The sequence below is a fragment of the Dreissena polymorpha genome, chromosome 5, assembly GCF_020536995.1.
Source record: "Dreissena polymorpha isolate Duluth1 chromosome 5, UMN_Dpol_1.0, whole genome shotgun sequence".
NCBI classification, from domain to species: domain Eukaryota; kingdom Metazoa; phylum Mollusca; class Bivalvia; order Myida; family Dreissenidae; genus Dreissena; species Dreissena polymorpha.
This window is the reverse complement of record NC_068359.1, coordinates 125890450-126012770: the sequence shown is the minus strand read 5'-3', so window position 1 is coordinate 126012770 and position 122321 is coordinate 125890450. Positions and strand designations below refer to the sequence as shown.

Genomic DNA, 122321 nt, shown 5'->3' with positions numbered 1-122321 from the left:
AATTTTTTGACATTTGACCTTGAAGGATGACCTTGACCTGAAGGATGACCTTGAATTTCCACCACTCAAAATGTGCAGCTTCATGATACGCCGCTTGAAATATTATTTTTTTGACCTTTGACCTTGAAGGATGACCTTGACCTTGAAGATGACCTGAACTTCCAACCACCACGTGTCAGCTTTATGACCCCCGCTGTGATTTTTTTTACCTTTGACCTTGAAGGATGACCTTGACCTTGAAGGATGACCTTGACCTTCCACCACTCGAAATAACCAGCTTCATAAACGCCGCTTTAAATTTAAAATAATTTTGACCTTGAAGGATGACCTTGACCTTCCACCACTCAAATGTGCAGCTTCATGATAACCCTTTGATTTTTTGTCCCCCACTATAGTACATATGTTTTTGCCCTGTCTGTTGGCCTGTTGGTTGGTTGGTTGGTTTGCGCCAACTTTAACATTTGCAATAACTTTTGCTATATTGAAGATAGCACTTGATATTTGGCATGCATGTGTATCTCATGAAGCTGCACATTTTGAGTGGTGAAAGGTCAAATATATGTGGCCAAAATCGCTCATTTTATAATACTTTTGCAATATTGAAGATAGCAACTTGATATTTAGCATGCATGTGTATCTCATGGAGCTATAGTATAGTGGAAAAAAAATAGGGGGGGATTGGGGGGGAGGGAGGGGGGGGGGGGGGGGGGATGGCTTGGATGGAGTCAATTGTGGTATGTCAGGTAAGAGAAGTTTTGTCAAAGTATCAATCGAATCTAATCATAAATAAGAAGTTATGGCATTTTTAGCAAAATTTAATAATTTGACCTTGAGAGTCAAGGTCATTCAAAGGTCAAGGTAAAATTCAACTTGCCAGGTACAGTAACCTCATGATAGCATGAAAGTATTTAAAGTTAATAGCAATAGCCTTGATACTTTAGAAGTAAAGTGAATCTAAACACAAAATGTTACCATATATTCAAAGTTACTAAGTCAAAAAAGGGCCATAATTCCTAAAAATGACAACCAGAGTTATGCAACTTGTCCTTGACTGTCCCCTTATGATAGTTTGAGAGTGTTCCAAGTATGAAAGCAATATCTATGATACTTTAGGGGTAAAGTGGACCAAAACACAAAACTTAACCAACTTTTCAAGTAAAAAGGGCCCATAATTCCGTAAAAATGCCAGTCAGAGTTACATAACTTTGCCTGCACAGTCCCCTTACGATAATTAGTAAGTGCTGCAAGTATGAAATCAATGGCTTTGATAATTTAGGAAATAAGTGGACCTAAACACAAAACTTAACAAAATTTTCAATTTTCTAAGTATAAAAAGGGCACATAATTCCGTCAAAATGCCAGTCATAGTTACATAACTTTTCCTGCACAGTCCCTTACGATAGTTAGTAAGTGTTGCAAGTATGAAAGCAATGGCTTTGATACCTTTGGAAAAAAGTGGACCTAAACACAAAACTTAACCAAATTTTCAATTTTCTAAGTATAAAAAGGGCACATAATTCCGTCAAAATGCCAGTCATAGTTACATAACTTTTCCTGCACAGTCTCCTTACGATAGTTAGTAAGTGTTGCAAGTATGAAAGCAATGGCTTTGATACTTAAGGAAACAAGATGTGTTTGTGAAACACTATGTCCCCGTATATGACGTTTGATCTTGAAGGATGAACTTGACCTTGACCCTTCACCACTCAAAATGTGCAGCTCCATAAGATACACATGCAAGTCAAATATAAAATTGCTAGCTTCAATATTGCAGAAGTGACATTACATGAGCAATATTGACCAATATATTTGACCTTGAAGGATGACCTTGACCTTTCACCACTCAAAATGTGCAGCACCATGAGATACACATGCATGCCAAATATCAAGTTGCTATCTTCAATATTGCATAAGTAACTCATCAAATGAGCGATTTTGGCCACCATATATTTGACCTCTGACCTTGAAGGATGACCTTGACCTTTCACCACTCAAATGTGCAGCACCATGAGATATACACATGCATGCCAAATATCAAGTTGCTATCTTGAATATTGAAATATTGCAAAAGTGTACATTAAATGAGCGATTTTGACCCATATATTTGACCTTGAAGGATGACCTTGACCGTGACTTCACCACTCAAAATGTGCAGCTCCATGAGATACATATGCATGCCAAAAATCAAGTTGCTATCTTCAATATTGCAAAAGTTATTGCAAATGTTAAAGGTGGCGCAAACCAACAAACCAACAGACAGGGCAAAAACAATATGTCCCCCACTACTATAGTGGACCTAAACACAAAACTTAACCAAAATTTTCAATTTTCTTAGTATAAAAAGGGCACATAATTCTGTCAAAATGCAAGCCAGAATTATCTTACTTTGCCTGCCCAGTCCCCTCATGATAGTAAGTAAGTGTACCAAGTTTGAATGCAATAGCATTGATACTTTATGAGTATCCTAAACGGCAAAACTTAACCGGACGCCGACCTCTGACGCCAAGGTGATGACAATAGTTCTTTTTTTTTCCAAAAAATAGATGAGCTAAAAATGAGTTCAGTTTCAAACCATTGGGCATTAATTAGAAGTTTTTAGAGTTGAAAAAGACTTGAGTTTGAATTTTTGTACGCTGAGTAAAAGCTGTGTAAAACTTTTCTTGACATATCTGTATGTACAATCACACAGTCTAACTGACAGATGGGCAGACATGCATAGTGATAATAGATTCCCTATATATACTCCCTTAACCTTGTATTTGGGTCATAAAAATAAATTAAAATACTGTCACTGTCCTCCCTAATGTCACTGTTCCTCCACTACCTTCACTTTATGAAACTGAAAATGTAACTAAACAGTCATACATACTGGCATACGATGTCTTAGATAAACAAAGGGTATTATCAAACTTGGTTACAAGTGCAATAAATAAGTAACCATGTTCTGTTGTCCAGTAAAACACTAGAGATGAAAGGGTATCAATGTGACACTGTCCCCATGTCCAGTAAAAACACTAGTGATGTAAGGGTATCAATGTTACAACTGTCCAGTAAAACACTAGGATGAAAGGGCAATCGATATTTCACTGTCCATAAAACACTAGTGATGAAAGGGCATCAATATTTCACTGTCCAGTAAAAACACTAGTGATGAAAGGGCATCGATATTTCACTGTCCAGTAAAACACTAGTGATGAAAGGGCATCAATATTTCACTGTCCAGTAAAACACTAGTGATGAAAGGGCATCGATATTTCACTGTCCAGTAAAACACTAGTGATGAAAGGGCATCAATATTTCACTGTCCAGTAAAGCACTAGTGATGAAAGGGCATCAAATATTCACTGTCCAGTAAAACACTAGTGATAAAAGGGCATCATGTTACACTGTCCAGTCAACACTAGTGATGAAAGGGCATCAATGTTACACTGTCCAGTAAAAACAGTAGTGATGAAAGGACATCAATGTTCCACTGTCCAGTAAACACTAGAGGTGAAAGGGCATTAATTTGAGTCTGTTAGAGTCAACAGGATGCAGCAAGGTGACTTCCACATGCCAGCAGGAGTTCTACATACAGAGGCCAGCATGTGTGGTCCAGCTCAAGGTATGGGTCGTTGGGATTGTCAATACACCTCGAAATCAACATCTGAAATGAAATACATACACTGGTTAGCAAAACTTGGGAGTGGAAAGGTTAATATGACAAGAAGTGTATTCTTTTATGCCGAACAGCAACAGGACAGAATAAAAACAAACTGCAGTTTACGTCTGAAATGCCCACAAGATGAGCCACTAGGAAACACTGTTTGACATTTATGAAAACAAATTTAATATTGCAAAGCACACCAAGTCATCATGAGAAAGGCTCGAAATGAAATATCTTAACATAAGTATTAGAGCAATTCTACTGCAAACACGCATATGTCTATATTGAATGATGTTTACCATTATTTAAAGGGCAATATTTGGCCTGTAACTGTAAGTGTTCCCTTGAGTTCACAAACAACAATTGTTAAAGACTTTATATGATAGAAGTTATGAACTAAGTAAGAGAATAGGACAGACATAAATGAACCAGAATTGTGTTCATTAATCAAGCATGCCCTCGCATGTCACTTTTGTCTCGATATAGTTCTTTTGTCAAACACAATATGTTCATGGCAAATTTGATTTTCAACTTCTTAGTGTGACCTTGACCTTTGAGGTTACGAAAAAAAAAATACATGCGACACCCAGTCTCATAAATTGTCTTAAAATTGAATGAAGCCTAATTTGACCTTTGACATCTCAGTGTGACATTGAGGTTGTACACACAAAAATGCGGAGTCCTCCTGTTTATCCTTAAATAGCATCTAATCATAAATGACAAAATTACAGTCATAATAAGCTGTTTAATACCAAACTTTTATCTTTGAAGTGTGACCTTGACTTTTCAGATCGGGAGACAAGTGTAACAGGCTACACATCATTTGTGATGAATGGCATTGTGCAAGTTTATTTTATAATACAATCAATATATGGCAAAATTATGGCTGAGTCAAGCTGTTTCATAGTTAAATTTTACTTTTGATCTTTAATTGTGATCTTGACCTTTACGGTTGGGAGATACTTGTTACCTGCAACACGTTTTCTTATCATGTTTGTTGTCTTATGATGTTTTACTTTTGTGCCAAGGTTTTCAAAACCTTTCAATATATCGCAAACATATGGCTGAGACAAGAAGTTTCCATCTGTTTTTACTGCCAAAGTAAACCTAAACCAATAAGTGTGACCTTGAACTTTGAAGTAGGCAGAATTGTGCTACATTGCAACAGGCCGTCTTATGATTATGGATATGTGTACAAAGTGAAATCAAAATTCAACAACATATGCAAAGATGAGGCTGAGACAGAACATTTCGCACAGACACACAGAAAGACAAACACACTGCTACATGGCGCGGTCAAGGAAAGGGGGGATAACATATTGAACTTCGAAAAAAAATTACACACAAATAATAAACACAAAGAAACTGATTTGTTAATGAATAACACTGTAGTCAAACAGGAGTAACTGAGTCAATTAATGAGATTTGTCTCACATGTTACATTAGCTTAATTTATGATGAGAGATTGGTAATCCGGTTTTGCTATTAGTTGACATCTATTTCTATAACACACCTGACCTACATTCCAACTTGACCCAGATAATGTCAACATAAACATTCTGATCAAGTTTCATTAAGATTTAGTCATATATGTGGCCTCTAGAGTGGTAACACGTTTTTTCTTGATTTGACTTGGTGACCTTGAATTTTGACCCACAAGACCCAGGTTCGAACACTGACCAATTTTTATCAAGATTGGATAAAAAAATGTGGCTTCTTGTGTGGTTACAAAATAAAAGTTGACAATGAACCACACACACCACATGACCCCTTACAATAGACGATAGAACATGTACAAATAGTTGCTTTTGTTTCCATCTTGTTGAGATTTATATTTACTTAATCATTTATCTTTGTATGGCAGAATTATTACTAAGATATAAATCTTTTGATCAACAGCTAAATGTACGCACAAAAAGATCTAGGTAATATGTGTGCCTTGTCATCATACAATTAATGGTATAAGTGACTTATGCCTTCAAAACATCATATAAATGACCTTAACATTTTAGGCCAGTTTAATGAAACTATGTCGAAGGGTATAAGAGATATGAAAAGGACACTTATAAATTACAGGCAGCAGGTCCTCTCTTACCTAGACCAGTATTTATAAGAGGACCAGGTCCTCTCTTACCTGGACCTGTGTTTTCAAGGGCAGCAGACCCTCTCTTACCTGGTTCAGTGTTTTCAAGGGGACCAGGTCCTCCCTTACCTGGACCCGTGTTTTCAAGGGCAGCAGATTCTCTCTTACCTGGACCAGTGTTGTCAAGGTCAGCAGATCCTCTCTTACCTGGACGAGTGTTTTCAAGGGGAGCAGGTCCTCTCTTACCTGGGCCAGTGTTTTCAAGGGCAGCAGATCCTCTCTCACCTGGTTCAGTGTTTTCAAGGGAACCAGGTTCTTAGTTTACCTGGACCAGTGTTTTCAAGGGCAGGAGGTCCTCTCTTACCTGGACCAGTGTTTTCAAGGGCAGAACATCTTCTTGCCTGGACCAGTGTTTTCAAGGGCAGCAGATTCTCTCTTACCTGTACCAGTGTTTTCAAGGGCAGGAGGTCCTCTCTTACCTGGACCAGTGTTGAGAAGGGCAGCAGATCCTCTCTAACCTGGACCAGTATTTATAAGGGGACCAGGTCCTCTATACCTGGACCAGTGTTTTCAAGGGGACCAGGTCCTTTCTTGCATGGACCAGTGTTTTCAAGGGCAGCAGATTCTCCCTTACCTGGACCAGTATTTATAAGGGGACCAGGTCCTCTCTTACATGGACCAGTATTTATAAGGGGACAAGGTCCTCTCTTACCTGGACCAGTGTTTTCAAGGGGACCAGGTCTTTTCTTGCCTGAACCAGTGTTTTCAAGGGATGCAGGCCCTTTCTTACATGGACCAGTGTTTTTAAGGGCAGCAGATCCTCTTTAACCTGGACCAGTGTTTTCAAGGTCAGCAGATCCTCTTTAACCTGGTTCAGTGTTTCCAAGGGCAGCAGATCCTCTCTAACCTTGGCCAGTGTTTTCAAGGGCAGCAAACCTTCTTTTACCTGGACGAGTGTTTTCAAGGGCAGCAGATCCTCTCTTACCTTGACAAGTGTTTTCAAGGGCAGCAGATCCTCACTTACCTTGACAAGTGTTTTCAAGGGCAGCATATCCTCTCTTACCTTGACCACTGTTTTCAAAGGCAGCATATCCTCTCTTACCATGACCAGTGTTTTCAAGGGCAGCATATCCTCTCTTACCTGGACCAATGTTTTCAAGGGCAGCAGATCCTCTCTTACCTGGACCAATGTTTTCAAGGGCATCAGATCCTCTCTTACCTTGACAAGTGTTTTCAAGGGCAGCAGACCCTCTCTTACCATGACCAGTGTTTTCAAGGGCAGCAGATCCTCTCTTACCTGGACGAGTGTTTTCAAGGGCATCAGATCCTCTCTTACCTGGACCAGTGTTTTCAAGGGCATCAGATCCTCTCTTACCTTGACAAGTGTTTTCAAGGGCAGCAGACCCTCTCTTACCATGACCAGTGTTTTCAAGGGCAGCATATCATCTCTTACCTGGACGAGTGTTTTCAAGGGCATCAGATCCTCTCTTACCTGGACCAGTGTTTTCAAGGGCATCAGATCCTCTCTTACCTTGACAAGTGTTTTCAAGGGCAGCAGACCCTCTCTTACCATGACCAGTGTTTTCAAGGGCAGCAGATCCTCTCTTACCTTGACAAGTGTTTTCAAGGGCAGCATATCCTCTCTTACCTGGACCAGTGTTTTCAAGGGCAGCAGATCCTCTTTTACCTGGACCAATGTTTTCAAGGGCAGCAGATCCTCTCTTACCTGGACGAGTGTTTTCAAGGGCATCAGATCCTCTCTTACCTGGACCAGTGTTTTCAAGGGCAGCAGATCCTCACTTACCTTGACCAGTGTTCTCAAGGGCAGCAGATCCTCTCTTACCTGGACCAATGTTTTCAAGGGCAGCAGACCCTCTCTTACCTGGACAAGTGTTTTCAAGGGCAGCATATCCTCTCTTACCTGGACCAGTGTTTTCAAGGGGACCAGGTCCTCTCTTACCTGGGCCAGTGTTTTCAAAGGGCAGCAAATCCTCTCACCTGGAGGAGTATTTTCAAGGGGACCAGGTCCTCTCTTACTGGGACCAGTGTTTTCAAGGGGACCAGATCTTTTCTTACTTTGACCAGTGTTTTCAAGGGGAGCAGACCCTCTCTTACCTGGACCAGTGTTTTAAAGCAGAACAGGTCCTCTCTTACATGGACCACTTTTAACAAAAGCAGCAGATCCTCTCTTACCTGGACCAGTGTTGTCAAGGAGACCAGGTCCTCTCTAACCTGGACCAGTGTTTTCAAGGGGACCAAGTCTTCTCTTACCTTGACCAGTGTTTTCATGGGGACCAGATCCTCTCTTACCTTGACCAGTGTTTTCAAAGAGAGCAGACCCTTTCTTACCTGGACCAGTGTTTTTAAAGCAGAACAGGTCCTCTCTTACCTGGACCAGTGTATTCAAGCAGAACAGGTCCTCTCTTACTTGGTCTAGTGTTTTAAGCAGACCAATTCCTCTCTTACCTGGACCAGTGTTTTCAAGGGCAGCAGGTTCTCTCTTCGGGTCAGTTGTCTGCCATTCACTGTTTCTACTGTCTGAAACAAAGGGGATAATAATTGGCATTGCAAATTGCATAAGTGACATTATTTATCCATCAACAGTATATTTATATACATGAACTATATTTTTTTCATAATTATTGTCTTGACAATTTGATGTCAAAAAGATCTTGACTATTTCTTAAATAGGTCTCAAATACTGTGAAACCATTATTATTCGTCAGACATTAATTTTCGTCTTTTTCGTCCTTCGGTCGATGGACGAAATCAAGATCCTAACGAACAATCATGTCCCATATTTGAAACAAATAAGACTGAATTACCGTAGGCATGAGGCATTTAAATCCAGCATAATCCACGCATATACACAGGGCTCAAATTAACACTCTCACAATGCGAGAAAAAAAGATTGCAAGGTAAGTTATATGCCACTAGTATTTTTTGCAAGTAAAGAAATGGTGAAAAAAAACGATTGATATTGCTAAATGCATACGACGGCATGAACGCTAAACCGTAGGTCAATTTTTTTAATGTCCGAAGCGCTCACCTTGTTTGTAGACTGGTATACTTATAGTACTAATACGGATGGTATTGATACAAAGAACATGAAACAGTCGACTAATGACTATTCACACTCAAGTTAAATCCGGTTTTGACGCAAAGGGGTGTTTATTATACAGTGTACTGACAACTGACATTTCCCGTAAAACACGAATGCAATAAGGCTGTATCGAATGCGTCGATTCGTTTAGGTACAATAGTGTTGATTAGCGCTAATTGTTAACAACTTTATTACCCATTGTGTGTATTGTGTTTTTCAGGGGTGTTGCAGATTATACAGCCAACACCCGGCGAATCCGGATTAAAGACAATACTATTAAACGCAATTAAAATATGATGATGTGTGATCAACACCTAACTGAAATATATTCTACGCTTTTATTACAAATTAATAAAGAACATATTGATTTGTGTTTGGTTGTCCGTGATTGTAATTGAAAAAGACTAATTGGCAATTGGCTTTGTTGTTTAAAACACTCGTTAACGGTTATTCAGTCCCACTTATCCGCTGATCATAACAAAGAACGTGTTAATGACATAAAATAATAAGGGACAGTTACTATCACCTGAAATAACAGACTTGTTAATTGGCATATGCCAAACAAGGCCCACCTCCCGAAAGTGACTACCAAGTGTCACCTCTCTTTCCCCAGCACGATTTTTTGCGCAAACATTACAAACAAATCGGACGCTTTTTTTTCAAAACCAGAAATGGACGAATTTAAGTGCTGACGAAATAGTCATTTTTTTAAAAAGGACGAAATTTCGTACTGACGAAAATAAATGGTTTCACAGTAGATGGCCAATGTCCTTCTCCAGTTCTTTATAAATACATGTACTTAAAAGGGGCCTTTTCATGTTTTGGTGAATTGACAAAATAAAAACAAGAGGGCCTGAAAGGCCCAAAGTCGCTCACCTGAGATAACAAGATATTATTGGGACAAATCTTCTGACCAAGTTTCATGAAGATCAGAAAATAAATGTGGCCTCTAGAGTGTTAACAAGGTTTTACTATAGCCATATAAGGAAAAATGCCCCGCCCCCTTGCAGCCATGTTTTTCAACCAACTGGCATCATTTTTGAACTCTTCCAAGATATTATAGGCATGAATCTTCTGACCAAGTTTCATGAAGATCGGACAATAAATGTGGCCTCTAGAGTGTTAACAAGATTATACTATAGCCATAAAAGGAAAAATGTCCCGCCCCTTTGAAGCCATGTTTTTCAAGCAAACATAATAATTTTGAAACTCATCCGAGATATCATTGAGACCAATCTTCTGACCAAATTTCATGAAGATTGGCAAATAAAAGTGGCCTCTAGAGTTAACAAGGTTTGACTATAGCCATATAAGGAATAAGAGCTGTCAGAGGACAGTGCGCTCAACTATTCGAGTGCTTGACAGTATAACGTAAGCCATTATGGGGAGGGGGGGGAGGGGGTGTAATGTGTGTGGTCCTTTAATAGATGATCATTCAAAAATAAGAAAAAAAAAAAAAGTTGGGGGGGGGGGGGATTCTGGGGTGGGGCATGGGAGATGGTTTGGGTGAAGTGCATTGTGGTATGTCAGGTTAAGTGTTGTTTTGTCAAAGTATGAATCAAATATAATCGTAAATAAAGAAGTTATGGTAATTTAAGCAAAATGCTCAATTATCTAAGTATAAAAGGGGCCATAATTCTGTCAAAATGCTTGATACAGTTGTCTGCTCTTGTTAAGAGATTGGGATCATGTTGGTTAAGAAGTATGCAAAATATGAAAGCAATATTTTAAAGGACATAGAAAACATTTGAGGTCGTACGCAAACTTAAACATAGATTTATCAATAATATGCATATAAGTATAAAAGGGGCAATAATTCTGTCAAAATGCTTGATACAGTTGTCTGCTCTTGTTTATAGATTGGGGTCATGATGGTAAAGAAGTATGCAAAATATAGAAGCAATATGTCAAAGGACATATTTTGGGAAGTACGCAAACTTTAACATTTGCACGCTAACGGCAACACTAACGGGAACGCCGACGCCGGGCTGAGTAGGATAGCTCCACTATATATATTTCATATATAATAGTCAAGCTAAAAATGCCCCATCCCTTGGCAGCCATGTTGTTCAAGCAAACGTAACCATTTTCGAACTCATCCAAGATATCATTGAGACCAATCTTCTGACCAAATTTCATAAAGATTGGACAATAAATGTGACCTCTAGAGAGTTAACATGGCAAATGTTGATGTCGCACAACGGACGACGGACAAAAGGCCATCACAAAAGCTCACTATGAGCACGTTGTGCTCTGGTGAGCTAAAAAGTTGTTTCAGATTAGCAAATTTTCGTAGTTCTGATATTTGTGAGGAAACAGTAATACTGAACATTCACCATGCTCTGAAATATCCCTTATATGCATCTTTTGACGATTTAAAAACCTGAATATTATAAAGCAATGCAACGCTAAACGATTGAATAATTTGGACAGTTTTGTTGTTGTTGTTATTTTTTGACAGGATTGAGGATTGCTTATATAAAGTATAAAATACATCCTTCATTGTGTGAGCTTAGATAGCCGAATGGTCTAAGTGGTAGACTTTTACTCTAGGACCCAGGGGTCAGTGGTTCGAGCCCTGTTGAGGGTTACTGTTTTTTCCTTTTAAAAATTTTATTCTTGATTTTTTACTGGAGCTTTTTAGATCCAATGTTTACATTTATCAATATAAAGCATATAATGACAAACTTCAATACATGCCAAAATCTGTGAAAATGCCCCTTAAAATGTAGTATACATGCATATGGAAAATTGCACAGGCCTCATACTATGAAGACAAAATGTCCAACAAAGAACCCTGAAGACCCTGGAATGCTCACCCGAGAAACTGTAGCCCAGTAGTATAATACTTGAGACCCCTGGTTTGTGGTAGCTTTTGACAAAAGTATAATATGATCATGGCATAGCTGGACTCTTTGCTTATGATTATTCTGTGCTTAACTACATTGTTATAGACTTTGAGTGAACAAATCTCTTCTCTAGATGTTAAGAGTGAGCGTACACAGCCATACTAGGGCTAAGAACATTGGTTGTTGCTGGCTCAGGTACACAGCCATACTAGGGCTAAGAACATTGGTTGTTGCTGGCTCAGGTACACAGCCATACTAGGGCTAAGAACATTGGTTGTTGCTGGCTCAGGTACACAGTCATACTAGGGCTAAGAACATTGGTTGTTGCTGGCTCAGGTACTTCTTAAAAGACCCAAGGTACTCTTAAATATAGTACAATTTACCCCGGGTACGGAACATACACTTTAAGGCACCCTGTGATACTCAAGGGTACATTTTAGTATATTTGCCTAACCCAGGGTACTTTGAAGTATACTTGAAGAGTACGAGGGTACTTTAAGTAGTACCTGAGCTGAAAATTACCAATCCAGCAATGCTAGCACACCTTTCTTTTCACTTTGCTGAACGTAGCCTCATCTGGCAATGGAAAATTCTTGTCAAGAAATTCGTTCTGAAAAAAAAATAAAAAAAATTGACAATTAATAAGAATTTGTTAGTTTAAAAGGTTTATATCATTTGTTTTAATTGATTATCTTAGTTAGGACATTACTATATGAGAGTAACAGAAAATGCATCAAGATTTGTCTTCTACAAGTTACAACAAGAGATTGCCAAGCAATATTGTCCCCTAAAGGTGAAACTCCACCATTGTCAGTAATTTTTTAATTTTTTATTTGTTGCCATAGCAACCAGAATTCTTGACGTAGGAACAAAATGAAATGACGTGCATAATCTCCATATTGCCATCTATCTATGTTTCAAGTTTCATGAAAAAAATATGAAGAACTTTAAAAGTTATCACAGGATCCAGACAAGTGTGTGACAGACAGACTGACAGAGCGCAAACCATAAGTCCCCTCCGGTTTCACGGGTAGGGGATAATAACAAAGGGCATTGAGAATTGAGTTAGAAGCTACACATTTAATGATGATTGACCTTTATGTGAAGGTATAAAAAAAATAGTATCTTCATACATTACATACATATAAACAATGTCAACTGCAATAGAATTCATAAATATAAAACGAATCTACCATTTGTTTTCTACGTTCGTTGTTAATCTTTCCCAATGTGTCACATTTCTTCTGTATTCGGTCACACACTCTGAAAACAAAACATTAAAGGTATGCAACAAAAATATACATACCCCCAGTAAATCCTTTCAAGAAAGTGTGTGTGTGGGGAGGGGGGCACTCCTAAAAATTATGTACAATATAACAGTAAATCTTTTACAGACTTAAGGAGATATGCAAATTCATGACCTTGAACTTTAACCAAGAAGCATGGTATTTGTCAGCAACTGATTGTCTGGTAATGGTGAATTATATTTCAAAGTTATATCAAAATCATCCAAGGTATGTTAGCAATAGAGGAAACAAAAATGTATTAACTTAAAGCTTGAATTGTGACCTTAACCTATCCAACTAGGAGCATGGGAGTTGCAAGCTACACATTGTCTGATCATTGGCAATAATGATCCGAAATGATATTAAAATTCTTCCAGGCATGTTTAAGTTACAAAGCTGGCACTGAAAATGTGACCTTGATTAGTAACCTTGACCTTTTATCTGAAAAAAAATCAAAATAGTTTTGAAAGGACCACTCAAATCTGAAAGGTAACAAATATGACAGTGTTTTACATTCAGACACTGCTTATGATAAAAACTGTGACATTTCATTACAATTGGTAAGACATTTGTATGTTGCATTATGACCAAAATTGATAGTACACTTCATTCCTTAATACATGATAAACATAAAAGACTCATACTTTAAAAACCATATCTGGTTGTTATTGATGATAAACATTGTTAACCCTTTGCATGCTGGGAAATTTGTCGTCTGCTAAAATGTCATCTGCTGAATTTTTAAAATTAGCATTTTCTTCGATTTTTTCAAAGAATACTATCAGAATAGCAAACAGTTTGGATCCTGATCCTGTCTCATCTGGATCCAAACTGTTTGCAAAGGCCTTCAAAATTCGGTTCCCGCACTGAAAGGGTTAATGAATTTCATAAATTCAAAGGTTTTCCATTTTTCAGAAGTAAACATGCCCATCACATCATAAATTGATTTGTGGGATATGCCTGTATTTGACGCCCAATTGAGACTGATATGAATATGTGACATGTATAAATTATGTAACACCATGAGCGCCCATTGGAAACTGTTTTTATTTTATAATAATAATAACCAATATTAAGTAAATATACATTTAGATTAAATACAACATGTACAAACTATTTTTTTCTGAAAATTTGGCAAACGTGAAAAGACATTTCTGTGAAATACCTACTAACAGTTGTCAGCATTTAAATAATTCATTTCTTATAGCAGTGATTTTAGCAAAGTGTCAAACAAGTGAGACAAATCTCTCACTCTTATGAAAACTTTGGGACACAAACTAATAAACTTCAAATTAGGTAATGTTTCACTCTTTTGAGTATAAAACAAATAAGACACAGTATACAACTCTTTTATATTTCACAAGCATACTCAAGCCACCTGTACTTGTTTGTGTTAAAATTCAACTAAAACTTTGGAAATTCTTGTTGATTTTTTGTTCATGAAATGTACATGGCACTGTTACTTTTTAATTGTCTGTTAAAGAACAATAAATTGTCATCAATAATAAATTTTGTTGATATGGGTGCAGACAAATTTGCAATCACAAATGTTTTTGCGGAACAGACAATGCCATCTTTGAAAATAGTGACTACTCTTCAATACGGAGAAATGTCTTCAATAAACTATGTTTCCAACTGGCTTAGATGGTCAATACAGCGAAATATCTTGAATGCATTATGTTTCCAACTGGCTTAGATGGTCAATATAGTGAAATATCGCGAATAAATTATGCTTCGAATTGGCTTAGATGGTCAATACAGAGAAATATCTCGAATACATTATGCTTCCAACTGGCTAAGATGGTAGTGCCATAGTTGATTAAACCATTAAGAGAGCATATCTAAGTTGGAAGTTTATTACTATCTGTAAACCTGATTGATGTCCCAAATATTTTTCTGCATTTCTGATTTGTACTTCGAACTGTGTGTTTCACATGGATCCCAAACTGAAATAATTTAAGAAAATATACTATATAGTGGTTTGTATATACCCAAAGTGATGCATACTTATCTCTTTATAGTGGTCTGTATATTCCCAAAGTGATGCATACTTACTACTCTCTATAGAGGTCTGTATATACCCAAAGTGATGCATACTTACTACTCTGTATAGTGGTCTGTATATAGCCTAAGTGATGCATACTTATCTCTCTATAGTGGTCTGTATATACCCAAAGTGATGCATACTTACTACTCTGTATAGTGGTCTGTATATACCCAAAGTGATGCATACTTACTACTCTGTATAGTGGTCTGTATATAGCCTAAGTGATGCATACTTATCTCTCTATAGTGGTTTGTATATACCCAAAGTGATGCATACTTACTTCTCTCTATAGTGGTCTGTATATTCCCAAAGTGATGCATACGTACTACTCTCTATAGTGGTCTGTATATACCCAAAGTGATGCATACTTACTACTCTGTATAGTGGTCTGTATATACCCAAAGTGATGCATACTTACTGCTCTCTATAGTGGTCTGTATATAGCCTAAGTGATGCCTACTTACTTTTCTCTATAGTGGTCTGTATATTCCCAAAGTGATGCATACTTACTACTCTCTATAGTGGTCTGTATATACCCAAAGTGATGCAAACTTACTGCTCTCTATAGTGGTCTGTATATAGCCTAAGTGATGCAAACTTACTGCTCTCTATAGTGGTCTGTATAGAGCCTCAGTGATGCATACTTACTACTCTCTATAGCAAGGGTCTTGCTAGTGGGTGAAGTGGGCAATTTGTTTGCCCAGGGAATATTAATTTTGCACATTAATTTCATGAAGGCGAAGTAACATCTCCCCCTTTGAATGATTTACTTTGTGCCAGAAATGGACTGAATAAAATCAATTTGATATGGAGGATTGGACAGAGGAGGATTCTCAGCCACAAGTTGCCCCATTTACAGGTCATGCAAAGTTGAACATTCAAAAGAACAGTTTGGAGCTTTTAAACTTCTTGAAATTGTTCATAGATGATGCCTTGATTAATTGCCTTGTGCTGGCTTCAAATAACTATGCTTAAACAAAGCTAAATGGACAATTACAAAAACAATACAGTTGTACTCAAGAATGATCAAATGGAAAGAGATAACCTAGCACTGGGCCAATAAATATGGGGCTCATTTACAGGTCAGATTTGGAATCTCTGCTGTAAAATGAGATTTTAAATGAATTTTTAATTTAAAACAAATATATTTAACAAAATTTATGAATTTGATTTCATGTTGAAATGCTTAAAAATTAACAAGGGAGTAAAAATATTCTGAACATTACTGGTTTGTTACAATTGAAGTTTATTTGATACACCTGTTCAGGAAAAAAAAATACAACAAGTACCATCATTATCAACAATCCATGAGAAATAAGAAAAATGTAGGTTTTATTCACTTAACATGTCTTATCGTATAAAACAAGTGAAGAGTTGATTGAACGCTGAACAGAAACCACTTATCCTTTAAGTTGCCGCAAAACATACGTAAAACTAAGATCTATGACGCAAATGCATCATTTTTCCCAAAGATGTTACCATTTCTCCCTTTTTTGGCATTAGGGAGAAGTGGCTTCTCCCTAAATTTTCAGCCTAGCTATACCCCAGTAAAGTGGTCTGTATATACCCAAAGTGATGCAAACTTACTCCTCTCTATAGTGGTCTGTATATAGCCAAAGTGATGCATACATACTCCTTTCTATAGTGGTCTGAATATACCCAAAGTGATGCATACTTACTCCTTTCAATAGTGGTCTGTATATACCCAAAGTGATGCATACTTACTCCTTTCAATAGTGGTCTGTATATAGCCAAAGTGATGCATACTTACTCCTCTCTATAGAGGTCTGTATATACCCAAAGTGATGCATACTTACTCCTTTCAATAGTGGTCTGTATATACCCAAAGTGATGCATACTTACTACTCTCTATAGTGGTCTGTATATAGCCAAAGTGATGCATACTTACTCCTCTCTATAGTGGTCTGTATATACCCAAAGTGATGCATACTTACTCCTCTCTATAGTGGTCTGTATATACCCAAAGTGATGCATACTTACTCCTTTCTATAGTGGTCTGTATATACCCAAAGTGATGCATACTTACTCCTTTCAATAGTGGTCTGTATATACCCAAAGTGATGCATACTTACTCCTCTCTATAGTGGTCTGTATATACCCAAAGTGATGCATACTTACTCCTCTCTATAGTGGTCTGTATATACCCAAAGTGATGCATACTTACTCCTTTCTATAGTGGTCTGTATATACCCAAAGTGATGCATACTTACTCCTTTCTATAGTGGTCTGTATATAGCCAAAGTGATGCATACATACTCCTTTCTATAGTGGTCTGAATATACCCAAAGTGATGCATACTTACTCCTTTCAATAGTGGTCTGTATATACCCAAAGTGATGCATACTTACTCCTTTCAATAGTGGTCTGTATATAGCCTAAGTGATGCATACTTACTCCTCTCTATAGAGGTCTGTATATACCCAAAGTGATGCATACTTACTCCTTTCAATAGTGGTCTGTATATAGCCTAAGTGATGCATACTTACTCCTTTCAATAGTGGTCTGTATATAGCCTAAGTGATGCATACATACTCCTTTCTATAGTGGTCTGAATATACCCAAAGTGATGCATACTTACTCCTTTCAATAGTGGTCTGTATATACCCAAAGTGATGCATACTTACTCCTTTCAATAGTGGTCTGTATATAGCCTAAGTGATGCATACTTACTCCTCTCTATAGTGGTCTGTATATACCCAAAGTGATGCATACTTACTCCTCTCTATAGTGGTCTGAATATACCCAAAGTGATGCATACTTACTCCTTTCAATAGTGGTCTGTATATACCCAAAGTGATGCATACTTACTCCTTTCAATAGTGGTCTGTATATACCCAAAGTGATGCATACTTACTCCTCTCTATAGAGGTCTGTATATACCCAAAGTGATGCATACTTACTACTCTGTATAGTGGTCTGTATATACTCAAAGTGATGCATACTTACTCCTTTTAATAGTGGTCTGTATATATCCAAAGTGATGCATACTTACTCCTCTCTATAGAGGTCTGTATATACCCAAAGTGATGCATACTTACTCCTTTCAATAGTGGTCTGTATATAGCCTAAGTGATGCATACTTACTCCTTTCAATAGTGGTCTGTATATAGCCTAAGTGATGCATAAATACTCCTTTCTATAGTGGTCTGAATATACCCAAAGTGATGCATACTTACTCCTTTCAATAGTGGTCTGTATATACCCAAAGTGATGCATACTTACTCCTTTCAATAGTGGTCTGTATATACCCAAAGTGATGCATACTTACTCCTCTCTATAGTGGTCTGTATATACCCAAAGTGATGCATACTTACTCCTTTCAATAGTGGTCTGTATATAGCCTAAGTGATGCATACTTACTCCTTTCAATAGTGGTCTGTATATAGCCTAAGTGATGCATAAATACTCCTCTCTATAGTGGTCTGTATATACCCAAAGTGATGCATACTTACTCCTTTCAATAGTGGTCTGTATATACCCAAAGTGATGCATACTTACTCCTCTCTATAGTGGTCTGTATATAGCCTAAGTGATGCATACTTACTCCTCTCTATAGTGGTCTGAATATAGCCAAAGTGATGCATACTTACTCCTTTCAATAGTGGTCTGTATATAGCCTAAGTGATGCATACTTACTCCTCTCTATAGTGGTCTGTATATAGCCTAAGTGATGCATACTTACTACTCTGTATAGTGGTCTGTATATACCCAAAGTGATGCATACTTACTCCTTTCAATAGTGGTCTGTATATATCCAAAGTGATGCATACTTACTCCTCTCTATAGAGGTCTGTATATACCCAAAGTGATGCATACTTACTACTCTGTATAGTGGTCTGTATATACCCAAAGTGATGCATACTTACTCCTCTCTATAGTGGTCTGTATATACCCAAAGTGATGCATACTTACTCCTCTCTATAGTGGTCTGAATATAGCCTAAGTGATGCATACTTACTCCTTTCAATAGTGGTCTGTATATACCCAAAGTGATGCATACTTACTCCTTTCAATAGTGGTCTGTATATCCAAAGTGATGCATACTTACTCCTCTCTATAGAGGTCTGTATATACCCAAAGTGATGCATACTTACTACTCTGTATAGTGGTCTGTATATACCCAAAGTGATGCATACTTACTCCTCTCTATAGTGGTCTGTATATACCCAAAGTGATGCATACTTACTACTCTCTATAGTGGTCTGTATATACCCAAAGTGATGCATACTTACTCCTTTCAATAGTGGTCTGTATATACCCAAAGTGATGCATACTTACTCCTTTCTATAGTGGTCTGTATATACCCTAAGTGATGCATACTTACTCCTTTCAATAGTGGTCTGTATATATCCAACGTGATGCATACTTATCTCTCTATAGTGGTCTGTATATACCCAAAGTGATGCATACTTACTCCTTTCAATAGTGGTCTGTATATATCCAACGTGATGCATACTTACTCCTCTCTATAGTGGTCTGTATATACCCAAAGTGATGCATACTTACTACTCTGTATAGTGGTCTGTATATACCCAAAGTGATGCATACTTACTACTCTGTATAGTGATCTGTATATACCCAAAGTGATGCATACTTACTCCTCTCTATAGTGGTCTGTATATTCCCAAAGTGATGCATACTTATCTCTCTATAGTGGTCTGTATATACCCAAAGTGATGCATACTTACTCCTTTCAATAGTGGTCTGTATATACCCAAAGTGATGCATACTTACTACTCTGTATAGTGGTCTGTATATACCCAAAGTGATGCATACTTACTACTCTGTATAGTGGTCTGTATATACCCAAAGTGATGCATACATACTACTCCCTATAGTGGTGTGTATATACCCAAAGTGATGCATACTTACTCCTTTCAATAGTGGTCTGTATATATCCAAAGTGATGCATACTTTTCTCTCTATAGTGGTCTGTATATAGCCTAAGTGATGCATACTTACTACTATGTATAGTGGTCTGTATATACCCAAAGTGATGCATACATACTACTATGTATAGTGGTCTGTATATACCCAAAGTGATGCATACATACTACTATCTATAGAGGTCTGAAAATACCCAAAGTGACGCATACTTACTCCTCACGTGTTGGCTTGTAGGAGTTGGTCTCAGACAGTTTGGATGTTGCAACTCTAATTATTGCCTGTAACTCTTCTTTCTTCATTTCCTCACTGATAAAACAATTAAAGACATTTTTATGCATGCTACATGTATATCCAATGATTCAAACTAATCAGATGAAAATTGAGACACTAATGGGGCTTTATTCATCGCTTCGCTATACACTATCTGTTCATACACAATATATTTGTGTATTGTGTATAACTATTGCAGCATTTTTCCTCACAAATTTGGGAAAAGTACCGATCAAATTGGGAAAATTAGCAGCGCTTTCATCGAAATTTGGGAATTTATTAATTATGCTGAAAACTATATAAAACATGTTCAAATAAAAAGTTGCATATTAACATCAAAGTGGTGAATGATTTCCTGCAAAATCTTGTTTCTATCGACACTAAACAATGAGTTTATTAAAGCAATCACTCTTAAACTGAACCTGTGCTTGAAAGTATCAACTGTCAAAATCTGGACTTTGAGCCTCATGTTCTGTAGGATAACCTGCCTCAGACTGAACCAGGTTTGCGTCAGTAGACTCGACCGTCGATGAAACTTTGCTATAATCAAAGTCTGGAAACTATGCACTGGACTCAATATTTGTTACATTATCCCCATTTTAAAGTCAGAATTGTATAAATGCACAATTTATAATCGGTACCGTAATTTGTTTGTCTGTTTTCATTTAACATCCAATTTGGTTACATAGTACTTAACGAGTAGTACAAGAGTATGGCTCCATGGCACTGAAGATGCGAACCCTTGTGAATCATTTAAGCGAGAATAACCCAGTGTAACTGGACAGTTTCAGTGGTTTTGTGGCAGTTTGTTGGCATTGCTATACCTACCAAACTAATCAGTCCTTACAGTGTTCTCCTCCACGAAAAAATTGTGGCCAGTTACTAAGGAGACAGATGATGGAAACCTTCATGCTAAATATTGTCAAAACATTTATTTTGACAATTTAAGCCGTTAAACAAAGTATTATTTATTTTATTTAGCTAAAACTGTTAATGATAAAGTTGCATTCTCTTATGACCATAATTAAATTTGTAATCCGAAACACGCTTTTGAATTTTAACGTGAACGCCATGTTATAAAATTCTAGCTTCCAATAAACAGTGCATAAGTCAGGTATATTTTGTGTATACTGTTCATTCTTTGTTCTGATAAAGGGCCCACACAAATTATGCTGCTTATGTAAAACGTCATGTTAACGCATGGAAAGCGCGTGTGTGTTGATTTTTTTATAAACAAGGGCTGTTTGTAAAACATGCATGCCCCCCATATGGGCTGTCAGTTGTAGTGGCAGCCATTGTGTGAATACGTTTTTGTCACTGTGACCCTGACCTTTGACCTAGTGACCTGAAAATCAAAACGGGTCATCTGCCAGTCATGATCAATGTACCTATAAAGTTTCATCATCCTAGGCCTAATTATTCTTGAGTTATCATCAGGAAACCATTTCACTGATTCGAGTCACTGTGACCTTGACCTTTGACCTAATGACCTGAAAATCAATAGGGGTCATCTGCCAGTCATGATCAATGTACCTATGAAGTTTCATGATCCTAGGCGTAAGCATTCTTGAGTTATCATCCGGAAACCATTTTACTAATTCGAGTCACTGTGACCTTAACCTTTGACCTAGTGACCTGAAAATCAATAGGGGTCATCTGCCAGTCATTAAAAATGTACCTCTGAAGTTTCATGATCCTAGGCGTAAGCATTCTTGAGTTATCATCCGGAAACCTTTTTACTGTTTCAAGTCACTGTGACCTTGACCTTTGACCTAGTGACCTGAAAATCAATAGGGGTCATCTGTCAGTCATGATCAATGTTCCTATGAAGTTTCATGATCCTAGGCGTAAGCATTCTTGAGTTATCATCCGGAAACCATTTTACTGTTTTGAGTCACTGTGACCTTGACCTTTGACCTAGTGACCTGAAAATCAATAGGGGTCATCTGCCAGTCATGATCAATGTACCTATGAAGTTTCATGATCCTAGGCGTAAGCATTCTTGAGTTATCATCCGGAAACCATTTTACTGTTTCGAGTCACTGTGACCTTGACCTTTGACCTAGTGACCTGAAAATCAATAGGGGTCATCTGCCAGTCATGATCAATGTACCTATGAAATTTCATGATCCTAGGCCTAAGCATTCTTGAGTTATCATCCAGAAACCATTTTACTATTTTGAGTCACTGTGACCTTGACCTTAGACCAAGTGACCTAAAAGAATCAATAGGGGTCATCTGCCAGTCATGATCAATGTACCTATGAAGTTTCATGATCCTAGGCCTAAGCGTTCTTGAGTTATCATCCGGAAACCATCTGGTGGACGGACCGACCGACGGACCAACGGACAAACCGACCGACATGTGCAAAACAATATACCCCCTCTTCTTCGAAGGGAGGGGGGGGGGGGGGGGCATAACAAGAGATGTGTTTGTCAGAAACACAATGCCCCCTTTTGCGTCGCTTTGAAACCATATATTTGACCTTTAACCTTGAAGGATGACCTTGACCTTCACCTTTCACCACTCAAAATGTGCAGCTCCATGAGATACACATGTATGCCAAAGTTGCTATCTTCAATATTGCAAAAGTTATGACCAAGGTTAAAGTTTTGGGACACACACATACAATGACTGACTGACTGACAGACAGACAGCCAAAAACAACATACCCCCAATCATTCGATCCGGGGGCATTAAAACTAAGTAGCTTAGAGACAATTGAAATCTGTTAATTTCGATTAAAACTTTCGTTGTTCATTTTAACTAAATTATATCGCGATTGATTTTGAATAGACATTTCCTCAAATTTCATTTTGAATCAAACATGGTGTATCTTTATAGCTACGGTCTTTTAGATGACTCATTATTGAAGCAATAATTATACTGTAGACAGTACTGAGTAAACAGACAATCTGAAGAAAATCTTGACAAAACTGGATTAAGTGTGTGTTATTGTGAAAACACTCTCAGCTTGATACTGACCTATTGTGTAGACAGCAATGTTTTGACAATAGAGATTAAAGTGTGCATATGCAACTATTGGCCGATGTTTTTTGCGAATTGGGAATTTTTTTTATGAATTTGGAATGAGTTATTTTGACATTTGGAACAATGGTCTCTTTGGGACTAGTGCCGTTTTATGGTACCAAGTTTATATAATAGAGGAAAAATGTTGTATTGTTGTACTTTTTTTGGTCAAATTTGGGGTCAAAGTCCTCCCCATTCACAATCTAAAACAAGAGGGCCTGAAAGGCCCAAAGTCGCTCACCTGAGATAAAAAGAAATGACCTGTTTTTTGCAGCCCAAGATATCAATGGAACAAATGTTCTTACCAAGTTTCATGAAGAATAAACAACAAATGGCACCCTGGTGGCCATGTTTTTCAACAGACCTGAACCATTTTTTAACTTGTCCAAGATATCATTGGGACAAATCTTCTGACAAAGTTTCATGAAGATCCGTCAATAAATGTGGCAGCTACAGTGTTAACAAGGCAAATATTCATGACATACAACGGAAGACAGACATTTGACAAAAGGTGATCACAAAAGTTAACCATGAGCAAAACCCTTGGGGCCTGACATTCACAGGGTCTACATTCCTTGAGTCTACATTGGCTATATAATGCTCATAAAGATTGTCAGCATGTTTGAAGATGATATTATTAAAACTTATTGAGTAAACTAAATCAAGATATGATAACAGCATCTGCACTCAGCAAGTGTCATTCAGATTGAACTAAAAATGTGACTAACAGTTTCACTATAAACAACTGTAGACATACAAAACAAGAGGGCCTGAAAGGCCCAAAGTCGCTCACCTGAGATAACAAGATATTATTGGGACAAATCTTCTGACCAAGTTTCAACAAGATCGGAAAATAAATGTGGCCTTTAGAGTGTAAACAAGGTTTTATTATAGCCATATAAGGAAAATTGCCCCGCCCCCTGGCGGCCATGTTTTTCAACCAACCGGCATCATTTTTGAACTCGTCCAAGATATTATCGGGATGAATCTTCTGACCAAGTTTCATGAAGATCGGACAGTAAATGTGGCCTCTAGAGTGTTAACAAGATTTTACTATAGCCATATAAGGAAAAATGCTCCGCCCCTTGGAAGCCATTTTTTTCAAGCAAACATAATTATTTGGCAAAAGGGCCATGATGGCCCTGAATCGCTCACCTGACTAACCTTGCTTCATGAACTTAAATTTTATAAGACCCATATACAATCCCAAGCCAAATTTTATTAATTAATACATTCTGACAAAATTTCATTAAGACGTGATGAAAACTGTGACCTCTTTCATCTACACAAGGTTTTACTAGAATTTGCCCGGTGACCTAATTTTTGACCCCAGATGACCCATATACGATCCAAAATCAGATATTATCAAGATAAACATTCTGACCATATTTCATTAAGATCATATGAAAACTATGACCTCTATTGTCTTCACAAAGTTTTTCTATGATTTGACCTAGTTTTTGACCCCAGATGACCCTAATACAATCCCAACCCAGATTTCATCAAGATTAATATTCTGGCCAAATTTCATAAAGATTTAATGAAAACTGTGACCTCTACTGTCTACAAAAGTTTGTTTTTTTAATCTGACCCAGTTTTTGACCCTAGATGACCGAAAGTCAATCCCAATCCAGATTTTAACAAGACAAACATTCTGACTATATTTCAATAAAATCTGATGAAAACCGTGACCTCTATAGTCTACACAAGGTTTTTCTATTATTTGACCTAGTGCCTAGTTGCTGACCCCAGATGACCCAAATACAATCCAAACAGGGCTCCATTTGCCCAAAAAAAATTTCTGTGGCCAACATTTTAGCCAAATGGAATTTTGTGTAGCCAAATTTTAGAAACTGTAGCCAAAGTTTTAGCAAAGCATTTGCAGGGGTCAAAGTTGGATATTTTGAAAATCCTGAACTTAAAGCTGGGGGCCAGGGGGCCGCAGGGCCCTCGGTGGGTCCAGGGGACAAGGGGGCCAGAGGCCCCCAGAAGCTCCTGGATTCGACACATTTAAAGGGTGCCTGTACCTGTTCTGGTGATTCTATTTTCTTAAAAAAACAACATACACATATATTTAAAAATCTTCATGTATTTGATAAGGAACACACAAAACTTAGTCAAAAGGCAATTCATTCACATGCACCCTCTGTCTGGCATGGACTCGACTGCAGGTGTTGCTTTTGAAGAACCAGATAAAACCTGTAACAGTGGTTACAAATTATATTTTTCACACATACTTTAAAAGTCAATAATACATGTTTGATTAATGCAGAATCAAATGTCACCATTTATATTCACAGAATCATGCTGCCAGAAGCCTCCACATACACCTAAGAAAATTGGGTATGGTGGCTTCTGCTAAACAGTTAAAATTGAAAATTTCAGCATGGGTTCCCCTAGTTTTTATCCCAATCGTTGTTTGAATGCTAAATAATTGTATCCTGGTGTGACCCAAATTTGACGATGTAACGGTTACATGAAGCAATATTTAGCAAATAATTTAAGAAATAATGAATGTTTAATAGCACAAAATAATAATTTTAAACTCGGCTGTATTACTTTGAAATGATTCCAAGACAATAATCATCCATTTAATCGATAAAAATAGAACATCGTCGAATTAAGGTGTCGGCGAATTTGGATTACGGTAGGTTGCCCATATTTGTTTTACAAAAAGTAAAAAAAAAACATTTCTTGCTGCTGGGCTCAATAAAACATTTTATTTAACTAAAAAAGACCTGTCCCAGTCAGCAAAAATGGCGTATTTGATCGTATTTACAATTACTGTTAAAATTCTTTTCCTGATTTATGCTTAATTCAAAGGTCAAAATGTTTTTAAAGCTCACAATCAATGAATCATACGTTATTAATATAAAAAAAAAGGCAAATTTGCTAGATCTATCTTGCCGATTTTTGATGCAAAACAACCTAAACAGTAAACTTTAGCAACAGAAAATACGACCAAATTCGGGGTGTTAGTTTAAAAAAATAAAAACCCTACCTGGTTGGTCTTGATGGTTCTTATATTCTTTATGTGATAAGGGCCCTCTGCGTGGAGACGCAATGCCTTCTTCCCACAAGACTGATAATTCAGGGTTTTCTTACAAACTTCTCAAACCGCTTTTCCACAAGCTTCCACTTTTCTCAACCAGTTCACTACCCGCCCGTAGACTACAGCTGGGAATGGCCACCCATTATAAACTGTACGCTGAAGTTTCTTTAGCTACCAACAGGCAAGTATCTCGTTGCCATTTTTCTCAACTTAAGTCTAAACACAGCTTCCCATTCGGCATCAAATATACGCAAAAAGTACTCAAATTGATTTAAATCGGCAGCAATCTTTAATCTTTAATCAGATGTAATTGTTTATTTAATCCTCTACGATGTACGATTTGTTTTCACATCAGTAATTTGTCTCGATGACCGGTGTTAATGCCGACTGCGTATGAATTTTTCAGGTCAATAACACGGCGATGTATTGATGCACAGTCTACAGCTGAAAGCGGTTAATATCTGGGACGGCATGTCAGGAAAAAAATCAATACCGATAATTCGCATTGTTCAATAATTAAGCAACGATTAATAACACCTATCCTTTATGGATTTTCATGAATGAAAAACCATAATAAAGAAAATTTTATTCTCTTTAATCTGATATATAAACAAGTTTGGAAAGAATTGGATGAAAAATTTGGACTTTATTGCATAAACACCATTTTCTCAATTCAAGGGGAGGTAATTCTGTACTTCATGGACCAATAATGCTCATTTTTTGTAGGGTTCGTGTCCTCATTGATATAAAGACACTGTGCAAATTTGGAAAGGATCGGACAAAAAATGTGGAAGATTTTTGAAAGTTTTCACAAAATAGGCAAAAACGAATAAACATGCAAAGTTCAACGAGCTCCTGCGGCCATGTTTTTTGACGAATCAAATTTCTTTGAACAACTTTTTCAGGGAAGCCTTCAAAGATCATCCCTGTGAAATTTTTTGAAAATCTGATGAGCGGTTTCTGACAAGAAGATTTTTTAAGGTGTTTACCATATATGGTCATGGCGGCCATCTTGGTTATGTGATCAAATTTTTTTTAACAATTCTTTTGTCCCATGACCTAGGGATGCTCCACATGAAATTTAGTTGAAATTGGCTCAATGGTTTAGTAGAAGATGTTTACAAATTGTTTACAGACGGACGGACGCTGAGTGATCACAATAGCTCACCCCGAGCTATCGCTCAGGTGAGCTAAAAACTCATCCAAGATATCATTGAGACCAATCTTCTGACCAAATTTCATGAAGATTGGACAATTAATGTGGCCTCTAGAGTGTTAACAAGGTTACTATAGCCATATAAGGAAAAATGCCCCGCCCCTGGTGGCCATGTTTTTAAAGCAACCAAAACCATTTTCGAACTCATTCAAGATATCATTGGGACAAATCTTCTGACCAAGTTTCATGATGATCGGAAAATAAATGTGACCTCTAGAGTGTTAAGAAGGTTTTACTATAGCCATATAAGGAAAAATGCCAGTCCCAGTGGTGGCCATATTTTCAACCAACCGGCATCATTTTTGAACTCGTCCAAGATATTATTGAGATGAGTTTTCTGACCGAGTTTCATGAAGATCGGACTATAAATGTGGCCTCTAGAGTGATATAAGGAAAAATGCCCCGCCCCTTGGCGGCCATGTTTTTCAAGCAAACGTAACCATTTTCGAACTCATCCAAGATATCATTAAGACAAATCTTCTGACCATATTTCAACAAGATTGGACAATAAATGTGGCCTCTAGAGTGTTAACAAGGTTTTACTATATATAGCCATATAAGGAAAAATGCCCAGCCCCCTGGCAGCCATGTTTTTAAACCAACCAGCATCATTTTCAAACTCGTTCAAGATATTATTGGGATGAATCTTCTGACCAAGTTTCATGAAGATTGGACAATAAATGTGGCCTCTAGAGTGTTAACAAGATTTTACTATAGCCATATATAGCCATATAAGGAAAAATGCCCCGCCCCTTGGCAGCCATGTTTTTCAAGCAAAGGTTACCATTTTTAAACTCATCGAAGATATCAGTGGGACAAATCTTCTGAGCAAGTTTCATGAAGATTGGACAATAAATGTGGCCTCTAGAGTGTTAACAAGGTTTTACTATAGCCATATGAGGAAAAATGCCCCGCCCCTTGGCGGCCATGTTTTTCAACCAACCGGCATCATTTTCGAACTCATCCAAGATATTATTGGGATGAATCTTCTGACCAAGTTTTATTTAGATCAGACAATAAATGTAGCCTCTAGAGAGTTAACAAGATTTTACAATATGCATATATACATGTAGCCATATAAGGAAAAATGCCCCGCCCCTTGGCAGCCATGTTTTTCAAGCAAACGTAACCATTTTCGAACTCATCCAAGATATCATTGAAACCAATCTTCTGACCAAATTTCATGAAGATTGGACAATAAATGTGGCCTCTAGAGAGTTAACAAGGCATATGTTGATGCCGCACAACGCACAACGGACAACAGAAGACGGACAAAAAGCGATCACAAAAGCTCACCATTAGCATGTTGTGCTCAGGTGAGCTAAAAACTACCACCCCCCTGAGAGCCTTGTTTATAAACAATAATGTACTATTTTCAGACTCACCATGCAATTATATTTTCAATTAAAAATCAATAAATCCGTTTTACAACACAAATCTTTGATTATAAGGGTTATTGTATTAAACAATAAAACCCAGTTCATTTTAGCAGAAATGTGGACCTTCAAGGGAGAGTATCTTGAGAATACTAGTATGTTGATGAATAAAGAGTTCTCTCAAATTCCTGTTAAGATTTACTGCCCATTCTATAAATTGAAAGTTCTGAGATCACTTCCTTTCCAGCATTGGATTCCAAGGATTAAACCTACAGAAAAAAAAAAAATCTGCATTAATCTGCAGAGATATTTCTTAGTTATATAACGAAAGCATCACAAAATGTCTGGAAGAGGTAAACCAGCAGGGAGAAAGAGGAAACCTCAGACAAAACTGCAAGAAAATCAGGAGACTAGAGTGTTCACAAGTTTTTTTTTTTAAATATAAGGAAAAAGACCCCCCCCCTTCGCGGCCATGTTTTTTTTCCCAATCCAAACCATTTTCGAACTCAACCGTCGTATCCAGGAAACAAATGTTCTGTCCAAATTTCACGAAGATTGGGCAAAAAATGTGTCTTCTAAACTGTTAACATGTTTTCACTATATACATATAGAGAAAACTGCCCCACCCCCTGGCGGCCATGACGACTTCTAGAGTGTTCACAAGCTTTTTTTACTATATGAATATAAGGAAAATGACCCCCCCTGGCGGCAATGTTTTTTTACCGATCCGATTCTTTTTCGAACTCGACCGTCATTTCCAGAAAACACATGTTCTGACCAAATTTCATTTGATTCAAAGATTGGACCAAATATGTGACTTCCAGAGTGTTCACATGTTTTCACTCTACAGTCGAAACCCGATGGCTCGAACTCGTCGGGACCAGCAATAATAGTTCGAGCCATCCGGAATTCGAGCCATCCGATTTATTATAAACTTTTGTTTACGAACAAGTCTGCAGTACATTATATGCCATACTACTTCGCACTGCTTACTGCTTTTGAATTTATAATTTAATAAGAAACACTTATATACTTAATACTTTAATTTACGAATATTTTAAAACAGTTACAAATACAATTAACAAATAGCATTTAGTAAATATCAGCACATGTTAGCGTAGCACATTTTAAGGTAACACAGAGCACTAAAGAGCAAACATGCATCAGCACTATATACACATTATTTACATACATGTACGAGACAGCACTACATTCCTTATTTATTTATATTTTTTGAATAATGACATTATGTCCGTCTGTGTTGCGCTCCGTAGCTGTCTTTGAGAACAAAGCTTTTTAGCAATTTAGCCGTTGCAGCCATTATGATACAGCATCTACAAGAACGCCAGATCTTATACAAAATGTCATCTTTTACTCAAATCAATTAACAATTGAGTCGATGACATGTAAGCAAACAGGTATTAAATCAATTATTGCGTGCCTTTAATCAAGCGTTCATAATCGATTAACAGTTTATGCGACTTGTGTTAAATTAATTTGTGCGTGCCTTTAATCAAGTGGTCCTAATCAAATAACATTTTGGGACCCAAAGCAAGTTCGAGCCACCCGAACAAATGAACGTGTGAAAACTGTAGCCAGGACTGTGAAAACAGTTCCAGCCATCCGATAATTCGAGCAAAGCGAGTTCGAGCCATCCGACAAAATTTTATATGAATATATAGGCATACAAAATCGATGCTTTGATGCGAGTTCGAGCCAACCGGAAATTCGAGCCAAGCGAGTTCGAGCCATCTGGTTTCGACTGTATACATACAGAGAAAACTGCCCCGCCCCCTGGCGGCCATGTTTTTTCACCGATCTGGACTGGTCCGAGATATCGATAAAACCAATGTTTTGACCAATTTTCATGATGATTGGGCAAAGATTGTGACTTCTAGAGTGTTCAGAAGGTTTCTCTATAGCCATATAAGGAATACTACCCCACTCCCTGGTGGCCATGTTTTTCAACAGACCGGAACCATTTTTGAACTCAACCAACATATCATTTAGACAAACATTTTGACAAAGTTACATGAAGATTGGGCATCAAATGTGACTTATACAGTGTTCACAAGGTTTTTCTTTTTTTGACCTAGTTCCCTAGTTTTTGACCCATCATGACCCAGTGTCGAACTCAGTCAAGGTATCAATGGGACAAATGTTCTGACCAAGTTTCATGAAGATCCGACAATAAATGTGGCCTCAAGAGTGTTCACAAGGCAAAATGTTGACGGACAAAAGGCGATGACAAAAGCTCACCATAAGCACGTTGTGCTCAGGTGAGCTAAAAATACACATTTTCCCTGGAAATGACTGCATAACATAACTAATTGAAAGTGTTTTGTTTTTTTAAAATAAGAAATTCCACATTAAGTCAAAATGACGCAATTTCTCAAATCCAAATAGCCCTGATGGTTCTATTCCCAAAATAGTGGAAAACAAGCGATGTGTTTGTGAAACACTATGTCCCCATATAATTGACCTTTGACCTTGAAGGATGACCTTGACCTTTCACCACTCAAAATGTGCAGCTCCATGAGATACACATGCATGCCAAATATCAATTTGCTATCTTCAATATTGCAAAAGTGTACATTAAATGAGCGATTTTGACTCATATATTTGACCTTTGACCTGGAAGGATGACCTTGACATTTCATCACTCAAAATGTGCAGCTCCATGAGATACACATGCATGCCAAATATGAAGTTGCTATCTTTAATATTGCAAAAGTTATGGCAAATGTTAAAGTTTGCCCAAACAAACCAACCAACAAACCAGGGCAAAAACAATATGTCCCCCACTATAGTGGTGGGGGACATAAAAACACACTCAACTAATTACTGATCAATAACACAAAGCTCCAGCACTTTGACACAGTGACCCACTTTATTCAGTGGAAGCAATCAGACACCAAAAGCCCTAGGACACATTTACAACACTTGCCTTTCATATTGTTGATCCAAATATTTGTCCTGATACTCCAGAAATTCAAGGCATTCCCTGTACTGCCTGATTCGTGTTTCCAAGTCTCTCTTCAGAACGTGGTAGCGGACATCGTGATCATTGGGCAGCACTGTAATACAGCACACCACTCTCACTTCACAATTGCAAAGTCTAATGCTTTATCAGGACCAATTAATTTTCCATCTAATACATTTTCAATCGTTTAATGTGTAGAACAACTTTAATATTTGGAATTCTATATTTCAAGCAACACATTATACTTTTGTAATGTTTATTTTTTATAATAACAATGAAATATCTGAATACCAGTTGAATCTTATAAGTAGTATAATAATGGACCACTAACAGATTTGTGTATTTTTCAAAAATGTCATTAAGTATATGCACTACAAATAATAGTCAAGGGAGATGCAGAATCATTCATACTTTCACATTTTTCGCAATACGCATCTTTCAGATTTTGAAACATGTGCATTACATGTTGCAATATAACTAGTCAAGTGTCACAGAAAATCTTTTGCATGTTTTTGTAACAAATATACATACTCAAAAGTATGTTAAACTTTTATATTTCTTACTTAAAATGAATCCTTTTTAAACAACATATACATGTACAAACAGATATTTAGACCATACACAGTTCTTCTATGGTTATACTGATCTGTATGATAATAGCATACATGTATCACAATACTCTATTGTATGTCATTACGAAATTAAAACAGTGAGGGCCCTCTAATACAGTAGTGACCACCAAGGTAGTCTCATATTCCATATGGACCAAAGCCAAAGATTGAGATCAATAGACAGTTTGAGGCTGCCTGGTAAGGCTGAGATCAATAGACAGTTTGAGGCTGCCTGAAGATCGAGATCAATAGACAGGTTGGGGCTGCCTGGTTAGGCTGAGATCAATAGACAGTTTGAGACTACCTGGTAAGGCTGCGATCAAGACAGGTTGGGGCTGCCTGGTAAGGCTGAGATCAATAGACAGTTTGAGGCTGCCTGAAGATCGAGATGAATAGACATGTTGGGGCTGCCTGGTAAGATCGAGATCAATAGACAGTTTGAGGCTGCCTGGTAAGGTTGAGATCAATAGACAGGTTGGGGCTGCCTGGTAAGGCTGAGATCAATAGACAGTTTGAGACTGCCTGGTAAGGCTGCGATCAAGACAGGTTGGGGCTGCTTGGTAAGGCAGAGATCAATAGACAGTTTGAGGCTGCCTGAAGATCGAGATCAATAGACAGGTTGGGGCTGCCTGGTAAGGCTGAGATCAATAGACAGTTTGAGGCTGCCTGAAGATCGAGATCAATAGACAGGTTGGGGCTGCCTGGTAAGGCTGAGATCAATAGACAGTTTGAGACTGCCTGGAAAGGCTGCGATCAAGACAGGTTGGGGCTGCCTGGTAAGGCTGAGATCAATAGACAGTTTGAGGCTGCCTGAAGATCGAGATCAATAGACAGGTTGGGGCTGCCTGGTAAGATCGAGATCAATAGACAGTTTGAGGCTGCCTTGTAAGGTTGAGATCAATAGACAGGTTGGGGCTGCCTGGTAAGGCTGAGATCAATAGACAGTTTGAGACTGCCTGGTAAGGCTGCAATCAAGACAGGTTGGGGCTGCTTGGTAAGGCTGAGATCAATAGACAGTTTGAGGCTGCCTGAAGATCGAGATCAATAGACAGGTTGGGGCTGCCTGGTAAGATCGAGATCAATAGACAGTTTGAGGCTGCCTGGTAAGGTTGAGATCAATAGACAGGTTGGGGCTGCCTGGTAAGGTTGAGATCAATAGACAGGTTGGGGCTGCCTGAAGGTCCAGATCAATAGACAGGTTGGGGCTGCCTAAAGATCGAGATCAATAGACAGGTTGGGGCTGCCTAGTAAGGTTGAGATCAATAGACAGGTTGGGGCTGCCTGGTAAGGTTGAGATCAATAGACAGGTTGGGGCTGCCTGGTAAGGTTGAGATCAATAGACAGGTTGGGGCTGCCTGGTAAGGTTGAGATCAATAGACAAGTTGGGGCTGCCTGAAGGTCCAGATCAATAGACAGGTTGGGGCTTCCTGGTAAGGTTGAGATCAATAGACAGGTTGGGGCTGCCTGGTAAGGTTGAGATCAATCGACAGGTTGAGGCTGCCTGAAGATCGAGATCAATAGACAGGTTGGGGCTGCCTAGTAAGGTTGAGATCAATAGACAGGTTGGGGCTGCCTGGTAAGGTTGAGATCAATAGACAGGTTGGGGCTGCCAGGTAAGGTTGAGATCAATAGACGAGTTGGGGCTGCCTGAAGGTCCAGATCAATAGACAGGTTGGGGCTGCCTGGTAAGGTTGCGATCAATAGACAGGTTGGGGCTGCCTGGTAAGGCTGAGATCAATAGACTTCCCATGAGGAAAAAAAACCGCTAATGACATCTCTTGTTTCGCTTACATAGTAAAGCGTCCATGTTGAGATCTATATACTTACAGAGTATGGAGTCCATGTTGAGATCTATGTACTAACGGAGTATGGAGTCCATGTTGAGATCTATGTACTTACAGAGTATGGAGTCCATGTTGAGATCTATGTACTAACAGAGAATGAAGGCCATGTTGAGTTTTATATACTTACAGAGTATGGAGCCAATATTGAGGTCTATGTACTTACATGGTATGGAGTCCATGTTGAGATCTATGTACTTATAGAGTATGGAGGCCATGTTGAGATCTATGTACTTACAGAGTATGGAGTCCATGTTGAGATCTATGTACTAACAGAGTATGGAGTCCATGTTGAGATCTATGTACTCACAAACTATGGAGTCCATGTTGAGATCTATGTACTTACAGAGTATGGAGTGCATGTTGAGATCTATGTACTTACAGAGTATGGTGTCCATGTTGAGATCTATGTACTTACAGAGAATGGACTCCATATTGAGATCTATGTAGTTACAGAGTATGGAGTCCATGTTGAGATCTATGTAGTTACAGAGTATGGAGTCCATGTTGAGATCTATTTACTTACAGAGTATGGAGGTCATGTTGAGATCTATGTACTTACAGAGTATGGAGCCCATGTTGAGATCTATGTACTTACAGAGTATGGAGGCCATATTGAGGTCTATGTACTTACAGAGTATGGAGTCCATGTTGAGATCTATGTACTTACAGAGTATGGAGTCCATGTTGAGATCTATGAACTTACAGAGTATGGAGTCCATGTTGAGATCTATGTACTAACAGAGTCCATGTTGAGATCAATGTAGTTACAGAGTATGGCGTCCATGTTGAGATCTATGTAGTTACAGAGTATGGAGTCCATGTTGAGATCTATGTACTTACAGAGTCCATGTTGAGATCAATGTAGTTACAGAGTATGGCGTCCATATTGATTTCTATGTACTTACAGAGTATGGAGTCCATGTTGAGATCTATGTAGTTACAGAGTATGGAGTCCATGTTGAGATCTATGTAGTTACAGAGTATGGAGGCCATGTTGAGATCTATGTACTTACATGGTATGGAGTCCATGTTGAGATCTATGTAGTTACAGAGTATGGAGTCCATGTTGAGATCTATGTAGTTACAGAGTATGGAGTCCATGTTCCAGTGCCTTCCCCAGGAATTTGTTCAGGCGCCCCGTGGGTGGGTTTGGGAGGGGTGTCCCCTCCCTACGTTGATTTTTTTTTTTAATTTAACGTTCTGTGGTGCGTTATAACTAAAAAAACAGCGTCAAAAGACGTCGTTTGGTGCGCTATGACTCTTCAAAAAATCCCCCAGTCATTTAAAAATATACTTTTTTTATATTGTTTAACTGTTTTAAAACTTTTCCGCACATATAGTAAAATCCCGACTCGAACGATTCCCCAATACATCCGTTTCAACCCGACTCTATTACTGTATACTTACTATTTTTCAAGTTTCTATTTATTACCCGATAATCCCGTTTATTCCGTTTTTATCAATCTCTTTCTGGTAAATATTTACGATAAAAGCTTTCAGTTATTTCTTTAACACAAACCTTGCCATTTTTTAAGTGACTATTTATAGATTTGATGAAATATTGCCTCTGAATATGCGTCAATCCCCTGACCTGTTGTGTGCTTGTTAAAACGCTCAATACACGCCATTTGTATGCAATAGACGCGACGTTGTACATGCTGCATAATTTTCGCGCTCTTTTTAATTGAGAAAAAGATTCGACACAAAATAAATTTGCACTGCTAATTTGAAGCAAAATATTTAACGTTGCGGTAACATTTACATTCGGAAGTGTGTTTCGGATTAAAAACATCGACTTACGGTAATGGGTTTCGGATTACAAATTTAATTATTCCCATTTCAGATTTCAACAAATATTAGCCGTTGCGTTATAAATTCAACGATAATTTGTTTACACACTTTACGAGTCGAATAAATGTTTTGACGGAATTATGCATGAAATTCACGTTGTCCACGAGGATCACGGCCGGTTGCCATCATCAGTCTTCTAACTATCGATTATCGGACGAAACATTTACAAGTGTGCGTAATTAATTCAACGAAAATTTGTTAAAGCGCATTACGTGTCGAATAAATGTTTGACAAACGAGGTGAATCAGTTCTATAAATGGACATGTTGAAATATACATTTTGATGTCCGAATCTTGAATTAAGCGACAACTAGGAGGTAAAAGTGGTAAATCTATTGATCTTTCAGGGACAAATCCGTTTTATTGTTTATCAAAGCCGATAAGATGTACTGTTACACCTCTGCTTTGTTTTCACACCAACCATTATGATTATGCTTTGTCTCGTTGACCGGTTCTGACCGGTATTGTTGTAGACTGCGTATCAATTTATTGAGTTGAGTAATAGAGGAACGTATTACGCACAGTCTACACCTTAAATAGTTTACTATGTGAAACGTTAAGAGTCAACGCCGATTTTTCTCGAGTAAAGATTACAGGTGCAGAAACATTGCACTGTACGCGACAAACATTTCCTGAGAAGTGCGGAAAATAAACTATTAATCGGCAACATCTGTCGAAATTCGTACATAACCAATTTGTAATTATGCTAATTAGCATATATTTGTTAGCCAATCACATTGTTATTTACTTAATAAATTTTCCAATCAGGTATGTTTGTTTGTTTTCAATTGATGTGTTTTAATTTTTTCAGCTCATTATGTATCATAATCGAGTCAGATTTCTTTAAGCGTACATGCAGAAATTAAAATGTCAAAACGAAAAGTGTTAACGTTGAACGAGAAAATTCGGGTTTTGGAATTGTCAAAGAGTAAAAGTGCACGTAAAATCGCAGATGAGTTTGGAGTCGGTAAAACTCAAATTCAGAACATTCTTAAGCGTAAAGCCGAGGTGCTTGAAGACGTGGAAAATAATGTGACAGGTGAAAAAAAACGCGCGAGCTGCACGAGGAACGAGGACATTAATGATCTTGTGTTAACATGGTTTAAGGATGCAGCATCGAGAAAAATGCCTGTGTCAGGCCCTCTCATTTGTGCTCAGGCCCTTAGATTTGCGTCCGACTTAGAAATTGAGATGTTTCAAGGCTTCCACTGGCTGCTTAGCTTCGTTTCTCAGCACATTTTTAGCCAAATTCTTTGTTGTTTTTGCAAATAAATATGTACACACAATTCATTTATAATAAATGATAATTTATAATAAGTGAAAAAATAAAACACCCAAGTAAAATATTGTTTATGTATTGTGTTTATATTCTTTTTATTATAAAAGTTAAAATCATTGTGGACAAAAGAGATTATCCTTCATATAGATTCAAATTGAGGGTGAGCATTCGTCCAGAATGGCCTTTTTTATTTAAAGAACATTTTATTAAGAGACCACTTTTGATTACTCCCTTGAGTGGTCTCTTAATACAAGATTGACTGTACTTACAGAGTATGGAGTCCATATTGAGGTCTATGTACTCACAGAGTATGGAGTCCATGTTGAGGTCTATGTACTTACAGATTATGGAGTCCATATTGAGGTCTATGTACTCACAGAGTATGGAGTCCATGTTAAGATCTATGTACTTACAGAGTATGGAGTCCATATTGAGGTCTATGTACTCACAGAGTATGGAGTCCATGTTGAGATCTATGTAGTTACAGAGTATGGAGTCCATATTGAGGTCTATGTACTCACAGAGTATGGAGTCCATATTGAGGTCTATGTACTCACAGAGTATGGAGTCCATGTTGAGTGTGGTGATCTGTGCCTCCATGTCCTGACATTTGCCTCTCAGCACATCAACATCCACATGATCAGCTGGTCTTCCCTCTCCACCTGGTATACAACGCACTGATGCAGTCTCCAACAACAACTTCAACTGCTTGTCTAACTGAAAATCAAAGATAAACTGTAAAAAGTAATGTCATTGTTTATTTTACTACCTTTAATCAGAACAAGATACTGCGTTCAATAACAGCTGTTACCCTTTATGGAAGACTTGTCAGTATTGATTTATTGGCTCATTCGTTTCAGTCCAAAATCTGGTAAATGTCAAGAAAAATGAGGTCACGTGATTTGAGCTTGCTGAGTGTTTCATTAAAGTATTAAAGCTTCAATTGAATATGAAGTAGTATTGATAATGATGTTAAGTGAATCAATTTGGGTTAACCAATAAATTTTACCTTCTGAATTAGTTCAAGTCTTAGTTCAAAGTAGATCAATGTCAAAGTCAACCTTTACTACAAAGACACATCTTGTGTAACATCAATACTGCTTGCTTCAAAGACATTACTTGTGTAACATCAATACTGCCTGCTACAAAGACATGTCTTGTGTAACATCAATACTGCTTGCTTCAAAGACATTTCTTGTGTAACATCAATACTGCTTGCTGCAGACATGACTTGTGTAAAATCAATACTGCTTGCTACAAAGACATTACTTGTGAAACATCAATACTGCTTGCTACAAAGACATGACTTGTGTAACATCAATACTACTTGCTTCAAAGACATTACTTGTGTAACATCAATACTGCTTGCTACAAAGACATGCCTTGTGTAACATCAATACTGCTTGCTACAAAGACATTACTTGTGTAACATCAATACTGCTTGCTACAAAGACATGCCTTGTGTAACATCAATACTGCTTGCTTCAAAGACATTACTTGTGTAACATCAATACTGCTTGCTACAAAGACATTACTTGTGTAACATCAATACTGCTTGCTTCAAAGACATTACTTGTGTAACATCAATACTGCTTGCTACAAAGACATTACTTGTGTTAAATCAATACTGCTTGCTACAAAGACATGTCTTCCCTTCACAAAAAAGAGTGTAAAATGTACGTTTTAAGTACTTTTGCGTGTGTTAAACGTGGCTGTATTGGCACTGCGTTTTATGAGCGCTTTTTCTTACCGGTTGAGTTTTTAACAAAAACAAACAAACAAGAAACTGTGCGCTTTTTGTGGGTAAATGTGCGCTTTTATGTGGGTTAAACGTGCGCTATTTAAAAAAGCGCACATTTAACTCACTTTAAGCGCAGTTATAACCCACATAAAAGCGCACATATAGGGTGTGTAAGCATGTGCACTGTGTAATCGATTTCATGACTTGGGAATTTTAGCAACCAGAATCGGACCGACTGTTTGGGATTTTCAATCGGTCTTTCATGACCCCAATCGGTCTAGGACCAACAAAACCGAAAAAATATGATCCCTGACATAATACATCGTACTAGTCTTGTTAAGTTAAAACATATTTAAAAAAATGTTGAACGCATGTTAACAGTAAATATAAACGGGAATCGCTCATTTGTAATACCTAAAAAACATTTTCCAACCAAAGTAGCTGATACCTGTTTACCTAAGCTACCCTTACATGTAGCGCACATGTCAGATATGACTCTGGTCAATACGGCCTAAACCAACAACGGCTTCAATAAATGACAACCAGCTTTTTCACGCATGGACATTGACAGCCAAGATAATAACGGTTCGAATGACAATGATCATTATTATACATGTACATTACTATTGCTATTACAACCACACAAATTGATATCTGTATCATTTAAATTTTAATAATCAGGTTTATGATTATCTTGTTAAGCGACTAGGCCGTCATGAATTTGGACCGTCCTGACCCACATTCGTAACATGCATATAAATGGACCAATCAGGTGCCCTCGGAAAATTCTGTCAGCAGAAAAAGCGTTGGTACGGAAAAGCACGTGTATAAAGATGCTATCGCTATTTTTTAACCTCAGAAAACTTTCAGAGCTGTTAACAAACCTATACAAACCAAAGAATTTTTTCCCTTTTTTTACCCGGACAATCGGTCCTGTATATTTGACCGACAGGCCGGACCTTACAAAATTTTACAGGACATGACTGTCGGTCCGGCCATGTTTGGCTGAGACTGCATGCAAATAAGTTGTCTCAAATGAACAAATTAATTGCAATTAAATTATATAAGAGATTTATAAATAATTATGTTTTTTTTTTTTTTATAAATAAAAGGGCAGGATGGGGCCTCGGAAGGGCAGGGCGGGGCTTAGGAAGGTATTGCTGGAGCACAGTTTTCATTATGCTGAAATCTTTATAAAACATGAACAAATAATAAGTTGTATATTAACATCAAAGTTGTGAGTGATTTCTTGCAAAATCCTGTTTCCTGTTTCTATTAACACTACACAATGAGTTTATTAAACTTAACAGTTGTTTTACTGAAGCCGTGCTACAGAGTATCAATTGTCTGATTCAGGACTCTGAGCCAAATGTTCCGGAGCAGCGTTTTTTCCTCTATATAAAGTTGGTACAGTAAAACGGCACCATTCCCAATGACACCATTATTCCCAATTTCAAAATAAAAAATTCCCATTTACCCTAAAAAATCCAAATTTGCAGAAAAAAATTGGCAAACAGTTCCAAATGTATATGTTAATCACCTTTTGTCAAATCATCGCAGTCTACACAATAGGTCAGTATATCTGCTAAGCGTGTTTCCAGAACGCCCCAACACTTAATCCAGTTTTGTCCAGATTTTCTGTTTTCTCAAGACCGTAACAATAAAGATACAGCATGATTGTTTTGAAATTATGTTTTAGGAAATGTCTATTCAAAATCATTTTTAACTGAAATTAAAATCAGGGGTGTGATTGAGATGAAGGGGGAGGACATCTGTCGACTGATTGAGGGGAGGACATCTGTCGACTGATTGAGGGGAGGACATCTGTAGACTGATTGAGGGGAGGACATCTGTCGACTGATTGAGGGGAGGACATCTGTCGACTGATTTTGACTATGCAAATCATGTGCATAATGCAAGGGCAAAACTTTAAAACAGACATTTAAATAAATAGTTTAACACCATCTTAAACTTATTAACAAGATTTATTTATAAAAATCCTTTTTATATTCACATTTAACATATTATGCGAAGTCACCAGTATTATTTGTGATCAAAATCAATGTGTGTTCTGATCCCTGTGAATGAGTGCAGCAATCTTTTGTTTATAATTGGAAATAAGGTAAACAATAATACAGTGTTCAACTAACATGACTAACAACAATTTACCACGGGATCCGTTGTTCAAGATTTCTTCACATGGAATATGACTTAAGCCTTACCAAGAAAGTTGATCTTCCGTACTCATTCAGAAAGTGGTATCGCTTGTTTGTTTAAAAAAATTCAATCTTCGAAATTTTGTGAGATTCTTTCATTCAATAATTGCGCTTCCAAAAGTCGCAATTTGCAAACGAATCAGGTTACAGTATACTAAATATTTGTGGCATGAAGGGCTGTACTCTCTAAAATATATCATAGTTGACTCGAAGGCACTTTACACCAATATTTTTACAAATTTACGCTAATCTCGGAAATGACCGCCCCTCCCCCCCCATATATATGGTTATATATGTTGTAGGTTGATTAAAAAATAAAATTAAGATACAGAGTTTAGTAATCATAAGTCAAAAGACACTTCTTTCCAAACAAATTTATAAAAAATTGGGATTTTTTTTTTAATTTCAGTTTGGGATAGGGTCCGTTTGCTTTGGGATCGTGTCCGTTTTGCGGCCTTTTTGACTCAGCAGAAAACCCCATGTCCGCAAAAATCTGCGGAAAAAGAACAAACCTGAAAAATACATGTACATGTACACGTTTTTTTTTAAGCTAGAGTTTGATAACGTTGTGTTTAACTTACAAAGTGTGTTTCGGATTACAAATTTAATAGCGGTCATTTGAGAATTAAATTTATTAAATACACTACGCGACCTGTGATTTTTGCATACATCTCGCATCACCGTAATCAATGCAACGTGACAAATTGCAGTGATTCCCAGCGACAAGAAAATTTGGGTGATGTCTCTGCGATTCCACGGTGACCGTCGCGCAGTGTAACTCACTGTAATGCAATCAGTGGGAATTACCCCGAACCACAGTGATTCACCTTTTTTTCGCGAAAAACTCGGAGTCAGTGTTTATTACATGTATTCCCTATCAGAGCAGTCTGTGAAAGAAAAATAAATGAAATAATCCAGACGATTTATTTACATGCTAACGCAGTGTAACTGTTAACAGATATTCACTTTCATTTTTACCCGTTATCAGAAAGTCCCCAGGAAGCAATTTTTTTTACATGACTGCGTATGACACAATAAAACATTTTTTTGTACATGATCGTATTGCATTCAATCTTCATAATTTAAATTCGCTTGTCAAATGAAAGCTGTGTCCCATAATGCACTGTACTCTTTAAACTTCTGAAAAATGGCGTAGGCATATGGTTGTGTTTATGAAATTCTTAAACATATTTATCGTCATAAATGTTTAAGATTATTTTTTCGTAAGTGATGTTGTAATTATATTGGATTATCAGATAAACGTGAACATTAGAACAGTGGTATGTATACATTTATCGATACGATTCGGTTTATATGAATGAATTGGCAATCATGGATGTAACCGACAACCACTGCGATCATGGCGAATCACCACAAAATTGCGGGGAATCACAGCAAAGATTATCTTGCACTCGCGCCACGGCGGAGTGAAGAATCACATCAAATCTCGGTGATTTTACACTCGAAAATCAAACTGGCCACAATGACTTCGCGAATAAGGCAAAAATTACGGGTCGCGTAGTGTAATAATTTGTTAAAACACTTTACATGTTGAAATACTTTTCTTGACAATATAAAGCATGAAATGCACAATGTCCACGAGGATTACACCAGCACTGATTAATGTGGTTGAGGATTACACCAGCACTGAGTAGTGTGGTAGAGGATTACACCAGCACTGAGTAATGTGGTAGGTAAAGCAACGCCAACAAACTGCCACAAAACCACTGAAAGAATCCATTGATAGTGACACTGGGCTATTCATGCATATCTGATTCACAATAATTGGCATCTTCAGTGCCGTGGAGCCATACTCTAATACTACAGTACTCGTAATATAGTTTGTTACACACTTCCATGTAAAATTTGCAAATTTCTCATTGGAAATGGGTGCCTTTAAAAAAAAATTATTATGACCTGACAGTTATGATTAACCCATGAATGTGCAAGCTTTGACTTATGTCTTTTGTTTTTTGCTGAACAGACAACATGCAGAAGAGACAGTATTGAGATACAAGGAATCCGGGGCGCGATACCCTAGCTCTTTGCAAATAGATCCCTTGGATCTTTCACGTGCTCAGTGCATAGCACCGATACCAGGGGACAAAAATATTTATAAACTGCACTCGTCCTGCAGAACTAGTGCATTAAAATGTTCACTCATCCTGCAAATAAATGCACTCGTCCTTCAAATATGTGTGAAAAAAAGATTTCAAAGGGCTGATATGACTAATAAAGTTTCCTATATCACTGCTAAAATGCTGCTTACTCAGTTATTCATGCCAGCTGATCACAAAAGAAATGTTAAGCAGTGAAATAAGTTACTTTATTTATGAGGAATACAAAATAAATAAATGAAGACAAATATTTTGCTAACTTCATGTTGTATAATTTTCAAAACTCTTTAACATGTAAGAGGAACAGGACTGAAATAATCAAAAATTAAACTTTACTTGATAAATAAGCCTTAATTATTTAAACTATTTATATTTTGGACAGTTCATGAACATTTGGTCTAATCGTACACCAACTGCTGTGTTTTCCTTTTTTCTAATGCTCGAGTTCTTTCTGTTTCGGACGTTTGAACATCACCCCCGCTCCCTTTAAAGAACGCTTGTATGTCAGAAGTTTTGAAGATGAAATTCAGAATGGATTAAAACCGTACTTCGCAGTTAAATAATAAAAAAAATTAAATACTTACAGTGAATGCAGTCAGATGGTTCCCGGTCAACATGGACGCGCAAAGTTTACACCAAAAGCCAATATTTACTCTGACCACAGTCTCACATAACAACGCGCACCTGCTGTATGAAATGTTCAATTACAATTTCCGTTTCATTCGCATTCTACTTTCAGAATAGATATGATTTAAGAAAATGATTTTATTTAATGAAAAAGAGTCTTACTGGTCAGAAAATACATATTTTAACTGCTTTAGGGAAATTCACTCCTCCTTTCAAGACTTCAATCGTCAATACGAGTGGACTAGTGGAATTTTTGTTCTCTGAATACACGCGAGAAGTACCTGGGTTTCATACCAGTACATCTCTAGGTGGGTGGGAAAGACTTGAAGCATTCCTGAAATTTCCGGTGCCCCGGCCAGGAGTTGAACCGGGGACCTCTGGAATGATAGACCAGAGTGTTACCACTCGACTACCGCACAACTTTGTATGGTACCAACTTTATATAAAGGAAAAACACAGCGATAACCTTTACATGTTGTATATTTTGTAGGTAACAGATACTAAGGCTTGTTCAGAAAGTTTTTTGTGAAAAAGAATGCTATTGGTGTAAAAATTATCCATCCATCCAATTATGCTGCCTATTTTAGTCTATTTTGCAAAAAAAAGCACTATCAGTGTTTTTATCACTTATAGGGGAATGGCGGCGGGGCCCGTCCAAAGGGGAAAAATGCGTCGTTTTTTAGGAAAAGGGGAAAATTAAAAATTCACTCTTTTATATGTAATGATATTTATTATATGAATACACATGTTTGTATAAATATATTATTCACAGCAGAATGTCTCTGTCCTTTTTCTGAAATATATATCAATGATTTTTTCAACATTAGTTTTAGACAGTTCAGCCTTCATGCACAGTCTCAGTTTTCTTAGCCATTTTGAGTCGAATTGACTTTTTTTAAATCGATTAAATGGCAAATTTGAGCATTTTTTATCAATAAAATGGACCAAATTGGAATGTTTTTATCAACAAATATTGACACAATATAGAATAAGATACATCAGGCCTTTTCCTGGCCATTTTGGGAGAAAAATGCAATTCATGTGAAAAGTCCACTGATTTGGAAAAAACTAATCTAATTTAATATAACACTTTATAATAATTAAAAATCATATAAATTATAGTTAAATACTTTGTTAGTTATTTATGAAATAAATTTGAGATATATTTGTCATGATTATGAAACAGTTCTTTCTAAAAATAAAAAATAATAAAAAAAATAATTTTTATTTTTTAACTACTTCTGGAGGGGATTTTTTTTACAAAATGGGGGGAAATATATACTCTTTTTTGAGTAGAATGGGGCCGATATCGGCCCCGAAATTGCCATAAAAAAACGCTGACTATTGAGGAGTATTTACGACTGTCAATCAACTGTTAAATCCTAATAGGCTGTTATGGGTTTTCCCTTAACTTTATGTCATGCAAAGTCAGGAAATATCAAGAGCAAATTTTTAAGTTATGGCAGCAATAACTAGACCAGTAAGTTATGGCAGCAATAACTAGACCAGTAAGTTATGGCAGCAATAACTAGACCAGTAAGTTATGGCAGCAATAACTAGACCAGTAAGTTATGGCAGCAATAACTAGACCAGTAAGTTATGGCAGCAATAACTAGACCAGTAAGTTATGGCAGCAATAACTAGACCAGTAAGTTATGGCAGCAATAACTAGACCAGTAAGTTATGGCAGCAATAACTAGACCAGTAAGTTATAGCAGCAATAACAAGACCAGTAAGTTATGGCAGCAATAACTAGACCAGTAAGTTATGGCAGCAATAACTAGACCAGTAAGTTATGGCAGCAATAACTAGACCAGTAAGTTATGGCAGCAATAACTAGACCAGTGTTTTTTTTCTTAAAATTTTCGGCCCCATTCCCAATGAAGAAAGTTTATATTTTTCCCACACGGGACCTTGAAGTTCACAATTGAAGGTTTATTAAAACAAAAGCACTGCATTTCAGTTGCAAAAGCTCGGCTGCGGGTGCAGTCACAGTGACCTTGACCTTTGACCTAGTGACCAAACAAGAGCACCGCATAAGGGGTGCCACACTGGGCTGCGAAAGCTTGTCATTTTTTTTTTTTAGAGGTCACAGTGACCTTGACCTTTGACCTAGTGACCCAAAAATGGGTGTGCCGTGTAGAACTCATCAAGGTGCAATACATATGAAGTTTTAAAGTTGTAGGTGGAAGCACTTTGATTTTAGAGCGAATGTTAAGGTTATTATTAGAGGTCAAAGTGACCTTGACCTTTGACCTAGTGACCCAAAAATGGGTGTGAGGTGTAGAACTCATCAAGGTGAATCTACATACATGTATGAAGTTTCAAAGTTGTAGGTGGAAGCACTTTGATTTTAGAGCCAATGTCAAGGTTTTAGCGAGACGGCAGACTGCAAGCTGGCTATGACAATACCTCGGGTTTCCTCTGAAAGCAGCTGAGCTAAAAATATGTATTTTTTTTATATCTCAACATTTTGGTTATCTCCAATCCAGCTTTAATTAACTGCTCAAAATTTGCTATGGATCACTTTTTATTTTCAAATTATGTTCAATTTAATTTAATTTAAATTGTTATTTTGCAGGCTTTTATATTAGAATGTGTGTTTTGATTTGATTTTTATGTATTGATTTATCATTGATGCGTGACGCTGGCTGAATCTAGCTAGGGGTGAACTTCAAATTACACATACTATAAAAAGTGATCCTTAGCAAATTTTTAGTAGTATATCATACTGAAAACACCTTTATTCTCAATTTTGAAGCATTTTTTAAAGCAAAACAACAACACTAATTCTCACTTATATTCAAAACACTGCAAATTTCCCAATAAAGGGACCCAGCACCAATTCCAAAATGGTGAAAAAAACAACACTATAGAAATCTTAATGTTTATCACACTATCAACAGGGCTTGACACTAACTTTTTTTAACTACCAAAGGACCACCAGCTTTCAGAAATTACTGGTCCTCCAAGATTTCAAGTGGTCCGACGAAATCTATGTTATTTTACCTAAATTTCAACTTACTTTCCGGACTATCCACAATGTATTGTGCATTTATAAAAAGAAAACTATACAATCTACTAAACTATTTCTTATCTTTTTCATATTTTCACTGTACTTCAAGCTTCTCTTCATTAGTTTTAGGTTTTTCAGGCGGAGGTTCAACCACTCCTGGAATAAAATTTCACATTGCGAAAACTTGTAATCTTGAAAAAACGCACAGCGCCCTCACACTACTATGGGGGAAGGGGTCCGCAGCCCTTAGTAGGGGGAATTTTCAATAACTGGATTCATCTTCCTGTATAATAATATATAAGCCTACTATATTCAATAGTAGTGGTCCCTTTCATACATGAACTTTCTTTACAGCAAAAAAATGCAAGAACAGGAACTCTATCAAAGCAGTTTACTATTCTAAACATCGCTTCTTGAAATAATTTAAAATAAAAGATCCATGCTCCTATTTAAAATTGTCTGATAGCTATCATACAGTACAGGCAACGTGTACTTTGACAAACGCCACTCGTCGCGGTGTTCATTTTACGGTGTTCGCTTACCAAACGACCCCCGCGATGGGTGTTCAGATCAAATATTCGCGGGGGCCGTTTTCAATAAGGTGGACACCGCGAATCACCGCGGACCCATTATATCTACCGCGGTGTTCATCGTGTTCGCTAAAAATAAAATAATTAAATATAAACGTAAATTATTGATCCCTTTCATTTTGAGCGGGTATATACGTTGTTGTCAAATATTTATGAATTTATATAAAATGTGTAATAAACTTATTATATATATATATTTAAATATAAATTAAAATAAAAGTAAAGAAGAACGTGTCGAAAAATGCGAAATAAGCCAGATATTTAATTCTGAAATTTAAAACGGCTGTACAGCCGAATTCGCTAGCATGTAAACCAAACATGTACGATGTGAATCTAAACTTAGTTTAACGGTTTATTTGAATTCCTGCAACGATATCTATTCATACGACACACGAACACTAACTCCGATCCTAATGCAAAGACGAATGCTTCGGTTATTGTAGGAAAATATGTACGTCACAATCGACTCGGGGCGCTAATTTTCTTTGCTGCATTTTATGAAATTCGGCTTTAATGTGTAATTTTTCTTGCCTATTTTGTGTTATTGTAACATATTTTATCAATGTATTACAATTACAATTAAACACATATAAAAATCGTATATACCCGCTTTAAAGCGATAATGAATACAAGTAAATATAGTCTATTTTTATGTACATGATGGTCGAAGGATATTTTAAGTATTTAACGTAATATTATGCGCATCTAACAATATATGCAATGTGTATAGGTGTCTATCGCAACCGTCGGTTATTTTTTGGTGTTGTCACTTTACATAAACTTTTATCTATGAATGCAGCATCAACATTCTAAAACGATATCCCGGAAAAATCAAAAAATCATTTGAATATCAATTGTACTTTCGTTATGATTCGGGGTACGATGTGAACCTAAATTTCATTTTAGTGCAGATTCATTCATACGTCACAAAGACACAAATTTGTTTTACGGATCATTTCGGCTTAGAGGACTGAACTGTCATGAAAAATATTGAATATTATATTTTTTTATTAACCACTGGAAGCAAGACGAGTTGTAGATAATTGGTCAGTTACCATATTTTAACTAAATATTTTGACCAGTTTCCCTTTTTCAGCTCAATTCAACAGTCGAAAATGCGCATAATATCAATCTAAAACATATTGGCGACAACAAAATGCGGTGTGTTCTATCCAGAAGCCCTGGCGGAAAATGTATGGCGTGACAGTGTTGTGCCTAAGGTTAATGAACTTCTTCGCCGTAGAGGGTAGAGAGGAGAGACGAATGAGGAGAGATGCGGGCACATCTGCCGACATCAACGGGTACATGGAGGACCTGCACGGCATGCTTCCCGAGATAAACACCTCATGCGACACTTCGCTTCTGTCGCTTCTGAACAACAGCATGTGAATACTTCTACTGAATGTAAATTATGTAAATACTGTATATATTTTTCTGTCGCTTCTGAACAACAACATGTGAATACTTCTAGTGAATGTAAATTATGTAAATACTGTATATATTTGATATTCACTGTGCATTTCGAATAAATACCGACTTTATAATGTTGTTGTTATTACGTACATACATGTATATACAGGATTCTATCTATTAAATAATGCAATGTTATATGCTAAGGGGAAGACGCAGGAAAAACAAAAACAAACAATTAATTCAACATGAACGAATATCACGAGTTGTTATCAAATATTCATAACCTGATATGTAAATTTATAACCGGTAACAAATCTTTATAAATAATAACTAACTTGAAAACGAAGGATGACATGGGCTACGTTAGAAAGTAAATATTGATTAGATCAATATAAAATATCTTACATCAGATATTGTTCACAACTCGCCATGCAAAGCATTGAGAACAAGCGGAAATGTCAGCAGAAAAAGTCGGGAAGAAGCACAAAAAGTTACAAACGAACAAAACAACTCTAACGAAAATACCGCATGAAAGAGAATGATCCGGAATATCATTCTCTATATACATGCTATATTTACTAATTTTGAACTTCTTTCAAAGATCTTAAAGAACTTTATTTCAACAAACGAGTCCAGTGCTGAAATGGAAGAAACCTGAAAGACACAAAATATAATCTGTTAAAATACATGAATATGAATAGAAAAACCCAACAGTTTACGATTGCAGTCGTTGCAATCGACAGTTGACAATTTCTAAATTTCGTAGCATACTGATGCAGTACGTTATTTCAGACAGTACAGGCGGACGCAAATAAATTATTTAATACTCACTTTCTTTATAACTCTATATGTGTTGTTAAAAAACGGCGATTGAATTGCTTAACACCATACCAGTTAATAGACTTGATGATCTAAGCGCTTTAATTACGTTTCCGACTTTACGTGCTGTCCGAATTTAAAGTGATGGGCATTTTGTTACTGTTGAATTGAGCTGAAAAGAAACGGGTGAAAACAATAAGTTATAATGAATGTGGTATCTGAAATTATCTACAACTCATCTTGTTACCGGTTGTTTATAAAAAATATATATTATTTTCGATATGTTACATGACTCACCCATCCCTCTAAGCTGAAATGATCCGTAAAACCAAATTGTGTCATTGTGTCGTATGAAAGAATCTGCATGAAAACTACATTTAAACTCGCATCGTACATCGATTCATTTCTGTCGTAAGTTGTCAAAACGAAAGTACGTTGATATTCAAATGGATTATTTTTCTTTTCGGGATATTGTTTAATTATGTTGATGCTGCATTAACAAATGCAAGTGTATATCGAGCGAAAACACAAAAAATAAACAACGGTTACGATACACACCTACATTGTATATTGTAAATACTGTTAGTTGCCCATAATATCACTTTAAGTACGCATACATTTGCACATACATGTAGTTTATTATGTTCATTTGTACATTGTACATGTACATGTAAATTTAAAACTCTTGAATGACCATCGCAGACAGGTATTACATGTATCAATGGCCGCGCGGCATTGCGGTGATCACGGGTGTTCCAGTTAATGATGACGTGCAATCGCGGCGATTTCGGGTGTTCACCGAACACCGCGGTCAGTAGCGTGTCCGCCCCCCGCGAAATATCACCCATCGGGAAAATTGAACACCGCGGACACGCGTTTTTGTCAAAGTACACGTTGCCTGTACTGTACCGAACAAAATGCATCTGCATCTGACTGGGCAAGGAACTGCTGCTTGAACAGAAGATCATTTTTTTTACATTTGGCAAATGTTTTACTTTTGATTTTTTTACCATAAGACTTGCTGTTATGAGTCATGATATTGTTTTGACCTTTACCTTCCAGCCGTTCTTGATCGTCTGGGTGTTTTTTCCCGATGTTTTGTGAGCGTCTAATCGATTAAGGTTACATACCACCAATTCCATTAGAACGAAATAGGCATAGATAGTTCAGTGCGCAAAAAACAGTCAATTTTCAAATATAAATCAGCAATTTTTTTTTCTGAGGGGGAAAAATTAGTTTTAGGGGGAAAAAAATATACTTTTCAGGTGGGGGACTGCCACCAAAATTCGGTGGCAGATTTGATAGATTGAGGGCCCTGACGCAGGTTTACTCTCCAGCAATGTCAAAACATTTTTTGGTGCCCTCCAGTGTAAATTTACATGGTAGGTAAACAAAGTATATTCTGATGGTACAACTACTAAGTTTGAAAAAATGCTGACTGCTGCTGTTTTTTCAAAATAATAAATACCATTTTGTTCATTTCTCGATCCTAACGCTTCGAATTTTATTCCGGGACATTTGCGGATCGTAAACCTTTTTTGTTGATCCGACAACATATTTTGATCCAAAAACATATTTGTATCATCCGGGCATCTGGAAAAATTGGAATTTCCAATATTTTGCTATTTTTAAACCGTTCTCCAGTCGGCCCATAAAATAATGATGAAATTATCTGTTTATTATGAACATAAAAAGTTGTTTTATTGATGAAAACAGATTTCCACCAGTATTTCACAATAAGCTGGCCAGGATATATCACTGGTACAATGGATCAACCAAATTTCTAGTTTCACTGGTCCTCCCTATTTTTTACTGACCCAGGGTCAACAGACCACCGTTAGTGTCGAGCCCTGAGCAAATAGACCATTACAAGTTAAGTTGTTGCGTGATATGTTTATCTAAGCCTGAAAATAACGTATGTGGCTTTCATCACAGATTAATGTGCTGCCTAAATTCAACGCAGCGAGTTTACATCAGGGTTGTCATTATGATTGTAAACAAAGGATTATTTTGGAATAGTAACCGATTCAGCCGGGGGTCAAGGTCCAGGGCAAGGCCCTGGTAGGGGGGTCAGGGGGCAAAGCCCCCGACCGCAAACAAATTCTAGACATTTTAGGGACAAAATACTGCTATTCTCAGAGCATAAAAAGTTAAAATGAGGTCTAGAAAGAATAGACAATTTTAAGATTTTCACATTTTTAGTAAAGTGTACAATGTAAAAACATGTTATATTGATAGATCATTACATGTTCCAATTCTATCCATTACCTGATAATCCAGTATTATTACGATTTCTTTTTTTCAAAACCAAACTATGGCCAATATTGACGATGAATGTCGTCCGCCATTCAACGCAAGTGCATATATAAATTGAATTGTGGGATTGGGGAATTCCCATTGAACATGCGTGAATCACGTGACGCGATTTGAGAGCATTGAGAACCGTTTATATTTAGTAATTACGACAAATCAACAACTCAATCTAAACTGTTACATGTAACTCCTTTCAGAAAAGTTTGAGAAAGTGAAAGTGAATTTCTGAGAATAAAAATGCTTATTTCTTTAAATTTTACCGAGTACTTTTCATTCCGGATCGTGATATAACTTGTCAGGTTATTCATGCATGTAGATCTATATGTATGCATAGTTTGGCAATCTCAAAACACGTTATTTACCTACTAATTACATTATGCATTATGACCATTTGTATATCAAAATGCATTATTTAATTGAAGTATTTTCAAATGCGTATACTTAAATGTGTTATCCGAAATCATTTTCAGATTTCATTATTCACGGAAAATTTAGAAAATTCTAGCAACAGAGACACATTTCTCGTGTTTTTCATGTACAGATGAAAATCATGCCAAAATTAGACTTCATGTATAACGTCACGTCATTCTTCCTCTAGGAAAGCGTGGACTTTAATATTTAGAAGCTGAATAACAACTTCGTATGGCAGAGGTCGCTAATATCTTTTATTTTGGTAGAAAATCGAAGAGCATTTTTTAATATGTTGAAACCTTTTCTCTCACTAAAAAAACTAGTTAATAACGCTCTACAGCGCTACATTCGTTTAGCAACGGTCAGTAATAGTCTGTGAAATGTACAGCTATTTGATACAGTTTCATGTGGGGTCAGCGTGTATTCGGGCGTGTATTCGGCTGCCTGAGCGCTGATTGGTTGACGTGCTTACCAAGAAGAATTTGATTGACAGCTGGAAAAATCAATATTGGCCACTCGCTGAGAAATTCATTGAAAACAGTAGCTCTTAGGCGGAGTTAATGGACTGACTGAATGACCGGGCGTCGCTCTACTATACTACGGTTATTCCTTGTCAATTATTGTCGGTTTGTGTGATCAAAACTTCCGATCGCAATTCGGGAAAAACAACCGATTTTCTGGCTATTTTAACCGATGAATTCGATCGGCAATTGGTTAATAATGACAACCCTGTACATACAAAACATCAAAATTCAAAAGCCTTCGCTTCAGGAATTGCAACCCAACAACCGGAAGTGTCAATAGCTCCCAATTAGATTATTGCAAATCCAAAACAATATAGTGAAAAATTTCAGTAATCTACTTTCTTTACCAATTCATTTAATGATGTATGAACAAATAACAAATATTTAGAAAGGTCCGAAAAATTAGACTGTCCGGAAAATACTCGCCATCCCTGCAATCCGAATGTTGTGTAATAAGTAGTTTAAAGAGAAACATTATTACACATTATTACCATATCTACATCCTTTATAAGGGTGGTGTTCTGGTTCTCAATTGCTTTTAACATTTTAACATTCAAGCCTTTATATAGAGTCTATCACTGTTGAATTAAATTTACAAATCCGGCGCCGATTGTCATAAAGGGACAAAACTCGTTTGACATCGAGGTTACATTAGACTAAACAATTGGGCCATGTAGTAAATCAAAATGGCAGCGCCCATGAATGTCGCTTGGAAAAAATGCCTTTTGTTGTGTAAGTTTACCAATCCAGTGATTTTTTGCGAACACGTTGCTACACATTTTGAAGATATTTGATTGTTCGAACAAATCGGAGGCTTTTTTTGCAGATGCGACTTGCCTTTCGTCTCTCAAACATTTGTACTATTTACACTGTAGGTTCACAACTTGAACAAGATAATAGATAATTGAGTTAAACTTTAAGTTGATTTGTTAGGATTCCAAACAGTTGAATATCTTGTCTTTTTTTTCTTTAATTTGTCATACATTTTTAAACAGTAATTCACATATACACAAGAGTTTTATGGCCTACATCGGGACCTTTTGTGAACATTTTGGGGATATATGACAAATTTTTAGCCACAGGCACTCCACATTAGTTGTAGCACCCTCACCCACTGCTACCCCTCCCACAGCTGCTATCCCCCTCGCAAAACCCCCAAAATGAGGAATAAATTAATTACAATGTAATAAGAGATTTATAACTTATAACATGTCCAAAAAAAAAATGTTTTTCTAAAAATAATTATAGGGCAGGACGGGGCATCAGAAGGGCAGGTTAGGGCTTCCGGAGGGCAGGGCGCGGTGCCCTTCCATTTAGGCCTAGCTGGAGCACTGTATATAATACATATATATATATATATATATTTACACACTGTACTATACCATATTGTTTATATGGGAAATAAAGAGTGTGGTGTCGATCACAACACTGGTGCAATTATTTCTCGTATAATTATGTTATTTCACAAAGTCAATCATGCAGTAAACTTAAGTAAGTTTTTTTTTAAATATTCATTTAAGCCATTTAACCTCTTTCTTGTCTGTTTTGTGTTTAAAGATGAATAAGTTTGAACAATAAATGGTTGTTGAACTAATATTGCTCCTATAGCTATTGTAAAATTATTATGAGCTGTAATAGAGTAAATTGAGTGTTCTCATCATCCAGACAGGGCAAAATGCGATATTGTGGGACTAGCTGTCTGGTAATTGTTGCTTCCAAAGACAGTAAACCTTGCAGTTTTCACAGCATTTTTTCATGGTTACTGGCTCATGATATTTCCGTACATAAAAAGTGTTGGTAGTACACTGCAGCATAGATAAATTCTGGGGATACTTCCAAACATTAACAGAGGGTCTGGAGTTGTTGTTTGTGAAAGCAGACGGACATTAACAGAGGGTCTGGAGTTGTTGTTTGTGAAAGCAGACGCACATTAACAGATGGTCTGGAGTTGTTGTTTGTGAAAGACTTCCAAACATTAACAGAGGGTCTGGAGTTGTTGTTTGTGAAAGACTTCCAAACATTAACAGAGGGTCTGGAGTTGTTGTTTGTGAAAAACTTCCAAACATTAACAGAGGGTCTGGAGTTGTTTTTTGTGAAAGACTTCCAAACATTAACAGAGGGTCTGGAGTTGTTGTTTGTGAAAGCAGACGGACATATATGATTTTACGTTGCTTTACACACATGTCTCAAATGTGTTGCTCGTCAAATATGACAAATAACACTCAATTAACAAAGGACATCATATAATTAGATAAATTATTCAAAAGTGCGTGCCATACAACGTTGAAGAATGAGTTTTAGATACAAGTAACATTTTTTTATTAGAAATTTGCACATTAAATGTATATCACAGAACAAGTGTTTGTAAGTTGGAGTTTAGTCTACTTGCGTTGTAACTTCTGTATTGGCATGAATGTGAAATGAAAGATATTGAAAGGAAAACATATAAAATACATTAATTAATCTTAGTTCAATACATCAATAGCACTCAAGTATGTATCATTATGTTTATAGCTGTCAATATTTTCCCCAAACTTAATTGACACACATATTTATTTCTCCAAATCTGTATTTTACTTATTTTTTAATCAACCTTGCGTTACAATGCCCTTCTTGAATTCATTTTGAGATGCCCCTATGTCCTCCTGAGTAAATTGAGCCAGGCCTCCAATGGCCTGTAAATGTTTTCTTACTGAAAGGACAGTCTGGCCTCTAAATTGTGATATTCTTCCACCAAGCCTGTTCATCTGCTTATCTTGAAAGATTAAAAAAAGGATTAAGATAGGTCAGCATAAGCACGGTGCTTATACCAAGTGATTTTTTTTATATCTGTGTTGGGAGAATAAAGCGCGACAAAGTTAACATTTTTAAGGATCTCTTTTCAAATATTTCACCATTTTTAATCGGATAAAGTGGAGGGCCCGCTCATTCGTAAGAGTTTCCTGTAGGTATCATGATCTTTTTAAACATATTGGTATTTTTGTAGGGAAGTGCAACCGCACGTTTGAACGGTTAGAAAAATGTTGGATCAGTGTGGGGACTTCATAGTACAAACGTGCGGTTGCACTTCACTGACAAAATACTTATTTGTTTAAAAAGATCATAATACCTATAGAAAACTCTCACGAATGAGCCCTATAGAAAACTCTCAGGATTGAGCAGGCTCTCCACTTGATCCCATTAAAAAAGGTGAAATATTTAAAAAGACACCATTAAAAATGTTAACTGGGTCGCGCTTTATTCTTCCAACACAGATCTTAAAAAGTCACGTGGTATAGGCACCGTGATAAGGGGATACTTCTTGTCATGCTAAATTAATTTGAATGGAAAAATTATTCGAATATTCGATTGAATGGTCAGCATTCAAATAATAAAAATGATATTCGCATATTCGCATTTTTTTCCAAACGTTATGACACCAATATTTAATGACCTGCGAACCGCTTACTAAATAGCAACCGAAATCACCTGGGAGTAACATGTTTGAGGTGACGTTTTTCGTGTTAAACTGATAACGCGGCCTGTATCAGTGTTGATTGCGCAATGCAATATACACGCTCTAAGAAAGGCCCTGACTGTTGTTTGCCAATGGGGTGCCAATTAACGGTTTCAATTGACTGGCGAATAATAATTAAGTTTTGTGATCACAGTATGTACAGCCATTAAAATGTGTGAAATACTCAAATCGCGCAATGCAATATACTTACTATAAAAAAGGGCCTGAACTGTTGTTTGTCAATTAGGAACCAATTAAGGGCTTCAATTTACTTGTGAATAATAATTTAGTTTTTGTGATCACAGTTTGAACAGACATTTAAACATGTGAATTACTCAAAAGTAACAGATGATATAAATTAAACAATCATCAAGGAATCATAATTCAATTCTGAAAATGCCACCAGCCCCTTCTGCAGTATGGAATACTTTACACGTTCTGTGGATAAGAAGACAGGAACGTGTAATGTGTGTAAACTTAGTTTTACATATGCGCGGTCTGCTACAAATCTGTGGAATCATTAAAAAATAAATTTCATTCTATTTGTGCCCGTTCACAGTATCGGTCATAGTATTAATCGACAGCGATACAATTATTCGATAGCAACGTTACTAAACAGCCTCGTATTTAGCAAACGCATATAACTTACAAACCAATGGAAATTAACACATAACAAGGTAAAATCAATCCAGCAGTTTTATGCGAATATTCGAATATTCGATTGAATGAATTTGCGAACATTTGAATACCGATATTGGTATTCGATGCCATCCCTACTCAAAATGCAAATTCAGATGAAACCTTACTGTATACAAGTATGTTGTAAAAGTATCATGAAAAATTATTGCATGATAACTTTTTTTCTCAGGGCCCCAGAGGTTAAGCAGATACAATGTGTAAATGTGAACAGCTTTGCATTATATAAGTCCTGTAAATGTGAACAGCTTTGTATTATATAAGTCCTGTAAATGTGAACAGCTTTGCATTATATAAGTCCTGTAAATATGAACAGCTTTGCGTTATATAAGTCCTGTAAATGTGAACAGCTTTGCATTATATAAGTCCTGTAAATGTGAACAGCTTTGTGTTATATAAGTCCTGTAAATGTGAACAGCTTTGCATTATATAAGTCCTGTAAATGTGAACAGCTTTGCATTATATAAGTCCTGTGCATTCAAGAAATTGATATACAGTTGAAACACAATATACAATGTACATGTAACAAGGGGGTAACATAATTGTTCTTATTATCATGTCTTTAAAGGTTTCACATCTTAAAGATTTTGAAGCATTTACGATCACATTTGATCATTTGAGTTGCGTTCTGAGAAAACTGGGCTTAATGCTAGTGCGTAAAGTGTCGTCCCAGATTAGCCTATGCAGTCCACACAGGCTAATCAGGGACAACACTTTTCGCCTCAAAATGGATTTTTGCTAAGAAAACAAAAAATGTCAAAAAAGCCGAAAGTGTCGTCCCTGATTAGCACTGGCTTATCTGGCATGACACTTTACGAACATGCATTATGCCCAGTTTTCTCAGAACGCGACTCATTTTACTACATGTTTTCAGGTTCCTATTCAAGATACTGTCAGTCCAGGTTAATCTCCATAAAGAAGAAAACAGAAGAAACATCATCTGGAAAGGACCCTGAGCAACACCACGAAAGGTTTTGGCACAAAGAAATGTTAATGTTACATCACCAATAAAATTTATGACATGCAATTCTAAAAAAATACAGCACTGTCACAAAGTACTTTCTTTTTATGAAAATTTGCCAAATTTCAGCTTCATATGCCTAATGCCTACACGGATGCAAATGAATATAATCATAATTCTTTAACCAATTTAAGCCCTCAGGGAATTGATTTCAATGTTAAGTGTAGGAAATGAATGCTCTGAAAAAAGGATGTTGATTGTTGTGCTTTGTATTAGAATGTTTTGACTAATGGTAAATGACAGAGTACATAAGAACAGTTAATTTCAAAATCTCTTTGCCTATCTCACACATGGAAAAATGCTGACTTTGCATAAACAATTTTTTTCCTGGGTTTTGCTCCAGGAACCCACTGGTGGGTATGAGCGCTGATGGACAAACACTGGTCTGCTGGCACCCAGAGCCTGAACACCCATATGATCACACACGGGTAAGCCTGAACACCCATACCAGCACACACGGGTAAGCCTGAACACCCATACCACATAGGTAAGCCTGAAGACCCATACCACATAGGTAAGCCTGAACACCCATACCACATAGGTAAGCCTGAAGACCCATACCAGCACACACGGGTAAGCCTGAACACCCATACCAGCACACACGGGTAAGCCTGAACACCCATACCAGCACACACGGGTAAGCCTGAACACCCATACCACATAGGTAAGCCTGAACACCCATACCAGCACACACGGGTAAGCCTGAACACCCATACCACATAGGTAAGCCTGAACACCCATACCAGCACACACGGGTAAGCCTGAACACCCATACCACATAGGTAAGCCTGAACACCCATACCAGCACACACGGGTAAGCCTGAACACCCATACCACATAGGTAAGCCTGAACACCCATACCACATAGGTAAGCCTGAACACCCATACCACATAGGTAAGCCTGAACACCCATACCACATAGGTAAGCCTGAACACCCATACCACATAGGTAAGCCTGAACACCCATACCACATAGGTAAGCCTGAACACCCATACCACATAGGTAAGCCTGAACACCCATACCAGCACACACGGGCAAGCCTGAACATCCATACCACATAGGTAAGCCTGAACACCCATACCACATAGGTAAGCCTGAACATCCATACCACATAGGTAAGCCTGAACACCCATACCATCACACACAGGTAAGCCTTTAGGCTCTACTTCTGTAATTAAAGATCGGGTGATATCACAGGGATTTTCTACACCATTTTTATGCCCCCCTTCGAAGAAGAGGTGGTATATTGCTTTGCACATGTCGGTCGGTCCTTCCACCAGGTGGTTTCCGGATGATAACTCAAGAACTCTTGGGCCTAAGATCATGAAACTTCATAGGTACATGTACATTGATCATGACTCGCAGATGACCCCTATTGATTTTGAGGTCACTAGGTCAAAGGTCAAGGTCACGGTGACCCGAAATAGTTAAATGGATTCCGGATGATAACTCAAGAACGCTTAGGCCTAGGATCATGAAACTTGATAAGTTGATTGATCATGACTCGCAGATGACCCCTATTGATTTTCAGGTCACTAGGTCAAAGGTCAAGGTCACAGTGACCCAAAATAGTAAAATGGTTTCCGGATGATAACTCAAGAACGCTTAGGGTTAGGATCATGAAACTTGATAGGTAGATTGATCATGACTCGCAGATGACCCCTATTGATTTTCAGGTCACTAGGTCAAAGGTCAAGGTCACAGTGACCCGAAATAGTAAAATGGTTTCCGGACAATAACTCAAGAACGCTTATGCCTAGGATCATGAAACTTCGTAGGTAGATTGATAATGGCTGGCAGATGACCCCTATTAATTGTCAGGTCACTAGGTCAAAGGTCAAGGTCACGGTGACCCGAAATAGTAAAATGGTTTCCTGATGATAACTCAAGAACGCTTATGCCTAGGATCATGAAACTTGATAGGTAGATTGATCATGACTCGCAGTTGACCTCTATTGATTTTCAGGTCACTATGTCAAAGGTCAAGGTCACGGTGACCTGAAATAGTAAAATGGTTTCCGGATGATAACTCAAGAACGCTTATGGCTACGATCATGAAACTTCATAGGTACATTGATCATGACTCGCAGATGACACCTATTGATTTTGAGGTCATTAGGTCAAAGGTCAAGGTCATGGTGACCCAAAATAGTAAAATGGTTTCCGGATGATTACTCAAGAACGCTTATGCCTAGGATCATGAAACTTCATAGGTACATTGATCATGACTCGCAGATGACCCCTATCGATTTTGAGGTCACTAGGTCAAAGGTTAAGTTCACGGTGACCTGTAATAGTAAAATGGTTTCCGGATTATAACTAAAGAACGCTCATTCCTAGGATCATGAAACTTGATAGGTAGATTGATAATGACTCGCAGATGACCCCTATTAATTTTCAGGTCACTAGGTCAAAGGTCAAGGTCACGGTGACCCGAAATAGTAAAATGGTTTCCGGATGATAACTCAAGAACGCTTATGACTAGGATCATGGAACTTTATACGTACATTGATTTCAAGCATCATAAAGGAATTTTCAGACTGGATTTTGAAATAAAATAAAAATTTGTGGCATTTTCTTGTCCCAGGTATGTCTGTCTGTTGGTACACTCTCTTGTTTTCATCGAGTATTTACCAAACTTTACCAAAATGGGAATGAGTTTTTGAGAAAAATGACTTCAAAAAAACAAGTTCACTAAACACTTAAGCTATTTTGCTACATATAGCTATTCTTTATTTTTTTAAAGTTCTCTCCTGTTCCTGTTCTCATTTGTTCTGCTGACAGTTGGAGCAAAATTAATTAAAACTGACCGTAAAATCATATGAACCCTCATAATTCCTATTTTTAGCTCGTCGGTTTTCGGAGAAAACCCGAGGTATAGTCATAGCCTCCTTGTCGTCCGCCGTCCGGGCGTCGTGCTTAAACCTTTACATTGGCTCTAAAATAAAAGTGCTTCCACCTACAAATTTGAAACTTCATATGTACATGCACCTTGATGAGTTCTACATGCCACACCCATTTTTGGGTCACTATGTCAAATGTCAAGGTCACTGTGACCTCTAATATAAAACTTTAACTTTGCCTCTAACATCATAGTGCTTCCACCTACAACTTTGAAACTTCATATGTACATGCACCGTGATGACTTTTTCACGCCACACCCATTTCCGGGTCACTAGGTCAAATGTCAAGGTCACTGTGACCTCTAATATAAAACTTTAACTTTGCCTCTTACATCATAGTGCTTCCACCTACAACTTTGATACTTCATATGTACATGCACCATGATGACTTCTACAAGCCACACCCATTTTTGGGTCACTATGTCAAATGTCAAGGTCACTGTGACCTCTAATATAAAACTTTAACTTTGCCTCTAACATCATAGTGCTTCCACCTACAACTTTGAAACTTCATATGTACATGCACCGTGATGACTTTTTCACGCCACACCCATTTCCGGGTCACTAGGTCAAATGTCAAGGTCACTGTGACCTCTAAAAAAAAAATGACAAGCTTTCGCAGCTGAGCGTGGCACCTGTTATGCGGTTCTCTTGTTTTAAACCCTCATCCTTTTGAGACTTTATATAAAAATGTTATATACCCCTGTTAAAGGTTAGTATTAACCCTGGTATACCCTCGTTAACGGTTAGTATTAACCCTGGTTTACCCTTGTTAACGGTTAGTATTCACCCTGGTATACCCCTGTTAACGGTTAGTATTAACCCTGGTATACCCTCGTTAACGGTTAGTATTCACCCTGGTATACCCTCGTTAAGGGTTAGTATTAACCCTGGTATACCCTTGTTTATGGTTAGTATTAACCCTGGTATACCCTCGTTTACGGTTAGTATTAACCCTGGTATACCCTCGTTAACGGTTAGTATTAACCCTGGTGAAATAAAGTACATGAGCTCCTCTGTGAAGACATTTCATTGCATATGCGTAAAGTGGCTAACCAGATTATATTGTGCAGTTCCCTCATTAGGGATCACACTTTCCGCCGTAACTGGATTTCTGGTAAGAAAAGACTTTTTTTAAACAAACACTATAATAAAAGCAGAAAGTGTTATCCCTGAATACAATAGTCTGTGCTGACTGCACAGGCTAATCTTGGACAACACTTTATGCCTTTGTATTATACATATATTTCAGGGGATGGAGTACGCTGTACACGAGCTGGAGGAGGGCACATCAATCTTGAAGGACGAAGTCATTCGCAGGTTTGAGACCCGCTACAAGCCCAAGGGTCCCAACATTCAGGAGCTCAGCAACATCACCTACACCACCAAGCATCAATGGTTCCCAAGGTAATTATCTTCTCAAAAAGTGGTTTTAGTGTTCACAAAACTCGGCATAATTGGCACTGGTGTTTCTGTGATTAAATGAACATTTAAAACCTCTGACCTTGAAATGAAATACATGTTAATCAATACATATAGATGCAATTTGAAAGTGTGGAAAATTGTCATTAAACCTATAGCCTAGTTAGCAACTTATTAAATTTTTTTCAAACAGTACCGCTTTTAAAACCAAAAGTAGGATTTCTATATGGATACGTCCATTTCGACAAACGCGATTATTTTTAAGTTTTAAAGTGCAAAAAAGATGGATTTCTATCTTGTAACTACCAGATATATTCTAATTGGCATAGATATAATTAAATCTATAGCCTAGTTAGCAAGTAATTTATTATTTTTCAAACAGTACCGCTTTTAAAACCGAAAGTAGGATTTCTAGACGTATACGTCCATTTCGACAAACGCGATTATTTTTAAGTTTTAAAGTGCAAAAATGACTGGTTTCTACCTTGTAACCACCAGATATATTCTAATTGGCATGGATAAAATATGTTTCTTATTTATATTTATATTTACTATGTCAAATAAGTTGTGTGGCTTAAATATTCATGGAAAAACAGAAAAATTACACTTATTGCAGAAAAAGTGTGCTTTTAATGTATATTAAATACATTTACAAAAACTGCAAAAGAAATAAATGGTAGGTATTAAATGTCCATTGAATTCAGTGCTAGTCAATACAACTGTGTATTATACAAATTTGTCCTGAATTTTGTGAAGATAAGTTTGTGCTTCACCTCTATTTCACTTTTAGAGGCTTTTTATGACCATTTGAAAAAAAACAACAATTTGCTTTATCTTAAAATTGTGCAGTCCTTAAATTTTTGGAATTCGTTAATAAAATACTAATATTACAATACATACCAGTATGTGTTATATTATATTCATATTTTTCTCGCAAAGAGTTAGTTTGCAAAATAGTCATGTAATTCAAAAATTGTTAATTAGAACTTTAATTTAGTTCATACACAGAACATTACTAAATGCATTTCTTGCATATCAAATAGTTGTCATTGAAGTAAATATCATTAACTATAACTGGAACTGATGTCCTGTTAAAAATAAATTGAATAATATTTGGTGGCCTTAGCCTTTTAATGTATTGTTTTTAATGAAGCAAAACAGAAAATATAATTTTGTGTTGTTTCTATAGCTAGACAAGATAAGTATGTAGATTATCTGTCTTTCATGCATGACTTCCCAAAACACAAACACACATACTCATTGAATTTTAACCCATTATGCCTACCGTCTAGAAAAAAGAAATGATGCGGTGTCTCATCTGGGTCTGCGCTGTTTGCTTAAAGGAATTTCTGTAAGAAATATTCTAAATATAGTAATAAATATACTAGACATCCCTAATTGTGGGAATAAATTGATCCAATTTAGAAAGATGGAAGAGTCCACTCGGCATAAATGGGTTAATTGTAAGTAACCGATCACAGAGATAAAATTCTAAATATTTTTTTCAGTTTGTAAATAACAAAACCTAGCGATGATAGTTAATAATCTTTTGGTTTTGTATTTTTAGGCCAGCAAAGAAATTCAGAAAGCTGAACCCCCCTAAGGACAGAGATTCCCTGTGAGGATTTGCCTGTGACTTCATCATATCTATATCCACGGACTACGTCATACCAAAATTTGACATCATACTGACAAAGAACAAGGCTCCAGCCTTAACAATGATGTTTCAAGCGCATTTGTAATTTTTAACATGGATTGAACAAAGAATTATGTCACTCTGGCACATTTTTATTCTACGGTTCAGCAAGACATTTTAACTATCTATTGTATTAAAGGTTATTGTTCTATAAGACAGTTTTTGTCACATTGTTTGCTTACCCAACGTTGACTTGCTTTGTACAAAATTATGGCGTGGAAGACTTCTGTTCACAGGCACTCCCACAAAAGGTGAATCACACTTAATGGGCAAACCCACAAAAGGAGAATCACACTTAATGGGCGAACCCACAAAAGATGAATCACATTTAATGGGCAAACCCACAAAAGGAGAATCACATTTAATGGGCAAACCCACAAAAGGAGAATCACACTTAATGGGCAAACCAACAAAAGATGAATCACATTAAATGGGCAAACCCACAAAAGGAGAATCACACTTAATGGGCGAACCCACAAAAGATGAATCAATTAAATGGGCAAACCCACAAAAGGTGAATCACATTAAATGGGCACAACCACAAAAAGTGAATCACATTAAATGGGCACACCCACAAAAGGTGAATCACATTAAATGGGCAAACCCACAAAAGGTGAATCATATTAAATGGGCAAACCCACAAAAGGTGAATCTCATTAAATGGGCACACCCACAAAAGGTGAATCACATTAAATGGGGAAACCCACAAAAGGTGAATCACATTAAATGGGCAAACCCACAAAGGGGTGAATCACATTAAATGGGCACACCGACAAAAGGTGAATCACATTAAATGGGCAAACCCACAAAAGTTGAATCACATCAAATGGGCAAACCCACAAAAGGTGAATCACATTAAATGGGCACACCCACAAAAGATGAATCACATTTAATGGGCAAACACACAAAAGGTGTATCACATTAAATGGGCAAACCCACAAAAGGTGAATCACATCAAATGGTCAAACCCACAAAAGGTGAATCACATTAAATGGGCACACCCACAAAAGGTGAATCACATTAAATTGGCAAACCCAGAAAAGACGAATCACATTAAATGGGGAAACCCACAAAAGGTGAATCACATTAAACGGGCAAACCCACAAAAGGTGAATGACATTTAATGGGCAAACCCACAAAAGGTGAATAACATTAAATGGGCAAACCCACAAAAGGTGAATCACATTAAATGGGCACACCCACAAAAGTTGAATCACATTAAATGGGCAAACCCACAATAGGTGAATCACATTAAAATTAATCTGGATGATCATTCAGTCGTCTCTTATATGGCTTTTGTTTATTATTTAAATTGAGCATACATAGGTAGTTAATTATAATGATTTTTAGCTCTCTTGGACACAAAGTGCTCGAGGTGGGCTATTGAGAGACCAGGTGTCCTTCGTTGTATGTTGTGTATCAGGCTTGTAAACGCTTAGCTCTTTATTGCTCTAGAATCCACATTTTTAATAAAATTTTGAGGAAGTTTGGTCAGATTGTTCATCTTGAAAATAGCTTGGAGGAAAGTGGTGAATGTGCGTCCGCAATATGGAATCCCAGGTCAACTCTTAGACAAATATTGTTACCCCTACATAGGCCTCTTTCATGACTACATCTTGATGACACTTGGTCATAATATTTATGTTGACAATATCTAAGCTTATTTTAAATCTGAATCATGTACGTTGAAATAATAGGTCACTTCGTCAAATATGAAGGGTGTTAAGGTCAAACCTAAGGAAAGCCTTGTTACCACTCCAGAGGCAACATTTATGACTAAGTCTGGATGAAAGTTGGTCACAATTTTGTCTTTACAGTATTAAACATAGTGCAAATCAATGTCCTGTAAATCCAAAAACCAGGTACATCAGGTCAAATCGCAGAAACACCTTAAACCGGTCTAGACACAACATTAATGCCTCAATTTTACTTGGTCTGAATGTTCATTGACTGAGTTTGAATCTTGGTCATGTGCCGTTAACCCATTTATAACGAGTGGACTCTCCCATCCTTCTAAATTGGATCAATTTCTTTCCAAAATAAGGGATGTCTAGTATATTTATTTCTATATTTAGAATATTTCTTACAGAAATTCCTTTAAGCAAACAGTGCAGACCTTGATCAGACGCTGCATCATGCGGCGTCTCATCTGTGTCTTCGCTGTTTGCCAAGGCATTTTTTCTAGGCGCTAGTCATAAATGTATTAAAGGTAGGTCACCATATCAAATCTTAGAAAAACCTTGCTCCCAATATAGACGCCACATACAGGACTCAATCTTGAAGAAACTTGGTCACAGTGTGTATCTTGACCGAGTTTTTGGTCATTTGCATCCAAATCTAGGTTATCTTGACAATATTTGGGTAAAGTTTGAATGTGGGTCATGCGAGTCCAAAAACTTGGTAATTAGGTCAAATGTTAAAAAGAACTTGTCACTACCTTTAGGAAGCAATTATTTATTGTCCCCTACTGGTTTCACCGGAGACTTCCCCTACCGGTTTCACCGGAGACTTCTGGTTTGCGCTCTGTCTGTCAGTCAGTCACCCCTACTGGTTTCACCGGAGACTTCTGGTTTGCGCTCTGTCTGTCAGTCAGTCACCCCTACTGGTTTCACCGGAGACTTCTGGTTTGCGCTCTGTCTGTCAGTCAGTCACCCCTACTGGTTTCACCGGAGACTTCTGGTTTGCGCTCTGTCTGTCAGTCAGTCACCCCTACTGGTTTCACCGGAGACTTCTGGTTTGCGCTCTGTCTGTCAGTCAGTCACCCCTACTGGTTTCACCGGAGACTTCTGGTTTGCGCTCTGTCTGTCAGTCAGTCACCCCTACTGGTTTCACCGGAGACTTCTGGTTTGCGCTCTGTCTGTCAGTCAGTCACCCCTACTGGTTTCACCTGAGACTTCTGGTTTGCGCTCTGTCTGTCAGTCAGTCACACTTTTCTGGATCCTGCGATAACTTTAAAAGTTCTTAATATCTGTTCATGAAACTTGAAATATGGAAAGATGGCAATATGGACATTATGCACGTCATTATACCCCCACTAAACGAAGTTTAGGGGGGTATATAAGAGTGAGCTTGTCGGTCCGTCTGTCAGTCCCTGTCCGCTCTCTAATTCAAGTAGTTTTCATCTGATATTCACCAAACTTGGTAAGAAGTTGTATCTAGATGATGTCTAGGCCAAGTTCGAACGTGGGCCTTGTCGGGTCAAAAACTAGGTCACAGGGTCACTTAGTGCGTTTTAAACATTCATCATGTTGTCCGCTCTCTAATTCAAGTAGTTTTCATCAGACCTTCACCAAACTTGGCCAGAAGTTGTTGCTAGATGATGTCTAGGCCAAGTTCGAAAATGGGTCATGGCAGGTCAAAAACTAGGTCACGGGGTCACTTAGTGCGTTTTAAACATTGAGCATGCTGTCTGCTCTCTAATTCAAGTAGTTTTCATTTGATCTTCACCAAACTTGGTCAAAAGTTGTATCTAGATGATGTCTAGGTCAAGTTCGAAATATGGGTCATTTCATTTTGTTCCTACGTCAAAAATTTTGGTTGCTATGGCAACAAATAGACTAGAAATACTGCTGACAATGGTGGTTTTCTGGATCCTGTGATAACTTTAAAAGTTCTTCATTTTTTTTCATGAAACTTGAAACATGGATAGATGGCAATATGGACATTATGCACGTCGTTTCATTTTGTTCCTACGTCTGAATGTGATACGTCTAATTGGATAGGACAAAAAAGCTTAACTCTTTCAGTGCTGGAACCAAATTTTGAAGGGGCCTTTGCAAACAGTTTGGATCCAGATGAGACGCCACAGAACGTGGCGTCTCATCAGGATCCAAACTGTTTGCTATTCTGATAGTATTCTTTGTATTGTTTTTGAAGAAAATGCAAATTTTAGAAATTCAGCAGACGACATTTTAGCAGACGACAAATTTCCCAGCATGCAAAGGGTTAACCGCGGCTTCACTTCCCATTGACGAAGCTCATGAAGTACTTAAAGGCTGTGTTCTTATATTTAATTATTACTACCCTATTATTACTACCGTATTGCATTCTGTGATCACGTATAGTTTAGATTATATAAATATTGTTGTTTCCTATCCTGATTTTAGTTTTGATCAAAATATGTTAATTGTTTTCAAAACACCTAAAAAAACATGTAAAAGTATAAAGCTTTAAACAATCCGTCGTTCCAGCAGTGAAATTGTTACCTCACTTAAATGCATAGCATTCCATCTCGCAAGGTATAAAGTTCAGTTCGCGGTCAGTTCAAGACTCATCACAAAAACTCTATCGCATTAACCCGGTGAACATGACCGGAAATATCTTAACTGCAGATATTCGGCGATATAATTACGGTATGTTTATAAAAGATTTTTTTCAATAATTCCATTATAAGTTTTAATTTAATTTAATACGAATTATTCCACCATAGCGACCAATTTGTTAAGCATGTGCGCGATGATTCAAGATACTATTTACAATAGAATCAGAACTATGTCCGAAAACCCACTTCAACATGTCTGTTCTAAGAACGCGTGCATTTATATTTCAAATATGTACAGTTGATTTGTGTGTGGCCACATTTTCATTTAATTTTCATTCTTCTTGTGGGTATTTCTGCTATATATATATATATATATATATATATATATATATATATATATATATATATATATATATATATATATTATCAATGATATCTAATATAAGCCACGAAATCTGGCGCAATGCAATATGTACATGTGATGCTGCTAAGAACTGCGCAGAAAAAGGCATTTGCTGTCTCATTGATGTAACTCTTTATATTTCATCAACCAAAACCACAATGAACGCCGTATATCTTTTTTAAAGATATTTCTTGTCAATCTATAGAAAACTTAATGAAATCCGGTGTTCGAAGAACGGGCTTTTGTTGTTATTTATTAATTATGGTCATTTCATTTAGGAATACACGTAATAATGTATCACTTACAAAAACTTGTATGAACAGAACGTTATTAAGTAATTGATCAAGCAATAGACTTGCGATGTCTTGAACTAAATGCATTGTACTATTGATTATAAGTTTATTTTATCGCTAACAGAAATAAGAACAAACAGTTATTAATAGTTTATCAGAATATAATTTGCAGGTTAAGACTGGGCGTTTAAAACACATTTCTCGTATTATAAATAGTTCTTTATTTATACTTAATAAAAGTGTTCTAAGTGATGAACACTAGGAGGGCCAGTGTAATCTTGGGGGCGTATGTCTTGTGGAAATACGTCATTAATTTGTATTATAACTGCACATATATGAGCCTCGTTTTGGGGAAACCGTGCTAAATGCATGTGCGTAAAATGTCGTCTTAGATTAGTCTGTGCAATCCGCACAGGCTCATCAAGAAGGCCAGTTCCGCTTTATGGAATGTTTCGTTTTAAAGGAAATCTATTCTTAGCAAGAATCCAGTTAAGGCGGAGTGTCCTCACAGAGTGGCCTGGGCGGACTGCACAGTCTAATCTGAGACGACATTTTACGCACATGCATTAAGCCCTGTTTTCCCAAAGCGGGGCGCATATGTGCATTTGGAATACAAAGTTAATGATCGCATACACATGAAAAGAGGCTATAATAGTTTTTATAAAACAATATTCACTTCAATTCATAGGAAGTTGGGTTATTTAAATCTATGTTAATATAAATGTGTACATTGCTAAAACTTTATGTGTATAATTAAACGATTAGTTTTCCTTCTTTATAAAATACTCGAAAAGGACGTTTTCCCAATCGATGAAAGATTATAAAATTCCAAATTGCCATAAAAAAAAATTGCCATATTGAAGATAAGTAGCATCAATGTTCGTTCCAAACGCGCATTTTTTTACAAGTGAACAAATAAAATGAGCTCTGAAACTGAACATTTCAGCAAAAATAACAGTAATAGAATATTTAGATGTTACGGTGCAATTTAGTAACAAACAATTAAAAGGACCCGTAATTCCCAATCGAAATTTTAACGACGCTAATTTTCTAAGGTCCAGTTTGTTTGCGTTATTTTTTCCCAATTAGCGCAGTACCGGTACTTTTCCCGTTTGGGGAAAAACTATTGATGAATTTATTGTTTGTTATACGTCATAAGAACTTACCGTTTAATTAAATGAGTTTTAAAATAAATGTTGATTGCATGTTGCAGTCTCACTGTGCGTTGTTTTCTTAATGTGCTACACAAGGGTCTACCGGTTGCTAATAAGGCTCAATTGGTCATTGTCGGCGTTAGTAAGAGATATGTTCCCGGTAAACTTGTCATAATTACTCGTCATGTCCTTTTTATTTTAAAAAAATATACAAAATATGTGAGATTAAAAGAAAAACGTAGGCGTAATTTATTCGCGAGATAGTGTGAGAAGAGCAGACAGGTCATCTGCATCGTATAAATACGTGCTTTAAACTTTATTGGGAACTATTCACAGAGCACAAAACGTTGCACTGATTAACGCACACTATTTTTAACTAATTTGGTAATAGAAATTACATTATTTTGAGAGCTCATTAGACCAATACAATGTCATTTGTCCAAATTACCAACGTCATGATGAGTATAGGTAGGTCGGACAGTCGTTTTTGTCGTTGTTTTTTATGAGTCCCATTTATTAACAATATGCAATGACGTGTTGATATCTTTAAAATCTCTATCTTATATTGTTTCTTTAGTAAAAGTGATCAAATGTAGCAATATGATGAAAGAAAAGTTGTTTAAGTTGAATATGCATACATTCATTTTTAAATGATATATACTCTTAAAATACTTAATCTAGATAGTACACTTCTCGTACTGAGACATCAATAGGCGTCATCGCGTCGACAATTGTCCCCGGAACTATTTTCTCCGAAATGGCCCCTTCGTTATGAATGACCACTCAATATGCAGTTTTCTAACCGAGACATTATTTATTCTATGTTTGTCTTACGTCTTTGTTACAAAAATAACTTTTAAATGATAAATTGCATTATGATGAACAGTGTGTTGTGTTTTATTTCGCCATGCGATACCGTTCGTTTAAGCGGATACGTAATGCATTGCTACAAACTGTAGGTCGTAGTACAACTGATAAGGCGCGTATCTGCCAAGTTCTGATGATCTTAAACACAGACTTACCCAACTAATTAAAAACAAGAGTGAACAAGTCATTTCATTTTCATGAACTGAAAATTCTGATTGATGCCTTCATCGTACTACATGTAATTGATCCTTAAGTAAACTTTGTTGATTGTATCGTTCTTCTGCAATTACAAATTAATGGTGCATTTTGTGGCACAGACAAACAACTTTGAGAGCCATAACCAAAAATCATTAAACGTTATGACAAGGCAAAGTTTTTGTAGATAGACCAGCTGATTCAGTAGTGTCCATAATAGGTCCCGGCGCATACTCTAGTTTCGAAAGGCGGAGAATCAAAACCATTTCGTATCTTCCTTAACGTAAATAAACCGGCGCCTTTGTGAACTTTATAAGAATTATGCTAGTATTTTATCTTTGAATCGGTTGGCACAAATTCGTTTTGTATTTATATATTAAATTATACATGTATGTTGACATAGATATCATTTTGTTCCAAGCCTCGCAACATAAACTTCTCTGTATTCAACGCTAACCTAGTATTCTCTATGTAATACCAGTTCACGACAAATGATGAACATGAGGATATCGAATGTCACTTGTATCTCCTGTCTCCTTAAAGGTCAATGTCACGTGTATCTCCTGTCTCCTTAAAGCTCAATGTCACACGTTTCTCCTGTCTCCTTAAAGGTCAATGTCACACGTATCTCCTGTCTCCTTAAAGGTCAATGTCACATGTATCTCCTGTCTCCTTAAAGGTCAATGTCACATTATCTCCTGTCTCCTTAAAGGTCAAATGTCACATGTATCTCCTGTTTCCTTAAAGGTCATTGTCACGCAATGAGGTCAATAATCAAAGTTAGCCATCAACAGCTTACGTGTGACATAAGCGGAGCTTTTAGACAAAAATTGAATGTTAACGCATCTGTTACCTATGGACACATTTATTGTTCATTAGAGCTGAGTTCTGAGAAAACAGGCGTAAAGTGTCATCCCAGATTAACCTGTGTAGTCCGCACAGGCGAATCAGGGACGACACTGTCCGCTTTTATGGTATTTTTAGTTTCAAGGAAGTCCCTCCTTACCGAAAATCAAGTTTAGGCGGAAAGTGTCGTCCCTGATTAGCCTGTGCGGACTGCACAGGCTAATCTGGGATGACACTTTGCGCACATGCACACGGCTCATTAAGTCTATCCTTTTGTTCTCTAACTATATTCGTGCTTTCATCAGGTCAAATCGTGGTTTCTTATTAAGTCTATTCTTTTGTTCTCTAACTATATTCGTGCTTTCATCAGGTCAATTCGTGGTTTCTTCAATAACTGATGTCCGTGAACTCTGCTGTCCGCTATAGGGCCATCAATGTTCTCTTGTTTTCATGCTTAAGCGAAAGGTAGTAAGCGTAATTGACCGTTACAAGTTTTGAACAATTTTGTCCATAAAATGACACTATTGATCGCGTCACCCACATGCATGGTAGATAGTCCAAGTCAGTTGAAACTTGTGAGCAGTTCTCGGCTTGAGTGAAAGTGTGGAAAATGGTCCGCGGTTTTCATTATCGTATTCCACGCTTGTTCATAGCAACATGTTAATTTGTCCCCTAACGGTGGGGAATTATGGTTTGCACTCTGTGCGTCAGTCAGTCAGTCAGTATGTCTGTCTGTCCGTCACAATTTTCTGGATCCCGCGATAACTTTAAAAGTTCTTCATTTTTTCATGAAACTTGAAACATGGATAGATGGCAATATGGACATTATGCACGTCATTTCATTTTTTACTACGTCAAGAATTCTGGTTGCTATGGCAACAAATATATATTATTTTTTTTTAATCTTACAATGGTGGAGTTTCACCGGAAGGGGACTATATTGCTTGGCAATCTCTTGTTTATTTAATACCATCTGGCGTGTATTGAGTAGAATCGATGAAAATCACAGCCCTTTTAATGAAGTTTTATGGGGGACACTAGGGCCCATTCCGCAAGCTATATAGTATATATTTTCCCAAAACTTCTGTTAAACATTCTTCTTAAAAAATCATTAAAAAAGATCTTTTTTAATGCGCAGATAACATGCATGATCAATGTAGGTACTTTTCTAGTATTTTATTCACCGCGATATCATGTACAAACAAATACATGTAATCTGAATGATATTGTTGTGAACATGATTAAATTATGGCTATTCTTAAAAAAACGGATTTCTAGACGTAAAATGCCCCTCACTAAGGGATCCGATACCTTTCCCAAATTACCACAATTGTTTGTATTTTACAATTGAAAATATCTGCTGAGTAATTTACATTTTTATAAGCTACAACGCAGTAAGTCGCCAGATAATTTTTTTAAACTAAAACGTATCTGACTTTTGATTAGCGTTTTCTTGGATGTTAACTTCATACACAAAAATGACACTTTCCCAATCCAATTAACTATTTTCCTAATTGACGGATCGAACATCCAAATATCGGACACATTACTCTGATCAGATTACAAAACAGGATCTGTACATAACAGAGCACTTGATAGATATGGTGACCGTCAGAAAAGTTTTGTGTGTGATGAAATATTGAAATAATTGGAAACTAATTTATACTTTCCAAAACTGACTAATTAGTTACATTCTCTATGATTTGTTTTCAACCGTCTCCCGCACAATTAAATGTTATTGACCTATGTTGATGCATATTTGAACTGGGAACAACAATGTGTTATTGAAAACAAGACGCCACAGACACTCCTTGGTTCTCTCCAAACTGTCGATGTTTAGATGTCATTGAACGGAGACTGTGCGTTAGGCGAACATACTTGCGGTGTGTGTGTGCATGTGCTTCGAACTTTATTAGGTCCTTCCCTGTCCGATGTTGCATTATGTGAGAACCCGAGGTGTGTTCCAGGACTTCCAACTAATTGACTTACTAGATCAGCTGCATCGGCTTTACTGAAATATATACATTTTTCACGTGGTATTGTGATGTATTGGAAAACCGGATAACCAGAAGGAAACCCCACGAGTCCTTTATAATGGTCACCAACAACATATGCCGGGAGCTGGGATTGAACCCGTGTCGCCTTGTTGAGAAACGTGTGTACCAGCCACTGCGTTAACCAGCCAGCACATTCCTGCAGTCGACTGTGCGACAAAGTTGCATGCGAACATTTATGCATAAGGTAGCAGACGTTCTACCATTTTTTGGCAATAATTGGTAGTGAAGCAATATTTTAATGGTAAAACGAAATGTTAAATCTAACGAGCGCTTTTGACTCCCCGCGGTGGATTGAAATCACGTCCGGACTATGGATATTGCTACTTTTCGCTCTGGGAATCGCGTTAAACGGACTTACCATGGGCGTGTACGTGAAGTACCCGAAAATGGTCAACGTGACCTCGTTCTTTACAGTTGCGATAATTACGAACGGTTTGCTGAGCTCCGCTTTAGGCTACATTCCAGTGATAATCGCTGAGTTTTCCGGCCACTGGTTAGTGCATATGTCAGAAGACTCCTGTATCGCCGAGGCGCTCATCGTCTATTACTTCGGATGCTCGTCCATGTTCCTTCACGTCTGCATCGCCTACATCCGCTACCAGGGCATAGTGGCGCTGCCAATCAGTAACGCGCCTGTCGAAAAATGGCGGGTGGCGCTAGCGTTCGGCGCGTGCCAGCTCCTCTCGCTGGTTCTCGCGGTATCTCCGCTGCTTGGGCTCGGTGCATACGGGCTGGAGGCGCATGGGACCAGCTGCGGGCTCGCCTGGAATGACCGCAGTCGCGCCGGTCTGGGGTATCTGATACTCATAGGGACCGTGTGCTACGTCTTTCCGGTGACGTTCATGTGCGTCTGCTACGTGCAGATCGTCAAAACGGTAAGTGCAGGATTATGTACACTGATATTATGATTTAAGTACAGGGTTTGCTTTGTTATATTGCGTTATTTATATTAAAGCACGTTGTACATTTGTATAAAAAACTAATTTTTGTATACTATAAATGCTTTTGGACGTGTATACAAAGCGTCGTAAATGGAAGAAAAGCTCCTATTCTTGTAAGCCCAACGTAATTATACAAATATTTACGAGGAAAAATAATTCTTCGACTTTAATGCATGATTAATGAAAGAAATGTATATACTCACAATTTTAAATCACTGATATTTCTCTATAAACCACCGAAAAGGATACGATACTATGCAGTTTTGTCTACAAATAACTATGATATGTCTATAAGGAAGTATCAACATAAACAACACATATGAGCCTTGTTCTGAGAAAAATTGGCATAATGCATTTGCGTAAAGTGCCGTTCCAGATTAGCCTGTGCAGTGCGCACAGGCTAATAAGGGACGATACTTTCCGCTTTTATGGTATTTTTAGTTTCAAGGAAGTCCCTCCTTACCGAAAATCAAGTTTAGGCGGAAAGCGTCGTTCCTGATTAGCATGTGCGGACTGCACAGGCGAATCTGGAACGACACTTTACGCACATGCACAAGCCCACTTTTCTCAGAACAAGGCTCATATCTATCAAGGGTTTACAAACAGTATAAACAACCGTGCCGTAACAATATTTGAAAACGATTAAATGGAACTTATAGTTAAGGGTCGATCTGGTAAAAAGAGGTTTTAAGCACGTGCGTAAAGTGTCATCCAGATTCACATGTGCAGTCCACACAGGCTAATCAGGGACGACATGTTTAGCCTAAACTGGAATATCGCTACGAATAGGAGAGAAAATTACTAAGAAAAAAAGCGGCTAAAAGGCTAATCGGGGAAGGCGGAATACGCAAATGCATTCAAACCGTTTTGTTTTCAGAGCGAGGCTCATTTTCATATAATTTTTAAATCCGAAAGAGATAAGAGACCGCGTAATAGCCCGAAGATCTGATCAGGTCTGTCTGATAATGTATATGAGAGCGACTTTAATGTTTTATGAAACAACTCAACTGTCTAATTCAATGCCTGACTATTTACATAAAAGGTTCACCAGTCGTCAGTTCGAGTGATACCTGCTTCCAGCGAGGCGATGATTAAAAGAAGAAGAAAACAGATCCACCTGGTCAAGATATCATTGGGTTTAGTCTGTAAGTGTGTACTTCCACCTGGTCAAGATATCATTGGGTTTAGTCTGTAAGTGTGTACTTCCACCTGGTCAAGATATCATTGGGTTTAGCCTGTAAGTGTGTACTTCCACCTGGTCAAGATATCATTGGGTTTAGTCTGTAAGTGTGTACTTCCACCTGGTCAAGATATCATTGGGTTTAGTCTGTAAGTGTGTACTTCCACCTGGTCAAGATATCATTGGGTTTAGTCTGTAAGTGTGTACTTCCACCTGGTCAAGATATCATTGGGTTTAGTCTGTAAGTGTGTACTTCCACCTGGTCAAGATATCATTGGGTTTAGTCTGTAAGTGTGTACTTCCACCTGGTCAAGATATCATTGGGTTTAGTCTGTAAGTGTGTACTTCCACCTGGTCAAGATATCATTGGGTTAAGTCTGTAAGTGTGTACTTCCACCTGGTCAAGATATCATTGGGTTTAGTCTGTAAGTGTGTACTTCCACCTGGTCAAGATATCATTGGGTTTAGTCTGTAAGTGTGTACTTCCACCTGGTCAAGATATCATTGGGTTTAGTGTGTAAGTGTGTACTTCCACCTGGTCAAGATATCATTGGGTTTAGTCTGTAACTGTGTACTTCCACCTGGTCAAGATATCATTGGGTTTAGTCTGTAACTGTGTACTTCCACCTGGTCAAGATATCATTGTGTTTAGTCTATAAGTGTGTACTTCCACCTGGTCAAGATATCATTGGGTTTAGTCTGTAAGTGTGTACTTCCACCTGGTCAAGATATCATTGGGTTTAGTCTGTAAGTGTGTTTTTCCATCTGGTCAAGATATCATTGGGTTTAGTCTGTAAGTGTGTTTTTCCACCTGGTCAAGATATCAGTGGGTTTAGTCTGTAAGTGTGTACCGGTTCTTCCGCTGTTGAATTCAAAGAGATTTGACGTCACTATAATTCGACGTCACTATGATTTGACGTCACTAGGTTTTTGACGTCACTATGCTAGCGCCTGACTATTCTCGCTATATTTTGTGAAATATGCATAGATCTACTCTTACATACCATCCGCGTAGGAATTAAAAAGGATTTGTCGTGGATTTAAAAATGCTGATGCATATCTATAAATACTTGTATTTATAAAATGTATTTATTGCCCATCAACTTTACAATCCAACGCTTACCGGCTAATGTGCCGCGATCTTGAAAGAAGTTCACACCCATTTTGAACCGCGCATAATCAACATGTTAGTTAAAAAATCGACATCTGTGTATCCAATGCCTCCGATTGTTTTTGCTGCACCTGTCTGATTGAATGTTTTGATTGTTTAACAACAAGAACAATATAATACATCGTAAAATAGTTCACGGTCTTCCAAAAATTAATACACACATGTATATACAAAAAACACTCTTTCTTCGTCGTGATATACCAGTTTTTCGCTTAATTTAAAGACCTAAAACATAATATTTTTCACGTCAAATACATTAAAATGAAGTTGTTTGTGCGAACACAAACTCTGAAAAGGCCAGTTTGTGAGGTGGAATATATAAATAATACAGAGTGCATTCTATTTCTGAGTATATTTATTTAAATCCTTTCTGGATACAACGCTGTAAAACATTGGGGCGGTCGGGTCAGGGGTCGGTCGGTTCAGGGGAGACACCCATTCTGTACGCCTACAAGTACGCCGTATTAGGTACTTTTATTACAGGACCAACGCACACAGTTATTTTAGCGAAATACGCTACGGCTTCACCAAATTGATTAGATATTAGTCGGATTTGCCACACGTAAAATTCGTATGAGGAAATATGTTTGTGTGCCCCGTGAGGTCCATTTTGCCCCCTCACATGCATTTAAAAAGCAAGAACAATAAGTGTTGTATTAACTAATTATTTTTAGTTATGTCTGAATATTTCGCGAAATGTACTTTTTCGTTAACCTGTTAACGATGATTATTGAATATGCGCACACAGTGTTTATTCTGCGCTCTGCACCCCATCGAAAATGGAACCCATCGAAAATGGAACCCATCGAAAATGGAACCCATCGAAAATGGAATAAAACTGTCGTACATAGTTTTTATTGGCAATTTGCGTTCACTCACTCCAATGCCCTGAGACCAAATTTAGTCAAACTATCGACCAATTTGATTTCGTCCTCTCTTAGTAACAATCCATCAAGAGCCATCAATTGCGCTTGTTGTAGCCATTTGTTTCATGATAGCGATGCAGTGTGATCGAAATACATGTATTGCTTATTCTTAATTCCATAAAAATACCTGTCGGAGATAATTGATTGTTGAGTTCTTCATTATTCATTGTTGAGTTATGTATTATTGATTGTTTAGTTCAATATAATTGATACGCGCGCGTTGTATGGTAATAAATACATTTTACATTACTTGACGTACTTAATATCCTCTGTTATCATTTTACGTCGATAATCTTTGAAGTTCAACACATGTTTATCTAAACGTACCAAAATCGAAATGATGCTGGATATATATTTCATAATCTGCCAATAAACAATGCTTTCGTTTTTGATGTTTGTCTATTGAATTAATTGGACCACCCCCTACTCCAACGAACATAAATATTTCAGTGGCATGGGCAGTGTCATTGACGCCGTACTGCATATATCCAATTTTAATACAATATTTCAGTGGCTTTCGTCGTATCGTGGACACCTTACGCAATCGTCTCTTTCTACACCGTGTTCGCAAACCCGCACGCCCTCGACCCAATTCTGACCCGATCGGCCGCATGGTTAGCTAAGACGGAGGTCATCTGGAACCCTTTGGTGTACGCCCTGCTGGACAAAAGCTTTCGTCGGAAAATGGAGAAGTTGGTATGCTGTTGTTCTTCATCGTTGGTAAACACGCAGAGTTCAGCGATCGCAGAGTCTTTCCGGATGGAAACGATCCAAAACTCCTCATTGGCCCATTAAACACACGGAGTTCTATATATATACGCGGGGATGTTTGGTTTTGCTGTTGTTTTATTTGCCGCCTCGAAAAAAGGCGTCAAATAGCAGGCTCACTGTCTGTCTGTGTGTATTTGCGTCTGTGCGTCCGTCCTGTAAACCATCATCAGAGGACGTTTTTTCCTGCATCAATGGTCAAGGTTTGTCTAAGAGGTCAAAATTGAAAATTATTTTCTGTCATAACTTTGTCATATATGGATGGATTTTGACATAACTTGGAACGAATATAACTAGTATTAGAGGACGTGTCCAATGTAACAGATGTCTTCTAACCGGAACCTTCAAGGTCACACCTGTAAAGAAAATGGGACTGGAGGGGGCGTGGACTAGTCTTTAACATGTCTTGTCAAAACGCAGTTTTTTCCGTTTTCCGGAAAAGACTTTTTCAAGGGCTTTTAAGTTAACATATCTTCTTCTTCAACATTTCGTCATCATTGTGTGAAATTGACTTGAAATGGAATTTTACGAATTTCGAGCGGCGAAGAATGCGAGGGATTGGACAAAAATGCATGGCTTTAATGTAGGGAACATATCCCAAATGTTTGTTCCACGTTTGTTTATGCATGTAATATAGACATTTCTGTTTCACACATATACACGCTCATGTTTCGATATTGTTGCATCGTCTTTATGACACTGTATACATTTATAAATAAATATGTATTTTGTTTATTGTATGTTTTGTTACACAAATCCAATAAGATGCCTGAACATGGTCATATGTTTAAAATGCTAACAGCATTATACTCTTGGTGAGAACGAGAACAGTATATACTGGATTTACGCCTTGGCGATTACCGGCTGCTCCGGAAATATTTATGCGCAACTTTCTGTACCATCGTCTTGTCTAGCCGTATCGCGCTTATCAGCCCAACCGAATACTATTCCCGTGTACAAATGTGGTAGCCCTGATTAGTCCGCACAGGCTTATCCGGGACGACACTTTCCGCTTTAATGGTATTTTTCGTTTAAAGTATGTCCCTTTTTACCGAAAATCAAGTTTAAGCGGAAAGTGTCGTCCCTGATTAGCCTGTGCGGTCTGCACAGGCTAATCTGGGACGACACTTTACGCACATACATTTTGCCCAATTTTCTCAGAACAAGACACATATGATCAATTGTCCAACCATGCCAAAAATAGTGCACGAACAGATGTTTATATGATCAATTGTTCAACCATACCAAAAATAGTGCACGAACAAATGGTTATATTATCCATAATTGTACGACATTGTCAAAAATCGTTGGAATAAATGTCAGTAAGATGTATAATAGAGTGTATCAATAAGGCGCAGGGAAATCAGTTCACTACTGTATTCAAGGATTGTCTATGATACAGTGTAAATAGCGCTCGCAGTTTAGCCATAGTTATGCGTCAGACAACGACACTAATATTAACATACGAGGACTTTCATCGAAAGAGACGTCAGCGGTTTTTACGGAACGATTTGAACATGTCAACATTAGAGAGTCGATCCGAGTATCCAGACACGTTTGACGTCATAATATATTTCCAATTTCCGGGATCGAGTTTTTTTCTTTGTACGTGTACTGTGATCATTATATTAATGTTGATAACTTTGAAATAAAAAGGGTAGAGCAAACAGCAACCAAATACTTCATATAAAGTAATGCGCTTCTGCGTTAAGGTGCTTTTTACGCCTTTCTGAATTTTAGAAGCGAATACTCCTGTGACTTTTTACCGCCGCCTCAAAAGTGACATAATTTATAAAAGAATAGTTTGTTTATAAATCTACAATTCATCAAATATAATATTATTTGAGACAATAGTATTGTTCTTTTTTACCATATTATACCAGACAACTATATCTCTTTACGATTACAATGTATGAAAAGACGCGGAATGGTGGGGAAAACACGTCCATCAAGGAGAGGTGCGTGCTGATTTGTGTCGAGCTCGCTCGCGGAAACCTCGACACAATGTAGAAAACAGCAAACAATCTAGATAAACAAACCAGAAATGTTCCATGAAGCACAAAACTCATCCCAATGGTAACTCGTCATTACGCGAAGAGCTTTGAGTTGATCCGAATCCCTTCTTCCATGCGATGATTGCGTTTTATAGATTAAAATAATAATAAGTACTGAAATGTGTTTCTATTCGCTATTTTCTGTTCATTTTTCGATATAAGATTAACCATTTTTTAGCAAATTACACATATTTTTTTATGAAAAAAACACACATCGACAACTGATATTCCATCTATATCTCGGAAGATTTTACACGAACTGTGGTTACCGGTAATGAGCTAACTGCAGCAAGCTGTTTTTACATAGTCCCGTTCGTGCTGTCGTTCGTTACTCTTACTCTATACATCTGCAACATGCTCAATCCATTTTTGCCTAGTGGACTCTCCCATCTTTCTAAATTGGATCAATTTATTTTTAAAAATAGGGATGTCTAGTTAATTTATTTCTACATTTAGAATATTTCTTACAGAAATTATTTTAAGCAAACAGCGTAGACCCTGAAGAGACGCCGCATCATGCGGCGTCTCATCTGGGTCTACGCTGTTTGCCAAGGCCTTTTTTAGACACTAGGCATAAATGCGTTAAAACAGGGCCTTGACAAACAGCGTAGACCCAGATGAAACGCCACATAATGCGGCGTCTAAACACGGTCTGCGCTGTTTGCTTCAAGGAATGTTCTAAATATAAAAATAAATATACTAGACATCTATAATTTAGGAAATAAATCGATCCACTTTAGAAGGATGGGAGAGTCCACTCGGCATAAATGGGTTAAAGTCGTCATCGGAACACACTCGTTTATATATCTTAAAATAAGTGTGCTTTTGTTAATTGTACAATTATTGTTGTTAGTTTAAAGTGAATGTTGGTAAACAATATGGTTGCTGGATTTGTGCTTATTGTATTCTTGTTGCTTTATATTCAAATTGATATTAAATGTGTAGTATGCATATTTTTATGCCCCCCCCCCCCAGATCGAATGATCATGGAGTATTTTGTTTTTGGCCTGTATGTCTGTCTGTCATTGTATTTGTGTGTCTGTCCCAAAACTTTAACCTTGCTCATAAAATGAAAACTCTTGGGTCTATGTTCTTTGAACTTCACACGTGCATGCATTTCATTGAGATCTACAATCAAACATGGTTGATGTCACTAGGTCAAAGGTCAAGGTCACTGTGACCTTAACAGTCAAAATATAACATTGTTTCTAAAAAAAGCGGCTTCAAAGCGCAGTATGGGGCATTGTGTTTCACAAACACAGCTCTTAATCTCTTTTAAATCATTTCGAATACGTAAGTCAATACATTAACCTGTAATTTCATATTTAATTACATCGAAATAATGTTAAAAAATATAAATCAAAAGAGATAGAAGTCAGCTGATGACGTCATTATTGTGTGCGTTTATAATTTATCCACTTCAATTTATATGTCAATTGAATATCAGTCATTATTTTGTGCGTAGTTTATTTCAGTAATAAATTGAGTAATTTCAGTTTCAATTGGTGACGTCTGTTTTGCTCGTAGTTTATTTTCAGCAGATTCAGCTGTCATTTGATGACATTTTTTAAAGTTATTTTTCCTGCGCGAACGGCGGCAGCGGCTGCTTGCAAGTAATCATGCATTCTCGAAAATTCCGGAAGCTGTTCTCGCCTGGCGCCACTATGCCTGTAGCTAGCGTCTGGAACTGGCACTTTCCGGTTCGCGGGTTAAAGAAGATCAGGGCGGCTAGCAGCATTGGCGTCTGCGTGGGATCACGGATGTACGTCGGAAACTCGTCACAAACTGAAACCAAAGTGATACATCTAAATTAAACATGTTTGTGTCCGCTTTATACCTTTTTATAAAGCCTGCATACATAAGTGTAAAAAACCTGTCTAGTAAAATACTTTATTTGCTATTTAAATATTAATTTCGAAAAATTTATTGTGTTTTTGTCTATAAAAAATATGTTATATGGCTATGCTAAATAATGTGTTTTATACATGCAAATGCCACTTGTTTTCAAAGCGATGCAAAATAGTGTCATCATAAAATAACTGTGATTTTCCTGACGTTTTTTCCAACGAAATTCCTCACTTGTTAACATGACAAGTTCATACTTCAAAAAGATATTCTACGAGTCTTACACGCGGGACGATCCGTTGATGACGATGATGCGATTGTCGACGCCGGAAATGACGTCAACAGGAGAAGGCACGTCAAGTACGTCACCATGTATATCATGTTTAACCTGAAAGCGATTCGTATGGTATTTTATTTTCTCACACGTTGGGTCGTGCTAATATTATTGTGTCTTATTGTGCGTATAAGTGACATGAAATGATTACATACGGAATAGTACGCTAGTCAACTGTTCCATGTGTTTGTATCAGTCGAGTGACTTGTGTGATGACGTTTCTCACGTGAGGCGGAGCCTCGAGTGTGATACGAAATAGCGTAAGCCACGAGACTGATACAAACACTTGTAACAATTGACCTGTGTAATATTCCTTTTAGTATTACGTCCCCGTTTAGTTATACAGTACAGTACTGATGTTTTATTGCTTCTAGTGCTTCCGTTCTTCGATGTTAGGTTATGGTGCAGCTTGTTACACTACCCACTCGAAATGATCTCATCTACAATACATGCACATACATGATATTGGGCCCGTATATTCTTATGCTTTATGGAGGAAGGTGCTTGTGAGTATGCTCGTATTTTGCAGAACAATTTAATTATGTTTCAGTCAGTATGCAACGTGTGTCCAAAGGGTCCCACGTGAAATCCGATTGCACGCCCCTTTATGGCCCTTCGCATATGAGGCCTCCATGGCCGATACAATGTTCCACAGCTGAGCTTGTATACGACTATGTTTTAGCATGTCCGCGTAAGGAGAAGACTTGTATATGATATAAAACTAAAACAAAGCAAAACAAATGTAGTTCTTACCTTTTTCAAATAAAGTTTTAAATCAAGAATTATCCACCACTTGTTACTGATAGTTTGCCGCTTCTTTGGTCTCGCTAACGAGCACTATGAAAACAGGAGGCGTTTAACGGTTATTATATAGCAGCCTCCGTGCAGTTATTTGACTTGTTTATGGCTCTTAGCAGATCCCCGTGGCCCTAACAGTGTGAGTATTATTAAAATGATATTATTCATAATAATGTCTTTACATAAATATATCGCCCTATTGGTGCAAAAAGGTACCGTGTGCCTTCTAATTTCAATGTTACACGGTACATTTTTGCACAAAGGGAGCGATATAGGGTCATATTCATAAGAAAGGTCCCAATGTTTCAAAAGATAAGTAAAAGTCGTACAAAGCAAATTTCTTCCCTGGTTGAACTTGCAATGGTAACCGCATCATGGCAGGGTAATAGCAGACCGTGAAGGGGTGGTAACCGACATTAAAGCGGTAGTGATCATATTTAAAGGGGCCGTTTAACGTTTTGGTGAATTGACAAAATTAAATAAAGTTGTTTCAGATTCGCAAATTGTCGTTTTTGTTATGATATTTTTGAGGAAATAGTAATACTGACCATTTACCATGCTCTTAAAGATCCATTATATGCATCTTTTGACGATTTGAAAACCTGAAAATATAAAGCATTGTGCGACGCGAAACGATTGAATAATTTGGAAAGTTCTGTTGTTGTAGTTATATTTTGGGAAACTACGAGGATTACGATATAGGTAAAAAATACATCCGCTCTAAGCATGAGCATGGATGGTCGAGTGGTCTAGGCGGGAGACATTTTAGTACAGGACTCCAGTGGTCAGTGGTTCGAGCCCTGTTGAGGGTTACTTTTTTCCTTTTTTTAAAAGTGTATTCTTGTTTTTTTTTTACTTTAGATTTTTAGGTCAAATGTTTAAATTTATCAATATAAGGCATTTAATGACATGCTTCAATACATGCCAAAATCTGTTGGACGGCCCCTTTAATTGCATCATGGCAGGGTTATAGCAGTTCGATAACCAAAAGCGGAGGTAACCGACATTAACACAATAGTGATCATATTTAACGGGTAGCGGAGGTATGCGACTTTGACCTGTATAGGTCATAATACACTAAATAGTTTCCCTATATAATTCAATGTAAAAGGGACAACTTTGAGCGAAAATAAATGCAACATTTTGCACATAGAGACCCCCATAACCATACCTTTTCTTAAAGGCCATTCTAAGCGGAATCGATTTATGCAATAAAAAGGATATGTCATGTACAATGCAAGAAAGAACTTGACACAAATCAAAATCGACTGTTTTTGCAACTTTTTTTTTCGGCCGTTTCTTAGTGGAATGTAACCTTTTCTAGTGCAATGGTTTACTATAGTCTTCACGTGTATCATATTTCAGGGATTCAGTAGTGAACACCTATTCATTCCCTACCATTATCTCCGCAAGATAACACCCGAATAATGGTAAAACGTGTAAAACATGCCTTCCTGTCAACTATGATATTTTTTTAGAGAGTACAGCCCTTCATGAAGCGATCATTTAGTGTATTGTAACCTATACGGGGAAACCGACATAAACCGGGAAGGTAGGTAACTGATATTTAAGTGAAAGAGGATGTACATCTTAACCGGTAGGAAACGTAACCGATAAGGAACAAGAAGGCAAGTAACCGACCGTTTACCGGTATGATTCGTACTCGGTTCGAGGATTTTTTTAAATGAAGGTGTCACTTGTATTACAGTTGGATTTATAGGAGTTCACAGATATGCCATTTATAGCCACGTTCATCCTAACAACGTGCACAATAATATCTCACTGCGTCGCTGAATCACGACTTCATAATGTGTGTGTGTGTGCATAACGTGTGAACGTGGTTGCTGACGTAATGTTTGCGCCACCGTATACGGCATGCACATTTTATGTACGCATTATGCATTGTGTACACACCGGTCTTAATCGGTTATCACTATCAATTTTAACAGAGATTCAGAATCACATTTAAACATAATCAAATAACATTTCTTTAAACAAAATTCCGTTTTAAACACACAATATAAAAAGTTTTTTTCTCATTATTAAAATTTCATTCCTACGTAGACCTACTTTGGCGGAAGCATAATTCCCCAAACCAGGGAAATGTGATGCGTTTTAGTTTAGAGGTGACAGTAACGTAGTGACGTCACAATCTATGTATAGAATGCGCATCATGACACAATTTGTAGCATCGTATTATCATTTCATTTATGTGCATTAGATAAGCGCATAACGACTGATAATATTATCAGCACATCGCATTTGCACATTATATGTGCGCATTACATGAGCGCAATACAGTGACGCATAACGTTTATGAATTTTATCAACTCCTTAGGTCTGTGAATTATACAAATGTGTACCTTGTGTATATGAATATTATATGCAACATATCCTTGCATTCACATAGCTCAAAACGCATGCGCATATACAATTGTGTTAGATCTTACTATGTGGGTAAGTTGGGTAACCTGAAACAAAAACATTGTTGAGCCTTAACATGTCCTGCTTACACATTCCCATTCAGATGAAATATTTGACAGCTTGATATTGGATTCCAGCGATTTGAGTAACATGTCGTGTGGAAGTGTCCGTAGGCTGTTATGTCAGACAATATAATAGCAGATGGTGCACGGTTCTTTTGGCCATTGGCTTTAGCGTATTACTGCCGGCATCGGCGCATGCATGTAAATGTGAAAAGGTGAAATGTCATTTATTCTTATAATTTGTTAAATATTGTCACAGGTGTTTTGATAAACACGGCGCTAAAAATGAAATTGAACTACTGTACGCCGTTTTCGATTTTTGTTTAAGGAATGTTGATACATAAATGTTGAGAGTAATATCGTATGTGTTGAATATGGACTAAAATATTCATACACGGTTGTCATATTCAGTTATATATTATTGATATAATGACGAATAAAATACATATTAATGATTGTATGTGTTATGTATGTTATTTCAATTAACTTAATTGTATAAAATAACGCATGCACATTTTAATGAGTATGATTTTAAAATCAATTATGAATGTTCTTGTAAATGAAAACGGTGATGATGTTTGCGATTATTGTTTTATGATGATGATGATGATGATGATGATGATGATGGTGGTGATGATCATGATGATGATGATGATGATGATGGTGATGATGATGATGATGATGATGATGATGATGGTGATGATGATGATCATGATGATGATGATGATGATGATGATGATGATGATGATGATGATGATGATGAGGATGAGGATGAGGATGATGATGATGATGATGATGATGATGATGATGATGATGATGATGATTTCTGAAATTATTCAAAACATGTAATAATTTGGAAATGGACTGCAAACAATCAAACACCAGAAGTAATTTGATGATTTACGGACATTGAACACAGCCCGTTTTCACCGACCCACTCTTATACTTCAGAATACAAAATATAACTAGCCAGAATAGAACCAAGAAAAAACTTCGCAAAATACTCGTACTGGGCGGCGTCCAGAGCAGCCTCTCGAAAGGCCCACCGTCGACAGTGTATATGGTCACCGTGAAATGGTTGCCAAACTAAGACGTTACTTCCTTACCGAGTTCCTAAATGAGTGGCAACCTATATTTGCAGGAAAGCACCATATACTTACTGCGTCCTTTGAGCGTATCGAGTACCGCCGTCCTGTGACACTTCTACGGATTTCATCAGAGCCACCCCTTGATTTTTAGGCCTGCTCCGTCCGTCCTCTGCTACTGCCACCTCCGCTGCTCCCGTCCCTATTCCAGACCACCTCCCATACAAACCACAAGTATGGACCCGTGTTGAAAGCGCGCCAGATTTCGCCCCCCCCCCATCCAATCTGCGCGCACTGCCTTGCGATAAAACCTTTCTCTGCACCTATATAATGTATATACCATCGGAAGGAAATTAATTCACTTACAATTTTGTCCGTGTTACATATTGCATGAAATTGTCGAAAACAAAATAAAATCAGCCCCCCCCCAAAAAAAAAACCCAGACACAATTGGCACGCACAATCCCGGCGGCCATCTCCGCAGTAAACGCGGGTTTTATAATCGTATCTTATGCGTGATATCATAGCAAAGTATATGCCCTGTCTACCACTAGTTGACATTTTCGGATATAGCGAGGTCAAAGGCCCACAATTGCTTGCGCCGGTGACCCTTGTCGAACCCGAGCCATAATTTGTTTTTTTTGTTGACCTAGCCCATCGGCGCGGGCCGCTTTTTGATAAAACCATTCGCTACGGGCCATTAAATCTATAGAACATCGGAAGATAAATCATTGGGCTACAGTCGCGTCATTTTACCTATGGTAAGGCGTGAATAACCAGACTCTAAACAAGCACACAACCGCCCCACACTGCCTCTGCGAAAGGCCTTGAAGAGCCGCCCGATAAATATTGCTTCGCCATATATTGGTGATCTCCCCCATCTGTGTTTACACGGGCTTTGGACCGTTCCCTGCGAACAAAGCGCTATATAGTTCACAGGAAGCCACATTAAGGAGTGACGACTCGCCTGCTCCCCACCCTCGAACCGAAATGCTGCTTTCGGTCCGGGGGTGTCTTCGTCGTCGCCGCTGAACCGCTCTGTATTTCCCGGTCGGCCGCTTCCCATGCAGCTACCTACCTATCGTCGGATTGCGGCGATACCTACTTATTGGGACACGGTATGCTTTGGCCCTAATTCACGATACGAGCCTGCTCTCCTGTCTGCGGTTGATACAGCGGTTAGAAAACCGTCCGGCGTACCTTCCGCATTAATCGTTATCCCGGGCCGCAGGAAAAGAATCTTCTCGTGGGACCGTTTGTGTGCCATGCACGAGGCCTGTTTCCTGACGCGCGAACACTTTCCAACTACCATAGAAAAAACTATATCCAAAACAGCATGTCGAAAACGATTAAGTCAAAAACATACAAAAAAGAGAAAATTCACGGAATCACGGAATGTCGAAAAACGACTAAATCCAAAACATACAAAATTTTAGAAAATCACACGGAAGGTATTCGCTGTCAGAGGGCAGGCTTCCACGAGCGGTTCGGACTCGATCCGCTTTCTACCGCAGCCCGACCGGCCCGATCCTTAGAGCCAATCCTTTTCCCGAAGTTACGGATCTATTTTGCCGACTTCCTTTACCTACATTGTTCTATCAACTAGAGGCTGTTCACCTTATAGACCTGATGCGTATTTGGGTCCAGCACGAGCTCAAACTCTAACTCAATTTTATTGAAGTAAATACAGGCCACCGGCCCAAAATTACACAATATACACAAATTGTATACAATCACATAGTTGCCTTGTAACTATTTCTATCCATATTTAATTATACATTTTTAGATAAATAAATAAATACATACAAATTGATGTTGTTTCACATGTAGATATACATATACATACAAAGTTATGAATTGATGTTGTTTAACAGATGGTATACAAAACTTGCGACTTTATGGATACTTTCATCATTATTTGATCCCATTAATGAATAAAGATCAGACATTCAACATCCCCCATGGTACCAATTAAAAAGATATTGGGTACGGATGTCCCTGTGTTTAAAACAATAGAAAAATGCATGAAATTCACTATCAATAACACGTATATTATTGTTATCCAGACAAAAATAACATAGTCTATCATCAAATGGGATATTTTATTGTCTACCAATCTCAATATTTAATTTGTGATTAGAACATCTAAATTTAGAAAATGCAATTTTATGTTTATATGGTATGTTTTCTAAGGTAAGATATCGTTCAGTATTAAGCATTGTTTTGTAATACATGTAATGGTTACAGCGAGAAGAATAGTTTTTATCACTTTGCCAGTTTTGAGTATAACAATCAATAATACGTTGGCGAAAGTGTCTAATGAATAATTTAACATCACCAATTTCTTGACTTATCCATACATTTCCATATCCATAACGAAATAGCATTGTTTTGACTTCTGAAGCCCTTTTAACATTATATAACATTGTTTAGGGTATCTATGATTAGGCATAGATAGTAACGTACACCAATATTTTTATAAAATTGACAAAGTAGGTAACACATAATGGGAGACGTTCGCATTCAACATGAACAAGACATGTGTTAGTAGGTTTTTTAACACGCAAAATTCGTTTACAAAATAACAAGACATGTGTTAGTAGGTTTTTTAACACGCAAAATTCGTTTACAAAATTTGTTATGTACAACTTCAATTGAGTCGATATACTCGTTAACCCATATTTGTGATCCATAACATAGAATTGGTTTGATCATACTATCAAACAATATAAATAATTCGCACTGTCTCAGTCGCATTTTCAAGGGCCAGGGGCGCTCGAGACACCGCAAGAGTCGCGGTGCGTTGCGACGACAACAAGCCGATTCTAGGGTTTCTTTGCCTTACCGATGAAGTCTGCGAACTGTTTGGCAGGCGGTAGGCTCTGCGTGTACGTCTGGATCGCTATCCGAGCCGTTCCTGACGTGATTTTGGCCACCTTGTACTGCTTCTGTAGCTTGACGATGCCATCACTGACCTTCTTGAAAGGCTTGCCGTCGTATTGGATGAAAAAGAACTCGTGCGTCATGTTCTTCTTCTTAAAGATGCTGGCGCGAATGTACCCGTAATAAAAATCAAACATTTTAGTCCAATACGGATTAAGGGCGATGCGGCAGTCGTGTGTGGCGGAAGGCGTTTGTTCTGCCGTGCCTATCATAAGACAAGGCTCGCCACCCTTGACTTGCCGCTCGCGCTTTAAAGCTGTGTTATACTCACCTACTGTCAGGTTCTCAGCTACTCTGACACGCTGGCGAGGTTAAGACATAGATAGGCCGTTATGTATCTGTTTATAAACGTGACCATTTTCTTCGATGTATATATTATCGCGCGTTCCTTCATGTCTCCAATCATTTTCATTTCTGTGTCGAAATCCGTTTTGGCCACGCGCAGAACCTCGGTCACCTTGTCGACCGTGGGCGGCATCTCCTTCGTGGTCTTCTCCGCGCTGAGTTGCGCAATTACTTCCGTTTCCAGACCCTTACGGACGTCCACAACATTGGCGAGTAGAATCTTAATCCTATCATACTCGTTCCTATTGCCCAAACTGAGGTTCAAACCCATGTCCATGTTAATGTACTTCAAGAATCTAATGAAGTCCGCCGTGTATATGAGCTTAGTTGCTACATTATAGCCCCAACCACTCATCTCATTGAGCAATCCTAAGAACGAGTCAATCGTAAGGGTCTTGGTTTGTAAATTGAGCTTCTGCGCAGAGGGGCCCTCGCTGAATCCCGACGCCATCAGATGCATCTTATACGTCATCCGTTCCACGTTTGCCACGATCATACCAATTCTTCGCTCCGACTTCCCAGCCCGCTTCAGGTGCACGCGAAAGAACTGGAAAGACAGGAAAAAAATGCGCGTGATATCTAAACGAAATGTTTGGGAAAAAAAAGAACACGAGCAATTCAGACCGCGTCGAGACACCACAGACGGAGATCTACGTACCTTGAACAAAGCTAATTCCTTAAACTTCTCAGTGACCGAGTAGAATCCGCTCTCCCGAACGGTTTCCCGGAGCTCTTTTGTGATCAGCCTCCTGTTTTCGGTCCTTTGGCGATCGGTGTCTACGTCATCCACGTTCGCAATGATAGGAGGCTTGTTCAAGTTAGCACCGGCCGGAGCGATATCCGACTCCTCCGCGACGGTCTCGTCGTCGCTCGAGATTATTGCCCTCACACGACGCTTTCCTTTGGACACGGCAAGCGGAATGTGTTCGCTGTCGTTGTCAGGTGACGACAGTACGCGCTTCTGGCATTTCGGTGTCATGCGCTTTGAAGAAGGAGACGATGAGGCGGAGGCATATTCCCCCTCAGAGTCGCTCTCCGGGCTCCGATTGACGGAACAAACAGCGGTGGCCGACGCGCGCAAAGGTGTCGACACGCTGGGTAGCACCAGTTTTTCATCCTCACTTTCATCGCCGTGAAACACTGGCAATTTCGGCGGACAACGGTTAATCACAGTCGTCGGGAAGCGCCGTTCCCTGAGCACCATGCGCCTTGAAGAAGGAGACGAGGAGGCGGAGGATTGTTTCTCCTCAGAGTCGCTCTCCGGGTTCCGACTGACGGAACACACAGCGGTGGCCGACGTACGCCGAGGTGTCGACACGCTGAGCAGCACCGGTTCCTCATTCTCACTTTCATCGGACGGGCAACGGTTATAAAACACGGTCGTCGGGAAGCGCCGAGTCCTGTGCATCATCGTAGGTGTTGTCCACACGCCCGCGTTAGCGGGAATCACGCCGTGGCCCCACGCCTCTAAGATGCCGTACACCTCGTGGGCGGTGTACATCCTGTCCTCTTTCAACCAGCCTTCCGGGACCCACATATTCTGGGGAAATGCGGCATAGTCCTCCTTGATCGTTTTCACATTTTTCTTCACGAAATCCTTCCTTTGTGCAGCCCCGACGGGGCACTTGGTGCAGTTTTGTTTCTGGTGCCGCTCGAGTTTGGCCCCGTAATATTGGAAGCACCAGTTGCAACGAAACTTGGAGCGGTTGACATCGGTCTTCTTTGCCACGAGAAAAGTCTGAGCCATCTTGCTTATATTAATACTACTAGCACTACTACTAATAATAATAATAACAATACTTTTAGAACAACTCCTACTACTACGTCTACTTATAATAATAATAATAATAATGATAGAAATACTTATAATACTATAAAAATACTTCTAATAATGATTATAATAATAATAATGATACTTATAATAAAGCTCCTACGTGTAATAATAATATTATTATTAGTTATACTAGTTATACTTTTAATATAATTAATATTAAATACTGCTTCTACTTATAATAATATACAAAAGTATCAAACTATTCGCTGAGAGTGAAAAAAACACACCCTGAGATCGAAAATAAACTTCCGAACAGTTATATCTTTCGACTGACGATAGAGAATTTTGACCATGTATTTATACCCGGTGAGCCACGGAAACGCACTGATTGACGTTTAGTGGTCCGTCTGCTCGCTGTTTGACGACAGCGAGCTAATTGCAATTAAGCAATCAAGCCGACCCGAGGTGTTTTTGATATTCCCGGTCGGATTAGCCGGTGACACTGTGTGAGATCGCTCTGGCACTGATTGGCGTGAATTAGTCCATCCGCTCGCTGTTTGACGGCTGTACAATTGCAAGATAGCAAATAATCTCACGGTCTTATCAGGCGGTGACACTATGTGAGACAGATTTGCCACTGATAATGTTTTGTGGGGTTTGTTTTTTCCCAGTTGTATTTGACTGCACCCCGTTAACCGCTACCGTTAACTTTGAATCTATTATGTACACTAAAAATAAATAAATTGCAAGTGTGATCACTTAAAATAACTCTGAATATACTTTCAATTAATGCTATATTTTATTATTGATATTTATTTGAATAATATAGCAATATAAGAAACTATATTTATATATATATATTATTTATGTTTTTTGTTTGTATAGGTCCCTGTTTGTTAGCAAACTTTACCGACAGCGAGTGTATAATTGCTCGAAACCAATACCATGACGCTTTACGATGTTTTAAGAATACCATTTTTTATAAATATGCCCAATATACAAAGATATCAAAAAAACATATTCAAACTCAACATTAAATAAGTTCGACATGTTAATGAGAACACAAAATAAAAAAGTATACTATTTTTCTTTATCTCAGTATTTTTATTAGAAAATGGCATTATCGATGTTAGAGGAACATTATTAATTTTCATAATTATTACCATCCATGTCATCGCACTTGTGTATTTTGCATTTGTCAAAAAAAGCAATTGTTATGCTTGAAAGCTAATAAATGTTGTTGTTGTTTTAATTGTATCAAGTCTGATTTCAATAGAAAAACGTCGTGTGAAAAGAAAAGTCATTATACGCAGTTAATTAACAAAAATAAAAGGGATGCATTTAAACAAAAAATGATCGAAATTGAAAGTTTAACAAGTAAAAAGCAAAATGACTTTTGGAAATATTTTAAATCTGAAAATAAAATAAATGGCAATACAATTTAAATACATGCATTCAAGCAATATGAAAACTACTTAGATTTATTGCCCAAAAGTCTATGTTTAGACCTTGTTAAATTAAGGGCTTCTGTCCCTCCATTGAGAATTCAGACCGGAAGATATGCACGCAACAATATCTCCCGTGAAGATTTTATTTGTGCTTGTTCGTGTTCCTGTTTTGTACGGCAAAAATATATTATACGTTTTTCTTACAATCCAGGTCCAAAGCCCGGGAAAACACAGATGGAGGAGAGACCCCAACGAGTAAGTAGTTAGGTAGGTTTCCGTGAAGCTGGTGTCCGGGAAAGGATCCTTAGACTTAAGTTTATCGACGGTAGTGGTTCCGTGCCCCACATTAGTAGGTATCGACCGAAATCAGACGATTGGTAGGTAGCTGTCCGGGGAGCGGTCGACCGGGAAAGACAGGGCGGTCAAACAAAGAAGGGAAGACACCCCAGACCGAAAGCAGCATTTCGGTTTGAGGGTGGGGAGCAGGCGAGGCGTCACTCCTGAATGTGGCTTCCTGTGAACTATCGAACGTTTTGTTCGCACGGAACGGTCCAAAGCCCGTGTAAACACAGATGGGGGAGATCACAATTTCTACAGTTAAAACACAGGAATGTATTATTCCTGTTATTATATATGTTATATTTATATAATTATATTATAGTATTTATTTCTACTTCAAACACACACGTAAATGAAATACATTGTATGCGATGTTTTTTTTTTAAAAACCCAATGAAATTGGAATGACAAAAGCATACGCAGTGGTCGTTATATAACTCGCGCCGCAGGGAAAGAACCTACTCAGGGGACCGTCTTTGCGCCTTGCACCAGGTTCATTCTCTGTGGCGCGGGCTAAGGAGCATAACGAATTTTGTCCAGCGAAACTGGAATCGTTAATAATTGTTTGTAAGTATTTCAGTAAAAAGAAAACACCCTGAGAAAACAGTCTAGCCTGTTAGAATCTCCGTAAAACAGGCGGGGCCTGTATGCGGTTGAGACAGCGGTGAGTAGAAATTTTCGCGGCTGAGACATCGGGTAACTTAATATTATTTATTTATTTCTACAATGTAACAATATGCATATAAAGGAATTTAATATTATGTTTCTGATAACGCAATAACATAGCGTGACAAAAAACGCTTACATCAGAAATCCAACCCCACTTCGGTCACCGGACCGTTTAGCTGTCACCAAAGAAAGCAATCTTAGCAGAATATATATTCCCCATGTCCGCCATTCCTTTAACAACCGACTGATGCGGACTCGGCGAAACGACGTCTACCGACTTTGATCGCAATCCAATTGAAGAGAGCACAAGTGCAACGATTATTCATTTGCAATAAACGTAGCTTATAAGATATATAGCGCCATAAACACTCCGTCACCTATAACTGCAAACGAAATTCCGCCAAGCAGCAAATATAGGCGTAAAATAAACATCAACATAAAGACGCATTCTGCCGCATAAACATGTTATATACCGGTAAATATAACCCATTTATGTCTAAGCAAACAGCGCAGACCCAGATGAGACGCCGCATCATGCGACGTCTCATCTGGGTTTACGCTGTTTGCCAAGGCCTTTTTAAGACGCTAGGCATAAATGGGTTAATAAAATACAATTTATATTCCTACTCTCGATAGCCGCTCCATAATAAAATAACAATACATGTCATTCATCATCATTATTATTTCCCGGGATGCGCGGTTTCCGGCTTGGTCGGCGTGGTCACCATAACACAGTAATACAGTAATCACGGGTTCGGGTTCCAAATTATTATATTAACAATGTTAGGTATTGTCTGTATAATAGTATATGATACCTTCATATTTGACATCTAAATAACTAAAGATGAAAGTTCTCTCAGAGTGAGGCAAGCAAACGCGGAGAGACTTAGAACAACGAAACACATACCAGAGCAGCATAGAGCTAGTATAGAGCTAGTAGAGAGCTAGTATAGACCTAGCATAGAGCAGTATAGAGCTAGTATAGTGGTTGTAATGGAACACATACCAGAGCAGTATAGAGCTAGTATAGTGGTTGTAATGGAACACATACCAGAGCAGTATAGAGCTAGTATAGTGGTTGTAATGGAACACATACCAGAGCAGTATAGAGCTGGTATAGTGGTTGTAATGGAACACATAACAGAGCAGTATAGAGCTAGTATAGTGGTTGTAATGGAACACATACCAGAGCAGTATAGAGCTAGTATAGTGGTTGTAATGGAACACATACCAGAGCAGTATAGAGCTGGTATAGTGGTTGTAATGGAACACATAACAGAGCAGTATAGAGCTAGTATAGTGGTTGTAATGGAACACATACCAGAGCAGTATAGAGCTAGTATAGTGGTTGTAATGGAACATGACTCCTGGGAAATACGTTTAAAATCAATATCATATAGCGTGCGTGCAAGTATCCACCCAATAATGTTTGTATTGGAAGAATTAAATTGCTGTCAAATAGTCAATCATGTTCAGCAGTAAATTTGCTTCACATCCTACTTGTTAGTGTTTGCAATTTGACATGTGTCGGTAGTTACATGCAACAATACATAAATAAATTTACTAATATATCTTTGGTTAGACGGCATTGTTAATACTAATATTTTTTAATGATCACTGAAAGTGTTGTACATATAAGTTTTGATTTACTAAGCAGACCGACACTGTTTTTGTCGTTATCATAAACTTTTTAATAATAGGTTAAATATAAAAATAAAATAAAAATAAATAAATAAATAAATAAATATATATATATATATATATATATATATATATATATATATATATATATATATATATATATATATATATATATATATTCACACATTTGGCTAGTTCCGGGGTCTCTGATTTAGAAATAGGTCATGGGGTTCCCACTTTAAACACATGTATCTCCATACCCTTTTTTATCCGATATATACACGAATTAAGGTATATAGTGGTAACTTATATATAATTATGTATAAATACATCATTTATTTAACGTCTTATACAAGGAAATATATAGCGACATTAATTGCGAGGTATATAAAATTACAATTTCAGACGTGATTGTGGTTTTCGATTTAAGACCTCATTGTGAAATTTGTTGCATTACCTCCCATACACCTCCCTCATAGTAATTAAAGGTGCCCATAACGCGGGGTTGTATACAGACCCCGTTTTTTATATTGACCTCGTAAGTATAGTCTGAAAACTACTGTATAATATAAATAAAAGTTCAGAAGAACATGTGTCGAAAAATGCGAAATAAGCGAGATATTTAATTCTGAAATCGAAAACGGCTGTACAGTCGAATATGCCAGCATGTATATCATGCATGTACGATGTGAATCTAAACTAAGTTTAACGGTTCATTTTAAATTCCTGCAACGATATATATTCAAACAACACACGAACAAACGAACAATAACTCTGGTCCTAATAAAAAGACGAATGCTTCGGTTATTAGGAAAATATGTTCGTCACCATCGGCTCGGGACGCTAATTTGTCTTTGCTGCATTTTATGAAATTCGTCTTTAATGTATAATATGTCTCTCCTATTTTGTGTTATTGTAACATATTTTATCAATATATTACAATTTAACACATATAAAAATAGTTTAATCTCGCTTTAAGTTTAAAGCATATATTCGAACATTATTAATTGTAATAACAAGTCTTGATAAAAGAAGCAGCCGCTTATCAATGAGGAGCACCATCACAGCACCCCAGTCTCATTACTATCAAGTCCTCCTACAGGTTTTTTTTAAGAACCACATATAGAAGGCCGCAGGCCTGACCCGTATCTTCCCAGTTGGTATGGACCTTTAACCCCGCTCACTATCCAGCGTTTAAACTTCCGGGTTTACATTTAAACCGACTATTAATAGCTTATTAATATCTTAGTTAGAAGGTGATCATTCAAGCGGTTCCGTAGTGTTGTGGTTACACGCTCGCTTCAATTGTGAGAGGCCCAAGGTTCGAGCCCTAGTAGAATCAAATTATTTTATTTGTGTCCTATGTTAACTGTTTGTTTTGATATAGACATTTAAGTTTAAATAAATATACTGTTTAATTGTAACCATTTTTTGTTTTTATTATGCCCATGCAATATATGTGTGAGAGGGTGGGGGGGGGGGGTTCGTAAACACATTAAAACTTTAACAGTGTTTTCATATCAATGAGTACTCAACCCCTATCGTAAATGAGCAACGTAAGAATAAGTTCAGAATCATCTCCCCTTGAAGTTGAGAAAAATATGAAATTACGCTTACAAGATGAAGCAGATTTTTTAAAACCTACACAGATCTGTTCAATTAATGAAAAACTGCACACGGATGCCAGTAAAACAGGAAACCAATGTAAATAAAATGAACTATGAAATATTTGGGGGTTATAACACAAAATCATAGATATATAGATCTACCAGTATCTTTTTCTATTTTGTTTAAAATAATCGACCAATATATTAATATTTACAGAAGAAAAAAATCATTCCATGTCACTTCATTGAGTGCCTTTTACACTGAAAATCCCGACGCCCTTTGATGCTTTTCATCAATACTTATCTTGTAAAGTATGTTGTAACCCTGCATGAAATGTGCAATGCCTCAATAGTATTAGTGTTGTTTAACCATAAGTACACAAAAGTTGCTGCCCTTTTTCATAACTTGGCCACTTATTACCGCGTTTACTGTCGACATTAATTTTACAGGGTGCTGGAGAATTCGGTAAATGACAAGTTCGGTAAATTGATTTATATAGTAAAAGCCGTGGAGGTTTCGGTAAATTGATTTTATAGAAGAGGTATACCTACAACGAGGTGTTAATGACACCTATTAGCGGCTTACAATAACATTAGGGGCATTTATTTGCAAACTGTGGATTAATTTTGAGTTGAGTAATTAATGCTATGCCTAAGGTAAAGAATTAAGGGAAATGAATGAGCTACCTCTGAAAAACGAATTCTGTTAGGAAATTTTTGGTTAATTTTACGATTTAAATAACGCAATACTGTTTTTTTTTAATTGGTGCTTTTATTTAAATAACATAATAGTAACATAATAGTAATAAGAAGTAATGATTTATGGCGGAATCAATGTAAGCTCTTCAATTAAGTTTAATGCTATTTTTAAAAGTTTCTTGTAAAATATGATTGAATAAAAATGATTTCATGTTGAATTTTATATTTATTTATATGTTTTATTATTTCTTTCTGGTTGAGAAAAACACAAGAAAAAACAATATATAAAATTTAATACGTGTACGTAATTAATAAAAAGTAATAAATGAGTTAAGCGAAGAGATACACATAATTAAAAACTGATAAAAATGACATCTAACACAACGCCAGCAGAATGAATACACTGTGTAATAGCAAGCTGCTGTGATGATCATTATCTTATCAACTTAATACACAGGCACCAGGCTACTGTACTGGAACAATGGGTTTTACGGCCAAAATAACTGATATCATTTTTTGCCTAAACAAATCGGTTCAATAAAAAAATAATAACTGATTTACTTTGTAATCCGTTTTATTTGCCATATATTATAAATAAGCAACAAGTAAAACATGGATACAATATATATATTGAAATATTTCATGTCATTTAAAAAAATGAGGGAGTAATCACATATTAATAACATACATTTTTGACACACTACAATATTAATACGACACATTATTATCATTCAGATTTTCCGCATGCTGATTTAATTTAATTACATTTCTAATACAAATGAGATACATGTACGATACTGTTCAATTTAATGTTACATTTCAACCATATCAGTCGTTCATCGTTCAAGACTCGTCGTCGTCGAGCATGTGGTGGACCGCTGTGGATGGTCCCAGGGCATTGATGTGGCTGATGATCCTCAGAAGTTCAGTGGTTGTCAGCTTCTCCTCTTCGTAGTCATCCCATGCTTGATGTAGTCTGCCGTGTATCGTAACATACTTCTTCCGTCTGATCTTCGTGAGAAGGTGCTGGCTCACCAGCCGTATATGTAGATCAACTGTCTCAGATTCCTCTCTGAGAAGGTTGGCCAACTTGTAAAGACCAAGGTTGGCTGAACACGCTCGTGCGTTGATGCGTCTATGCCATCCTGTAATTATAATAAAAACATATGTTTGTACTTAATAACATGATTATGTCATTTTTTATCAGTTTTTAATAACAGTCGTATGAAACAAATGCTTACTACCGATTTTGTATACTATGAAAGTATAATATTAATATACGAATAATATCCAATGTGAAACTGTGAATTGTTTCTTACTTATAAATTAATAATGCTAATTGTATTATAGTTACCTTCCAAGTCGTTGTTCGTGCGTTTTTATCAACTAATTGTTTAAAAACATATATAAAATACAAAACGATCATGACCTAAAGATAAACTTTTAATATTTTTTTTTTTTTTTTTTTTTTACCTCCATCGATTAGAATATTAATAGGTTGCAAGCCTGGATAATTAATAATAACACTTTGCAAACATCTCTAATTTGATAAAATCAAGTCCGTACATTTAAACAGATAATTTAATTAGTGCCAAACAACTCAATTAATGTACATCACAATTAATCCACAGTTTGCAAATAAATGCCCCTAATGTTATTGTAAGCCGATAATATGTGTCATTAACACCTCGTTATAGGTATACCTCCTCTATAAAATCAATTTACCGAAACCTCCACGGCTTTTACTATATAAATCAATTTACCGAACTTGTCATTTACCGAAACCTCCATAACCCATTTTACAAGCCGAGGCTGCAACAAGTTATAGTTGTAAGAACTGTTATGTGCCTGATAAAAATCCTTTCATAGATGATAATAGGTGCTTCCTAATATGCGGGTAAAGGTTAGTTTTATGTCTGTAGTGTAAATTTGCATTAGCGATACTAAAGACTAAAAGAATAAGCATTCGCGCTAAACACCATGCATACAGTCGATTGGTGTATAGCGGATTTTAGTGAGTAACGGATAGGTTAAACGTTTTTTTGCAAAATACTTTTATTTATGTTAAGATTTATAGTTTTCTATGAATTGAATACAAAAAGCCTATCATTGTTAAGTCGATTCATGTTTTTGTTGACGTGTTTCAATGTTTACAGTCAATTTTGTGCTTGCTACCACTTGAGTTAAGCGACTTTTGTCTTATGCGACCACTTTAAATCCCGCCCGAGCGTTTCAACTATATTTTCATATTGTATTAAGCGACTTTTGTCTTACGCGACCAGCGACTGCCGATTTTAGTGTATTTTGATGCCCGAGTCTAGAATTAAGCGACCGCTTTAAGGTAAAAGTGGTAAATCTGTTGACCGTTCAAGAACAAATCAGTGTTGATTGTTTATCTAACCCGCGATAACATGAACGATCTCATCTTTGTTTTAATTTCACACCAGCCATTTCCTTTGTCTCGATGACCGGTTCTGACCGGTGTTAATGCTGACTGCGCATCAATTTTTGGTGTTGAATAATACAGTGAGGTATTGCCAACAGTCTACGGGTTAAAGAGTTTACTATCTGGGATGTTAAGTGACAAATTTGATCGCAGATTTAATTGCAGAAACAATGAGCCAACGCTGCAAATATTTTCACAGTGTTCTCGAGAGGTGTAAAAAATAAACTATTAATCGGTAACATGTAGCGAAATCTGTTCATTGAAAAATGTAGTTGTTATTATGCTAATTAGTTTGTGTTAGCAAATTTTCCAATCAGGCGTGTTTATTTATTTTTAAATCAAGGTGTTTTATTTATTTCCCTATGTACCATAATCAAGTCAAATATATAGAAGCTTACATGCAGAAATTAAAATGTCAAAACGGGACGTATTAACGTTAAATGAGAAAATTCGGATATTGGAATTGTCGAAGAGTAAAAGTGCACATACATTTAATCGCGAATGAGTTTGGAGTGACGTTGGAAAAACCCATTCTCCATGCAAACCGTTTACGTTGTATTTAGAATTAGAGAGAACAAATACAACTTATTTTAAGTAAAAAATTGTTTTATTCATTTAATTTATATTTAGATTCATTTGATTACAAAAGCAGAAATCGCTGTGTCAAAAGGAGATAATCCGATATCTGGATTTAAAATCAAAGGTCCGCATTCATCCCAAATGGCCTTTTTTTAATTTAAAGACCATTTTATTAAGAGACCACTTTTGGTTACTCCCTTTAGTGGTCTCTAAATACAAGATTGACTGTACTGTATATTTATACAAAAAAGCAAGCCTGACTTTTCTGGTATGTTCTGTGTATAAAACAGACGAAATGACAACATTTGGATTAAATAAAAAAATATTAAAATGTTAAAGCCACACCTTGCCTCTGACTTTGAAATGAAATACATGTTAATCAAAACATATAGATGAAATTTGAAAGTTTGCAAAATTGTCATTAAATCTATATTCTAATTAGCAAGATATTTATTATTTTACAAACGGTACCGCTTTTTAAACCAAAAGGATTCCTAGAAGTGTACGTCCATTCATTTCGATAAACGTGATTGTTTTTAAGTTTTAAAGCGCAAAAAAGACGGATTTCTACCTTGTAACTACCAGATATATTCTAATTGGCATAGATAAAATTAAATCTATAGCCTAGTTAGCAAGTAATTTATTATTTTTCAAACGGTACCGCTTTTAAAGCGTGAAGTAGGATTTCTAGACGTATACATCCATTTCGACAAACGTAATTATTTTAAAGTGCAAAAAAGACGGATTTCAACATTGTAACCACCAGATATATTCTAATTGGCATAGATAACATATGTTTCTTATTTATACTTACATTAACTATGCCAAATAAGGTGTGTGGCTTTAAATGATGATTAGGAATATTTGATGGTTAAATTAAATGGATGAAAACTATTTTGTACCAATATGAGTCTGTTTATTTATTGTTCCTATTGCCAATGCATGTATCACTTTAATTAGGTCATCTGTTGAATGAACTGAGTGTATGCAAATGAAATAATATGTGACTTGCGCCAAGCATGCGCAACACACGTGTTTACACCAGCAAACGTGCGATCATCACAAATACCAGTATATCGAAAATACCCTACACGATGATACCCTCAAAATATCTAATAATTTTTTGAAAAAGTAAAAAAATTTATTGAGAAATTTCATTTCAAGATGGATTTTTAGTAGATTTCATTATGTTCTCCATCATTTTTGGACATATACATTTAACACCAACAATCAATTGATATTGAAGAATACCGGTGTAGCATGAGATTTGCAAGACCGTGAATAGTCTTGCATTTCTCTGATTACCCCCCATAATACATACAAAGCCGCTGACGTGGAAACCTAAAGATCGATGTCCAATACAATTAGTAATTAATTTATTTGAATTTTTAGAAGTTTTGTTAATATTAAAAGTACAAAATGACTTTTTACATAAAGAGTGGAAACGACTACTGTTCAGACTGTTGTTACTTCCAGACATTATTGGTTAAAGTTATAATTGGTTAAAATGAAAATGGCCCAGAGAAAAAAACGGGCTCACAGTTTAAAACTGTCACTGATTAAAAAAATTGTGCTTAAAACGGACCAAATTTTTTATGAGTATGTTTATACTGAAGTGTTACCACAAGTACACTTAAAACATGAAGATGTAACAAATTCTGTATACACTTATATATAGAGAATATAGTTAAATCTTAAGGTATTAAGTATCTGTAAGTGTTAAGATTTAAATATAATTATTTGTTATCATGGTGAATTAATTAAAAAAAATCCTGCCTAAATTACTTAAGATATGGGAACCAAGAAAGTGAATCTTGGTTCATTGTGTTACACATTTACAGTTATTTCTCCATTCGTCAAGTGATTCACCAAAATGATTGTGCTGGTGTAGGAAATATTTAATATTTTTAATGGCTATTCATAGCTTTTTCCCATTTTTTATTTTTCCAAAATATAGATCCACATGATAATTGTGATGATGTCCTGAACTGTTTATGGATAGTTATACATTTATAATAATAAATTACACTTATTGACTGAAATAATCATGTTGGTAATTTGTTAGTGATGTTTTATATTTCTCATGGCTTGCCAAAAAATTTTTGCCTTTTATATTTGCAAAAACAACTTACTGACTGGCATAACCCGCTGATAATAATTGCCCCGAGAAGTGCAATACCAAGTAATTGTCTCACTCTGAAAAAATGATATTGGTGGTGGTTGTGACTGATATTTGGCTTAACCAGCTAAAACTTATTGCCGGTGAGAACTGCAAAAACAATCATTTGTACTAAAAAATAAAATTGATGGTGGTTGTGTCTTATATAATGTTTGGCCTAATCAGCTAATTCTTATTGCCAGTGAGAAGTGCAATACTAACATGAGTGGAATTTTTCCACTGATCCGCAGATTTTTGCGGATCGGGTTGTCCGGGCGATTGGCGTAAAATTCTTTTTAAAAAATGGGGTAGGGGGTATGACCGATTCTGCAGGCATTATACCATATGTCATAAGCAGGGATCATATTTTTTTCGGTTTTGTCGGTCCTAGACCGATTGGGGTCATGAAAGACCGATTGAAAATCCCAAACAGTCGGTCCGATTTTGTTTGCTAAAATTCCCATGTCATGAAATCGATTACACAGTGTACATGCTAACACACCCTAATGACATTCTTATCTCGATTAGGTGTGATAAACCACGGAGCGTATATTGACCTCATCTAGAGTCCGTGGATAAATCATTCGCTGCAGTCTCTTAACCGGTCATGACCGGTTTATTGCACGTCAGACCAAGAATAAAAAACTTGTGAACAGCGGATTAAAGTCGCATCCGAAAAGACGCGTCTGAAAGCACGCACTGTAACTAAACAAAACATGCCGATACATTTTCCACCAGCGTAATAATCCGGTAATATAATTATGAATGAAAGTCGCGGATCTGATCGACAGAACAGCCGAAAGTTATTTTTATGGGCGGAACTTCACATAAAATAGTACACAAGAAAAATAATATAAATTGTATAAATCTTTAGTAAAACCGTGTTGGAATCGATATAATTCGTGAATTTTATAGTTTGTTGTTGAATAACTCACGAGCGGAAAATTAGATGCGTGGTTTCAAATGCTTCGCTCTCATGATTTAATCCCTACGCATCAAAACTATTGGCCGTGTGTTATTTGACAACAAACTATTACGTACACAAATATTTTCTTAATTATTTGGTTTATTATTGTCAGTAGCAAACCTATGCACAGACATTTGTTTGGTTCAGTGCATGTTTGTAAGCTATTATCGAGTCGACAACGATTTAAAACATCGGTATAGACTTACACGGATTAATAAAATTGACAACAATGAAAAAAAAGTCTGATAAAACAGCACACGAAACATCAATGAAATAGCAAATGATAAAACCAGTTGAGAAAACTCGAATGTTCTGATTAAAAAAAAATGCTTAAGGGAATTTTACTTGTACGTTTATTATACCACCTTCATGAATGGCAGAATCAATGGTTTATATTTTGACGTAATTTGTCATGATTTCGGACATAAATTTTCGGATACTTTTTCCCCATTTATATCCAGACCGATTGATATTGCGGGAAAATATGATCCCTGGTCATAAGCGGTCCGAAAAATCCGCAGCTGGCGAAATCTCTCCCCATATTACACTGGTAGATTATACCGAAGTATTTTTTGAAAGAAGCGATTTCAGTGTTTTAAGGTTTGTCATTGCGTTATTCACACGATTATGACTAAGTTACTGGCTGGACCAGCTGATAGGAATTGCCTGTGAGAAGTGCAAGACCAATTATTTGTCTGACATATTGATGTTGGTGGTTGTGTCTTATATTTGGCTTGACCAGCTGATACAAATTGCCTGTGAGAAATGCAAGACCAAGCAATTGTCTTAAAAAGTGGTGTTGGTTGTTGTGGTTGTGTCTTATAATTGGCTTTATCAGCTGATAGTTATTGCCTGTGAGAAGTGCAAGACCAAGTTATTTTCTGATAATGATGTTGGTGGTGGTTGTTTCTTATATTTCCCTTCCCAATATAAAATACGCTTTTTACAAAAATACGCTTCAAAAAGTGTATTTTTTTCTGCATTTTTAACGAAAAGAGTATTTATTCTGCATTTTTTTCATGAGTAAGTGCGCGAAAGCGTGTTTCTTCTTATTTGCCCAAAAATACGCTTTCTGTACAAGTGCATTTTTTGCAAACAAAGTTTTTTAATAGTGTTTAGACAAAGTCTTTTTATGCAAAAAGCGTGTTTTTTAATGAAGTGAATTTTTTGAGCATATAAGTGTATCTTCTTATTTGCAAAAAACATCTTTCTGTACAAGTGTATTTTTATGTGCATCTTCGTAAAAAATGATTGAATCTCTAGTAGTGTGTATTTTTGTAATAATTTGTTCAAAAGGGACACTGTAGGAAATAACTGAAGTTAAACTAGGACAGGGATCTACTGTTTATTAGGAGGATTGTACTGAATTCTTTTTAGCTCACCTGATTGCTCAGGATTGTACTGAATTCTTTTTAGCTCACCTGATTGCTCAGGTGAGCTTTTGTGACCGGTCTTTGTCTGTCGTATGTCCGTCCGTTAACATTTGCTCGCAAACACTATAGAGGCCACATTTCTTGTCCCGTCTTCATGAAACTTGGTCAGAAGCTTTGTCCCAATGAAATCTCGGCCGAGTTTGAAACTGGGTTGTGCAAGGTCAAAAACTAGGTCACTAGGTCAAAAAAAGAAAAACCTTGTAAACACTGTAGAAGTCACATTTCATGCCCAATCTTTATGTTACTTTGTCAAAATGTTTGTCTTAATGATATCTTGGTTGAGTTCAAAAGTGGTTCCATTGAAAAACATGGCCACCAGTGGGTGGGGCAGTTTTCCTTATTTGGCTGTAGAGAAACCTTGTAAACACTCTAGAAGTCACAATTTTTGCCCAATCATCATGAAAGTTGGTCAAAATATTGGTTCAATTGATGTCTCGGACGAGTTCAAAAATGGTCAAGATAGGTGAAAAAACATGGCCGCCAGTGGGCAGGGCATTTTTCTCTATATGCATATAGTGGCAGTTTTCCCTATTTGGCTATAGAGAAACCTTGTAAACACTCTAGAAGTCACAATTTTTGCCCAATCATCATGAAAGTTGGTCAAAACATTGCTTTTATTGATATGTCAGACGAGTTTGAAAATGGTCAGGATCGGTGAAAAAAACATGGCAGCCAGTGGGCGGGGCATTATTCTCTATATGTATACAGTGAAAACATGTGAACACAGTTGAAGTCACATTTTTGGCCCAATTTTCATGAAATTTGCTCAGAACATTTGTTTCCTTGATACGAGAGTTGAGTTAAAAAATGGTTCCGGTCAGTTGAATAACATGGCTGCTGGGAGGGGGGCAGTTTTCTCATTATGCCCCCCCCCCTTTCGAAGAAGAGGGGGTATATTGTTTTGCTCATGTCGGTCTGTCAGTCCACCAGATGGTTTCCGGATGATAACTCAAGAGCGCTTATGCCAAGGATCATGAAACTTCATAGGTACATTGATCATGACTCGCAGATGACCCCTATTGATTTTCAGGTCACTAGGTCAAATGTCAAGGTCACGATGACCTGAAATAGTAAAATGGTTTCCGGATGATAACTCAAGAACACTTATGCCTAGGATCATGAAACTTTATAGATACATTGATCATGACTTGCAGATGACCCCTATTGATTTTAAGGTCACTAGGTCAAAGGTCAAGGTCACGGTGACCCAAAGCAGTAAATGGTTTCCGGATGATAACTCAAGAACGCTTATGCCTAGAATCATGAAACTTCATAGATACATTGATCATGTCTCGCAGATAACCCCTATGGATTTTCAGGTTACTAGGTCAAAAATCAAGGTCACGATGACCCGAAATAGTAAAATGGTTTCTGGATGATAACTCAAGTACGCTTAGGCCTAGGATCCTGAAACTTTATAGATACATTGATCATGACTCGCAGATGACCCCTATTGATTTTCAGGTCACTAGGTCAAAGGTCAAGGTCACAGTGACCCAAAGCAGTTAAATGGTTTCCGGATGATAACTCAAGAACACTTATGCCTAGGATCATGAAACTTCATAGATATATTGATCATGACTTGCAGATAACCCCTAAAATAAACTTGATTTTCAGGTCACTAGGTAAAAAATCAAGGTCACAATGACCGGAAATAGTAAAATGGTGTCTGGATGATAACTCAAAGACGCTTAGGCTTAGGATCATGAAACTTCATAGGTACATTGATCATAACTCGTAGATGACCCCTATTGATTTTCAGGTCACTAGGTCAAAGGTCAAGGTCACGATGACCCGAAATAGTAAAATGGTTTCCGGATGATAACTCAAGAAGGCTTAGGCTTAGGATCATGAAACTTCATAGGTACATTGATCATGACTCGTAGATGACCCCTATAGATTTTCAGGTTACTAGGTCAAAGGTTAAGGTCATGGTGACCCGAAATAGTAAAATGGTTTCCAGATGATAACTCAAGAACGCTTATGCCTAGGATCATGAAACTTCATAGGTACATTGATCATGACTCGTGGATGACCCCTATTGATTTTCAGGTCACTAGGTCAAAGGTCAAGGTCACGGTGGCCTGAAATAGTAAAATGGTTTCTGGATGATAACTCAAGAACACTTATGCCTAGGTTCATAAAATGTCATAGGTATATTGATCATGACTCGCAGATGACCCCTATTGATTTTCAGGTCACTAGGTCAAAGGTCAAGGTCACTTACTTCAAATTGTAAAATTGTTCCCGGATGATAACTCAACAATACTTACGCCTAGGATCATGAAATTTTATAGGTACATTGATCATAACTGGCAGATGACCCCTATTGAATTTCAGGTCACTAGGTCAAAGGTCAAGGTCACAGTGACTTGAAACATTAAAATGGTTTCCGGATGATAACTCATAAATGCTTACGCCTAGGATCATGAAACTTCATAGGTACATTGATCATGACTCGCACATGAAATAATGATGAAACTTGACCAGGATGTTTATCTGGACAATATCTAGGTCAAGTTTGACATTTGGTAAAGATTGAATGAACCGACTCCTCTCAAGTGAGCGAACTAGGGCCATCTTGGCCCTCTTGTTCATAATTTAGTATGTTTGACAAAATTAAATTAAAATAGAATTGAGATATAATAATCATGAGACACATCTATCTATAAAAAATAAAAAAATATTTTTTTAATTTTTTTTAGGGGGAATTTTCCCCCCCAAAAGGGGAAAAAATATACTTTTCAGGGGGGAATGCGGCCAAATTTCGGCCGTGGATTTGACAGATTGAGGGCCCTGTGTACACAATGCCATAACTTTTCCTTGCACAATTGTCTGATTATTTTCCTTTTTCATGTCATGCTTTACTTTTGTCTGTGTCTTTACTCCTTTTGATTGCCCTTTGTCGAGCGGCAAATGCGTTGTGGGCAAGGGGGAGTTATTTCAAGACATAAAAATGACAGTGGCATATGATATTTATTAATTTTACTCCTCAACAGCCTATAATATTTATGCCCCCTTCGAAGAAGAGGGGGCATATGGTTTTGCACATGTCGGTCAGTCCGTCGTTCGGTCCGTCCACCAAATGGTTTCCGGATGATACCTCAAGAATGCTTAGGCCTGGGATCAGGAAAGTTCATAGGTTCATTAATCATGACTGGCAGGTCAAAGTTCAAAGTCACATTGACTCGAAGCAGTAAAATGGTTTCCGGATGATACCTCAAGAACGCATAAGCCTGGGATCAGAAAAGTCCATAGGGACATTGGTCATGCACGGCAGATGACCACTATTCACTTTTAGGTCACTAGGTCAAAGTTCAAGGTCACCGTGACTTGAAACAGTAAAATGGTTTCCGAATGATAACTCAAGAACGCTTAAGCGTGGGACCAGGAATTAATTGCCAATCATACTCTAATGTATTCACACAAAGGCTGCCACTACAACTGAGAGCCAATTTGGGGGGCATGCGTGTTTTACAAACAGCCCTTGTTGTATTATGTACCCCTCAACTGCATATGATATTTATATACTGTACCCTCAAACTGTCTACAATATTAATGTACAGTACCCCTGAACTACCAAAACTACCTCTTATATTTATATACTGTGCCCCTGTGCACCTTAGCCAAATTATGTTGGTAAAATGTATGTTGGTAGATTATTATACCTAGCTTGTGATTAACTTTGGGACCACTCAATATCTTTAGTTTATATGGATGAATTGTGCTGAGATTGTATGTGTAGGGAGCTTGCATACAGACCACACTTGAGATAACGCAATTATTTAATTTAATAACTGAAACGCTGAAAGCCTGGTTTCATGGCGGAATCATTTTCTTGTTCATATACTGTAGCCCTAAACTGCTTATATGATTTATATTATCTAACCCTCAACTGCCAATTGCATGTATGTAACAACTTAAATGACATTTATATAAATATAACTCGTGATCTCATTTCAGAAGATTTGCGTAAGATCCTGGGGCCACTGGGCAAAAGGATAGAGGTGCACCAGTGGACAAGTATATTTAATTGAACCTTTAACCATGTTCGTAATTTTAAATAAACTATATGTCAACAAATAATATTTTACTCCTGAGCTTAGCAGGATCATGAGGAGTTGGTCAGAGTTTTAACTAGATGATGTGTAGGTCAAGTTCGAACATGGGCCATGCCGGGTCAAAAACTAGGTCACGGGGTCACTTAGTGTGTTTTAAACCTCACCATGTTGTCCGCTCTCTAATTCAAGTAGTTTTTATCCAATCTTCACCAAAATTGGTCAGAAGTTGTATCTTGATAATGTCTAGGGCAAGTATGAATATGGGTCATGCCGGGTCAAAAATAAGGTCACGGGGTCACTTAGGGCATTTTAAACATCACAATTTTGTCCGCTCTCTAATTCAAGTGGTTTTCATCCAATCTTCACCTAACTTGGTCAGAAGTTGTATCTAGATGATGTCTAGGTCAAGATAGAATATGGGTCATGCCGGGTCAAAAACTAGGGCACGGGGTATCTTAGTGCATTTTAAACCTCACCATGTTGTCCGCTCTCTAATTCAAGTAGTTTTCATCCAATCCTCACCAAACTTGGTCACAAGTTTTATCTAAATGATCTCAAGGACAAGTTTGAACATGGGCCATTCCAGGCCAAAAACTAGGTCACGGGGTCACTTAGTGCGTTTTTTAACATTCAGCATGGTGTCCGCTCTCTAATTCATGTAGTTTACATCCGATCTTCACCAAACTTGGTCAGAAGTTTTATGGAGATGATCTTAAGGCCAAGTTAGAACATGGGCCTTTCTGGGTCAAAAACTAGGTCAAGGGGTCACTTAGTGCGTTTTAAAAATTGAGCATGGTGTCCGCTGTTTTTTTGTAAAGACGACATGCAAAATATCAGGGCTTACTCTGCCATTCGCCAAATTAGCCAATGGCTACAAATTTAACTATTTGGCTAAAGAAAATTCTATTTGGCTACAACTTTTTCTTCATTAAAACTTAAAAATAGCCAAAAATAGAAGAATTTTGCCAAAACAAAGTGAATTTGGCTAAAGAAATTTTTGAGCCAGGGGAAGCCCTGAATATTATGTGTCAATGCAGCATGTGGGGGAATTAGTCAAGTCTGTGACAAAGCTCTAGTTTCCTTTGACAATGTAAGCAGTAACACGCACAATCTCTGTGTTAACTTGATGATGTAGGCAATGTAAGCAGTAACACTCACGATCTCTGTGTAAACTTGATGATGTAGACAATGTAAGCAGTAACACTCACAATCTCTGTGTAAACTTGATGATGTAGGCAATGTAAGCAGGAACACTCACAATCTCTGTGTAAACTTGATGGTGTAGGCAATGTAAGCAGTAACACGCACGATCTCTGTGTAAACTTGATGATGTAGACAATGTAAGCAGTAACACTCACAATCTCTGTGTAAACTTGATGGTGTAGGCAATGTAAGCAGTAACACTCACAATCTCTGTGTTAACTTGATGGTGTAGGCAATGTAAGCAGTAACACTCACAATCTCTGTGTAAACTTGATGATGTAGACAATGTAAGCAGTACCACGCACAATCTCTGTGTTAACTTGATGATGTAGACAATGTAAGCAGTAACACTCACAATCTCTGTGTAAACTTGATGGTGTAGGCAATGTAAGCAGTAACACTCACAATCTCTGTGTAAACTTGATGGTGTAGGCAATGTTAGCAGTAACACGCATGATCTCTGTGTTAACTTGATGATGTAGACAATGTAAGCAGTAACACGCACGATCTCTGTGTTAACTTGATGGTGTAGGCAATGTAAGCAGTAACACTCACGATCTCTGTGTTAACTTGAAGTGGTGTAGGCCAGAGCGTATATTGACAGGAGTTGAATAGAGTATTTGACCCTTACTGTAGTAAATTCAATTTTATGCAATAACTAATCATCTGATTTTATTGGTTTATACTTTATCTTGTTGCTTATTAATTTCTCTTTAAAAAACACAAATCTTTTAGTATATTTCGGTTGTTATTAATAGATTTATAGCGATTTAAACACGAGAAATAAACTTTTTATGTTTTACCCAAGCGCGTTTAACCCTGTCGATACTTTGTCACGTGACCAGTAGCTATCGATTAGCGTACATCGAAGCGCCGAGGTTATACATTTTGATGTACCCACTAACGTCTTTTTTCTAATTTGACTTTAATTTCTCAGCCGATTTTGACAAATTATATATCATTAGAAAGCCTACGTTTTGTAGTTTTCAGATATATAAATATATATGAAGTTTTTCTTCTAATTTGGGCAGCCCGGCAAGTTATAACTTTAACTTTTGCAAATATCATACTGTTTTAGAATCTAGATTTACGGTAAACATGGTCGTACTTTATACAGATTTGTAGTGTTTATATTTTGAGTTCAGTTTTTAAAACTACATCTTGCTTAGAAGAATAAAATTCTGTATACGATAGAAAAAAATTTGTTTTTAAAATGAAAGTAAGTAAGGAATGAATTTGTACCAAAGTAGCGCGGGTTCATAACGCTCCGAACGTTTGGAGTTTTAGAATCTAGGTTTACATGTTAGTACTTTACACCGATTTGTAGCGTTAATATTTATGCCCCCCTTTGAAGAAGAGGGGGTATATTGTTTTGCACATGTCGGTCCGTACGTATGTCCGTCTGTATGTCCGTCCGTCCACCAGATGGTTTTCGGATGATAACTCAAGAACGCTTACGCCTAGGATCATGAAACTTCATAGGTACATTGATCATGACTGGCAGATGACCCCTATTGATTTTGAGGTCACTAGGTCAAAGGTCAAGGTCACAGTGACTCGTTCTTGGATGCAGTTTAGGACCACATTTGCAGATTATATTATGTACTGGTGTCGTGGGGTCTCCGTCCCCACCAGATGGTTTCCGGATGATAACTCAAGAACGCTTACGCCTAGGATCGTGAAACTTCATAGGTACATTGATCATAACTGGCAGATGACCCCTATTGATTTTGAGGTCACTAGGTCAAAGGTCAAGGTCACAGTGACTCGTTCTTGGATGCAGTTTAGGACCACAATTGCAGATTATATTATATACTGGTGTCGTGGGGTCTCCGTCCCCAACAGATGTTTTCAGGATGATAACTCAAGAACGCTTACGCCTAGGTTAAAAAAACTTCATATGTACATTGAGCATGACTGGCAGATGACCCCTATTGATTTTCAGGTCACTTGGTAAAAGGCCAACAGGGGTTTTTCAGCACTGTCTGTGCCTCCAGGAAACGGAGGCATTCCCAAAGCAAACGGACCCGTTCCCAATCAAATTTTGATTGCATTTTTCCCAATTCCAAAAAATAAAATCTTCCAAAATCGTAAAAAGTAAACATAATTTATATCGAAAGAGTGGCTTCCCTTCATTCGCGACGTAATAAAGCCTTTAGTGACACAGAATTTTTGGTGTATTTGCCGGATGCATTTACTCTCAGCGATGACGTTCGAACTGTTCCGCATTATACAAGAGTATATAGAGCCGCACAATACACATTCTATACCATATCTGTAGACGCTTATTTTCAATCATGGCTTCGCACAATAGTAAATATTACATTTAAAAAAACAAAAAATAGATGCTAAAGGATGTGTAACGTTATAATCGATGTTTTCGAAACGCTCAGAATTTTCCGAAATTAATGCCACGAGTAACCCTGAACAGACAAGCTCGGACGATACGCAGCAAAATGTAACAGCAACAGAAGTAATGCCAGGGCCGTCAATAACAAAATCGGCAACTGAATGCTCAGAGCCTTGTAAGAAAGTTGTAGTTCAATCGTCATTTAATACATTAAAGTATGAAATGAAATACCCATGGCTCTATTTTAGCTCGGCCAAAAATGTTGCTGTAACTTGTGTTTGGGCAGTGTTTGTTTTGCATGTGTTTATATAAAGAAAATTGTTAAACCACAGACTTATTTAAGCATGATTAATTCAATTTTTTTCCCCAAAATGAGCCGTTTCACGAAACAAAAATTCCCAAAATGGGCAATTTTGTCGATAAAAAATTCCCAATTTGGTCAGACTCCTTTTCCCAAAGCAGGCAGAAAAACCCCTGGTCAAGGTCACTGACTCGAAATAGTAAAATGGTTCCCGGATGATAACTCAACAATACTTACGCCTAGGATCATGAAATTTTATAGGTACATTGATCATAACTGGCAGATGACCCCTATTGAATTTCAGGTCACTAGGTCAAAGGTCAAGGTTACAGTGACTTGAAACAGTAAAATGGTTTCCGGATGATAACCAAAAATGCTTACGCCTAGGATCATGAAACTTCATAGAAACATTGATCATGACTGGCAGATGACCCCTATTGATTTTCAGGTCAATAGGTCAAAGGTCAAGGTCACAGTGACTTGAAACAATAAAATGGTTCCCGGATGATAACTCAACAATACTTACGCCCAGGATAACTCAAGAACGCTTAGGCCAAGGATCATGAAATTTTATAGGTACATTGATCATAACTGGCAGATGACCCCTATTGAATTTCAGGTCACTAGGTCAAAGGTCAAGGTCACAGTGACTTGAAACAGTAAAATGGTTTCCGGATGATAACTCAAAAATGCTTACGCCTAGGATCATGAAACTTCATAGGGACATTGATCATGACTGGCAGATGACCTCTATTGATTTTCAGGTCACTAGGTCAAAGTTCAAGGTCACAGTGACAAAAAACGTATTCACACAATGGCTGCCACTACAACTGACAGCCCATATGGGGGGCATGCATGTTTTACAAACAGCCCTTGTTTTATTAGACATTGTTCAAGGTGAATTTAAATGCGTATAAAAACCTTATTTTGTGCTATAATGTGCTATAATGTATGGTAGAAAGATTTGGCTATAGAGAAACCTTGTAAACACACTAGAAGTCACAATTTTTGCCCAATCATCATGAAACTTGGTACAAAGATTGGTTTTATATATATCACATAATTAATGCCATAATTTTTGCCCTTAGATTGTCCAAATGTTCATTATATTATATAAAATCCTTGTAAACACTCTAGAGGTCACAATTTTGTTTCAGTTTTTATGAATCTTGGTCATAATATTTATTTTTGTAAGCAAAGTTTGATGTTTGGTAAGGGGGGGGGGGGGGTCAACTCAAAATAAAGGTCACCAGGTCAAATCTTACAAAAACAAAAACACTCCATATGCCAGAGTTTTGGTTCAATAATGATGAAACTTGACCAGGATGTTTGTCTGGACAATATCTAGGTAAAGTTTGACGTTTGGTAAAGATTGAATGAACCGACTCCTCTCAGGTGAGCGAACTAGGGCCATCTTGGCCCTCTTGTGTTGATAATCTCACTGTGTAACATAGTGGGTGGGGTAAACATGATGAAAAACGCCGGAATAAGGAGAAGAACATTTAAAAATAGGGGTTTATTGTATGAACCTTCATTTGTAAGGTAAGATAAGATGATAAAACTTTCAAACTCGAAACCACGTTGTTGGTATTCGTCAAATATTCGGTTCGGGAGGTGGCGATTTAACGAATACAATTCGTCCACAGCCATATTCGAGTAATTTGAATATTTAAATGTATCGTTCCACCCTTGTTAGAGACAAAAATGTTATTTGAGGGCTAAAATGATTTTTTTAAGATAAAAAAGTTATTTGAGAGATAAAAATGCTATTTTAGAGATAAACATGGTATTTAAGAGCTAAAAATGTTTTTTTTTAGAGATAGAAATGTTATTTGAGAGATAAAAATGCTATTTTAGAGATAACAATGCTATTTCAGGGTCCAAGAGGGGTCAGTGGCTTTGCAGGTTGTTAGGTAGATCCTGGAATTGGAACTCCTGGCTGTAAAGGAGAGCCCGGACAAACAGGTCAACCCGGATTGCCTGGGGCTGCTACAGGCGCTGGAAGCAAGGGGACAAGGTATGGGGGCCATGATTGGTGACTTGGATAAAAGCGTGGGACAAAAGGATGAAGCTCAAAACTACTGTTAAGCATTGCAGATTCATAAAAGTTATTTACAAGTTTCCACAGATCATCAATTTTAACCCACAAGTGATAGTCTGTGTTTAAACCTTTTTATTTTAGGGTTGATTGCATCAAAAGCCCTCTGCTTATTGAAAAGGTTATGAGTCTGTTTATTGTGTAGAAACAGTACTTGGTATATTTTAGGGAAGGATAAAGAACGCTACCAGAGAAGGGATTGAAACAGTGACCTCCTTGGGTCGTATTTCAGAAGCATCTTGTATTCTTATCCTTAAATTGGGGAATTTTCTTAAGTGTTTCATTTCATATTGCAATAGATTGCATCAAGATATACATTTAAATAACATCATTATGCCAATGTTATTTTAGGAATACCAAAAACACATGTGTTTCCTTATTTAGTAAACGTTGAGTTAACAGATTTTGAAAAAGAATGAAGTTGTTTCTCTGTTTTCTATAATTGTTTACTTATTTAGTAAAGAAATACAAAACATTGTAATTTTGAACTTAAGTGAAATTATTAACGAAATGACTTAAGATGTTTCTTGAATACCACCCCTGGTTGCTAAGCGGACTCTATTCCTGCAATGCATTGGCCACCTCAAATTATTAGTTATTGGATTTGTTGTTGGAGTGAAGTGTTAAAAAAAAAGATCAATCTGAAAACTATTGTAAATCATAAGCAGATACATAGCGGATTTTTTTTGGGATCCATAGATTATTGATTTTAATACACCAATCAATAGATAATTGATTTTAATAAATCATTTTACTTCATATGAAATACTGTAAAATCATTTACATAACTAATTATGTAACATTTGCATAAAATTTTGTACAAAAAAAAATACTTTCACGGTAAGCCTCTTTCTGTCATTTTCGAACCTGTTTGTGTGAAATTTGTGGATCTTCCATGTGACTAAAGATGAGTTACTTTGTTTCTAAGGAGACCCTGGTAATGATGGAAAACCTGTACGGGATGTAAGTATTCTTTATAATGTACCCGCTTCATAAATAGCCCTGGGGGACTTACCATTTTCAAAAAAGAAGGGAATATACAAATGCCAGTGAACAAAGTAGTATATGAATTTGGAATAAGACATTCATCTTGAATTAAACAAAAAAATCAACAATGAATTATATGCAGTTTTACCTATTGTATTTATTAATTTTGACAACTTGAGACGCGTTTTGAGAAAACTGGGTATAATGCAAATGCGTTACGTGCCGTCCCAGATTAGCCTGTGCAGTCCCCACAGGCTAATCAGGGACTACACTTACCGCTTTTATGACATTTTTTGTTTAAATGAAGTCTCTAAGCGAAAATCCAATTTAGGCAGAAAGTGTCGTCCCTGATTAGCCTGTGCGGACTGCACAGGCTAATCTGGGACGACACTTTTCGCACAAGCATTATGCCCAGTTTTCTCAGAACACGACACAATTATAAGTTTATAAGACGCTTGCCTTTATAATGGAATCAGTGTAAGCAGAAAATAAGCACGCTGCTACAGAAAAAACCTGGACCTTTTGTGATCTATTTACAACGTAATCATGGACCATTGAAGCTTCTAGACCCTTGTAGACAACATCTATTTAACCATGATCCACATTAACCTTTGTCCCTTGTGACCCATAGGGAGAAGCATGTGCTAGATGACCTCAGGGATTGCCTGGAAACCAAAGTGACGACAGTGGAAGGGGAATCGTGGGGCCTGAGGGACCTAAGGGCGAAAGGGTAAGTTTGGGTGTTAAATCACAAAAGTGTTTAATTGATCTTAAAGTTTTATATTCTATATTGACCATGAAGTTTAATAGTTTAATTTAATCTTGAAATTTAAAAGTTTATATTGAGTTTGATATGTTATTTTGACCTTTAAGTTGTATATTTCATATTGACCTTGAAGTTGTATATAAACCTTGCGGTTGTATTGTTTATAATGACCTTGAAGTTGTATAATTTATGTTTACCTTTCAGTTTTATATTTTATATTGATCTTTATTTTATTAATAGGAGATGAAATTCACTGTTTTATTTAAGAACATTTGATTATGATAATTTTTAACCAGGTTTTCCGAAGGAAAAAACTGGTTATTAGATTGGCGAATGCGGGCGGGCTGGCTGGCTGGCTGGCGGGCTGGCGGGCGGGCGGAACAAGCTTGTCCGGGCCATAACTATGTCGTTCATTGTCAGATTTTAAAATCATTTGGCACATTTGTTCACCATCATTGGACGGTGTGTCGCGCGAAATAATTACGTCGATATCTCCAAGCTCAAGGTCACACTTTGAGTTCAAAGGTCAAAAATGGCCATAAATGAGCTTGTCCTGGCCATAACTATGTCATTCATTGTGAGATTTTAAAATCATTTGGCACATTTGTTCACCATCATGGGACGGTGTGTCGCACGAAAGAATCACGTCAATATCTCCAATGTCAAGGTCGCCACGACTAAAAATATATTTTTTTAAAAACAAACTTACAAAGGGGGTTAATTTTGTTTGTTCATTTCAAAAGTTCAGTTTGAGTTTTCTCCCTTTATCAGATTTTTTTTCACAATGAAAACCTGGTTTTGTGACAATTTTGTCCCTTGTTATTTCATGAAATTCAATATTCAATGTTAGAAAACTTTAACAACCTTTAACCTTTCACCTCTCAGGGTCCACCTGGATACCCGGGTCAGAACGGTCTGCCAGGTACAAGATACAAGATACAAGAATCTTTATTTAACGTCGGATGTGAATAACAATAAACATTAGCTCATGAGCTATTTCCCGACAAAACAATTGTATATATATAACAAGTGTATATTGAGCTGAAAGAAAGAAAGATTAAGCATATTATATAAGCATTTATAGTACAAGGACATATTTAAAGCATATGAAACACAAAATTAAGTAAAAATGTTCATTAAAAGCATAATATTTTGTAAGTTACACACAAATACGACAAAGGGAAATATACCTAAAAACTGTATTGGAGCTGTTTTTGCATAGTTCATAATTAAAACATATGTTATACACTTTTAAGTTGTACAAACAAAGCATTGCAGACCTTTATTAAAATTTAAGATAATAAAACAATGTCGGGATGGTGTGGGAGAGAGAGGACCCATGGGACCACCAGGACCACCTGGAGACGCGACTGCACTGCGGGGCCCACTGGGGCAACCCGGAGCACCTGGTCTGCCCGGAACAGGATCTGGGTCTGGAGGTGACGGAGCTGCTGTAAGTATGGAATGTGTTGGTCCGACCTCCGGTAAAGTTTAATCCAATGTTAGTATAGTAGTCCAGCCGTGAGTTAAGTTTAATTTAATGTTGGTATAGTAGTCCAGCCATGCATTAAGTTTACTCCAATTTTAGTATAGTCATCGAGCCAATGAGTTAAATGCTGTGGACAAAACAGGCTTAATGCATGTGTGTGAAGTGAGGCTTAATGCATGTGTGTGAAGTGAGGCTTAATGCATGTGTGTGAAGTGAGGCTTAATGCATGTGTGTGAAGTGAGGCTTAATGCATGTGTGTGAAGTGAGGCTTAATGCATGTGTGTGAAGTGAGGCTTAATGCATGTGTGTGAAGTGAGGCTTAATGCATGTGTGTGAAGTGAGGCTTAATGCATGTGTGTGAAGTGAGGCTTAATGCATGTGTGTGAAGTGAGGCTTAATGCATGTGTGTGAAGTGAGGCTTAATGCATGTGTGTGAAGTGAGGCTTAATGCATGTGTGTGAAGTGAGGCTTAATGCATGTGTGTGAAGTGAGGCTTAATGCATGTGTGTGAAGTGAGGCTTAATGCATGTGTGTGAAGTGAGGCTTAATGCATGTGTGTGAAGTGTAGTTCCAGATAAGCCTGTGCAGCCCACACAGGCTTATCAGGGATGACACTTTCTGCCAAAGCTGAATGCTTGTTTGGAAGATATTTCCTATAAAAGCCAGATGTGTGGTCCCTTAGTATCCTGACTGCACAGGCTAATCTTGAACAATTCTTTGCAACATGCAATAAGCCTATTTTGCCAGGGCAAGGCTCGTTAATTTATTGTTAAAGTATTTTAATGTATGCATTCAGTTTGTACTGTGTCTGGTCATATTTCAGACCCCAGCTCAATTTGTCATTTTAGTTCATTTCAGACCCTAGTTAAGTTTGTCTTTGGATTTATTTCATACTCCAGTTAAGTTTGTACTCTCTTTTGGCTCAGTTCAGACCTTACTTTTGTTTTTACTGTCTTTGGATTAATTTCAGACTCCCAGTTCAGTTTGTCATATTGGGTTCATTTCAGACCCCAGTTCAGTTTGTCTTTGTGTTCATTTCAGACTAAAGTTCAGTTTGTTTTTGGGTTCATTTCAGACCGGAGTTCAGACTGTTTTGGGGCTCATTCCAGACCCCTGTTTAGTTTGTAGGTACTATCTTTGGGTTGTCCTCAAACACCTGTTCAATTTGTCTTTCGCATCATCTCAGACCATAGATCAGTTTGTCTTTGGGTTAATATCAGACTCCAGATCAGATTTCACTGACTTTGGGTTTATCTAAGACCCAGTTCAGTTTGTCTTTGGGTTCATTTCAGACCCCGGTTCAGTTTGCTGACAAGTCTGAGCTCAAGAGAGCAGCTTACAAAATTCCAATTGGAACGCTGGCCTTCGTACTGAACACAGAACAAGTGTATATACGCGTTTCCCAGGGTTGGAGAAGTATAACGGTGAGCATTTCAGAGTTATTTCCTTTAGTAAAAATGTGTACCTGCAAGGGGCAGATGAAAATAAACCCAGACTAGAATTTTTTTTCTAATGATAAATGTATTTTACTTGCTGTAAAGAGTTATTTATTGTGAGCACAATCAGCCATTTTAATTGTTTTGTAAAAAAAACAAAAACATGCAGTTTTGTCTAAATGGAGTAATCTTATAAGAAGGGGTATTGTATATATTGGGATTACGCACTTGGTTCATAAAGATGTGTCAATGTCCTGGGTAGAACTTGTACTTGATGTCTTTGGGGAGATCTAAAGAATGCTTCCAAGGAGGGGATCAAACCTTTACCTCACAGTTGCTGGGCGGGCACCGTATCCACTATGACACCACATATCTTGTCATAGCACGACAAATCTTAAATCTTTATCAGAATTTGCATTTGAAAACAAAGGTTACTTTTTGATACTACAGTTATGTGTTGCAT

The 122321-nt window shown here is 37.3% G+C and overlaps 5 protein-coding genes and 2 long non-coding RNA genes across 7 annotated transcripts in view; 4 read left to right on the top strand and 3 right to left on the bottom strand.

The window, feature by feature from the left end:
- Positions 1-3523: 3523 nt before the first annotated feature.
- On the bottom strand, positions 3524-28990 carry LOC127831620 (centromere protein K-like). Its single transcript, XM_052356599.1, has 6 exons — positions 28876-28990; positions 20136-20228; positions 12875-12944; positions 12226-12291; positions 8196-8267; positions 3524-3646 (listed from the first exon to the last, which is right to left on the bottom strand). The coding sequence occupies exons 2-6, from the start codon at positions 20219-20221 to the stop codon at positions 3524-3526; spliced, it is 417 nt and encodes a 138-aa protein (XP_052212559.1). The 5' UTR covers positions 20222-20228; positions 28876-28990.
- A 2810-nt stretch (positions 28991-31800) lies between these two features.
- Positions 31801-53857, bottom strand: LOC127831619 (uncharacterized). Its single transcript, XM_052356598.1, has 3 exons — positions 53712-53857; positions 37991-38150; positions 31801-31943 (listed from the first exon to the last, which is right to left on the bottom strand). The coding sequence occupies exons 1-3, from the start codon at positions 53763-53765 to the stop codon at positions 31801-31803; spliced, it is 357 nt and encodes a 118-aa protein (XP_052212558.1). The 5' UTR covers positions 53766-53857.
- LOC127881886 (39S ribosomal protein L42, mitochondrial-like) lies at positions 53806-64609 on the top strand. The gene is made up of 5 exons (XM_052430087.1): positions 53806-53952; positions 58287-58383; positions 58777-58861; positions 62590-62744; positions 64327-64609. The coding sequence occupies exons 1-5, from the start codon at positions 53907-53909 to the stop codon at positions 64379-64381; spliced, it is 438 nt and encodes a 145-aa protein (XP_052286047.1). The 5' UTR covers positions 53806-53906; the 3' UTR covers positions 64382-64609.
- A 10173-nt stretch (positions 64610-74782) lies between these two features.
- Positions 74783-79910, top strand: LOC127831618 (visual pigment-like receptor peropsin). The gene is made up of 4 exons (XM_052356597.1): positions 74783-75406; positions 76515-76617; positions 79261-79445; positions 79842-79910. Exons 1-4 carry the CDS (start codon positions 74783-74785, stop codon positions 79908-79910), a joined length of 981 nt encoding a protein of 326 aa, XP_052212557.1.
- Positions 79911-83021: 3111 nt separating this feature from the next.
- LOC127832223 (uncharacterized) lies at positions 83022-84604 on the bottom strand. Its single transcript, XR_008026747.1, has 3 exons — positions 84504-84604; positions 83701-83804; positions 83022-83356 (listed from the first exon to the last, which is right to left on the bottom strand). It is a non-coding gene; the product is annotated as an uncharacterized LOC127832223 (long non-coding RNA).
- A 14694-nt stretch (positions 84605-99298) lies between these two features.
- LOC127832406 (uncharacterized) lies at positions 99299-118144 on the top strand. The gene is made up of 5 exons (XR_008026887.1): positions 99299-99351; positions 101391-101487; positions 111131-111190; positions 116960-117099; positions 118109-118144. It is a non-coding gene; the product is annotated as an uncharacterized LOC127832406 (long non-coding RNA).
- A 470-nt stretch (positions 118145-118614) lies between these two features.
- The window catches only part of LOC127831617 (myosin-10-like), a 57213-nt gene continuing 53506 nt past the window's right edge, over positions 118615-122321 (top strand). Inside the window, exons 1-4 of the mRNA XM_052356596.1 lie at positions 118615-118897; positions 119819-119855; positions 120231-120386; positions 121715-121846. Coding sequence (XP_052212556.1) covers positions 120273-120386; positions 121715-121846 — 246 coding nt within the window. The 5' untranslated portion in view covers positions 118615-118897; positions 119819-119855; positions 120231-120272. The remainder of the gene's footprint in view (positions 118898-119818; positions 119856-120230; positions 120387-121714; positions 121847-122321) is intronic.

Bases quoted from the DNA above. Each gene is read 5' to 3' on its own strand.
- LOC127831619 (XM_052356598.1), bottom strand. From the start codon at position 53,765: ATGTTAAAAGCAATTGAGAACCAGAACACCACCCTTATAAAGGATGTA. The intron at 38,151-53,711 runs GTAATAATGTGT...TTTGATTTTCAG, and splicing joins TTATAAAGGATGTAGATATG to TTAGACAAGCAGTTGAAGTT. The intron at 31,944-37,990 runs GTGAGTACATAG...GCTGTATTACAG, and splicing joins CAACATGGACTCCATACTCT to TGCTGCCCAATGATCACGAT.
- LOC127831620 (XM_052356599.1), bottom strand. From the start codon at position 20,221: ATGAAGAAAGAAGAGTTACAGGCAATAATTAGAGTTGCAACATCCAAA. The intron at 12,292-12,874 runs GTAGATTCGTTT...TTTTTTTTTCAG, and splicing joins ACGAACGTAGAAAACAAATG to AACGAATTTCTTGACAAGAA. The intron at 8,268-12,225 runs GTGTGCTAGCAT...CCTTTGTTTCAG, and splicing joins TCAGCAAAGTGAAAAGAAAG to ACAGTAGAAACAGTGAATGG.
- LOC127831618 (XM_052356597.1), top strand. From the start codon at position 74,783: ATGTTAAATCTAACGAGCGCTTTTGACTCCCCGCGGTGGATTGAAATC. The intron at 75,407-76,514 runs GTAAGTGCAGGA...TTTACATAAAAG, and splicing joins ACGTGCAGATCGTCAAAACG to GTTCACCAGTCGTCAGTTCG. The intron at 76,618-79,260 runs GTAAGTGTGTAC...ACAATATTTCAG, and splicing joins GATATCATTGGGTTTAGTCT to TGGCTTTCGTCGTATCGTGG.
- LOC127881886 (XM_052430087.1), top strand. From the start codon at position 53,907: ATGGCAGCGCCCATGAATGTCGCTTGGAAAAAATGCCTTTTGTTGT. The intron at 58,384-58,776 runs GTTTTGGCACAA...GTTTTGCTCCAG, and splicing joins CCTGAGCAACACCACGAAAG to GAACCCACTGGTGGGTATGA. The intron at 58,862-62,589 runs GTAAGCCTGAAC...CATATATTTCAG, and splicing joins ACCCATATGATCACACACGG to GGGATGGAGTACGCTGTACA.